The following is a 144179-nucleotide window of genomic DNA, read 5'->3' on the forward strand; positions in this document are numbered from 1 at the left end:
AAGCACGGCGCCATACATAGTACAGAGGCTGTGATTAGTAAAGCAGCTTAGCCCATTCACTTCAATAGGGCTGAGCTATATCTAGGCCATGTGACCGATGTAAGGTGACATCACATGGCCTAGGAAGCTGATCATCAAGGGTTCTGGGTATCGGACTCCTGCCGATCAGATATTGATGACCTATCCAGAGCGTAGAAAAATGCAGACGGTATCAGCAGCATCTCACATCATCGACTTTATTAGGACTTCAAAGCAGTAATACAAATGCCAACGTGTCGGCTGATACACAGCCTTTGTCAAGCCTGTTCACATTGTGTTACATACATCAATTTATAATAAAAAACAAGTGCGCCACCCCCATCCAGATTATCCAATTGCAGGCAATGGCACAAATACACCAATGAGAATGTGTGTTCACTTCATCTAATCGGTCACTAGGACCAGTGGTTGTCTCTGGGTTTACACGTGTTATTTTGCCTTATATCTAAAATATAACATTTATTTCTTGTCACTAAAACTTACTACCTAGAACTAACATTATTAAAATTATCAGCTGTGTCTGCACTACCGCAGATAATGGCCTTGGTTTAGCAGTGGGGCTGGCGGGGGGACTGCACTTTATGCTGCCTAGCTTACTCCTCTGTTTCCACACGGAGTCCACCGTGCTGTGTTCGGTGCACACTGTTAGGCCTCTTTCACACGGGCATTGCGGGAAAATGTGCGGGTGCGTTACGGGAACACCCGCGATTTTTCCGCGCGAGTGCAAAACATTGTAATGCGTTTTGCACTCGTGTGAGAAAAATCGCGCATGTTTGGTACCCAAACCCGAACTTCTTCACAGAAGTTCAGGTTTGGGATCGGTGTTCTGTAGATTGTATTATTTCCCCTTATAACATGGTTATAAGGGAAAATAATAGCATTCTGAATACAGAATGCATAGTAAAATCGCGCTGGAGGGGTTAAAAAAATAAAATAATTTAAATCACCTTAATCCACTTGCTCGCGCAGCCCGGCATCTCCTTCTGTCTCCTTTACTGAACAGGACCTGTGGTGATGTCACTCCGGTCATCACATGATCCATCACATGATCCATCACCATGGTAAAAGATCATGTGATGACCGCAGTGATGTCACCACAGGTCCTTGACCTATAATGAATGCTCACCACAGGTCCTGTTCAGTAAAGGAGACAGAAGGAGATGCGGTCTGCGCGATCAAGTGGACTAAGGTGAGTTAAATTTTTTTTTATTTTTTTTAACCCCTCCAGCGCTATTTTACTATGCATTCTGTATTCAGAATGCTATTATTTTCCCTTATAACCATGTTATAAGGGAAAATAATAATGATCGGGTCTCCATCCCGATCGTCTCCTAGCAACCGTGCGTGAAAATCGCACCGCATCCGCACTTGCTTGCGGATGCTTGCGATCTCCACGCAGCCCTATTCACTTCTATGGGGCCTGCGTTGCGTGAAAAACGCAGAATATAGAGCATGCTGCGATTTTCATGCAACGCACAAGTGATGCGTGAAAATCACCGCTCATGTGAGCAGCCCCATTGAAATGAATGGGTCGGTATTCAGTGCGGGTGCAATGCGTTCAACTCACGCATCACATCCGCGCGGAATACTCGCCCGTGTGAAAGGGGCCTTAGTGTCACAGTGCGCTTCCCTAGGATTAGTGAGTTCCCTCCTAGCGCTCCCTATTCGCTCATTGTTGCTGCATGGCCCTTGCTGGCTAAAAGACATACATAAATCAGACTCTGCCCCCCGACATGTTTCGCCAAACACTTGGCGTCCTCAGGGGTCTGGGCAGTTCTGGCGAGGGAGGACTGGCGACAAGTGTCTTGAGCTTTATCTTGCGACAACCTTCCTGGTGAAGTGAGTGAGACATCTCTCATTGTCTATTGTCCAGCGTGGAACCGATCAAGTGGATTGTTTTTATAACTATTAGATATGTCATTTTATTATGATTTCTCCTTTTAAAGGGAACCTGTCACCGGGATTTTGTGTACAGAGCTGAGGACATGGGTTGCTAGATGGCCACTAGCACATCCGCAATACCCAGTCCCCATAGCTCTGTGTGCTTTAATTGTGTCAAAAAAGCGATTTGATACACATGCAAATTAGGCCTACTGCAGACGACCGTTTTTTTTCCCCGTTTACTGGCCGTACTTTGTGGTCCGTATGCGGAACCATTCATTTCAATGGTTCCGCAAAAAAAAAAGGAATGTACTCCGTATGCATTCTGTTTCCGTATTTCCGTTTCGTTTAAAGATAGAACATGTCCTATTATTGCCCGCAAATCACGTTCCGTGGCTCCATTCAAGTCAATGGGTCCGCAAAAAAACGGAACACATACGGAAATGCATCTGTATGTCTTTCGTTTCCCCATGTGTTTTTTGCGGAACCATTTATTGAAAATGTTATGCCCAGCCCAATTTTATCGATGTAATTACTGTATACTGTATATGCCATACGGAAAAACGGAACAGAAACGGAAACACAACGGAAACAAAAAACAGAACAACGGATCCGTGAAAAACGGACCGCAAAACACTGAAAAAGCCATACGGTCGTGTGCGGGAGGCCTTAAACTGAGATGAGTCCTGTCCCTGACTCATCTCACGTACAGGACTCATCTCATTTCCATATCTATCAAATAGTTTTTTTACACGATAAAAGCACAGTCCACACGACCACTGGTGACAGGGGAGAGATTAGTTCCCATATAGCGGCGCTGTCAACCCATTCTGTATCACTAATCATCACCCACCATTTGGGCTACTAGGCCCCATCTCTTTCCAGCCACTTGTTGCCTTCTGGCCTGTCATTGGGATTCATCACATTTCTTATAAACCCAATCCGGGGACTTTCTGATACACCCATTGGTGTTGTATTCACCATTTTACCTTCTTTTTAGCCTCTTGGCGCTCCACTGCCATTGACATTTATCACGGCCGGCCTGGACATTCGGTCCTCCCTGGTGTGAGCTGCCTCTCTTGCCTCTGACGACACGTTTTTCTAATTACAAAATCCCGTGGCGCACGTCTCACTACCTCCTATTCTTTCCCTTTTTCACCCACCACCCCTCGTCTACTTCTTTCCATCCCCCCACCCTTTTTCTCCCCTCCATCATCCCACCCCTTTATCTTTTCCCCGTTCCTGATCCCCTTCTGATGCTCCTTTTTTGTTTGAATCTTTTGTATTTTGTGATGTATCACTATCTGTCTTAAAAGCACAGAAATTCAAATTTAGGAATTTTTCCACATTTTCTGTAATTTTTTTAAAATAAATAAAACATATCAATCCAAATTCACCAGTGACATGAAGTAATATGTGTCACAAGAAAACAATCTCAGAATCGATGAGATAAGTAAAAGCATTCCAAAGTTATCACCACATAAAGCGAAACATCAGATTTTCGAAATTTGACCGTGTCAAGAAGGTGAGAAATGGTTGTGTCCAAAAGGGGTTAATAACTAATGGCCTTTGGCCATTTCTTCAACATTAAAACAGTTCTCTAGGACTACAAAATAATTCCTACTAATACCCAGCAATACGGGGGTATTTCAATGTATCATACCAGCAATCGTGCAATCCGCTTTTCGCCCTCCGTGTGTCACCAAACATGGACCACACACGGAGGTCATCTGACCAATAAACTACAATGGGTCCCCATCACAGACAATGATGCCTGTCTCTGACCCACGGTCAGTAAAAATACTGATGTGTGGAACAAGCACATTAGAATCAATGGAGACGTGTACTGTCCACGGAAAATGCATCAGTGAAAAATGGAAATGTGAACAAGGCCTGAGTGAGAGGCTTGAGCAGCACCAAAGAGGGGACCTGCAGCTGTTCTGTCTTCATACACGTTCACACAGTGTGCAGTCCGACATTCAGCATAAACCATTCCTGTCTTCCAAATAAGGCCTCTTTCACACGGGCGTCGCCTGCGAGGGCCGGACAAGATGCGGGTGCGTTGCGGGAAAATGCGCAATTTTTCTGCGTGAGTGCAAAGTGTTTTAATGCGTTTTGCACACGTGTGATAAAAATCGGCATGTTTGGTACCCAGACCCGAACCCGGATTTCTTCACAGAAGTTCGGGCTTGGGATCGGTGTTCTGTAGATTGTATTATTTTCCCTTATAACATGGTTAGAAGGGAAAATAATAGCATTCTGAATACAGAACGCATAGTAAAATAGGGCTGGAGGGGTTAAAAATAATAAACAAATTTAACTCACCTCATCCACTAGATCGCGTAGCGGATCTCCTCTTCTTTCTACTTACTTCAGGACCTGGCTAAAGGACCTTTGATGACGTCACTGCGCTCATCACTTGGTCCATCATAGGTGATAAACCATGTGATGAGTGCAGTGATGTCACCACAGGTCCTTTTCATCAAAAAAGAAAGAAGACATGACAGGCTGAGCGTTCAAGCGGATTAAGGTTAGTTTATTAACAGTTTTTTATTTTTAACCCCTCCATCACTATTTTACTAAGCATTCTGTATTCAGAATGCTATTATTTTCCCTTATAACCATGTTATAAGGGAAAATAATAATGATCGGGTCCCCATCTCGATCGTCACCTAGCAACCGTGCGTGAAAATCGCACCGCATCCGCACTTGCCTGCAGTATATAGTATAATAATCCACAGTTTATAGTCAAATACTTCACAGTATATAACACCCCACAGTATATAGTACCTCACAGTACGCACCGCACATGATAGGCTTAAATACACCAGTCGGGTGTCACATCAACTTTTGGGAGGTGTTTCCACCACTTCGGCCTGATATCTGAAGGTCCGCCGCTGAATACATAATGTATATAGAGAGGCTGAGCACTCTCCCAATGGACCACACAAAGACGATTCAAAAATTATTGTCTTTATTACACCAATATATAGATCTAAAAGGTAGAACAAACAATATTACAATATAACAAAATACTCAATAAAAATTCACATTAAAAAGTTCAATGTTAAGATTATTCAGATTAAGAGCATAAATAATTGGATATGCGGTGGCATGCAAAAGAATACTATATGCAATTTGGATAAAAGAGTATGTCCTGATTAAATATAAAAATCGATGACAATTCGATGTTAAGATATTCGACAATATGAAGATGAATTTAAATCAAATAAATCTTCGAATAAATGTCCGGACTGAAATTCGATAATTGCTTTCGATTATTTTATCGATTATAATATGTTCAGTCAATATTCCCTGTACGGCAAAACGAAAAAAACACACACTCTTGCAAATGCCGTCTGACTATAGCACACGGTGGCGTTCCACGTGGCTGATGGAGTCAGATTCGGCGGTACCTGTTAGTAGCAGTTCAGCTATGTGAATTTTTATTGTGTATTTTGTTATATTGTAATATTGTTTGTTCTACCTTTTAGATCTATATATTGGTGTAATAAATACAATAATTTTTGAATAGTCTTTGTGTGGTCCATTGGGAGAGTGCTCAGCCTCTCTATATACATTATATTTTCCTTTTGACTGGGTGAGTCATTAGGCTTAGTAGCACCCATTCATAATTACAGGCGATAGAGAGCCACCATACTCTTTATATCACCGCTGAATACACTTCTTTAAAAAAAAAAACTTTAATCAAAAACCGTTCCAATATATATATTTTTAATATTCCTTTACCAGTGTTCCAGTTTCCAAATGCAGAGCTTGAAATCCACAGCTTTCCATGAGAGTGAAATTACAACATTCTCCACTAGAGGGAGCTGACTGCATATAAGTTTATACAGCGGCCACAGACATCAATAATACATTGCTCCTCTGTGAGCGCCACCTAGTGGCAGCTGCCGGCAGAGCTTCTCACTTCTGGGGGCCCTCACTGCAGTGAAGTCAGCCATGAGCATTTCTAGAGTAGCCTGTCATTCACTAATGTGCTTGATTACCTGGTGAACATGGTGCCCCCCCCCCCTTACATCTGTCCCTAGCCATTAATAGTAGTACAAAGGGGACATCCCAAAAGAGGTAGAAGGTGCAAATGCCTATATGGCCATACTCGATACCATTCGATACCATGCAAAAAAAATAATAATAAAAAAACACAAAAAAAGCCACATGCATTTAAAAAAATGGCAAATTGCGCATTTTTTTTTTTCTTTCTGTTACGGCGTTCATGCATAGGAGATTTTTTTTATATTTTATTAGTTTGGACTTTTCGGACGTGGCGATATGTAATATGTTTATTTATTTATTGTTTATATATTTCATATGTAAAATTGGGTGATTTATACTTAATATTTTGGTGGTTTTTTTTTACATTTTTTTTAAAAACTTTTTATTTAATAGCTATTTCCCCCCTTAGGGGGTAGAACCTGGGATCTTTTCATCTCTAGAGCTCTATCAGGGTGACTAGGACTTCACACTCTCCCTGCTGCCCTGTGCATAGTACACACAGCAGCAGGGAGCTGACCATGGGGCTTCAGTAGCGTCCTGGCTGCCATGGTAACCGATCAGAGCCCCAGGATTACACTGCTGGGGCTCCGATCAGAAGCTGCCACTGCCACCAATGAGGAGGAGGGGGAGGGCACCCTGTGGCCACTGCCACCAATGATTTTAGTACTGGGGGTGTTGAGGGGAGGGCACACTGCGCCACCAATAATAATTAACCTTTAATACAGGAGGTGGGTGCTGGCAGCAGAATCACATAGCTGGCACCCTGCCTCTGACAGGGAGCTGTGATCAGCCGCAGTTAACCCCTCAGGTGCCACATCTGAGGGGTTAACCGCTGCTGATCGCAGCTTCCTGTCACACAGGCCGGTGGCGGCTATGTGATTCTGCTGCCAGCACCTGTATTTGTATTAAACATTAACTTTCATTGGTGGCGCAGTGCACCCGCCCCTCCCTCTCTCCTCATTGGTGGCGAAGTGCACCTGCCCCTCTCTCCTTATTGGTGGCGCAGTGCGCTCGCCCCTCCCTCTCTCATTGGTGGCGTAGTGCACCCGCCCCTCCCTCTCTCCTCATTGGTGGCGCAGTGCACCTGCCCCTCTCTCTCCTCATTGGTGGCGCAGTGCACCTGCCCCTCTCTCTCTCCTCATTGGTGGCGCAGTGCAGCTGCCCCTCCCTCTCTCCTCATTGGTGGCACAGTGCACCTGCCCCTCTCTCTCTCTCCTCATTGGTGGCGCAGTGCACCTGCCCCTCCCTCTCTCCTCATTGGTGGCGCAGTGCACCTGCCTCTCTCTCTCTCCTCATTGGTGGCGCAGTGCACCTGCCCCTCCCTCTTTCCTCATTGGTGGCACAGTGCACCTGCCCCTCTCTCTCTCCTCATTGGTGGCGAAGTGCACCTGCCCCTCTCTCCTCATTGGTGGTGAAGTGCACCTGCCGCTCTCTCTCCTCATTGGTGGCGCAGTGCACCCGCCCCCCTCTCTCCTCATTGGTGGCGCAGTGCGCTCGCCCCTCCCTCTCTCTTCTCATTGGTGGAGCAGTGCACCTGCCCCTCTCTCTCCTCATTGGTGGCGCAGTGCACCTGCCCCTCCCTCTCTCCTAATTGGTGGCGCAGTGCACCTGCTCCTCCCTCTCTCCTCATTGGTGGCGCAGTGCACCTGCCCCTCTCTCTCTCCTCATTAGTGGCGCAGTGCACCTGCCCCTCCCTCTCTCCTCATTGGTGGCACAGTGCACCTGCCCCTCTCTCTCTCTCCTCATTGGTGGCGCAGTGCACCTGCCCCTCTCTCCTCATTGGTGGTGAAGTGCACCTGCCGCTCTCTCTCCTCATTGGTGGCACAGTGCACCCGCCCCCCTCTCTCCTCATTGGTGGCGCAGTGCGCTCGCCCCTCCCTCTCTCTTCTCATTGGTGGAGCAGTGCACCTGCCCCTCTCTCTCCTCATTGGTGGAGCAGTGCACCTGCCCCTCTCTCTCCTCATTGGTGGCGCAGTGCACCTGCCCCTCCCTCTCTCCTAATTGGTGGCGCAGTGCACCTGCCCCTCTCTCTCTCCTCATTGGTGGCGCAGTGCACCTGCCCCTCCCTCTCTCCTCATTGGTGGCACAGTGCACTTGCCCCTCTCTCTCTCCTCATTGGTGGTGCAGTGCACCTGCCCCTCTCTCCTCATTGGTGGCGCAGTGCACCTGCCCCCCTCTCTCCTCATTGGTGGCGCAGTGCGCTCGCCCCCCCCCTCTCTCTTCTCATTGGTGGCGAAGTGCATCTGCCCCTCTCTCCTCATTGGTGGCGCAGTGCACCTGCCGCTCTCTCGCTCCTCATTGGTGGCGCAGTGCACCTGCCCCCCTCTCTCCTCATTGGTGGCACAGTGCACCTGCCCCTCTCTCCTCATTGGTGGCGCAGTGCACCTGCTCCTCCCTCTCTCCTCATTGGTGGCACAGTGCACCTGCCCCTCCCTCTCTCCTCATTGGTGGCGCAGTGCACCTGCCCCTCTCTCCTCATTGGTGGCGCAGTGCACCTGCCCCTCTCTCTCTCCTCATTGGTGGTGCAGTGCACCTGCCCCTCCCTCTCTCCTCATTGGTGGCACAGTGCACCTGCCCCTCTCTCTCTCTCCTCATTGGTGGCGAAGTGCACCTGCCCCTCTCTCCTCATTGGTGGTGAAGTGCACCTGCCGCTCTCTCTCCTCATTGGTGGCGCAGTGCACCCGCCCCCCTCTCTCCTCATTGGTGGCGCAGTGCGCTCGCCCCTCCCTCTCTCTTCTCATTGGTGGAGCAGTGCGCCTGCCCCTCTCTCTCCTCATTGGTGGCGCAGTGCACCTGCCCCTCCCTCTCTCCTAATTGGTGGCGCAGTGCACCTGCTCCTCCCTCTCTCCTCATTGGTGGCGCAGTGCACCTGCCCCTCTCTCTCTCCTCATTGGTGGCGCAGTGCACCTGCCCCTCTCTCTCTCCTCATTGGTGGTGCAGTGCACCTGCCCCTCCCTCTCTCCTCATTGGTGGCACAGTGCACCTGCCCCTCTCTCTCTCTCCTCATTGGTGGCGCAGTGCACCTGCCCCTCTCTCCTCATTGGTGGTGAAGTGTACCTGCCGCTCTCTCTCCTCATTGGTGGCGCAGTGCACCCGCCCCCTCTCTCCTCATTGGTGGCGCAGTGCGCTCGCCCCTCCCTCTCTCTTCTCATTGGTGGAGCAGTGCACCTGCCCCTCTCTCTCCTCATTGGTGGAGCAGTGCACCTGCCCCTCTCTCTCCTCATTGGTGGTGCAGTGCACCTGCCCCTCCCTCTCTCCTAATTGGTGGCGCAGTGCACCTGCCCCTCTCTCTCTCCTCATTGGTGGCGCAGTGCACCTGCCCCTCTCTCTCTCCTCATTGGTGGTGCAGTGCACCTGCCCCTCTCTCCTCATTGGTGGCGCAGTGCACCTGCCCCCCTCTCTCCTCATTGGTGGCGCAGTGCGCTCGCCCCCCCCCTCTCTCTTCTCATTGGTGGCGAAGTGCATCTGCCCCTCTCTCCTCATTGGTGGCGCAGTGCACCTGCCGCTCTGTCGCTCCTCATTGGTGGCGCAGTGCACCTGCCCCCCTCTCTCCTCATTGGTGGCGCAGTGCGCTCGCCCCTCCCTCTCTTCTCATTGGTGGCGAAGTGCGCCCGCCCCTCCATCTCTCCTCATTGGCAGCGGCGGCACAGGGGGGAGGGAGAGACTTCCTTCTCCCCTGGGCTGCTGAGGGAACATGGCGCTATGTTCTCTGATAGTAGGCAGCGCGGTATAAATGTCAAATCCCAGTATTGTATCGATACCGGGACAAAAGTATTGATATTTCGATACCCGCAACAACCCTATGGGAAATATTAACCTCTTCTACCCTTAAGGTGTTTTTGACTTTGCATTTTCGTTTTTCCCTCCCCACCGTCCCAAAGTCATAACTTTTTTTAGTTTTCCGTTCACATAGCCGTATGAGGGCTTATTTTTTGCAGGACAAGTTGTAATTTCCAACGCCCCCATTTAATATTGCATAGAAAATAGTGGAAAGTGGGAAAAAATTCCAAAGGTGGTGGAGTTGAAAAAAAACAACGCAATTTTTCCACAGTTTTAAGTTGTTTTTTTACGGCGTTCATTAAGCAGTAAAACTGACTTGTGATCTTCATTGTCCAGATCAGTACTAATCCAGCAATACCACATATGTATACTTTTCCTTGCGTTTTGATGCTGACAAAAAACCTAAAAAACATGAAAAACATTTTTTATTTTCTTTTGCTGTATTTTCTGACCCCTGTAACTTTTTTGTAGTTGTGTGCAGAGCTGTATGGGGGTTCATTTTTTGCGGGGCGACCTGTACTTTTCATTGCTACCATTCTGGGGCGTGTACAACTCTTATCACTTTTTATAACAGTTTTTTTTGTGACCAAAAGATGGCAAATCAGCCATTATGACCCTTTTTTTGTTTTGCCTTTTTCTGTATGGGATTTTATATTTTGATAGCACGCGGCGATACCCATGAAGTGTATTTTTTTAAATTCACATTTTATTCTGATTTTGAGGAAATGGGGGTGATTTCAATTTTTATATTTTATACTTTTTTATAGTTCTCATAGGGAACTGATTGGTTGCTATTGGCAACTAGAACACGTTTCCTTTATACCAGTTTTGATAAATCTCCCCCAAAGTCTGTATTCTTTTCTGTCATAAATAAAGAATATATAGTATATACAAAAAATTCAGAGTGTGTTTTTATTTTTTACCAGTACTTTTTTTCCCTATACAGGAAGTGGCATACTTTCTTAAAAAAAAAGAAAAAAGGTGCTAAAACCCATAATTATTCATACCCCTGGCAAATTTTGACTTAAAGTTACTTTTATTTAACCAGCAAGTAATTTTTTGACAGGAAATGACATCGGTGTCTCCCAAAAGATAATACGACGATGTACAAGAGGCATTATTGTGGGGGAAAGAAAACATTTCTCAGCTTTTATTTACATTTGAGCAAAAAGTGTCCAAAATGATTCCTACCCTTCTCAATAATCAATAGAAAAGCCTTTATTGGCTATTACAGCAATCAGACGCTTCCTATAATTGCAGACCAGCTTTTTGTCTCCACGGGTATTTTTGCCCATTCATCTTTAGCAATGAGCTCCAAATCTTTCAGGTTGGAGGGTCTTCTTGCCATCACCCTGATCTTTAGCTCCCTCCACAGATTCTCAATTGGATTCGTCTGGACTCTGGCTGGACCACTCCAAAACGTTAATGTTGTTGTCTGCTGACCATTTCTTCACCACTTTTGCTGTGTGTTTTGGGTCATTGTCACGCTGAAATGTCCACTGGTGCCCAAGGCCACGTATCTCTGCAGACTGCCTGATGTTGTCGTTAAGAATCCTCATGTATTGCTCTTTTTTCATGGTGCCGTTTACTGTGATTAGGTTCCCTGGTCCATTGGCTGAAAAACACCCCCAAAGTATTAGGTTCCCACCACCATGTTTGACAGTGGGGATGGTGTTCTTTGGGTTGAAGGCGTCTTCTTTTTTACGACCAAATGAAGGAAACATCATTGTGACCAAACTATTCAATTTTTGTTTCATCTGACCATAACACAGAAGACCAGAAGTCTTCTTCTTTGTCCAGATGAGCTTTTGCAAAGGCCAAGCGAGCTTCTGTGTGCCTTATCTGGAGAAGTGGCGTCAGTGGTCTGCATCCGTGGAACACAGCAGTGTGCAGTGTCCGTTGGATTGTCTGCCTTGAGACATTGCCACCAGCAGAGCCCAGATTCACCAGGATGACCTTGGTGGTGATCCTTGGATTCTTTTTCACCTCTCTAACTATCCTCCTGGCCAGCACAGGTGTCACTTTTGGCTTCCGACCACGTCCTCTGAGAGTTTCCACAGTGCGGAACATCTTGTATTTTTTGTTCAAATGTAAATAAAAGCTGAGAAATGTTTTTTCCCCCAATAATGCCTCTTGTACATCGTCTTATTATCTTTTAGGAGACACCGATGTTATTTCCCGTCAAAAAAATTACTTGCTGGTTGAATAAAAGTAACTTTAAGTCAAAATTTGCCAGGGGTATGAATAATTATGGGCAGCACTCTACATGGCTGAAAATACCTTAAAAACAGCTCCAAAAAGCTGATCAAGTCAGGCAGTGTTTTTTTTTTTTGCAAGGGGGACCTAAAAAATGCCAGTATCTGAACTATGTGTGAAGGGCCCCTAATGGTTCATGCGGTAAATACGACAGATAACCTTGTTCTGCGGGTTAGCGCGATTACACCGATACCACAGGCCAGTACTTTTTATTATGTTTTATTACTTCTCTAAAATTTTAATTTGAAAGAAAAAACTAACTAAAAGTTTGTTTCCTGTCCCCCTATTCTGACACCCATTGATGGAGCAGTGCGAGGAGAGGATACTCCAGTCCAGGGAGGGCAGAACCCCCAGGTTCCAGGTTTTCCACACTCAGATGACGTGGTCACAGCATCTGAGTGGTTAAATGTCTGCGATTGGTTTTACCGCTGATTGCAGATATCAGGCCCGGGTGTCTGTTGTGTAAAAAGGCGGCCACCCAGCAGCTATGGCGCTCACTCCACTCTGGGCACCATCCTTAAAAAGATGACATCTACCGTACAGGTATGGTGGATGCCGTCAAGCAGGGGCATCGTTAGGTCAAAACATTCGGTGCTGGAGCCCCGGATGTTTTGTCCAGTGCCCCGAATGCAGGGACGGCGGGGGCCCCCAGCCCGCGGCGCCGCCTCCTAGCTAATCTATTCACTTCACTTGCCTCTGTCATCCACAGATCCCCTCCCCGCCCAGCGCCGCCTCCTAGCTAATCTATTCACTTCACTTGCCTCTGTCATCCACAGATCCCCGCCCAGCGCCGCCTCCTAGCTAATTTATTCACTTCACTTGCCTCTGTGTAATCTCGCATAGGCGCACTGGCATCGTCAAGCAAAGTGCGCATGCGCCGTCTTCCAGCGCACCTCAATGCCTCTGCCAGTGCGCCTGTGCGAGATTACACAGAGGCAAGTGAACTGAATAAATTAGCTACGAGGGCTCTGGGCGGGGAGGGGATCTGTGGATGACACTTAGGGGGGATCTGTGGATGACACTTAGGGGGATATCTGTGGATGACACTTAGGGGGATATCTGTGGATGACACTTAGGGGGATATCTGTGGATGACACTTAGGGGGATATCTGTGGATGACACTTAGGGGGATATCTGTGGATGACACTTAGGGGGATATCTGTGGATGACACTTAGGGGGATATCTGTGGATGACACTTAGGGGGATATCTGTGGATGACACTTAGGGGGATATCTGTGGATGACACTTAGGGGGATATCTGTGGATGACACTTAGGGGGATATCTGTGGATGACACTTAGGGGGATATCTGTGGATGACACTTAGGGGGATATCTGTGGATGACACTTAGGGGGATATCTGTGGATGACACTTAGGGGGATATCTGTGGATGACACTTAGGGGGATATCTGTGGATGACACTTAGGGGGATATCTGTGGATGACACTTAGGGGGATATCTGTGGATGACACTTAGGGGGATATCTGTGGATGACACTTAGGGGGATATCTGTGGATGACACTTAGGGGGATATCTGTGGATGACACTTAGGGGGATATCTGTGGATGACACTTAGGGGGATATCTGTGGATGACACTTAGGGGGATATCTGTGGATGACACTTAGGGGGATATCTGTGGATGACACTTAGGGGGATATCTGTGGATGACACTTAGGGGGATATCTGTGGATGACACTTAGGGGGATATCTGTGGATGACACTTAGGGGGATATCTGTGGATGACACTTAGGGGGATATCTGTGGATGACACTTAGGGGGATATCTGTGGATGACACTTAGGGGGATATCTGTGGATGACACTTAGGGGGATATCTGTGGATGACACTTAGGGGGATATCTGTGGATGACACTTAGGGGGATATCTGTGGATGACACTTAGGGGGATATCTGTGGATGACACTTAGGGGGATATCTGTGGATGACACTTAGGGGGATATCTGTGGATGACACTTAGGGGATATCTGTGGATGACACTTAGGGGGGATCTGTGGATGACACTTATGGGGGATCTGTGGATGACACTTATGGGGGATCTGTGGATGGCACTTATGGGGGATCTGTGGATGGCACTTATGGGGGATCTGTGAATGGCACTGTTATGGGGGATCTGTGAATGACACTTATGGGGGATCTGTGGATGGCGCTTATGGGGGATCTGTGGATGGCGCTTATGGGGGATCTGTGAATGGCACTGTTATGGGGGATCTGTGGATGACACTTATGGGGGATCTGTGGATGGCACTGTTATGGGTGATCTGTGGGGTTGCCCAGACGGCTAGGCCCTTCACTGTAGTTATTAACCCCATTCAGCAGTCCCGCATTCACTGAAGGGGGGACTGCTGAAAAGGGTTAATAACTACTGTGAAGGCCCCCCCCCCCCCCCCGGTGGTGATGAGGGCGTGGCTTCATGGTGTGGGGGCATGGCTTCACGTGGGCTTGTGCCACAGATCTCTTCAGACTCTAGCAATGCCCCTGCCGTCAAGGGGTCACTGCTGGCAACTGTCAGCTGATCAGCCTGAATCATGCGCTCCTCGAGCACCAGTGGTGTACACAGGGGTTAATCGGTAGTGGTAAGGCTCCATTCACACATCCGCAATTCTGTTCCGCATTTTGCGGAACGGAATTGCGGACCCATTCATTTCTATGGGGCTGCACGATGTGCTGCCCGGATCCGGAAATGCAGATCCGCACTTCCGGGTCCGCAATTCCGTCCCTGAAAAAAATAGAACATGTCCTATTCTTGTCCGCAAGTGCGGACAAGATTAGGCATTTTCTATTATAGTTCCGGCGATGTGCGGTCCGCAAAATGCGGAACGCACATTGCCGGTGTCCGTGTTTTGCAGATCCACAAAACACACACAGACGTGTGAATGGAGCCTAAGTGTGTGATCATTGGTTGCAGCTGCAGAACGTTGCACCCTCGCTTCCTCACCAGACTTCACAGATTATTCATTCACATATTTACTGGAGGCGCCAGGAGGACCGGTCCGGCTGGTTCTGCTGCTTCTAGGAGCTCTGTGCTCATCGCTTCACTCTCATTATACCACCTGCGGATTGCCACTACAACTCCCAGCATGCCCTGACAGCCTGCAGCAACATGTAGACCCTAACCCACTACAACTCCCAGCATGCCCTGACAGCCTGCAGAGATATACAGACCCCAACCCACTACAACTTCCAGCATGCCCTGACAGCCTGCAGAGATATACAGACCCCAACCCACTACAACTCCCAGCAGGCCCTGACAACCTGCAGCAACATGCAGACCCTAACCCACTACAACTCCCAGCATGCCCTGACAGCCTGCAGCAACATGTACCCTAACCCACTACAACTCCCAGCATGCCCTGACAGCCTGCAGCAATATGCAGACCCTAACCCACTACAACTCCCAGCATGCCCTGACAGCCTGCAGCAACATGTACCCTAACCCACTACAACTCCCAGCATGCCCTGACAGCCTGCAGAGATATACAGACCCCAACCCACTACAACTCCCAGCATGCCCTGACAGCCTTCAGCAACATGTAGACCCCAACCCACCACAACTCCCAGCATGCCCTGACAGCCTGCAGAGATATACAGACCCCAACCCACTACAACTCCCAGCATGCCCTGACAGCCTGCAGCAACATGTACCCTAACCCACTACAACTCCCAGCATGCCCTGACAGCCTGCAGCAATATGCAGACCCTAACCCACTACAACTCCCAGCATGTCCTAACAGCCTGCAGAGATATGCAATCTCTGTGGCAGCTAGGAGCTGCTGAGAGTTGTAGTTCTGGAGACCCTGAGGCTGGAGATGACGCCACCACTTCCCGGCGGTGCAAGCAGTGAAGGGGGCACTTACTTCCTCCCAGGGAGGGTATTCCTGCAGATCAGAAGGGCTGGGGGACATTTATCAAAACTGTTACTAAGGAAAACTGGCTCAGCTGCCCATAGCAACCAATCAGATTGATCCTTTCATTTTCCAAAGGAGCTGTGAAAAAATGAAAGGTGGGATCTGATTGGTTGCTATGAGTTTTCCTTAGCACCAGTATTGATGAATGTCCTCCACTGTCTCTGTAGTTGCACCCAGCTTTCCTAGGAACAGATAGAGAATGCGAAGATTTTGGTGCCTCGGGGGCCGTTCACACAGTTTCTTTTCAGGCTGAATTTGACGCAATAAGTCGCGTGACAAAGAGGGAATAACTACACACAGCATTCATGTCGCAAAACATGACGTGACGTGACAGTCGCACAAAAATCCAACTTGGATGGATTTTTGCGACTACGATGTCGCAGTCGCAAGTGACAGTGCAGAACACCTAGAACTATCATTATAAAAAATGTTGCGTGATTTTCCTGCGACGCACGTCACCGTGTAGCCCTAGCCTAAGGCCTCATGCACACAAACGTATTTTCTTTCCGTGTCCGTTACGTTTTTTTTGCGGATCGTATACGGAACCATTCATTTCAATGGGTCCGCAAAAAAACGGAAGGTACTCCGTGTGCATTCCGTTTCCGCATGTCCGTATTTCCATTCCGCAAAAAAACAGAACATGTCCTATTATTGTCTGCATTTAACGGACAAGGATAGTACTGTTCTATTATACGGTTCCGTTCCGCGAAATACAGAATGCACAAGGATGTCATCCGTATTTTTTGCGGATCCGTTTTTTTGCGGACTGCAAAATACATACGGCCGTGTGCATGAGGCCTAAGGCTACTTTCACACTTGTGTTTCTATTCTATACCGGAGAAAAACGCTTCCGTTTTGTCCCCATTCATTGTCAATGGGGGCAAAACGGAACTGAACAGAACAAAGAGCTCCAAAATGCATTCCGTTCCGTCCTCATACCGGAGAGCAGCATGTCGCGGTTTACTTTCCGTCCTGGGATGCAGAGCATGACCCCCAATGCAAGTCAATGGGGACGGATCCGTTTTCTCTGACACAATAGAAAACGGATCCGTCCCCCATTGACTTTCAGTGGAGTTCATGACGGATCCGTCTTGGCCATGTTACAGATAATACAACCGGATCCGTTCATAATGGATGCAGACGGTTGTATTATAAGTAACGGAAGCGTTTTTGCTGAACCCCGCCAGATCCAGTAAAACCGCTAGTGAGAAAGTAGCCTAAGGCTCGGTCTACACGACTTCACTACATTTGTCGCACCAATGTCGCGCGAACAATTTTATAATGATAGTCTATGGTGTCGCAATGCCACATGCGACTCGAATAGATTTTTGGCGACTGTCGCGTCGCAGCATGTCACATGATGCAGTGCGACACCATAGACTATCATTATAAAAATGTTCGCGCGACATTGGTGCGACAAATGTCGTCGTGTAGACCTAGCCTAACACAGAAACAAGTCAGCACGTGGCGGCCGATATAAGAAGCTACATCTTATGAGGATTAGGCTACATGCACACGACAGTTGTTTTTCTCTGCGTCCGTTCCGTTTTTTTTTGGCTGATCGGATGGTTACCCATGCATTTCTATGGAGTTGTTAAAATTGCGGTGTAGTCAACCATTTATTTTCCGCGTCCGCAAAAAAAAGTATTGCATGACCTATTCTTGTCTGCAATAAACGTTTTGCGGACCCATTGAAGTCAATGGGTCCGCAAAAAAATGCGGATGACCAACGGAAGCCATCCGTATGTCATCCGCATCCGTTTTTTTTGCGGGTGGTTGCTGGGAAACCTGTATATATTAAATTTCAAGAATTACAGCCTTCATTTTTTTTTTTGGGCGGACCGCAAAAAAAAACTGAAGACACACGGAAGCAAAACCTACAAAATTTGCGGACAAACGGAACGGATGGATGTAAAAAAAACAGGAACACGGATCGGCTATTAAGGCCTCATGCACACGACCGTTGTTGTGTTCCGTAAAATGGGGTTCCGTTGTTCCGTGATCCGTTTCCGTTTTTGTTTCCGTGTGTCTTCCTTTATTTTTGGAGGATCACCAGACATGTAGGAAAGTAAAAAAAAAAATCTAAGACAGGTTTGCCATGCAAATGATAGGAAAAAAACGGACGCGGGTGACAATCTTGTGTGCCTCCGTGTTTTTTTTGCGGTCCCGTTGACTTGAATGGGTCCGCGAACCGTTTTCCGCGAAAAAAATAGGACAGGTTATATTTTTTGGACGGACTGGAACCACGGATCACGGACGCGGATGACAAACGGTGCATTAGCTGAGTTTTCAACGGACCCATTGAAAGTCAATGGGTCCGCAGAAAATCACGAAAAACGGAACAACGGACACGGAATAAAACAACGGTCGTGTGCATGAGGCCTTATGTGCAGATTTTCTGCGCAGATCATGCTACCAGCTAAGTACATAGGATTTTCTAAATCTCATCTACACGGTACCGAAATTTTGCGCAGATTCTGAAATCGTTTGGGTTGTGCAAGGAAGGGTGACCCCATTCTGGGGGACCTACCAACGATATTCCTCTGGACTCCACCGACATTAACATCCAATCACTGGCCGCAGAGGAGACCGGATCCCCTTCCAACCATGTGACAGGCTCCGGCCTGTGATTGGCTGCGGTGATGACATGTCCCGGGCCTGGAGGAGAAGGAGCGGGAAGCTGGTGAGGGTACATTACACGGGGCGATGATGGGTACGACTGAGCGACATTTCTTGGAGTAGTGAGTGTTTCAGTAAGGACCCTTTGGACGCGCCAATTATCGTTTCGATTGCATATTTCATCGTTTGCAAAGCAGACAATTCGCATTTAGGCCTCTGTCACCCGAACGCGTGTCCCCCCGTGGCCGCGCTACGAACCGCAAATTTGCGATCCCCAATGCGCGGGCACCGACCAGGGTTCCACGATCACTTGAATGGGTTCCACGATCCCTCCGTTCCGCAAAAAGATAGGATACGTTCTATCTTTTTGAGGAATGGAAGAACGGAACGCAACCTCACAGAAGCGCTCCGTAGTCCTTTCCGTTCCCGATTCCGTTCCGCACCGCATCTCCGGATTTGCGGACCCATTCGAGTGAATGCGGAATGCACGCGGCCGGTGCTCCGTGTATTTTGCGGACCCGCCGTACGTCGCGTGAAAGAGGCCTTACACAAAGAGAAATTAGAGCGGCGCGCCGCGCGCGATTCCTGTTTACACGTAGGAAATTGATAACGCCCAGCGATGATTCCTGTCCCCACACAAACGATTGAACCGAGGAGAACTCTACCGACTGTCGCTCATGGCTTTTACGCTGCTCGATAATCGCGCGGTTCCTCTCGATTTGACGATAATTTACTTGGTAATCGGCTCGTGTAAAGGTTTTTTTCTCACTTCATCAAGTGACATTTATCACGTAGAGAAAGCGAATACGAGCCGCTTACTAATGTATTGGGATTGTCCATGTTGCCTCCTTCGCCGGCTGGATTCGTGTTTCCATCACTTTATACGCTGTGTGGCTTCTGTCGTCCATTCTGCGGTGGATGGCGGAGCGGCGGCCTAAAGGGACGGTTCCGTTCTCAGCGCAGCCGCAGCTCCGCAGCCCTCAGCGCCGCCTCCCATCGAGGACGCAGCCGCCGTCGGAAAATGTTTGGTGCGGCTGCTTGGTGAAACCTGCCATGTGAACAGCTCCGTAGGGCACCCGGATTACGCACAGTTTTTTCCACACGGATTTTCACGCGGACCTGTGGTGCGGATTTGCGAAGTTCTTTGTACGGATTTAGATCTGCGGCGGATTTTTAACAAAAAAATGGCAAGTGACACAGGAGGATTTGGTGCGGAAACGATACGAAAAACCAGAGAGAGTCCGAAACCGCGATGCGCATGAGCCCTAAGGCGTCTGTCACACAGAGAGGGGCCAATAACGTGTCCACCTGTACAGCGACTAATGTTAGGGGAGACGTCTGCTCCCCCTCCCCCACCACGGGGCTCTCAGCAGGGGGGGCCACAGTCCATTCATCAGCCCTTTATCTTGTATGGGACAAGTAGACGGGGAAGGGGGGGATGGGGGAGAAGGAACGGGGGGAGGGGGGGTCTCCATTGTGCACGGCCCATAGGACTCAGTGGGGTCCGGACACAACCCCCCCTCCCCTGTGCTGACCCAAAATAGGAAAAGATGTGGGGTGACGGGGGTGGGGTCCACTGAGACCCCCGGCGTCAGGGAAGGAGGCCTAGGGTGACTGTGCGGGGTGGGTGAGCTGCGATGCTCTGCAGAAAGGCCGGTGACTGAAGAGGGAGCAAGCAGTCACCGCAGAGTCAGCTGCAACGCTCTGCAGAGTAGGTTAGAATCCTCTGCAGAGCATGCTGGGCGGACTAAGAGTTGGGAACTTTCAGCTGCAATGCCCTGCAGAGGGTACAGAGTAAACAGGGTGACATAACCTTTCAGCTGCGATGCTCTGCAGAGGGTACAGAGTAAACAGGGTGACATAACCTTTCAGCTGCGATGCTCTGCAGAGGGTACAGAGTAAACAGGGTGACATAACCTTTCAGCTGCGATGCTCTGCAGAGGGTACAGTGTGAACAGGGTGACAAACGTTTAGCTGCGATGCTCTGCAGAGGGTACAGTGTGAACAGGGTGACATAACCTTTCAGCTGCGATGCTCTGCGGAGGGTACAGTTTGTGAACATTGGGTACTAAACAGCTGCAATGCTCTGCAGAGGGTATAGTATCTGGATAGGAAGTCATAAACTTTCTGCTGCAATGCTCTGCAGAGGTTACAGTCTAATTGTAGCTCCTATCCAGACCAAACCAATAGCCCCCAATCTCCTCCATCAGGGGGTCCGGTGTCTTCACCTTGTAGGATGTTTTGGGGGCTGCTCTGGATCGGAGCTACAATGACTCTGTCTGGGCCCCTTATTAGCTCCTATTGTTATATCGGAGGTCGCAGTCTACACAGTGCGCTATATTGCGCTAGCTGCGATGTTCTGCAGAGGGTACTGTCCAGATTTGAAGCAATGATGCTTCTGCTGCGATGCTCTGCAGAGGGTACAGTGTACACGGTGAGCTGCGATGCTCTGCAGAGGGTACAGTCTACACAGTGAGCTGCGATGCTCTGCAGAGGGTACAGTCTACACAGTGAGCTGCGATGCTCTGCAGAGGGTACAGTCTACACGGTGAGCTGCGATGCTCTGCAGAGGGTACAGTCCAGATAGGATGCATTGTACCGTCGCTCGGGGCGCGATGCTCTGCACACAGCCGTGCTTGTGAATGAGAACAGGTTGAGCAGGGGGCGGGGCCTCGGCCGGGGCGGGGCCACGTGTCACCCGCCGCCTGGACGAGGCGGGGGAGGGGAGCAGGTTTCTGGCTGGCACTGGGAAGTTTCGCTCCCGGGTGTTCGGGCCGCTGGATCTGTGGGGAGTTCTAATCCCGTGGAGACACCTGACGCCGAGGAGGACTACAAGTCTCAGGAAGCCATGACTCGGCAGGTGCGGCGGCGGCTGCTGCTGCTTTGGCTGTGGTCCAGTCTGTACACAGGTCAGTGCGGGGGTCGCGGCTGGGGGAGGGGGAGGGGGAGGGGGAGGCAGAGCCGGGCGGCGCATGCGCGGCTCCGCACCTCGGGCAGGTGCATGGGGGGGGGCTTCCTCCTGAGACACCTGTGAGCGCGCGGGGGATTGTGGGAGCTCAGGTGTGAGGAGGCGGCTGCAGTGCGGCACCGCTGCGACATTTGGAAAAAATAACTTTCCCTGCGTTTTTCCCTATTGTTTGTAAAAACCTCTCATGTGAACTGTGTCACAAGTCGCCCCTGACCGCCATGCCGCAGCCTTCAAGATCTGCGCTGTGTGAACTATGGCGCAGATCCCAGCGTGAAATGTGCGCTAAAAGGCGCAGTCCGCCCTCTGCGGTTTTGTCGCAGTGTGTCGGCCCAGCCTCGGCAAGATTTGCAGGAATTTTTGTAAATTTCCGTCAAAATAATAATAATAATAATAAAATAAAGCGTGGAGTGGAGCTCGATCTGCTGATCGGACATATTGTGTGCAACTGTGACAGACCCTCTGCTGTGAGAAGTGTCGGGCCAGGTTCTGTTCACTGACAGCAAGCAGTGATCTTAAAAATGCTGAGAATAACTAGTCTGAGACTTGTAAGGTGTTCAGTCAGGGGTGCTGGGTGTTGTAGTGCGCCGGGGGAGGCGCCGCTCCTCTGGGTGTTTCTCCAGTTCTCTTTCAGGAAGGAACAAGTTGTTTTTTCATCAGAATTTATAAATATTTTTTCCCCATGAAAGAAGCTTTCATTCAGCGCGTTCCATCCGCGGACAGAGCGCGGGCCGCACCGCCAGGTGACTGGGGGGGCACCTCAGGGGGCTGTGAGGATGGTGGATAGACACCCAGCTTTCCTAGAACCAGAAAAGCTAAGACACCGTTATAGGGGAAGGCTGATGATCAGGACTCTGGGAAAGCTGGGTGGTCCCCTCTGGGGGGCTGTGACGATGGCGGTAATGTCACCCAGCTTTCCACAGACGAGGAGAGCTTTAGGAAACTTGACAATCAGGACTCTGGGAAAGCTGGGTGGTCCCCTCTGGGGGGCTGTGAGAGAGAATTGGGAAGGCTGACGTTCAGGACCCTGGGAAAGCTGGGTGGCTTTTACAGATGTGTGGAAAGAAAAGTAGAGGCGATCTGTCAGCAGACGCGAGCTGTATCGGTGTCTGACGAGGCCGATTCTGGGAAAGCTGGGTGGTCACCTCTGGAAGCTGCAGTGCTGCACACGTGGTCACCCAGCTTTCCTGGAAACAGAACTATAGGATTGTATGGAAACTTCCGCAGCTGTGTAGAAGAGGGCGACTTGGGAAAGCCATTATTCAGGCACCCGGGAAAGTGTTTTAGTCCATGGGGGAAAATATAGCGGATCTGAGCCAAAAACATAATGCTGGCCGCGAGCGCTGTATTGCGGTATAACGAGGCGGGCGGTCAGGGCACTGGGAAAGCCGAGTACTAAGCTCGGAGCCCCTTGTGGTCATTCACACTAACGTATTTTCTTTCCATGTCTGTTCCGTTTTTTCTTTTTGTGGACTGTATATGGAACCATTCATTTCAATATGTCCGCAAAAAAAAAACGGAAGGTGCATTCTGTTTCCGTATTTCCGTTCCGCCAAAAAATTACAAAATGTCCTATTATTGTCCGCGTTATGGACGAGGATAGGACTGTTCTATTAGGGGCCGGCTGTTCCGTTCCACAAAATGCACCCGGACGTCATCCGTGTTTTTTGCGGATCCGTCTTTTGCGGACCGCAAAATACATGCGGTCGTGTGCATGAGACCCAAGGGCTCATTCACACGAAGGTCAGCCGTCTGTTGTCCCACAATGTACGGGCGCCGGCCGCGTGAATCCCGTATTGCGGTGCGGACCCGTTGACTTGATTGAGTCCATGATCTGCGATATCCAGCAGAAGACGGGACGCGTCCTGCGTCTTGCGGTGCGGAGGCACGGAAGCTCTTCCATGGGCTTCCGCTCCGTATCTTGAGGATTGCCGACCCATTCAAGTCAGTGGGTGACATTTATCGATAACTGCGTAATGTGCGCCAAAAAAACACTAAAGTTACAAATCAAAACTGGTGATTTTGTTTCGCCTTGTATACAAAAAGTCGCGCGCCGCTCGTAAAATGTGACGCTTTTATCCGCCTATTTCTCTTGGTTTGCATCATTTTAATACCAACGGCACTATAATGCGACTTTTTTTTATTTTTTATACCAAAATGCGCCATTTCAGGCCCCCCCCCCCCCCCCCCCCCCTTGCCAGCTCATTTCTATCTTTCCGTTTTAACCCTTTCCTATCACTTGTTCCCACCACGAAGTTGGTTTCGCTTTTCATAAATGCGACTTTTTGACAAAACGCCACCAACATAAGCTGCTTAACGGTCCGCAACAATTTGAGCCATTTCTGGCGATAGGAGGACGATAAATGAGGCGTAATACGCGCCAATTCGATGGCCCCGCCCACTTTCACATTTATCACTCGTTTCTGGCGCGATGCGTTCTTTATGGCGAAAACTCTGGAGAAAACGGTTGAATTTGGCGCAAATCAAAACGCCATTGTTTTCGGTGCATTTTTATGCCATAATTCTTTGCGCAACTGTTCCCCCAACGAGTCTGCGTCTGCGATTACGGGATTGACACGGCCGGGGGGGGGGGGCGCCGTTTGCGGTCCGCCGCACAGTCACGGACGACCTTTGATCGCATGGGAATTTTAACAACTTTGCAGAAAAGCGAAAAACGGACCCAGGGAAAGCTAGGTGACTCCTGCGGCGGGAGGACGCGTAACGCTTTGGCGCTAGGCCGGTTCGCCATTCAGGACACATGGAAAGCTGGGTGACACTCTCTGGGATCGGCGGTGATGACTGGACTGTCACCCAGCTTTCCTAGGAACCGTTATATGGAAACTTAGTCTACAGAAGAGGATGACTTGGGAAAGCTGGGTGACAACCCCTGGCTCGTGGGTATTAGTTGTCACCCAGCTTTCTGGGAAACGGATAGACCGAAGACTGTGATTTAGGAGCTAATAATTACTGGGGATTTCTTAATTTTTTTAAAAAAAATTTTGGGTAGTGATTCCGAAAAAATGGGAATATTTCCTATTATGGAAACGTCGCAAAGATCCTCTTGAGAATCCCGGGTACTGGAGTCGGCCATCTTTCCTTTCTTTCCCGCCGTGATCGTGTAGCTCTCCCTCTTCTCCAGACTAGCGAGGGTCCGGAGTAGTCGCCCGCATACAGCGACATCCTGATTATATAGGGTCAGTGAAGGGTAAACGCCATCTATAATCTTTCTGAGGGGGCTCCCTCATGCATAGTCACGACGGGGGGCTCACTTACTGCCTCTGGAGTTCCCCTTTAAGATGCTGTGGTAATCTCATGTCCTACACGTGTGTGAGGAATCCTGGCGACATACTTCTCTAATGACCCGTTAAACCTGACGACTGGATCCGGCTCTGTGATGAGGGTGAATCATGGCAGCGCCTCAGGAAACTAAGTGATGGCGACACGTGGACCTCGCGTCCAGACGGGTGACGAGCCGCGGCTCATCCGATGGGAAGTGACATTTGATGATGGGGATTGATGCAGATAAATAAACACAGCGGCAGCCATATTTGACTCTGGTGCATGCAGTGGGTTGCCCGCGGCAACCAATCAGGATCTTGCTTTCACTTGCAAAATGGCAGCCGATCTTTGGTTACCAGGGGCAACCATACTGTTATGTGCTATGGACGTTGTGCCCACTTATGTCAGTGCCACGTCTACAGTCCTGGAGCTCGTCAGTATGACTAGTTCTTGCCTATGGGGGTCGTATGGCCGTGTGCTGGATTTTATACACCTGGGTGCAATTTGGGGGGGGGGGGGGCACATATTTTTGGCCATGATGTGTACATTTGTATCTGGAAAGCACCACTATAGCTGCCTCATTGATAAATCTGCCCCTAGGCCCTGAGGATCATTTGCCGTGGCGGCCATATTGGTTGGGACCCGAGCTTCTCCGTCAGTGTATGTTATAATCTCCGCGGTTCGCGTCGTTATCAGGTAAAGCAAAGTTACTTAGCGATATCCTCCCGGGATAAGCGGCCAAGGATTTATTTGCCTTTTGTATCAGACGATGAAAAAGTAATGAATGTATAAATGCAGAGCTCTGCGCTGGCGGCTGACAGACGTGTATATTACGTGTAGCAGAGCGGAATTTGTCATCTTGAATTTATACTTATCCCGAGTTACATCCTGTATTATACTCCAGAGCTGCACTCACGATTCTGCTGGTGCAGTCACTGTGTACATACTAGGGATCGACCGATATTGATATTTTAGGGCCGATACCGATAATTTGTCAACTTTCAGGCCGATAGCCGATAATTGATACCGATATTCTGGGTATTTTTATTTTTGAGGAAAAAATTGTTTTTTCCTACACAAATCTGCTGAAAATGAATGTTTATTGTTAACGTGTATTATTTATTTTTTTTTGAAAATCTTTTTCATTTATACTTCATATTTTTGTGGGCTTTTTTTTAACTAACTTTTAGCCCCCTTAGGGACTAGAACCCTTGTCCTATTCACCCTGATAGATCTCTATCAGGGTGAATAGGAGCTCACACTGTCCCTGCTGCTCTGTGCATAGTGCACACAGCAGCATGGAGCTGACTATGGCAGCCAGGGCTTCAATAGCGTCCTGGCTGCCATGGTAACCGATCGGAGCCCCAGGCTTACACTGCTGGGGCTCCGATCGGAGGAGCAGGGGAGAGGGGATCCTGTGGCCACTGCCACCAATGATAAATACTGGGGGGGGGGGGCACTGCGCCACCAATGTTTTTACTATGGGGGTGGGGGGGCGCACTGCGCCACCAATGATTAATACTAGGGGGCTTGGGGGGGCGCACTGCGCCACCAATGAACATAAGTCTCTCATTCACATACAGGAGGCAGGAGCTGGCTGCAGAATCACATAGCCGGCTCCCGACCTCTATGAGCGGTAGCTGCGATCTGCGGCACCTAAGGGGTTAACTACCGTGGACTGCAGCTGCCGCTCATAGAGGTCGGGAGCCGGCTATGTGATTCTGCAGCTCCCGCCTCCTGTATATGAATGAATGAAAGGCTTATCTTCATTGGTGGCGCAGCGGTCACAGCCCCTCCCCTCCTCTTGTACTCCTTCCTCTCATTGGAGGCAGCGGCAGCAGCAGCACAGGGGGAGGAGACACTGCTTCCTTCTCCCCTGTGCTGCGGAGGGAACACAGAACGCGCTGAGAGCAGCGCGTTCTGTGTTCCCAATACGTTATCGGTATATCGGCAAAATAGATGCCGATACCGATAACGGTCAAAATCCTCAATATCGGCCGATAATATCGGCCAAACCGATAATCGGTCGATCCCTAGTACATACATTACTTATCCTGTACTGATCCTGAGTTACATCCTGTATTATGCTCCAGAGCTGCACTCACTATTCTGCTGGTGCAGTCACTGTGTACATACATTACATTACTTATCCTGTACTGATCCTGAGTTACATCCTGTATTATACTCCAGAGCTGTAATCACTATTCTGCTGGTGCAGTCACTGTGTACATACATTACATTACTTATCCTGTACTGATCCTAAGTTACATCCTGTATTATACTCCAGAGCTGCACTCACTATTCTGCTGGTGTAGTCACTGTGTACATACATTACTTATCCTGTACTGATCCTGAGTTACATCCTGTATTATACTCCAGAGCTGCACTCACTATTCTGCTGGTGCAGTCACTGTGTACATACATTACATTACTTATCCTGTACTGATCCTGAGTTACATCCTGTATTATACTCCAGAGCTGCACTCACTATTACAATGTGTTTACGATCCAATCTAAGAGGCTAATTTCCTTTCAGTCAGTTGCTGCGCCCCCTTTGATCCGTTAATGAGACCTCGCTGTAGGGCTGCAGCAAATGATTATTTTAGTAATCGAGTATTCTATCGATTATTTTTGCGATTATTCGAGTACTCTAATAAGAAAAACTGAATTAATAGACTGTTTTCCTTTATAAAAACTCATCAGTCCCCAACACCATTCATCCCACCTGTGCGATCAGCCCAAGTGCAGCAGGTTCCCCCAGTGCCATCAGCTCCGTTCCCTCAGTGCCATCAGCCCCTCCATGCCATCCATTGCCATGTCCCCCTCCCCCAGGGCCTCCGTGCCATCCACAATGTCCCCCCCTCCCCCAGCGCCATCAGATCAGCCCCTCCATGCCATGTCTCCCAGCGCCATCAGCCCCTTCCAATCACGGGTGTTCCTAGCTCATTATCCACACTGGCGCTTGCAGCCAGCTCCTGCTATACAGCTGGGAGTGGAGGAAGCTCCGATCCTGGCTGTTAACCCTTTGACCACCTTGGTCTGTGACCTCAGCGTGGTGATGATCGCAGTCTCTTAGTGTTGCTCAGCAGCAGCGTCTGTCATAGAGGACGCTGTGTCCTGCCGTAGCACGCTCGTACGCCGCCAAGGCTGATGATTGACTGGTGACACTGATCCGCTCGTAACGCAGCATGCCCCATCCCTTGTTAGCCAGACGTCCGCCTAGGAGGTGCTGCCGAAAAACAATCAAACTGCCTATGGAGGAAGGATCGTAATAATGATCATTCATCCACAATACAGCAGCAGTGATCGCTTTAGTGGGCAATGTTTTGTTCACCGCCATTGCTCTCTGTAACAGCCGTGTAAAAGGACCCCAAATATAAAATCTGGATCCTAGGACTGGGAACTGGTGTCGGCCATTTTCTTTCCCCAGTTCTAGAGGCGTGTCATCGATGTATAACCCCTCCCCCTTCTCCAGAGTGATTGACTACAGTCGGCTGTGTACTAATATGGTAGTCACCCACACACAGGCGCGTTTATTTTCTCTGGACTTCCCCTTTAAAGGGGACGTCTCACTTCAGTAAGTGACATTTATCATGTAGAGAAAGTTAATACAAGGCTCTTACTAATGTATTGTGATTGTCCATATTTCCTCCTTCGCTGGCTGGATTAATTTTTCCATCCCATTATACACTGCTCGTTTCCATGGTTACAAACACCCTGCAATCCATCAGTGGTGGTCGTGCTTGCACACTATAGGATAAAGCACCAGCCTATGTGCGCTCCCATGGTCCCGGCCACCAGAGAAACTGACGCTTTCTCCTATAGTGTGCAAGCACGGCCACCCCTGATGGATTGCAGGTTGGTCTGTAACCATGGAAACGAGCAGTGTATAACGGGATGGAAAACTGAATCCAGCCGGCAAAGGAGGCAATATGGAGAATCACAATACATTAGTAAGTGCCTTGTATTTAACTTTCTCTACATGATAAATGTCATCTGCTGAAGTGAGACGATCCCTTTAAGATACTCTTGTTGGCCAGTACAGTAATGTCACGTGTGTTATTTACACGGCTCGGAGGAATCCTGGTGACATACTTATTTAATGACCCGTTAACCTAATGACCGGATCATGCGGGTGAATCATGGCAGCGCCTCAGGAAACGAAATAATCGTAATGGTGACACGTGGACCACGCAATGTCTTCTCTGACAGGAGAGGACGTTTAATGATGGCGGTTGTGTCGTCGGATGTGAGGAACACAGCGGGAGCCGTGTTTATAAGGAGAGCCACCGTGTGGTGCCCATGGCGACCAATCGGGAGCTTGCTTTCATTTTCTGTCTTTCACTTACAAAATGTCTGCCGATCTTTAGCTGGTTGCTATGGGCAACCATACTGTTCTCATGAGAAACGGACGTCATTTACCACCCAGAATATTATATCTGCGGGTAGAACGCGTCTCTCCATGAGAAGTAGTAGTGGGGGCCAACTATGCGGCATCGGTTAATCCATAGAACCTCCACATGGGGGAGATGTGACAAGGGGCAGGCGCAGTAGACGGTTGCCTAGGGCTCCATAATGGGGGGGGGGGAGAGTGTAGAATTACCCAATACATCGATTGACAAAAATAACGCCCCAAGAAGAAGTTATTGGAATCGAAAGAAACTTTATGGCCCTGATTTTATCAAGACCATGTGGTACGCCGCAGGAGGCCCTGTGCCACCAGAGGAGGCAATTTAATTTCTGATGAGGCGTAGGCCGCAGCCTGTCACCATGAAATGGATGGATATGTAGTTCTATGGGAAAAGATTCAGTAAAACCTGTAATTTTTACACTTAAAGGGTTTGTCTCGTCTCAGACGCTGGTGGCAGATAGGTGCGAGTCCCACCTCTAGGAGCCTCCTGAAGTGAAGGAGAGCGCGCGGCGCGGCTGTCCTTTATTGACCGCTCTGAAAATATCCAAGCTTTGTACGTTGAGATATTAACCTCGCCTTCCACATCCCGTCCTCCACCACCGTTTACAGTATACATCCCAGCAGGTAGCCTTCTCCTCCTCGCCTCCATCAGACCACCAGATAGGAAGACGCCTTTCCCCTTCTCTGGTGACGACCAGCCGACGGCTGGCATTGAGCATGCCAATCTCAGGCTTCTATCCTCCTGTTCCGATGGCCGGTTCTTCAGCCGGTGTCCCTTCCAGAGACAGTTTGGATCTTTTTGATCACAGTGTCGGTGATGTTGGCGTTTGGCCCCTCGGCGACTCCGCTCTATGATGTTACGTGGTCAGCCATTTAGTGGCGGAACTGTTGTTCAGTCATTTTCTACACCAGTTTTGGCACGTGCTACACCGGCCTTCATGATGGGGCCTGCGCTGGAGGCTCGCTGTGCCCCGGAGTCAAATCTACGACCGCTCGGAGCCGCTGCAGATGTCGGTCATTATTTACGCCAGTTTCTGGCAAAAAATTGGCATGAGCCAAGGCCGATGATCGCGCCCTCTTTGCCTTCACGAAATCTATGAGAAGGGGGCGTAATGTAGAATGCATATTACGACTAGAAAAGTCTCATTTGCGTTAAAAAGTGTCAAATCCACGACCACACCAAAGACGGACGTGAAGGACATGATAAATCAGGGCCTCAGAGTCTATATGTTCCTAGGTGACAACCAATATGGCTGCCGTTACAGCGACCGCAGTGATTTCTATGCAGCTTGAAGTGAAGTCTACATAGATCTGTCATTCAGGACTGTAGGAAAGCTGGGTGGCACGCCCCCGTGGCATCTGTTGGTGGCCACATTGGTTGAGATCCGAGCTTCTACGTCAGGATATATTCTAATCTCCGGCCGCGGTTCGCGTCGTTATCAGGACGCCGTATCGTTATCAGGACGCCGTATCGTTATCAGGTAAAGTTACATAGCGATATCCTCCCCGGGATAAGCGGCCAAGGGTTTATTTGCCTTTTCTATCAGACGATGAAGTAGTCGTCATGAATGTGTAAACGCAGAGCTCTGCGCTGGTGACTGTCGGACATGTATTTTGCGTATAGCAGAGCTGACTTTGTCGCTTCAGTCTCTGGTGCAGACACCCGAGACATCAGGACTACGAGGAGATGGAGCAGATACGAGGGGATAATCTAGGATTCTGGATTATTGAACTCCCCTAGCAGTAAGGCCTCGTGCACACGACCGTGGTTTGGTTACGCATCCGAGCCGCATTTTTTTGCGGCTCGGGTACGGACCCATTCACTTCAATGGGGCCGCAAAAGATGCGGACAGCACTCCGTGTGCTGTCCGCATCCTTTGCTCAGTTCCGTGGCCCCGCAAAAACGATAGATCATGTCCTATTTTTAATTTTTTTGTCCGTTTTTGCGGACAAGAATAGGCATTTCCATAATGGGCCGTCTGTTCTGTTCCGACGGGCTGCATCCGCGTTTTGCGCAAAGCACGGCACGTTCGTGTGCAAGAGGCCTAAGGGTCCCAATGAAGACATCAGTATCTGATCACTGGGAGTCCGACTCCCGCCACACCTCCCATTAGCGCGGTCTCGTCATTGTATTCCAAGCGCAGTGCCATACATTACATGTGGCTGTGCTTGGTATTGCAGCTCAGTCACGAGTTACAAATAGTGACCAATTGGACCTGGCCAAGTAAGAGTTAATGGCCCTCGCTAGAACATAGTGGACCCTTGGCAGACACGGACCCCACCGATCAGATATTGATGAGCTATCCTGAGGATATGTCCTTCTTAAAGGGCATCTGTCAGCAGTTTTGTACCTATGACACTGGCTGACCTGTTACATGTGCGCTTCTGTGTTGGTCCCATGTTCCTATGTGCCCGCATTGCTGAGATAAATGAGGTTTTATTATATGCAAATGAGCCTCTAGGAGCAACGGGGGCGTTACCATTACACCTAGAGGCTCAGCTCTCTCTGCAACTACTGCGCCCTATGCAATTTAATTGACAGGACCAGGCAATGAAAACATCATTACACCTGGACCTGTCAATCAAAGTACTTTTAGTCCAGCCGCCTCTCAGCGTGCGCTGCCGTGCTGCCGCCGGAACTTCGCCCCCGCCATTATAGTCAATAGGGACGGAGCGGCAGTCCGGGGGCACATGTGAACTAGCGGCAGGACGGATACAACAGGCTGTTCACCCGCCGGAGTCCCCTGCCGCTAGTGTGAAAGACAATTGATGATTTTATATGTATATTTTTTTGTAATTAACCCCAAAGTAATGATCCCGTCAGCATACTAATGTGCTATGGGTGGGGTTCCTCTGTAGTGACTCCTGGTATTGATTGTGTCTCTTTCTGCCAGGATGCCTGTCTCTACAGGTCACAGTCCAAGACACGGAGCGGTACACCATGCTGTTCTCTAACGTCATCCTCAAGTGTGATTACAGCACGTCTGCGCAGGTCCAGGACGTGACCATCAAGTGGGTCTACAAGTCTTTCTGCAAAGACCCCATCTTTGACTACTACTCTGCAGGTAAGTCTTCTGAACAGTGAAAATGAAAGGGATTGTCCCCCACCTTTCCTAGATTCCGAAACGGCAAACGTCTCAAATATTCAGAACATCCCTGTCTGTCTCCTCAGCGTATCAGGCGGCATTAAGCCTGAGACAAGATCCGACCAACGACTGTAACGACAACCAGCGGGAAGTGCGCGTCGTCATCCAGAAGCGCGGGCAGAATGAAGCGATACTGGGCATGGACTACAGGCAGCGGAAGATCACCATCCAGAACAGTAAGTACCAACCTGTGCGTCAGAGGGTGTCGCAAATATATTCTTCTACGTGAAAAGCAGTATTATAGTAGTTATATTCCTGTACATAGGAGCAGTATTATAGTAGTTATATTCTTGTACATAGGAGCAGTATTATAGTAGTTATATTCTTGTACATAGGAGCAGTATTATAGTAGTTATATTCTTGTTCATAGGAGGCAGTATTATAGTAGTTATATTCTTGTATATAGGAGCAGTATTATAGTAGTTATATTCTTGTACATAGGAGCAGTATTATAGTAGTTATATTCCTGTACATAGGAGCAGTATTATAGTAGTTATATTCTTGTACATAGGGGCAGTATTATAGTAGTTATATTCTTGTACATAGGAGCAGTATTATAGTAGTTATATTCTTGTTCATAGGAGGCAGTATTATAGTAGTTATATTCTTGTATATAGGAGCAGTATTATAGTAGTTATATTCTTGTACATAGGAGGCAGTATTATAGTAGTTATATTCTTGTACATAGGAGGCAGTATTATAGTAGTTATATTCTTGTACATAGGAGGCAGTATTATAGTAGTTATATTCTTGTACATAGGAGCAGTTTTATAGTAGTTATATTCTTGTACATAGGAGCAGTATTATAATAGTTATATTCTTGTACCTAGGAGCAGTATTATAGTAGTTATATTCTTGTACATAGGAGCAGTATTATAGTAGTTATATTCTTGTACATAGGAGCAGTATTATAGTAGTTATATTCTTGTACATAGGAGCAGTATTATAGTAGTTATATTCTTGTACATAGGGGCAGTATTGTAGTAGTTATATTCTTGTACATAGGAAGCAGTATTATAGTAGTTATATTCTTGTACATAGGAGGCAGTATTATAGTAGTTATATTCTTGTACATAGGAGCAGTATTATAGTAGTTATATTCCTGTACATAGGAGCAGTATTATAGTAGTTATATTCTTGTACATAGGAGCAGTATTATAGTAGTTATATTCTTGTACATAGGAGCAGTATTATAGTAGTTATATTCTTGTACATAGGAGCAGTATTATAGTAGTTATATTCTTGTACATAGGAGCAGTATTATAGTAGTTATATTCTTGTACATAGGAGGCAGTATTATAGTAGTTATATTCTTGTACATAGGAGCAGTATTATAGTAGTTATATTCTTGTACATAGGAGCAGTATTATAGTAGTTATATTCTTGTACATAGGGGCAGTATTATAGTAGTTATATTCTTGTACATAGGAGCAGTATTATAGTAGTTATATTCTTGTACATAGGAGGCAGTATTATAGTAGTTATATTCTTGTACATAGGAGCAGTATTATAGTAGTTATATTCTTGTACATAGGGGCAGTATTATAGTAGTTATATTCTTGTACATAGGAGCAGTATTATAGTAGTTATATTCTTGTTCATAGGAGGCAGTATTATAGTAGTTATATTCTTGTATATAGGAGCAGTATTATAGTAGTTATATTCTTGTACATAGGAGGCAGTATTATAGTAGTTATATTCTTGTACATAGGAGGCAGTATTATAGTAGTTATATTCTTGTACATAGGAGGCAGTATTATAGTAGTTATATTCTTGTACATAGGAGGCAGTATTATAGTAGTTATATTCTTGTACATAGGAGCAGTTTTATAGTAGTTATATTCTTGTACATAGGAGCAGTATTATAATAGTTATATTCTTGTACCTAGGAGCAGTATTATAGTAGTTATATTCTTGTACATAGGAGCAGTATTATAGTAGTTATATTCTTGTACATAGGAGCAGTATTATAGTAGTTATATTCTTGTACATAGGAGCAGTATTATAGTAGTTATATTCTTGTACATAGGGGCAGTATTGTAGTAGTTATATTCTTGTACATAGGAAGCAGTATTGTAGTAGTTATATTCTTGTACATAGGAGGCAGTATTATAGTAGTTATATTCTTGTACATAGGAGCAGTATTATAGTAGTTATATTCCTGTACATAGGAGCAGTATTATAGTAGTTATATTCTTGTACATAGGAGCAGTATTATAGTAGTTATATTCTTGTACATAGGAGCAGTATTATAGTAGTTATATTCTTGTACATAGGAGCAGTATTATAGTAGTTATATTCTTGTACATAGGAGCAGTATTATAGTAGTTATATTCTTGTACATAGGAGGCAGTATTATAGTAGTTATATTCTTGTACATAGGAGCAGTATTATAGTAGTTATATTCTTGTACATAGGAGCAGTATTATAGTAGTTATATTCTTGTACATAGGGGCAGTATTATAGTAGTTATATTCTTGTACATAGGAGCAGTATTATAGTAGTTATATTCTTGTACATAGGAGGCAGTATTATAGTAGTTATATTCTTGTACATAGGAGCAGTATTATAGTAGTTATATTCTTGTACATAGGAGCAGTATTATAGTAGTTATATTCTTGTACATAGGGGCAGTATTATAGTAGTTATATTCTTGTACATAGGAGCAGTATTATAGTAGTTATATTCTTAACCATATTTCTCGCCCAGTTTCCTTGGGGGACACAGAAGACCTTGGGTATAGCTCATCTCCATAGGAGGCGTGACACTAAGTGAAAGCTGTTAAGCCCCTCCTCCACAGCTATACCCTCAGCCTGGAGAGAGAGACTGCCAGTTTTTGCTTAGTGTCCAAGGAGGCAAGACATTCCCTGCTCTGCAGGGCTGGTTTCTCCTTGTTTAAATTTTAGTTTTTTACTTTTTTCTTTTCTTTTTGTTCCAGATCATCAGGGATAACAGAGACGCACTAGACCTCTCTGTTCTCCCGGGGTTGAGCTGCGCCAGTGCCGGTTAACCGCACTGCTGCCTCCCCCACAGAAGACAAGGTGGATCAGGGCAGCCCAGCTCCCCTGCATCCCGCCAGCGCAAGGGTCGCCCGCACGCCAAGTCCCTCTTCCAGCGTCCTGCCACTACGGTGCCAGTAGCTGAAGGGGCGACCCTGCTGGAATGGACCGAGGGTGAAGACGGCTGTGGTAAGAGATTGGCTTCTCCAGCCCTACGTCCCCCACCCCCCCACCCTGGTCTCCTGCGTGCCTGACCCCCATATTGGGCCTCTAGTCCCCTGCTGGATCTATGCTGGCCCCTGGGGTGCCGCAGAGCGGCAATATCCTTCTGCCGCCCCCCCCCCCTGCCTGGCTCCCACAGACATGCAGCCAGTGGCTGTCTCCACAGCCAGCTACAGAAGCGGCAACATAGTTTATTTCTTTATCAGCACAGGCACCCGGTCTCTGGGTCCCCCCCTACATCTCCTACCGGAGTGTTGCTCCAGGCTTGAGGCTCCTGACGGCTGTGGAGTAAGGCCTCGCCTCCGGCCGACATTGGTATTCCGGTGCGGCCGGGCGCCGCAAAAATCTTAGCCCAGGCTCCGCGGCCTGCTAGGCCGCCATTCCGGGTCCCTGACTTTTCCGGCCGGCGGGATGGGCTCCCGCGGCCGGCAAGCCGCCATTCCGGGCAAGCCGCCATTCTGGGCCCCTGACTCTTCCGGCCGGCGGGGTGGGCTCCCGCGGCCGGCAAGCCGCCATTCTGGGCCCCTGACTCCTCCGGCCGGCGGGGTGGGCTCCCGCGGCCGGCTTTGGGCTTGACTTCTAGGCCCAGCAGGCCCCGGCCGACCGTCGGTGCCGGTCGGTGGGGCTCCGCAAATTTTGGCCCAGGCTTCGCGGCCTGCTGGGCCGCAATTCCGACCGGCCTGCGGGGTGGGCATCCGCGGCCGGTTTGATGCGCCACTCCGCCTCAGGTCCCGGCGGTACATACCGGGCGCCGCAAATTTAGTCCCCGGCTTCACGGCCTACTAGGCCGCAAAATTCCGGCCTCTGGTGGAGGGGGCGGGAACTTCTCCAGGCGCGAATTTTTCCCGCCGGGAGGTTCCTCCGCCCCCAGGGGATCGCAGCGCCGCCCTCCAGGCCGGATCCATGTTAACCCTTTGGGTACAGGCCGGATCCCTATGGGCCTGTATGGCTGGCCCCCCTTTTTTCCTTTTTCCTGACTATCTGTGCCCCTATATGGTGGCCCCCTTTAGCCTCAGAGAGGCTGTGTTTTTAATTAAAAAAAAAAAAAAAAAAAAAATAAATAAAAAAGAAATAATAATAAATACATATATATATATATATATATATATATATATATATATATATATATATATATATATAATAATAATAACAGATTTCTTTTGGACTGCGCAGGACGCTGCAGCCTCATCAGTAGTGCTGCATGTCTGCATGCCCTCTTTCCACAGGCGGCATAGTGTTGCGCTCCCAACCTGCGTCGCTGCTAGGGCATTTCCCCTTTTAGGCGGTTTTCCTGCCCTCTTCCAGGATACGGCGCTGGCCAAGTGCATGCGGACCTTCCGTAGGCAGCATTCATCATCTCTCCAGTTATGGTGCCTGCCATGTGCATCCCCCCCCTCCTAGGCGGGATACTGCACTCTCCCTGGCTGCCGGCTGGCCATGTGCATGACCCCCTTTTAGGCGGAATACTGCACCTTCACCGGATCGGTGCTGGCCATGTGCACGACCCCCTTCCATAGGCGGAATGCTGCACTCTCTATGGATTTGCTGCCGGCCATGTGCACGACCCCCTTCTCTAGGCGGAACGCTGCACTCTCGCTGGATTCACTGCCGGCCATGTGCGTCACCCCCTTCCATGGGCGGAACGCAGCGCTCTCACTGGATTCGTTGTCGGCCATGCGCGTGACCCCCTTCCATGGGCGGAAGGCAGCGCTCTCACTGGATTTGTTGCCGATCATGTGCATGACCCCCCTTTTTAGGCGGAATACTGCACTCTCACCGGATACGGTACTGGCTATGTGCACGACCCCCTTCCATAGGCGGAACGCTGCACTCTCTCTGATGTGCTATGATGTACTTATGTACTATGTTACTATGCTGCACTCTCGCTGGTTTCGCTGCCAGCCATAGGCATGACTCAGGCAGCATACATACATCCCTCTGTCTGTGGTTGTTTTCTCGCAGGTACGTTACTGGCCATGTGCATGTACCCCATACATGGCGGGGTGCTTGCACTCTCGCTGGATCCGCTGTCGGCCATATGCATGACCCCTCTTCCGTGGGCGGTGTACGCACTCTCGCTGGATTCGCTGCCTGCCATGGGCATGCCTTCCTTCCTCAGGTGACATACACACATTCTCACTGACTGTGTTTGTCTCTCACCAGTACGTTGCTGGCCATGTGTATGACTCCCATACATGGCGGGTGCACGCACTCTCCCTGGATGAGATGCTGGCCATGTGCATTACCCCCCCTTTTTTTCTGGGCGGCATGCTACACTCTCACCGGATACCTTGCTGGCCATGAGCATGGCCCTCTAACATGGGTGGAACGCTTGCACTCCCATTGGATACGGTGCTGGCCTTGTGCGTGACCACCCCACATTCCATGGGCAGAATTTGGCACGCTCATGAGATTCACGGCTGTCCTTGTATGGCTGTGCTGGACTTGTACATGTCCCCCTTCATTGGCAGAGTAGTTGCACTCTCGCTAAGTCAGTGTTGGGTGTATTATTGCACACTCACTTAATGCTAGGATAACCCTGTGCATGTTCCCCTTTCACTAGGTGGACCTCCTGCGTTCCTGCTGGATTATATGGTATGTCCTGCTTCTCTGAAGTAGGTACGGCCTTAGGCATCACTCCCTTTTGGGACCGGCCTTTGCACTCTTGCCGACTGCAGTTTGCCAGGTACAATTTCCCCCCTTTCGGGGCGGACTGCTTGCGTTCCATCGCATGCTATACTAGGCTTCGTGCATAACTCCCTTGCAGGTTGCACTTTGCAATTACGTACATGCTGTGGCACTCTGTGGCGAGCCCCCTTTTTCGCTGAATTAACCTTTTTGCAGTGAGCGGACGTTCTTGTGCGTTGTTTGGGCCGTGTATGCCTTCTCCTCCTGTAGGTGGGTTGGCCTTCTCACTGCTTACGGGCTGCTCGTACGTATGCCTCATCTGCTTCCTGCGGCATACTTTTGTTTTCTTGGGATACGATGCTTGCCGCAAGCCTTGCACTCGTCTCTAAGGAGTTCATTCTGTCCACCTGACCCGGACGGGCTCTACTTGCTCTATGCTGCACGGAGCTGGGTGGTACTCATTCATTTAGTTGGCCCTTCATCCCAGGGAGTGTTCGTGGTTCCTAGATGCGTGCCCATTCGTCCTTCCGCGGTATTGCTTCCCTACGCTAGTGGTCACATGGTCGAGAGTGCTGTTGCCTGGAGCGCCCCTCGAATTCTTCGTTGGCTCTGGCAGGACTGCGGTTCCCTTGCCTGCTCAAATTTCCTCCTCTTCGGATGTAGTGTGGTATGAGTCCTTCCTCTTGGCGCCTCTACGCTTCAGTCTGATCTGCTACCAAGTGCGGGCCGCTTTTTTCGGGAAGGTCACCCAAATTCTCTTGGGTGCTCGATTACCCAGGTCAGAGGACCTCCACCTTGGGTTCTTCAGGGTATTCGCCTTTTGCGAGGCGGTGAACCGGGCATCTCACAGTGTAGCAGGGTTCTGCTTTTGAGCTGTCCTATGGCTTCCCTGTTGCCCACTCCTCCGTTCGGTTGGAGGGTGTTATGCCGGCCTCTGTCTCGACTACCTTATCTCGCTGGCTCTGTTTGGCTCCCGCTCGGTACAGATCACTCCGATGTGGCTTCTGTCCCGCCAGACTTCAGAGGCTGTTCCTTCACTGTCCTCCCCTCTGGGGAGAGCATGGTTGTTCATGTGGATGGTTCCGGTGTTCCTTTTGGCCTCGTACTGTCTCCCTTGTTCACACTGGCTGTATTGGCTGTGCCTATTTACCGAGTCTACCGCATTCTGTCCTCCCGCTGAGTGCAGATTGCGTGGTCCATTCTAAGACAATGGTCCTGCTGTAGACTTACCTTCTCGGTAACTTGGGGGGACTACCTTTCGGTCCAGATTGTCCTTTGATCTCCCACACCGGGACTGTAGAACATGGCTACATCAGCATGGACTTTAGCCTGTCTTGTCCTGGCATCTGGCGGATACTGGGCGGACCCTTTGGTTCCGTTCCGTCTGTCCTTCTGCTCCCCCACTCGGGTGGATACGGGACAACGTTGCTCGGGGGCCGACTGGACCAGTTTTGTCGACTTCTGCCCGTGTTACTGGTCTGCGCCTGATCACATTGGGTTTTCGCCCGCTTGCCAGGCGACTCCAGCGGGTTCGCTATTGTCCGCTCCTGGCTGTATTTTCGTCCAGGATCTGTCGTAAGACTTATGGTTTTCTTGTCTGGGGTTCTGTGGGAAGCTGTGCATTCCCCACTCTGACTTTTTCTCTCCCCATGGTTCTGTCTTTTTTCCAGTCCGGCCTGGACCTGGGACTGAGATTCCTTTACTTGAGGTGTCAAGTGTCAGCGCTGTTCTTCCTCTTCCAGCGTTCCCCGGCCCTCTGGGCCTGTCAAGACCTTCTTACTCGAAATGGCTCTTGGGTTCCTCTGTACTGTCCTTCGGTACCGCCCTGGGAACTACATACTGAGCTCTCGGCGCTCCAATCTTTTCCTTGGAGCCGTTACAGAAGTTCTCTCTACCCCGCCTGTCCTGTACGGTTGTGTTTCCGTATCAGTCGTGTCTCTGACGGGTGCCTGAATGGCCCCTTTTTTGTTCTGAGCCTTCTGTCTTTTCCCAGGACAGGGCTGTTTCTACATCCCGTTCCTTCCTTCTGAAGGTGGTATTGCCTTTCGCTTCAACACTTCACCGATTTGGACGTTGTTTGGGCCTTGCCGATTTTACTTGGAGATCTCCGACTCTTGTCGACGTTCGGTCTCTTGGGTTTCCTGGAGGTCCGCGCTTAGAGTTGACGGACTCCAGGGTGGTTTTCCTCCGCTTTATCAGATTGGCTATTGTTGAGGTTACCGCACCGAGGGCAGGATTCTGCCTTTGCTGTCACCGTTCATTTCACCAGAGCGGTCGGTGCCTCCTGGGCAGGAGGCATTGGGCTTCAGCCATGCATTTGAGCAAGGCGGCCACAGGTCTTCCTTGCACGCTTTACAGAGTTCTACAGGGTGCATACTCTGGCTTCGGCGTATGCTGCTTTGGTCCGCCTGGGTCTGCAGGCGGCGGTTCCTTGATGCCTTCGGGTGCTTCGCCTTGGAGCTGTGGTCCCTCCCCTTTTGGACTGCTTTTGAACGTCCCAAGGTCTTCTGTGTCCCCCAAGGAAACTGGGCGAGAAAACGAGATTTTTGTATAACTTACCAGTAAAATCTCTTTCTCGCTCTTTCCTTGGGGGACACAGCACCCACCCATTCATTGTTTTTTCTCTACACGGTTTCCGAGTTTGTGTTACCCGTTGGGTAGTTGGCTTGTTGGTTCCTTGTTGGACTTTGCCTTTTCTCACTGCTTGGACACGCAACTGGCAGTCTCTCTCTCCAGGCTGAGGGTATAGCTGTGGAGGAGGGGCTTAACAGCTTTCACTTAGTGTCACGCCTCCTATGGAGATGAGCTATACCCAAGGTCTTCTGTGTCCCCCAAGGAAAGAGCGAGAAAGAGATTTTACTGGTAAGTTATACAAAAATCTCGTTTTCTTTTTATTGAGGTAAGAAAACAAGGCCACATGCCTACATAAGACATCAGTATCATGACATTAAAAGTTACAGTAGTTATCCAGCATACAAGTCATGTGTAGGCAATACTAGCGATTTTCATCATCATCATTACCATAAAACAAACATCAAAAGGAGGAAAAAACGGGGAGGAGGGGGAGACAATGGGTTAGGTGGGGGAAGGGGCAGAGAGGTGAGGGAATCCTGCTCTATCATGTGAAATTCCTGTGTGATTTCCATGGGGACCATAGCTTTAGGAAACAATGGCGAGAGTTTGTTTCCCAATGCGCCAATTCCTCAAAGCGGTAGACATGATCTACCTTGTCCGTCCACATATCTAGATTTGGTGGGGAATCAGTTTTCCACAAAAGGGGAACCAGTAATCTCGCAGCTGTGATCAGCATTGTAGGTAGATTATTCTTAGCGGGGGTTATCGTGCTATTAGGGCACCACAGTAGAATAAGTTTGGCATCTAATAGGACTTTAGTTTTGCAAACGCTATTAATCATTGATTCTATCAACTTCCAAAACGGTTGAATCTTATGGCAGAACCACCAGATATGTGATAATGAACCGGTTTCTATGCCACACCTCCAGCACACCTCAGGTACCTCAGGATTAAGTTTGTGCAAGAATTCAGGAGTTTTGTACCATCTACTTAGTAGCTTAAAAGAATTCTCCTGAACTCTTACACAGCGACTGAAGCCATGAGAGTGAGCCAAAACAAAGGCTCTCTCTGGTTCCTTCAGGGTCATAGAAAGCTCTCGCTCCCATGAAGTCACATAACCGAGCTCTGGAGGTAAAGAGGAAAGCAATTCCTTATACATCTGGGATAATGGCCTAAGAGGAGGCCTAGGGGTCAAGACTTTCTTTTCAAGCCAGGAAGGGGAGCTATTACTAGCAAAGTTCACTACGCATAACTTAGTATCTCTCTTAAAGTCTGCTAAGTGGAAAAAAGGAGCTGACTTGATTTCGGGGCGATCCATTATTAAATCCCATTGCAAACTACCATCTGGGAGAAGGACATCCCGCAGGGACAGACCAGCGAGCCTTGACCAAATCCCAGAGGGGTTTGACACAGAAGGATGAATATAGCTCTGTAACAATTTAAGAGGCATACAGGGGTTAGGGAAGTTAAACTGCTGGGATTTGACCATTTTAGACCATTCTACTAGCATTCCTTTCCAGACCGGGGATGAGGCGTAGTGATTGGCTGAAAAGGGCCTAACACCCCATAGAGTGAGCTGATCTTGGTTGGTGAGTAGTACAGATTCGAGCCGTGAGCAAAGAGAGTTAGATTTGTGGGTCAGGGCAGATATACATCTACATAACTGAACAGCAGTGTAATATGACTTTACATCAGGCATCCCAAAGCCTCCAAACTTCTTGTCCCTTGTAAGGACAGAGTAGGCAATGCGTGGAGACTTGCCATTCCAGAGAAAGCGCGTGAACACTCGGCGGACCTCTGAGAAGTATGAGTTTGGCAACCATATGGGAATGGCTTGCAGCAGATAAAGAAATTTGGGGAGAATGAAAGTTTTCAGATAGTTTTTCCTCCCTATCCACGAAACAAAAGGGAGTTTCAGATTCTGTAGGTGAGTGCGAACCTCTTGCAGGAGTGGAGCATAGTTAAGGGAGGCTAGGTCTTGAATATTGGCCGAAACCCGTGTTCCTAAAAATGTAATGTCTCTGGAAGCCCAGGTAAATGGGGTGGCACGTTTTAGACTATTTACTACAGATTGGGGACATGAAATATTAAGTGCCATGGATTTCCCATAATTTATTTTAAAATTGGATACAAATCCAAAATCCTCAAAAGTATTCAACAACTTGGGCAAGGCCTCTGCAGGGTTGGAGGTCATGACTAAAAGGTCGTCCGCGAATGCTGCAGTAACATGGGTTTGCGAGCCAATCTGAAGGCCTTTGATAGCAGGATCTGACCTAATTTTACACAAAAGGGTCTCCATGACCAGTACAAACAGTGCCGGGGAGAGGGGGCACCCTTGTCTTGTCCCATTTGTGATGCGAAATGGTGGGGACAATGCTCCATTGACTTTGACCATGGCAGAGGGGGCCGAATAAAGGGTGTTAACAGCACTAATAAACTGGTCCGGGAGGCCAAACTTCGACAGGGTCCGCGACATAAAGAGCCAGCTGACCCTGTCGAAGGCTTTTTCCGCATCTGTGCCCACCAGGACTAAAGGCTTAGAGGATCTCTTAGCCCAATTCACAAGATGTAGAAGCCGCACCGTATTCTCCGACCCCTGTCTGCCATGGACAAAACCTACTTGTTCCTCATGTACAATGTCAGGGAGGACATCCTGAAGCCTGGTAGCCAGAATCTTCGCCCACCACTTCACATCATTATTGAGTAAAGATATTGGCCTATAGTTACTGCAGCATGTTGGATCCTTGTTTTCCTTATGGAGGACAGTGATGTGCGCCAATAAGGAATGAGGAGCAAGAGACCCCCCTGTCAGGAGGTAGTTGCACAAGTTCCTGAAACGTGGGATTAACACATCCTGAAAGGCTTTATAGTATGCAATGGAAAATCCATCAGGGCCGGGGCTTTTGCCCGATGGGATAGACATAAGGACCTTGCGCACCTCCGAATCTGAAATAGGCTTAGTCAGGAGGGAAGTTTTTAATGGGGATACAGAGGGAAGATCTAGAGACTGCAAGAATTTGTCAGTAGCCTCGGATAAATCTCCTGGTGTAGTCCCATTAGGGGGTGGCAAATTATATAAGGCCTCGTAGAAGGCACAAAATGCTTTAGCAACATCTGGAGTGGACTTATGTATTTTGCCCTTGGAGTCTTTAATAGAGGAAACAAAGGAGTCAGAAAACTGCTTCTTGGCAATTGCCGACATCAGTCTGTTTCCTCTATCCCCATGTGCATAGGCCTTAAATCGGGAACGAAGTATCAACTTTGCTGAGGTGACATTCAATAGATTTTTTAGTTTTGTTCTGGCTTCAGTTAGTTCTGCTAGGATGCTTATAGCCCGAGATTCCTTGTGGGAAGATTCTAAACGGGTTATGTTCGCCAATAAGGCGTCCAGGGCTAGTGTCCTTTGTTTTTTCAAAAAAGCTCCCAAAGCTATAAGCTCCCCCCTGAGGACCACCTTATGGGATTCCCATAATATAGAAGGAGAAGGAGGCGACTCTGGGGTATCATTAAGCGTGAAAAATTCAGATATTGAGGCCTTAATTTTATCTGCATGTCTGGGGTCTAGAATCAGGGTATCATTGAGACGCCACAAGCGCTCCCTTCTCTGTGGTCCAAACAGGGAAAAATTAACAATGACAGGGGCATGGTCGGATAATGTTATATTACCTATCCGGGCTCCAGAGACATTACGCACGTGAGAACTCGACAGGAAAATGTAATCCAATCTGTGGAAAGACAGTTTAGCATGTGAATAAAAAGTATAATCTCGGCCATTGGGGTTTAGGGCCCGCCAGACATCTAATACTTTAAGTTTCCTCAGGGAAATTTTTAATCTTCTCAGGAGCCTGTAAGATACTGAGGGTCTGCCCGCCGAGGTGTCCACCGCTGGCTCCAGGGCAACATTGAAGTCGCCCCCCAAAACTAGTAAGCCCTCAGAGAAGGAGGACAACGCATTAAGGGTCTGAACGAGCCATGGTACTTGGCCTTTATTGGGAGCGTATAAGTTAGCAAAGGTCACTGGAGATTCGCCCAGTAAACCTTTTACAAAGATGTACCTGCCCTCTGGGTCCGCTGAGATAGCTGAGTGCTTAAAGGGGAGGCATTTATGCACAGCTATACTAACCCCTCTACTGGTGGAATCATGAGTACTGTGAAACCACTGGACAAATTTCTTGGGGGGAAGTTTAGGAACTTTGCCTGTTCTAAAATGGGTCTCTTGTAAAAAGGCCACAGAGACCTTATCTTTCAGAAGGAGAGATAGAGTTTGAGACCTTTTACATGGCTCGTTCAGCCCGTGCGCGTTTAGTGAGGCGACTATTATAGAAGACATTTCTGCATACTTTCAGGTGAGTAAATGCATAATACATCCATGGAAGTATGGAAGAGCACACAGATGATATGAGCAGGAGGAGGGAAGGAAGGTAAGGGAAGTACAAAAGAACAAAAAGTGAGTAAGAGAACATTAAACATGTCAAGTTGACAAATGAGTGACTCAGACAAGATACCCGTCCGAGGAGGGTTAGGCACTCTACCTATCACCAGCCAAGACAGGATTGGGCTGGCGAGGGGGCAAGTAAAGCACCTGTGGTCTGAACAAAAGAGCCCAAAAACGAAAGATGTGTCCAGCATCTTAATCTATCCGGTCATCGCCCTGCAGTGAGGAACAGAATGCAATGTCCTAGAGGTAGCGTCCTGTAGCAGCCATGACACGGCACAAGGCCCTTTAAACATAACATTGAGCCCAGTAGGCCACAAAAATAAAACACTAAAAATGTAGAAAACATTGAAAATGTAGGAAGATCATGTCCGCCTTCAATAACCTGTATAACACATAGGTGAGCATCAGTCATCTCCTATTCTGTGGAGGTAGAAATATCAGCAAGGTATGCTTACAAACACCTCTAATCAGGTGGGATCCCTTTCCATCCTGCTGCGTCCCGAACGGTCCGACTTGCCCGCAGACGCTGTTTGCCAAGCGTTGACACGAGGTGGTATGGGGAGGGCGCCATCTTGGTCAGCCGGTAACCATGAGGGGATTTCCATCGGAGGAACGTCCAGGGACCGCCAGACAGATTCCAGGTCAGCAGGTGAACGCACGGTCAGTAGCTTACCATTCCTGGAAATCGCCAACCCAAAGGGGTATAGCCAGCGGAATGGGGTCGAGGTTTTTCTCAGGATATCCAGGAGAGGCCTGAGAAGGCGCCGCTTGGCCAGGGTGGATGGCGCGATGTCCTGGAACATCTGGATCGGGGTATTTTCGTATTCCAGTACCTCTAATTCTCTTTGGCTTTTGAGGATGGCTGCGGTATCAACGTAACTTAACAAGCCACAGATTACATCACGTGGCGGTTCTTGCGGTTTAGGCCTAGGGCGCAGCGCCCTGTGTATGCGCTCCACCACGATTCCCGCCGCTCTGTCAGGGTCCAGCAGCTTAGAGAACAATTCACGTGCCACTGTCGGTAAGGCCTCCGCTGCAAACGACTCAGGTAGGCCGCGGATGCGGATATTGCGCCGGCGGCTACGGTTTTCTTGGTCTTCCAATTTCAGGAAGGCATCATTTAGCAAGGCCTTGTGAGACGCCAGCACCTCCGACGCTTTACTTTCATATGTCATGATGGCCTCCTGAGTGGCTTCTAACGCCACCACTCTCTGCCCCAAATGTTTCATATCGTCCTTGATATCAGACAGGTCTTGTTTCAGGGGCGAGAGGGCAGATTCAAGGACCCGGCGCAGGGTTCGCTCTGAGAGAGGTGGGTCTCTGGGTCTCTTGTCCGAGACATCGGAGCCGCTGCCTGCGTCTGATAATTCCCCTGCGTCAGAGTCCTGTGCAGCAGACGTCGCCATATTGGGGCCTTTCTGCGCCGTGAACCTCGACGTTTTCCGGAGAAACTTCTCCATCTCTGGCTGTTTGGAGCGCAGTGGGGTGGACTCTGAGCTTCCTCTGTTCTTTTCTCTGCCAGGTTTCCCCATAATCAGGCAAATTATGAGCTTTTATAGGGCAAATGAGCCGGAATGCTGGAGGAGCTCAAGCTCGTGCGGCCATTCAGCAGCGTGGCTCGGCTCCGCCCCCTATAGTAGTTATATTCTTGTACATAGGAGCAGTATTATAGTAACTATATTCTTGCACATAGGAGGCAGTATTATAGTAGCTATATTCTTGTACATAGGAGCAGTATTATAGTAGTTATATTCTTGTACATAGGAGCAGTATTATAGTAGTTATATTCTTGTACATAGGTGCAGTATTATAGTAGTTATATTCTTGTACATAGGAGCAGTATTATAGTAGTTATATTCTTGTACATAGGAGCAGTATTATAGTAGTTATATTCTTGTACATAGGAGGCAGTATTATAGTAGTTATATTCTTGTACATAGGAGCAGTATTATAGTAGTTATATTCTTGTACATAGGAGGCAGTATTATAGTAGTTATATTCTTGTACATAGGAGGCAGTATTATAGTAGTTATATTCTTGTACATAGGAGCAGTATTATAGTAGTTATATTCTTGTACATAGGAGCAGTATTATAGTAGTTATATTCTTGTACATAGGAGCAGTATTATAGTAGTTATATTCTTGTACATAGGAGCAGTATTATAGTAGTTATATTCTTGTACATAGGAGCAGTATTATAGTAGTTATATTCTTGTACATAGGAGCAGTATTATAGTAGTTATATTCTTGTACATAGGAGCAGTATTATAGTAGTTATATTCTTGTACATAGGAGCAGTATTATAGTAGTTATATTCTTGTACATAGGAGCAGTATTATAGTAGTTATATTCTTGTACATAGGAGCAGTATTATAGTAGTTATATTCTTGTACATAGGAGCAGTATTATAGTAGTTATATTCTTGTACATAGGAGCAGTATTATAGTAGTTATATTCTTGTACATAGGAGCAGTATTATAGTAGTTATATTCTTGTACATAGGAGCAGTATTATAGTAGTTATATTCTTGTACATAGGAGCAGTATTATAGTAGTTATATTCTTGTACATAGGAGCAGTATTATAGTAGTTATATTCTTGTACATAGGAGCAGTATTATAGTAGTTATATTCTTAATCAAATTTCTTTTTATTGAAGAAAACGCAAATAGTCATGTGACAAATCAATCACTTAAATACCAGGCGCAGCTGGACAAATGCTTATTCACTAAGCGCATCAATTCAAGTGCAGTGGCGACATGACTCAATAACACATTAACATGTGCATAAAAGTAATTAATACGGAAAAGTAAAGACAAGACATGGGAAGAGGGGAGGGGGGAGAGAAGTTAAGGGGGGGGGGGGGGGTAATAGATGTCTATCATATGCTTCGTGTGAATCTAGAAGTTACGATAAAGCTTCCAAGGGGACCATGTTTTGATAAACTTTGCTCTAGAGTGAGTCTCCCAGTGTGCAAGTTCTTCAAACCGGTAAAGCTGATCCACCTTCTCGGTCCACATCAAGAGGGATGGAGGAGAATCATTTCTCCATAACAATGGAATCAATAGGCGAGCTGCTGTTATAAGCATAGTCGGTAGATTTAACCTTGAGGGGGTCAGCGTGTCATTCGGACACCATAACATTAGGAGCTTTGCGTCTATTCTAACCTGGTTTTTACAGATCTTATTTATAATAGTTTCGATCTCTATCCAGAAAGGCCGGATCTTTTCACAATTCCACCATATATGAGAAAGAGAGCCAACATCTCCCCCGCACCTCCAGCAACGGTCGGGGATATCAGGATTGATCTTATGTAGATATTCTGGTGTTTTATACCATCTTGTGAGCAATTTGTAGGAGTTAGCTTGTATCTTAATGCAACGGTTGAATCCGTGCGAGTGTGTGAGGATAAAAGCTTTCTCAGGTTCTGACAAAGTTATGGATAACTCCTTCTCCCAAGCTGAGAGAAACCACAGATCTGGAGGGGCGGAGGAGAGCAGCTCCTTGTATAATGTGGAGAGAGGCTTCCGCGGGCGTTGGCCTACTGAAATCTTCCCCTCCATCCATGAGGGATCATTTGTGGGTCGTGGGACCTTTTCAATAAGCTTTAGGTCCTTTTTAAAGGCCATAACTGCCAAAAAGGAAGCCTTTTGGACCTTTGGAAGAGCGAAAACATCACTCCAATTTAAAGCACCAGACTCAGATATAATATCTTGTAACCTTAAGCTAGATAGTAGGGCCCAAATTCCTGATGGTGCAGTGGTGGCGGGATGAATATGGGCCTGAAGCAGGTGCAGGGGGATATTCATACTAGGGAACTTAAGAACTGACGCCTGATATAGTTTGGACCACTCTAACAGTAAGCCCTTCCACAGAGGCGAGGCATAAATGTTATTAGCAGTACTTTTCCGCAAACCCCATAAGACCAGTTTATCTTTATAGGTGAGCATATCACACTCCAATTGGGAGGCAAGATTGAGAGGGCGCCAGGAGAGGAGGCTTAGAGCTCTGCTTAGCATTGCCGCTTTATAGTAAAGGTATATGTCTGGCAGGCCAAAACCTCCCAATCTTTTCTCCCGAGTGAGGGTGGTGTATGCTATTCTGGGGGACTTACCCGACCATACAAATGCTGAGAAGATTCTGCGGACCTCCACAAAGAAGGAATGGGGAAGCCAAATAGGTAGTGTTTGAATGAAGTAAAGTAGTCTAGGGACAATGAAGGCTTTAATATAATTCTTCCTTCCAATCCACGAAATGAACGGGAGTTTTAGGGATTGCAGGTGTGCTCTAATGGATCTAAGTAAAGGGGCTTGATTAAGCTCGTAAAGGTCCTCAGGATTCGCTGATATATGGGTGCCCAAAAATGGGATTGACTTGGGAGCCCACGTAAATGCCGTGGAGCGCTTGATCATTTCTATGGAAGTGGCTGAGCAGGAAATATTTAGGGCCTGTGACTTACCGTAATTGATCTTGAAATTAGAGACCAAACCATATTCCTCAAAAAGAGCTTGGAGCCTGGGAAATGAGGTCGTGGGATTGGACGTGATGACTAAGAGATCGTCTGCGAAGGCAGCTGTCATATGGGTATGAGATCCCAAGGTGATCCCTTGGATGTCCGGATCTTGCCTAATTTTAGCCAGCAGTGTCTCCATAACAATAACAAAGAGGGCCGGTGATAGTGGGCAGCCTTGTCTTGTCCCATTAGTAATGGGGAAGGTTGGAGAGAGTGTGCCATTGATCCGAATCCTGGCAGAGGGGAGCGAATAGAGTGAGAAGATGGACTGGATGAACTGGTCCGGAAGGCCAAATTTTGACAGTGCCCGAGACATAAAATGCCAGTTGATCCTGTCAAAGGCCTTCTCTGCATCTGTACTGAGAAGGGCTAGCGGTATAGAATTCTGCCGAGCATGCGTGATTAAGTGTATGACGCGGACCGTGTTTTCACTCCCCTGTCTGCCAGTGACGAATCCCACCTGTTCCCTATTAATAATGTCAGGGAGAACCGACTGGATCCGATGAGCCAGAATCTTAGCCCACCATTTCACATCAGTGTTCAAAAGCGAAATAGGGCGGTAGCTCACGCAGTTTAGGGGGTCCTTATTTTCTTTGTGAATTACTGTGATATGGGCCGATAGCGATTGTGGGGGGAGGGAACCTCCTTGGAGTAAGTAATTACAAAGGATGTTAAAATGTGGGATCAGGATGTGCTTAAAGGTTTTGTAGTAGGAGATGGTAAAGCCGTCAGGGCCTGGGCTTTTCCCGGAAGGTATGGAGGAGAGGACCTTGCTGATTTCAGTGTCTGTGATGGGGGATAGGAGCTGGGCCGACTGTGATGGGGTGATAGTAGGCAGCTGGAGGGAGGAGAGAAACTTCTCAGTCGCTTCCCCTATTTGGGCTGGCGAGAGTTGGTTTGGTGGCTCTAAGTTATATAGGTCCCTATAGAAGGCACAGAAGGAATCTGCTATGTCTGAGGTGCTTTTATGTAACGTGCCTTTGGCATCCTTGACAGCTGCGATAAAGGAATCAGCTTTCTGTTTTTTAACTAAGGCGGACATTAGCCTATTCCCCTTATCTCCATGGGCATATGACCGAAATTTGGCCCGTAAAAGTAGTTTGGCTGACGTGACATTCAGCAAATTCTTAAGCTTTGTGCGAGCCTCCGAGAGGTCCGAGGCACATCTAAGGGCCTGCGAGTTTTTGTGCGTTATTTCTAGCGCCTGTATCTGGGAGAGGAGGGCCGCCACTGCTTGGTTCCGCTGCTTTTTAATATGAGCCCCTAGAGCTATCAGCTCACCTCTCAGAACCGCCTTGTGGGTCTCCCAAGTGATGGAGGGGGAGGGCGCGTCCGGGCCTAGGGGGTTAAGTGTGAAAAATTCAGTTATGGTAGAGGACAATTTAGCGACATGGGAGGGGTCAGAGATAATGGTGTCATTAATACGCCAATTCCATTCCCTCTTTGGGAGGTCCTGCAGAGAAACGCTCAGGAATACCGGGGCATGGTCAGACAGGGTGATGTTCCCTATGTGGGATCGGGTAGCCCTATTAGCATGGGTTTTAGACAGGAATAGATAGTCGAGTCTATGGTAGGAGGATTTAGCAGCTGAGTAGAAGGTGTAATCCTTACTAGAGGGGTTTGTGGTGCGCCAAATATCTATTACACCAAGCCTATGTAAGGCGAGTTTGAGGCGCCGTAGCTTCACATGTGTAATGGCGGACTTCCCATTTGAGGAATCTATGGAAGGCTCCAGGGTGACATTGAAGTCGCCGCCTAGAATCACCATACCTTCCTTAAAGGTGGATAACAAGCCAAGGGTCTGAACGAGCCAAGCAACCTGCCCTCTGTTGGGAGCATATACAGTTGCCAGGGTAACAGGAGTGTCAGCGATAGTGCCCTTAACAAACAGGTAACGACCCTCAGGGTCCGAGGAGACGGCAGAATGCTTGAAGGGGAGCTGTTTGTGGATCGCTATGCTGACACCCCTGCTAGCCGAACTATACGTGCTATGGAACCATTGGGAAAACCTTTTGGGGGGCAATTTGGGGGTCTTACCCTCTCTGAAGTGGGTTTCCTGGAAGAATGCTATAGACACTTTATCCCTTTGTAAAAGGGCCAGGATTTGGGACCGCTTGCAAGGCTCGTTCATTCCCCGGGCGTTCAGGGAGGATATCACAATGGACGACATTCTGTAAGTGAGAGACAATAATCAGCATCTACATAGACTCTATATGACATCTGACTACAATGGGGAGGGTGAGACACAAGAGGGAAGGAGGGGAGACAAACGGTTAATGAACACAACAATAGTGCAAACAAAGCTTGTAACAGAAGCTCCACTGAGCACCTGACTGTGAGGCGACCCTTTCTCATCACGGCTGCCAGCCGGGGTCTGTCAGGTGGGGGGTCCCGCAGAGCTAAAGAGGGCCACTGACTGACCATCAGAAGGGGAAGGGTGACCCGTAGGTAAAGCCGGGTTAACCCCTGCAAACTAAGGTGAGAGCAGGGAGTGGGAAATGACCAGACCATGGGAATAACCATAAAAGCCTGGAAAAAGAGGGATCCATTATTAACCAGTAAACAGACAATAAGACACAGAGTCCCGTATACTTAGAGTGGAACTGGAACAGGAAACGCAGAGAACCTCTTCACCGTCCTATATTCAGGTCGGAGCTCGAGCAGAATTTTCAGCCCTGGTTTTGGGCCCTTTTCTTGTGCGGACGGAGCGCCATTCACCCGCATGGGGTGGCGGTAAGGGTGGGTCTTCTAGATCCGCCGGCATCCACGAGGGTATCTTGATAGGGGTTAACCCAAACTGGGACCAGCTAGCTTGTAGATCCGATGGTGAGCGGATAGTGATTTGGCGTCCGTTTTTAAGGACTGCAATGCCAAAAGGGTACAGCCACCTGAATGGAGTGGCAGCAGCTTTAAGGGCGTCCAGGAGTGGGCGAAGAATACGCCTTTTAGCCAGTGTGGATGGGGCCAAATCTTGGAAAAACAGGACTGGCGTACCTTCATGCTGTAGCTGCTCCGCTTCTCTGCTGGCTCTCATCAGTGCGGCTGTATCGACATAGCTGAGGAGGCCGCAAATTACATCGCGAGGAGGATCTGTAGCTTTCGGTTTGGGCCTAAGCGCTCGATGTATGCGCTCGATTATTATCCGATCCGATTTTTCGGCACCCAGAATATTCGCGAATATTTTGCGAGCAACTTTATCAAGCGCCTCACTGGCAATCGATTCCGGGAGGCCTCGAATCCTCAGGTTCTTCCTGCGGCTGCGATTCTCCTGATCCTCAATTCTTAGGAGAGCCTCATTTAGCAGGTCGGTGTGGGATCGGATTACATTGTATGACTTCTCCTCTCTCTGCAGAGCAGCTTCCTGTGTGCTCTCCAGGTCAGACACCCGACACCCCATATTCCTCAGGTCTTCCTTGATTTCAGACAGATCCTTTTTTATAGGGGCTAGTGCTGAATTAAGCACTTCAAGAAGTGCAGCTTTAGTGAAGGATCTCCCCTGTCTGCGCGATTTGCAGGTAGAAGCATCAGAGACACTCCCGGCATCTGAATCCTCCTCCATGTCAGATAGCTGAGCCGGGGCCATCTTAGGTGTCTCAGCCGACCGGAGCTTCGGCTGTTTTCTTAGAAATTGGTCCATATCTGGTTGTCTGGACCGAACTGGAGTGGGATCTGCTGGATCCTTGGATCTATCTTTACCCACTTTGCCCATTAGAGCGGTGCTGTAAGCTGATTATAGGGGTTAAAACACCGGCAAGGTTGAGGAGCTCAGAAACTAGCAGCCATTCAGCTACACAGCCAGGCTCCGCCCCCTTAGTTATATTCTTGTACATAGGAGCAGTATTATAGTAGTTATATTCTTGTACATAGGAGCAGTATTATAGTAGTTATATTCTTGTACATAGGAGCAGTATTATAGTAGTTATATTCTTGTATATAGGAGGCAGTATTATAGTAGTTATATTCTTGTACATAGGAGGCAGTATTATAGTAGTTATATTCTTGTACATAGGAGCAGTATTATAGTAGTTATATTCTTGTACATAGGAGCAGTATTATAGTAGTTATATTCTTGTACATAGGAGGCAGTATTATAGTAGTTATATTCTAGTACATGGGAGCAGTATTATAGTAGTTATATTCTTGTACATAGGAGGCAGTATTATAGTAGTTATATTCTTGTACATAGGAGGCAGTATTATAGTAGTTATATTCTTGTACATAGGCAGTATTATAGTAGTTATATTCTTGTACATAGGAGAAGTATTATAATAGTTATATTCTTGTACCTAGGAGCAGTATTATAGTAGTTATATTCTTGTACATAGGAGGCAGTATTATAGTAGTTATATTCTTGTACATAGGAGCAGTATTATTGTAGTTATATTCTTGTACATAGGAGCAGTATTATAATAGTTATATTCTTGTACCTAGGAGCAGTATTATAGTAGTTATATTCTTGTACATAGGAGTAGTATTATAGTAGTTATATTCCTGTACATAGAAGCAGTATTATAGTAGTTATATTCTTGTACATAGGAGGCAGTATTATAGTAGTTATATTCTTGTACATAGGAGCAGTATTATAGTAGTTATATTCTTGTACCTAGGAGCAGTATTATAGTAGTTATATTCTTGTACATAGGAGGCAGTATTATAGTAGTTATATTCTTGTACATAGGAGCAGTATTATAGTAGTTATATTCTTGTACATAGGAGCAGTATTATAGTAGTTATATTCTTGTACATAGGAGCAGTATTATAGTAGTTATATTCTTGTACATAGGAGCAGTATTATAGTAGTTATATTCTTGTACATAGGAGGCAGTATTATAGTAGTTATATTCTAGTACATGGGAGCAGTATTATAGTAGTTATATTCTTGTACATAGGAGGCAGTATTATAGTAGTTATATTCTTGTACATAGGAGGCAGTATTATAGTAGTTATATTCTTGTACATAGGAGGCAGTATTATAGTAGTTATATTCTTGTACATAGGAGAAGTATTATAATAGTTATATTCTTGTACCTAGGAGCAGTATTATAGTAGTTATATTCTTGTACATAGGAGGCAGTATTATAGTAGTTATATTCTTGTACATAGGAGCAGTATTATTGTAGTTATATTCTTGTACATAGGAGCAGTATTATAATAGTTATATTCTTGTACCTAGGAGCAGTATTATAGTAGTTATATTCTTGTACATAGGAGTAGTATTATAGTAGTTATATTCCTGTACATAGAAGCAGTATTATAGTAGTTATATTCTTGTACATAGGAGGCAGTATTATAGTAGTTATATTCTTGTACATAGGAGCAGTATTATAGTAGTTATATTCTTGTACCTAGGAGCAGTATTATAGTAGTTATATTCTTGTACATAGGAGCAGTATTATAGTAGTTATATTCCTGTATATAGGAGCAGTATTATAGTAGTTATAGTCTTGTACATAGGAGCAGTATTATAGTAGTTATATTCTTGTACATAGGAGCAGTATTATAGTAGTTATATTCTTGTACATAGGAGCAGCATTATGACAGACAGATGGCAGCTCTCTGGTTGCACGGTCTTTCTGGATTGCATTACATGGTCATCCACCTTTTTGTTCTCGGTGTAATCTGATGAGTTGTGTTCAGATTTCGCTGTCACCCGGCACAATGTACATCACATTTCTGAGATATCACCGGGTGGATGCAGTTGTACAGGATTTCTCTGCCTCGCGACTTGCAGTCTGGTTACAGTAGCCTTGGAGCAATGTGTCCACACCTCGGAGAAGTGAGGAGTCTGTGCTTGTCCTGTGGTGGAGAAGTAGCTCATCCTCTTCACCCTTCTTATTCCAGGCGCTCTCTCATGTTCTTCAACTTTCTAATTACCATTTTTAAAATCTCTGCTTGCCGCTAATAAATAGGAGGAAACGATGCAATTTTACTGAAGATTTCTCACCACTGAGGGTTTCCTCTAGAGTTGCATCTAGCCCTGGTTCCTCGTAGCTCAGCCTCAGAGCAGAAGACAGATGTGAGGACCTGATGTATTTCGGTTTCGCATCAACAGAAAGATGGTTAACCCTGACTTTTTAAGCCTCCCTGGTGTCCTGTTGCTAGGGGTCCTATTGGGACCTCCAGCGATCAGCTGTCACCATGGAGAATCCTGGCAGTGAGTGTTATTAGTTTTTTTCCTACAGCACTTCCACAGGTGAAATTAAGTATTACACGGTGTCCACTCACTGTGTAATGATGGACGTTATGGGTCCTCCAGAGTGAGAGAAACTCTGTGTAACTGGTGTGGCAAAGAGATGAGGATCCTGTGGAGTGCAAAGTGCTGTATGTATGTTAAATGCAATCTATTGTTTCCTGTATTCGGCCATTTCATAATCCGAATGTGGTGCTCTCCGGTAGGATGACTGACGGGTCCTCCATGAACCTCCATGACTGTATATTTTCAGCGCTCTAATGCTCGAACGAGCACTGCGGTCTCTTCACGGTCTACCAAGCACAGCGCCATACAATCTGTAGTGGCCGTGCTTGGTATTGCAGTTCAAGTGAACGGAACTGATCTGCAGAAAAGTCATGTGACCAATTGACGCGATGACGCAGGCCGAGGAGGATGGAGCACCGCTATGATCAGTAGGGTGCCAACATCTGACCTCACTGATCAGATATCGGTGACCTTTTCTAAAGATGGGTAATCAATAATTAACCACCTCCGGACTGCTGTACGCACAGACGCGTCCTGGAGGTGGTTGATTGATTCCGAGTGGACGCGCCGGCGCGTCCTCTCGCGATGGCCGAGATTTCCTGTGAACGCGCGCACACAGGCGCGCGCGCTCACAGGAACGGAAGGTAAGAAAGTGGATCTCCAGCCTGCCAGCGGCGATCGTTCGCTGGCAGGCTGGAGATGTGATTTTTTTAACCCCTAACAGGTATATTAGACGCTGTTTTGATAACAGCGTCTAATATACCTGCTACCTGGTCCTCTGGTGGTCCCCTTTGTTTGGATCGACCACCAGAGGACACAGGTAGCTCAGTAATATGTTGCACCACACTACACTACACTACACCCCCCCCCCTGTCACTTATTAACCCCTTATTCACCCTTGATCACCCCTGATCACCCCATATAGACTCCCTGATCACCCCCCTGTCATTGATCACCCCCCTGTAAAGCTCCATTCAGACGTCCGCATGATTTTTACGGATCCACTGATAGATGGATCGGATCCGCAAAACGCACACGGACGTCTGAATGGAGCCTTACAGGGGCATGATCAATGACTGTGGTGATCACCCCATATAGACTCCCTGATCACCCCCCCTGTCATTGATCACCCCCCCTGTCATTGATCACCCCCCCCTGTCATTGATCACCCCCCCCTGTCATTGATCACCCCCCTGTCATTGATCACCCCCCCTGTCATTGATCACCCCCCTGTCATTGATCACTCCCCTGTAAGGCTGCATTCAGACATTTTTTTTGGCCCAAGTTAGCGGAAATTATTTTTTTTTTCTTACAAAGTCTCATATTCCACTAACTTGTGTCAAAAAATAAAATCTCACATGAACTCACCATACCCCTCACGGAATCCAAATGCGTAAAATTTTAGACATTTATATTCCAGACTTCTTCTCACGCTTTAGGGCCCCTAGAATGCCAGGGCAGTATAAATACCCCACATGTGACCCCATTTCGGAAAGAAGACACCCCCAGGTATTCCGTGAGGGGCATATTGAGTCCATGAAAGATTGAAATTTTTGTCCCAAGTTAGCGGAAAGGGAGACTTTGTGAGTAAAAAATAAATAAAATCAATTTCCGCTAACTTATGCCCAAAAATTTTTTTTTCGATGAACTCACCATGCCCCTCATTGAATACCTTGGGGTGTCTTCTTTCCAAAATGGGGTCACATGTGGGGTAGTTATACTGCCCTGGCATTCTAGGGGCCCCAAAGCGTGAGAAGAAGTCTGGGATCCAAATGTCTAAAAATGCCCTCATTGTGGGCCCCAAATGTCTAAAAATGCCCTCATTGTGGGCCCCTTTGCGCATTTAGGGTGCAAAAAAGTGTCACACATCTGGTATCGCCGTACTCAGGAGAAGGTGGGGAATGTGTTTTGGGGTGTCATTTTACATATACCCATGCTGGGTGAGAGAAATATCTTGGCAAAAGACAACTTTTCCCATTTTTTTTATACAAAGTTGGCATTTGACCAAGATATTTATCTCACCCAGCATGGGTATATATAAAATGACACCCCAAAACACATTCCCCACCTTCTCCTGAGTACGGGGATACCAGATGTGTGACACTTTTTTGCAGCCTAGGTGGGCAAAGGGGCCCATATTCCAAAGAGCACCTTTCGGATTTCACAGGTCATTTACCTACTTACCACACATTAGGGCCTCTGGAAAATGCCAGGGCAGTATAACTACCCCACAAGTGACCCCATTTTGGAAAGAAGACACCCCAAGGTATTTCGTGATGGGCATAGTGAGTTCATAGAACTTTTTATTTTTTGTCACAAGTTAGTGGAAAATGAGACTTTGTAAGAAAAAAATAAAAAAAAATCATAATTTTCCGCTAACTTGTGACAAAAAATAAAAAGTTCTATGAACTCACTATGCCCATCAGCGAATACCTTAGGGTGTTTACTTTCCTAAATGGGGTCATTTGTGGGGTGTTTGTACTGTCAGGCCATTGTAGAACCTCAGGAAACATGACAGGTGCTCAGAAAGTCAGAGCTGCTTCAAAAAGCGGAAATTCTCATTTTTGTACCATAGTTTGTAAACGCTATAACTTTTACCCAAACCATTTTTTTTTTTGTCAGAAGCAATGAAATACCACCAAATGAAAGTTCTATTAGTGAGAAGAAAAGGAGGTAAAATTCATTTGGGTGGTAAGTTGCATGACCGAGCAATAAACGGTGAAAGTAGTGTAGGTCAGAAGTGTAAAAAGTGGCCTTGTCATTAAGGGTGTTTAAGCACTGGGGGCTGAGGTGGTTAAAGATGACCCGTCCCCTCTCCTGACATGTCTGTTTTATTAACTACCTGCATTCCACACGTAATAAGAATCATGGAGCATGTTCACATACAAATGTGTTGTGCCATTCCTCTATTATTCCATTTAGAAATTTATGAAGGTGTTTCCTTGCTATAAAAGTCCATCTGGGTCTTACCAGTTGGGGTGTGTCCCTGCATAGTCTGACATTATCCAACATTGCTGCAAAACAGACATGTCAGGAGAGAGGTCCTGGGCAGCTCCTTTAAGCAGTAATTGTACTTTGTGGTTGGCGATGACCACTCGTTGCTGTCAAGTCGTGGATGCGGCAGAGTCATCGCCCGCTGGATCTGGCATTTCTCATGAGGATCCATCAACATCACAACACTTGTCTGACTTTTTACTGAGGGTCCTGGCATCACATGGATGTGACACGTACCACCTACAGAAACAAAAAACCTTCATGACAGCAGCACCCCCTAATGGTAGTGGCCTCTTTTAGCAGGATAATTCCCCATCCACGCATCAAAAACCTATCCAGGAATGAGGAACAGGACAAAGAGGTCAAGGTGATGACAGATTTCCAGATCTCAACCCAATCGTCATCTGTGGGATAGGCTAGAAAAATGAGTCCGAACCATCGAGGCCCCATCAGCATCAACTTACAGGACCTACTGGCAGATACCAGTGGAGACCTTACAGGTCTTGTGCAGTCGAGGCCTAGAAGAACGACCTTCACAGTATTGGGAATGACACAAATTTTAGTTTTCTTCAGTGGTTTTGGATCTTTTTGTCAGATGTTTCTATAGTATGCTGAAGTACAATTATAAGTATTTAGTAAGTTTTTTTTCATTGACAAATCCATCAAGTTTTATGCAAAGACTCAATATTCCAAGTGTTGACCCTTCTTTTTCAAGACTTCTGCAGCTCGCCCTGGCATGCTTGATATCCGCTCCTGGGCCAAATCCTGACTGATGACAACCCAGTTTTGCCTAATTAGTGCTTGCAGTTTATCACAATTTCTGGGTCTTTGGTTATCCACCTTCTTTTTGAAGATTGACCACTGGTTCTCAATGGGACTGAGATCTGAGGGAATTTCCTGTCCATGGACCAAAAAGTTGAATGTTTTGTTCAGCAAGTCACTTGGTGATCACTCTTGCCTTGTGACATGGTGTCCATCATGCAGTAAAAAGCATTGTTCATCACCAAATTGCTCCTGGATGGTTGGGAGAGGTTGCTCCTCGATGGTTTGGAGAAGTTGCTCTCGGAGGATGTTTTGAGCCCATATTTTATTAATGGCGGTGTTCCTAGACAATATTGTGCGTGAACCCTCTTCCTTGGATGAGAAGCTCAGGAATGGCAGCAGGCAGGTGTGAGGGCATCTGCACACACAGTGAGTCAAAGGGTTTTGGAGGATAGTCTGGTGTCAAGAAGGACAGTAGAGAAGCCACTTGCCTTCAAGAAAAACATCAAGGACAGACGTGCCTTCTGCAGGAAGCACAGGGATTGGTTTGTGGAGGACTGGGTCAACGTTCTTTTCTCTGAAGTCCCCTTTAGAATTTTTAAGACCTGGAAAAATGATTGTCCGGAGAAGGAAAGGTGAGCTCTACCATGAGTCCTGTGTTATGTCAACAGTAGGGCCTTATTCGCACTCCCTTGGATGAGAAGCCACTACACATACGAATGGTCTCAGGAAGCTTAAGGCTTCATTCACACAGTCAGTGTTTGGTCAGTGATTTCCATCAGTGATTTTGAGCCAAAACCAAGTGCGGGTCCAAAACACAGAACAGGTGCAGATCTTTCCCTTCTACCTTTATGTCTGTGTAGGATCCACTCCTGGTTTTGGCTCACAATCACTGATGGAAATCACTGACCAAACACTGACTGTGTGAATGAAGCTTTAAGCTTCCTGACACCATTCGTATGTGTGGTGGCTTCTCATCCAAGGGAGTGGGTCCACTCACAAGAACACTGCCATAAATGAAGAATGGGATCAATGCATCCTCCAGGAGCAATTTCTCCTAACCATCCAGGAGCAATGTGGTGATGAACAAGGCTTCTTCCAGCATGATGGAGACCATGTCACAAGACAGAACGGATAACTAAGGGGCGCGATGAACAAGACATTGACATTTTTGGTCCATGGGCAGGAAACTCCCTCAGATCTTTGTCCCATTGAGAACCTGTGGTAAATCCTTAAAAAGCAGGTGGACAAACAAAGAAGCAGAAATTGTGATAAACTCCAAGCTCTGATTAGACAGGAATGAGTTGCCATCAGTCAGGATTTCGCCTAGAAGCTGAAATCCAGCATCCAGGGCGCATTGGGAAAGTTGTGAAAAAGAAGGGTCACCACTGGAAATATTGAGACTTAACGGTATAAAACCTATGCTTATAATTGTATACCACAGAAACATCTGAAAAAGGGTCCAAAAACACTAAAGCAGCAAACTGTGAAAACCACAGAACTTTTGGCCACAACTGTAGGTGACAATGGGTGGACAGTCCCTTTAAGCCTTTGCACGCTCCTGTACATTTGGCTGCAGGCCACGGAGAGTCAATCGCAGTTCCTTTAATAACTGCAGACAGTCAGGGTCGTTCATGTTCCGCTTTGTTTCTCCTTCCTAACGAGGTCTTGTTTTTGGCTCATTAGTTACTAAGCTGGTTTCATTAGTTTTGCGCTTTATTAATCCCTGTCTAGGGAAGGCTTCTCAGTTATGCTTGTTGATATCTTCAGGATAATCTGGGTCAATAAGCAATTAATACATTTAAAATCTATAAATCTTTCCCCCTCGCAGAGCCATGGCAACGGGGCTGATTAGTAATTAATTCACCAGCATTATCGACATCTCGGCAGGAAGCAGAGCTGTTAATAGATGGACTGTTCTGCCTCACAGGATAACTGTGCGAGATTAATGAGGGCTCCACCTGGTGGGCAGATGTGGAACTACTCACTGCAACTGAAAGAAAGCGAGCTCTGCAAGGATAGATTTGAAAAAAAAATATATTTTATGTATGTATTTTGTATGTTTACTGCCTCTTTAAGAGACATTTAACATTGGTGGAGTCATTGTGTACATACATTACTTATCCTGTACTGATCCTGAGTTACATCCTGTATTATACTCCAGAGCTGCACTCACTATTCTGCTGGTGCAGTCACTGTGTACATACATTACTTATCCTGTACTGATCCTGAGTTACATCCTGTATTATACTCCAGAGCTGCACTCACTATTCTGCTGGTGCAGTCACTGTGTACATACATTACATTACTTATTCTGTACTGATCCTGAGTTACATCCTGTATTATACTCCAGAGCTGTACTCACTATTCTGCTGGTGCAGTCACTGTGTACATACATTACTTATCCTGTACTGATCCTGAGATACATCCTGTATTATACTCCAGAGCTGCACTCACTATTCTGCTGGTGCAGTCACTGTGTACATACATTACATTACTTATCCTGTACTGATCCCGAGTTACATCCTGTATTATACTCCAGAGCTGCACTCACTATTCTGCTGGTGCAGTCACTGTGTACATACATTACTTATCCTGTACTGATCCTGAGATACATCCTGTATTATACTCCAGAGCTGCACTCACTATTCTGCTGGTGCAGTCACTGTGTACATACATTACATTACTTATCCTGTACTGATCCTGAGTTACATCCTGTATTATACTCCAGAGCTGCACTCACTATTCTGCTGGTGCAGTCACTGTGTACATACATTACATTACTTATCCTGTACTGATCCTGAGTTACATCCTGTATTACACTCCAGAGCTGCACTCACTATTCTGCTGGTGGAGTCACTGTGTACATACATTACATTACTTATTCTGTACTGATCCTGAGTTACATCCTGTATTATACTCCAGAGCTGCACTCACTATTCTGCTGGTGCAGTCACTGTGTACATACATTACTTATCCTGTACTGATCCTGAGTTACATCCTGTATTACACTCCAGAGCTGCACTCACTATTCTGCTGGTGGAGTCACTGTGTACATACATTACATTACTTATCCTGCACTGATCCTGAGTTACACCCTGTATTATACTCCAGAGCTGCACTCACTATTCTGCTGGTGCAGTCACTGTGAACATACATTACTTATCCTGTACTGATCCTGAGTTACATCCTGTATTATACTCCAGAGCTGCACTCACTATTCTGCTGGTGCAGTCCCTGTGTACATACATTACATTGCTTATCCTGTACTGATCCTAAATTACATCCTGTATTCTACTCCAGAGCTGCACTCACTATTCTGCTGGTGCAGTCACTGTGTACATACATTACTTATCCTGTACTGATCCAGAGTTACATCCTGTATTATACTCCAGAGCTGCACTCACTATTCTGCTGGTGCAGTCACTGTGTACATACATTACATTACTTATCCTGTACTGATCCGGAGTTACATCCTGTATTATACTCCAGAGCTGCACTCACTATTCTGCTGGTGCAGTCACTGTGTACATACATTACATTACTTATCCTGTACTGATCCTGAGTTACATCCTGTATTATACTCCAGAGCTGCACTCACTATTCTGCTGGTGGAGTCACTGTGTACATACATTACATTACTTATCCTGAGTTACATCCTGTATTATACTGCAGAGCTGCACTCACTATTCTGCTGGTGGAGTCACTGTGTACATACATTACATTACTTATCCTGTACTGATCCTGAGTTACATCCTGTATTATACTCCAGAGCTGCACTCACTATTCTGCAGGTTGTAATTGAAAACTATCAGCCCGCTCGTGGCTTGGTCAGCAGATGGTGTCCATGTTGATGTGCAGTATTCAGTGCTTGGGACGTTTGTTCACCCGATTTTCTATACCGCTCCCCTGACCCGGAGTCTCTTTTTCTTTCCAGAAGCCGACCTGGTGATCAGTGAAGTCATGTGGTGGGATCATGGCGTCTATTACTGCACAGTGGAGGCTCAGGGAGACACGTCCGGAGACCCCGATAAGGAAGTCAAGCTGATCGTCCTACGTATGTTGGCTTTTCTCAGAGCGCCATCTTGTGGCCTCTGTACTGCAGAAAGGAGGTATCTACACTCGCCGCTCTCTCCATTGTAGCTTATGGGAGTTACAAATATGTCTGAGCCATTGAAGACTCCTAAAAACCACAACGAAGAGCTGCAGGTGTAGATGCCTCCTCACCAAACCCGTAGCTATGCCAGAAGCGTGTCGGAGGGGGAACGCCTTAAAGGGGATGTCTGACGTTTATCATGTAGAGAAAGTGAAGACAAGGCACTTACTAATGTATTGTGATTGTCCATGTTGCCTCCTTTGCCGGCTGGATTCATTTCTCCACCACATTATACGCGGCTCCTATGCAGGGGTTACGACCACCGCTGCAGAGCAGATACCAGGTGGCTAGGATGGTCCCTGTGCTTCAGGAGTGCAAGCACGACCACTGCTGCTGGATTACACGGTGGTCGTAACCCCTGGATACGAGCGGTGTACAATGTGATGGGGAAAAAATGATTCCAGTCAACAAAGGAGGCAATATGGAGAATCACAATACATTAGGAGGTGCCTTGTATTCACTTTCTCTGCATGGTAAATGCCATTCGCTGGAGGGAGAGGACCCCTTTAAAGGAGCCTTCTGGGTAAAAATGAAGCGCTGTGTTCTGCTTAGTGCATGGAGCGGATTCTGCACTAGGCGTAACGCTGTACGGGCGCACAGGGTCCGCACATACGGAAAAAAAATCTATCTCGCCCTGTATCATAAGGGATGAAAGTTCTCTGAAAACCCGACGGTGCGGCAGTGCCGACTCCATGTTTTCCTGGTCCATGTCTCTGCTTATATGGACCAAACCGCTATAAGAATGTGTCCATCAGCGGAGACCTAAGAGAACGCGGTCCGCCTCTGCAGCCATTTTGGCTTAGTTTACCACACTGGTGGATGCAGACAGATCTCTCCCACGGATGCATTAAAATCCGCTCCGCAGGTCGGTTTTACGCCCAGATTTATTTTTTCTGCGTATGAGATTTGGGTAAAATGTCACTTACTTTGCTGGAAATGTGTTCCACGGCGGATTTTCCCCCTGCAAATCTGGACGGCGCATCTGCAGCCTATCCGCTGTGTGTGACCATATCCTTATACATTGCTTAAAGGGGTTGTTCTCACCCCCCACCCGGAGGGGCTGGACCTGTGGAGGGAATCCCGCTGCTCCTCATCCACTGGCCTTCTTGCATCAGCATCCTCTTTGACATGGCTGCAGCAGTGACGTGTCCACCATCATGTGTCACATGACCCAGTGACATGACGCATGCGGGACACGTCACTGCTGTGGCCAGTCATTGCATCAAATACTAAGACCGGAGAGGCGCGGCAAGTGGGTGAGCGAAGGAGGAGAGATTCGGGCAAGGTTCGGCCATGCTGTGGGGGGGGGCCTGTCTGAAAGACCCCCGGGTATGAACAACCCCCTTTAAACTCCTACAGCCACACAGTGCATTCCACTGTGCACCATTAGAACTTGCTTGTCTGTGCTCCCTGGAGTCGGCCACTAGAGGGCGCTCACGGATCATCCTAGACCCGTCCTGAGAACTGATCCTTCTCAGAAACATAAGGGTCCATTCACACGTCCGTAATTTGGGTCCGCATTCGTTCCGCAATTTGCGGACCCATTCACTTTCAATGGGGCTGGAATGGATGCAAATCCACATTTCCTGGATCCGCATCCGTTTTTTCGGGATCCGCATCCGTTTTTTCGGGATCCGCAATTTCGTTCCTGGAAAAAATAGAACATGTCCTATTCTTGTCCTATTGCGGACCAGAAAAGGCATTTTATATTATAGTGTCTGTGATGTGCGGATCCGCAAATTGCGGATCGCACATTGCAGGTGTCCGTGTTTGGCGGATCCGCAAAACACTTACGGACGTGTGAATGGACCCTTAGGCAGATGTTTTTCTCTGTGGAATAGCTCTTCAGCCCGCAGGTTGTGACCCCCCTCCCCAATATCACGCCAAAATATACTATAGTCGGATGAATCGGGCGGCATTTTCCCAGGGGCCCGTAGGTCGTCAGCAGACAGGAGCCCGGTTCCAGAATATACTGTGTATCTGTGATGACCCGAGTTTGACGTGGCGTCTTCTCCCGCAGATTGGCTCACCGTGCTGTTCATCGTTCTGGGGGGGTTATTACTCATCCTCTTCCTTGCGATCTGCTGCTGCCAGTGTTGTCCGCAGTGCTGCTGCTGCTACGTCCGCTGCCCGTGTTGTCCGACCAAATGCTGCTGTCCGGAAGAAGGTACTGTACCATGCTGCTGGCGATGCCTTTACTAACCACCTCCTCTCCCAGCTTCTTTCCTTTTTGCTCCAGTGACCCTAAAATAAAGTAAGGACCCCTGAATAAAAATCTCATCCAAGGTTTTGTGTGTGCAGCTCCTAAGCAGAGCTGTGCATCTCCATGGTTACAGACTACGAGCCCTGTGCAGTCTGATCCTGCAGCCGCATCCTGAGCACTGTAGACCAGGGTCGGGCAATATACTGGTATTCCTGATATACAGCGGTCTTAAGAAACAGCAATATGGCGATTATCGCCATTTCTTAATTACTGCAGTATTTTAGTGGCGTCATAAGGGCAGTCGCACGTCAAAGTGCTGATTGCTTCTAAACGTCCACATTCCACCAGTGCGCCCGCCGCCTGGCACAGCGGAGAAAGAGAGCGTCCCTCTCTCCCTCCCCACCATGACGCGACCGCCACTGCCACCAATGAAAAGAGAGGGGAGGGGCTGTCAAGCTGCCACCAATGACAATAGCACTGAGGAAGAGGGGAGGGGCTGAGGCCACTGCACCACCAATGAAAATAATTAACCCCTTAATTCAAATGTAGGTGGCGGGTGTCGGCCGTATCACACAGCCATCACCCGGCAATGACGGCACAGCGATCCCGCAAATCCCGTCCATTAACCCCTCATTATTTTCATTGATGGTGCAGTGTCTTTCCCCCCCCCCCCAGTATTATCTTCATTGGTGGCGCAATGACCTAACACCCTTCAACCCCCAGCTCCCCCCCTTTCTTTTTCCCGGTATTATCATCATTGGTGGTGCAGTGGCCGCAGGGTCCCCTCCTCCTCATTGGTGGCAGTGGCATCTTCTGATCGGAGCCCCAGCAGTGCAATCGCGGGACTCCGATCGGTTTCAGTGTCCCTGTTCTTGGTGGTCAACGTGAAGATATTACTGTATGGGGCCATCAAGGAGACATTATAATGTATGGGGGCAACAAGGAAACACATGTTTTGAGTGTTTTTTACTTCTAAATGGGTATTTATCGCAATAGATAAAGTTATCGCGATACATTTCTTAATATCGTTATTGTGGGAATATTTTTTATGTCGCCCAACCCTACTGTAGACTCATCTAGTGCTTAGAGCAGGTCGGTGTTCTTCCTGTACAGCAGGTTACATACGCCTGATGCTTCTGACCTGGACTCGCACATGCAGTATTTGTGGCGGTACTTAGAACCAGGAGGGAATACAAAAGGAATGTAAAACATGAAGGATAAGCGTACACTTCCCCTTCCTGCTGGATCTACTTCTGACTTTGGCTTAAAAAAAAAAATGCATGTTCGTTTCTGGCCTTTGAGAGCTGTGAGATGGGTGGGGGTGGGGCAGATACCCAGGATGGAGAAGGGATGGGAAGAAAGATAAGCCTCGCAGGAAACTCCAACAGACCTCTGAACCTGCTGGGACCCCAATACAACTAGGAACCTGCAGCTGAACAAGCAGAGAAAGCCCATTAAGCTCTGAATCTGCAGCTCCGCAAGCAGGGAACACCCACTGAGCTCTGAAGCTGCAGCTCCGCAAGCAGGGAACACCCACTGAGCTCTGAAGCTGCAGCTCCGCAATAAGGCCCCTTTCACACAGGCGAGTTTTCCGCGCGGGTGAGGTGAACGCATTGCACCCGCACTGAATCCGAACCTATTCATTTCTATGGGGCTGTGCACATAAGCGGTGATTTTCACGCATCACTTGCGCGTTGCGTGAAAATCGCAGCATGTTCTATATTGTGCGTTTTTCACGCAACGCGGGCCCCATAGAAATGAATGGGGCTTCAATGAAAACCGCATTGCATCCGCAAGCAAGTGTGGATGCGGTGCGATTTTCACGCATGGTTGCTAGGAGATGATCGGGATGAGCAACCCCGGACCCCTTACCTTAAAAGTAAATTCATGGTATTCTAAAATAATAGCATTCTTAATACAGAAAGCTTACTAAAATGTGGCTTGAGGGGTTAAAAATAAAAAAATTAACTCGCCTCATCCACTTGATCGCGCAGGCGGCATCGTCCTCTTCTTTCAGGACCTGCAAAAGGACCATTGATGACAGAATCGCGTGGTGAGCGCGATCACATCTTCATTCAGCAGGACCTGTGGTGACGTCAGCGCAGGTCCTGCTGAATGAAGATTGAAGGACCCTCCCACTTTGATCATCCCATTTATTTCAATGAAGCCTTGTGGGCACACGGATGTCATTATGGATAAACCCCTATGTAAACAGTCAGAGGGCCCCTTTAAAGAGTTTCTACACTTACTTCTGCCCCTGGCATACTCTTCTCACATCACTGTGCACTCTCTTCCAGCCATTGCTCGTCACCAATATATGAAGGAAGCCCAGGCCCTTGTCCCATGGATGATGGAGAAACAGTTCTACGCCGGAGCCGACCGCAACTCTCAGCATTCGTCTTATCAGCTCAACCCTTTACTCCAGAGAGGTGGGTGCAGACTTCAGGATTTTAAGGAACAGTTCAGTCAAAACTTGCACACCTGGTGCATGGCCTGTGGAGGCAGTGACAGACTGGAAAACCGTGTCCAGCTCGGCCTCCGCAGGTCCAGCATTAGGCCTAACCCAGTATATTCTGTCTGGAGGGCTCCTTTTAAAGGGGTTCTCCGAGCTTTCAATATTGATGACCTATCCTCAGGATAGGTCATCAATATCAGATCGGCGGGGTTCTGACACCCGGCACCCCCGCCGATCGGCTGTTTGAAGAGGAGGCGGGCGCCGTGCCAGCGCTGCCTCCTCTTCACTGGTTACCTTCTCGCCATCGCCTCTGCAGCGGTGAGCAGGTGTAATTACACCTAACCGTCCCATTCATTTCAATGGGACGGATCGTTCCCATACACTTGTATCTACAAGTGTATAAATGTCATTTGCTGAAGTGAGACGACCCCTTTAAAGGAGGGACTGAACTATTGATCACAGGGTTGTCCCATATCGGAGGACATGTATGGCATAACTCTAGGATTTGCCCTAAATGTCAAATAGGTGCAACCTCTAGGACCCACTCGTATCTCCAGAACACTGCACCTGTGCATCGTCCTCTCCATTCACTGCTATGGCACTTCTGAAAATAGCCGAGCCAGCGAGTCCCAGTGAATGAAGGGTGGCGGTACGTTCAGGATTTGCTCGCCCTTAACTTCAGGGTCCTGTTCAGGAGATAGCCCTGCAGTCATGTAATTAGTATGTCTCTGTTCATATTTTGCAGACTTCTCCCAGCAAAACAGCCTTCCCATGGCCAGGCAGCCGAGCCATTCTCCCCCCAACAACCACATGCTGGATTTTCTGGAGAGTGAAATTAAAAATTTAAACCCAGCACAACCTCTAACAGGGGGCGGCCATTACAGCGGAGCCAGCCATCACCCCAGCATGCTGTCTTCCCTCAGCGAGATGGGGGTCGGGGTACGAGAAGTAGAACGTAGAATCATTCAGCTCCCTCCCATTGTGGAGCATGTCGTCAACTCCCACAGGAGCAGCAACTCCTCCCAGCATCGAAGGCACCATTCGTGGGATCAGCTAGAGGGTGATCGGAGGAGGGACCTGGACAACTCGTACTCTCCCGAGAGCGACCGGCGAGACAGGCAGAGAAGCGACAGGTCTCAAGGGTACAGGAGAGATCTCCAAGGTGAGGGAAGGCCAAGGAGAGACCTCTCACCGATTCGTAGACGTGAGCGAACCGACCACTACGATGACCATCAGGGTCGTACCAACTACAGCTCTGATAGGCAAAGGTCACCTGAGAGATCCAGGAGGAGAGGGAGTCCCGAACGTTTCTCTCGTCGAAGGAGGAGTCATTCTCCACCAAGCGAACGCAACTCGTGGAGTTCTGATGACGAAAGTCACTACAGAGACAGAAGAGAAAGACGTCCAAGGTCGTATGAGTGGCCCGAGGACAGACCGCCCAGCTACAAATCACTGGACGTCACCGTAGGGAAGAGCAAAAACCCGCGAAGTGCTGCCGCCAGACAGTCGGTAAGATACCCAGAGCTCAAGAGAATTTGATCTTGTGGCAGACAGTCACCTGTCTATTCATAGGGAAAGGAGGGGGGGGGTGCAGCCGCAGCTTCTTCCTAAGGGTTATAAGAGAAACGACATGAGGTGGCGGCTGCAGCTCAGGGAGACGACATTGTCTTGGAGGACACCGCGCAGCTGTGACATCACAGCAGGAGGAGCATGTCCACTCTGCAGACACGGAGGGGACAATGTCCACTTACTGAAGCAGAGGACCTGAAATCTGCAGATTACACCCAACACTCCATCTTATAGCCATCTTTTGTTGGATGGTGCAGGATTTTCTTTGTATAAGATCACCTTTTAAAGAGGTTGTCTATCCTCACACATTGGTGGCATATCGCTAGGCAGTATGGTACAGGTCCCACCTCTGTGACCCGCACCTATTTCTAAATCGGAGCCCCCATATTGCCCTCTGTTTATTTCTATGGGACATCCGAAAATAGCTGAGCTCACTCGCTCAACTATTTTCAGAACTCCTATAGAAGTAAATGGAGAGCACACCACGCATGTGGTACACTCTCGACCACTGTGGGGGCTCCCTGCTAGAGATGGGTGGGGGTCCCACCTCTGGAACCTGTACCATCTGACATAGGTTAGGATACTGAAAAGCTGTAATGGGCGCTCCGATAGATGGAATCGCATACATCCTATGTACAATCCATGGAATTAATCCATGTTCAATACAATCAATGAATATGTGATATATAAAAATATCAAAGGGTATAAAAAATATACAAGTGAAAAAATAAAAATAGAAGTAAAAAAAGTTATAAAAACACGATGATGTCCAGAATGTCAGGTAGTGCCAAAGGCTTGTGGGTGGAATCAGTCCAGATGGTAAGACTGCGCCTAAGGCCTCTTTAACACTTGCGTTGTCCGGATCCGTCGTGTACTCCACTTGCCGGAGGTGCCCGCCGGATCCGTAACACCGCAAGTGAACTGAAAGCATTTGAAGACGGATCCGTCTTCAAAATGCGTTCAGTGTTACTATGGCAGCCAGGACGCTATTAAAGTCCTGGCTGCCATAGTAGGAGCGGGGAGCGAGGGAGCGGTATACTTGCCGTCCGCGCGGCTCCCGGGGCGCTCCAGAATGACGTCAGAGCGCCCCATGCGCATGGATCACGTGGTCCATGTGATCACGTCATCCATGCGCGTGGGGCGCCCTGACGTCACTCTGGAGCGCCTGGGGAGCCGCACGGACGGTAAGTATACTGCTCCCCCACTCCCCACTACACTTTACCATGGCTGCCAGGACTTTAGCGTCCCGGCAGCCATGGTAACCATTCAGAAAAAGCTAAATGTCGGATCCGGTAATGCGCCGAAACGACGTTTAGCTTAAGGCCGGATCCGGATCAATGCCTTCCAATGGGCATTAATTCCGGATCCGGCCTTGCGGCAAGTGTTCAGGATTTTTGGCCGGAGCAAAAAGCGCAGCATGCTGCGGTATTTTCTCCGGCCAAAAAATGTTCCGGTCCGGAACTGAAGACATCCTGATGCATCCTGAACGGATTTCTCTCCATTCAGAATGCATTGGGATAAAACTGATCAGGATTCTTCCGGCATAGAGCCCCGACGACGGAACTCTATGCCGGAAGAAAAGAACGCAAGTGTGAAAGAGACCTCAGGTGGTGCGATCTATAATCCCCGTAGTAGATCTTCTGGTGTTCTAGACGACCTGTGTAGTAGTACATATAGATGGACAGACAGGCCTAAGCAGGACGTAGAGGTCCTAGAGGACACTGGTTAAAGGTAATAGATTCCCAAACGGACGGCGCACTCCATATATAAAGGGATCGAGCTGATTTATAGTCAGAAGGGGTCACTCAGTCTAAACGTGGTTCCTTATACTGGTATTCTGCACAGGACGATCCGGCTCCATTTAGTCACAAATATCTCTCTCGTTGTTGGTCTGTAATCGCTCCACGTTCCACCGGAGTAATAGCGAGATGTTGTTACTGATAATCGGTTTCTCTGCGATTCCGATAATCCTCCAATGGATATTATTTGATCAAACTGTTTGGCCAAACTCGGTATAATAGAAGTTAATGGTACTCGCAGGTCAGTGTTCATTCGTGGCGTCCCACGTGTGATGGCTGAAGGGTAAGCTTACCGATGGCTGTATTCAGTACAGGGATCCCTCGTGTAGATCATCCATACAGCAGGTCCATTATTCCGCTATGTCTCTGAAGCGGTGTGATACTATACCAGGCTGGTGTCTTATCGCGGTCCCGGAATCCCGGCTCACTGTTCTATCAGCTCCGTCTTTTAGGCGTCCCACGTGTCTCTGGCTGTACAGAGCTCAGGGGCTGGGGATATGTTGTGCTTCTTCCTATAGAGAGCCGGCTACGGGTGACCGCTACCAGCGGAGAATCGATCCATGTCTGCAGTCATACCTCCGGCTATTATGAGAAATGACCAAGTATGCCGTCCACGCCAGACGCGTTCCGGGGACTCTACTGTCTCCTTCCTCAGTGGCTTCACTTGGTCTTAATGGTCGGGTTTTATATATATATCCTATCCGGAATAGCTGCAACATATGGATCGGATCATGTGAGTTTTCATTCCATTGCGGTTTTAATGCGATTTTTTTCTTATGTTTATGCGTTTAACTCCTGTGAAAGAACTTCTCTGCTTTATATTCAACTGGGCAGATTGCATTGTTAATATAATGACTTCTCATAAGGACACATATATATATATATATATATATATATACACACACACACATTGCTGAGAGATCAGGATACGAGTTGTGCTCTTCATCTGCTATAGGAAAGCTTCTAGGTTCCGTCTTCAGCTCAGCAGAGCGCACGGCCATTATGGAGACTACTTAGAAGAACCGTTATTGAAGAGATTGGGCCCTCAATGAATATTAGACTATACCGAAGACTATAGACTGGATAGTGTATTGGTGCGTCTTTTTTAGACGCTCATGCGTTACTTGTTCATCATCTGTAGATCTAGGTTTTATTTTCGGCTATAGGCGCATTGTGTTGCTGTTCTAATCGCTTCTCATAAAAACCCTAATAAAAGGAAGTCATATCGAGTATTGAAACCCACTGACGACTGCGTCGCTGTCTCAATTGCCACGTCAGTCAATGTCTCAGTGGTAGATCTACTCCTAATGTTTCCTCTGTAGTTTGTAATAGGGGGGGGGTCACTGTATGGAAATTCTTTATATCAGTGCGTCAAAAAGATTTTTTGTCAAGGATTCGCTCCTTCTTTGTATAGATATTGGCAGTGTGGGGAATGGATTGCATCACACAGAGATCTTCACATAAAGTGATTATAGGAGAATACACCGTGTGAGATACATTATGTCGGGGTCACTTAGGGGGAGGTTGTTGATAGATCTTCGTACGGCATGTGTGGGTAGAATTGATAGACGGATATGGGATGGGGGCCCAGAGCTAAGGAGGGGTCGTAGTGCTGGAAAACACTGGAGTTTTGAGTAGAACTGATTTTCGCTTTTTTTTTTTAGGACATGATGTATTCTCACAGTAGGTGCAACTTTCACATCTGTGAGAGCCACTCCTTTTGAGCCTGTGATAGAATGGAAATGACTGTCCAGAGCTCCTGATCCAGTCTATAGTCTTCGGTATAGTCTAATATTCATTGAGGGCCCATTCTCTTCAATAACGGTTCTTCTAAGTAGTCACCATAATGGCCGTGCGCTCTGCTGAGCTGAAGACGGAACCTAGAAGCTTTCCTATAGCAGATGAAGAGCACAACTCCTATCTAGATCTCTCAGCAATGTGTGTGTATATATATATATATGTGTCCTTATGAGAAGTCATTATATTAACAATGCAATCTGCCCAGTTGAATATAAAGCAGAGAAGTTCTTTCACGGGAGTTAAACGCATAAACATAAAAAAAAAATCGCATTAAAACCGCAATGGAATGAAAACTCACATGATCCAGTCCATATGTTGCAGCTATTCCGGATAGGATATATATATAAAACCCGACCATTAAGACCAAGTGAAGCCACTGAGGAAGGAGACAGTAGAGTCCCCGGAACGCGTCTGGCGTGGACGGCATACTTGGTCATTTCTCATAATAGCCGGAGGTATGACTGCAGACATGGATCGATTCTCCGCTGGTAGCGGTCACCCGTAGCCGGCTCTCTATAGGAAGAAGCACAACATATCCCCAGCCCCTGAGCTCTGTGCAGCCAGAGACACGTGGGACGCCTAAAAGACGGAGCTGATAGAACAGTAAGCCGGGATTCCGGGACCGCGATAAAACACCAGCCTGGTATAGTATCACACCGCTCCAGAGACATAGCGGAATAATGTACCTGCTGTATGGATGATCTACACGAGGGATCCCTGTACTGAATACAGCCATCGGTAAGCTTACCCTTCAGCCATCACACGTGGGACGCCACGAATGAACACTGACCTGCGAGTACCATTAACTTCTATTATACCGAGTTCGACCAAACAGTTTGAGCAAATAATATCCATTGGAGGATTATCGGAATCGCAGAGAAACCGATTATCAGTAACAACATCTCGCTATTACTCCGGTGGAACGTGGAGCGATTACAGACCAACAACGGGAGAGATATTTGTGACTAAATGGAGCCGGATCGTCCTGTGCAGAATACCAGTATAAGGAACCACGTTTAGACTGAGTGACCCCTTCTGACTATAATCAGCTCGATCCCTTTATATATGGAGTGCGCCGTCCGTTTGGGAATCTATTACCTTTAACCAGTGTCCTCTAGGACCTCTACGTCCTGCTTAGGCCTGTCTGTCCATCTATATGTTCTACTACACAGGTCGTCTAGAACACCAGAAGATCTACTACGGGGATTATAGATCGCACCACCTGAGGCGCAGTCTTACCGTCTGGACTGATTCCACCCACAAGCCTTTGGCACTACCTGACATCGGAGCGCCCATTCAGCTTTCCAGTTTGCCTTTATTTGGTGAAGAGGGCGCAGCACCTACACGTCACCGGTCAGTCGGTGAGCCGTCCTTTACTGTCTTTCCTTCATAGGTTAGGATCGGATATGCCACCAATGTGGGAGGTTAGACAACCCCTTTAAGATGACAGTATTGAGCTTTGTTCTTCTATCTATATTCAGGAATATTATTATTTTTATGTATTGCAGGATCGCGGCAGTTCCAGGAGCGGAAGGAGCATGGTCATCTAATGGAGAAGCCTCATTGTATAGATAGAGACTGGGCATGGTGGTGGCATCATTACTCTAATCGCCAGTCAGAACCAAGCAGCATGTAGTGCGGGCACCTCACCTACCAGAGACATTACTTACCTACGGTGCCCTCGGAGGATCCTATGTGAAGGCCGCCTCTGTCTGGCAATAATCAGGACACTTTTCTTTTCTAGTAATATTCACCATTCTCTTGCACGCTGCAGTGGGCAGAGAGGGCACCATATGGACTATATACAGTGGCAGATCCTTGTCACCCGCTGCTCTGTAGACAAAGACATTTTGAGGGTGTGTAAACCGGGCGTCTTCCAGCTTGACATCAAGACTGCAATTGTACTGTCCTTTTACTCTGTGCCTTGTACTGCGTCCTTTCCATGTGCCCCACCATACCATATGTGCACAGTGACTTCACCAGCAGAATAGTGAATGCAGCTCTGGAGTATAATACAGGATGTAACTCAGGATCAGTAATGTAATGTATGTACACAGTGACTCCACCAGCAGAATAGTGAGTGCAGCTCTGGAGTATAATACAGGATGTAACTCTGGATCAGTACAGGATAAGTAATGTAATGTATGCACACAGTGACTCCACCAGCAGAATAGTGAGTGCAGCTCTGGAATATAATACAGGATGGAACTCAGGATCAGTACAGGATAAGTAATGTAATGTATGTACACAGTGACTCCACCAGCAGAATAGTGAGTGCAGCTCTGGAGTATAATACAGGATGTAACTCAGGATCAGTACAGGATAAGTAATGTAATGTATGTACACAGTGACTGCACCAGCAGAATAGTAAGTGCAGCTCTGGAATATAATACAGGATGGAACTCAGGATCAGTACAGGATAAGTAATGTAATGTATGTACACAATGTCTGCACCAGCAGAATAGTGAGTGCAGCTCTGGAGTATAATACAGGATGTAACTCAGGATCAGTACAGGATAAGTAATGTAATGTATGTACACAGTGACTCCACCAGCAGAATAGTGAGTGCAGCTCTGGAGTATAATACAGGATGTAACTCAGGATCAGTACAGGATAAGTAATGTAATGTATGTACACAGTGACTGTACCAGCAGAATAGTGAGTGCAGCTCTGGAGTATAATACAGGATGTAACTCAGGATCAGTAATGTAATGTATGCACACAGTGACTCCACCAGCAGAATAGTGAGTGCAGCTCTGGAGTATAATACAGGATGTAACTCTGGATCAGTACAGGATAAGTAATGTAATGTATGTACACAGTGACTGCACCAGCAGAATAGTGAGTGCAGCTCTGGAGTATAATACAGGATGTAACTCAGGATCAGTACAGGATAAGTAATGTATGTACACAGTGACTCCACCGGCAGAATAGTGAGTGCAGCTCTGGAGTATAATACAGGGTGTAACTCAGGATCAGTACAGGATAAGTAATGTAATGTATGTACACAGTGACTGCACCAGCAGAATAGTGAGTGCAGCTCTGGAGTATAATACAGGATGTAACTCAGGATCAGTACAGGATAAGTAATGTAATGTATGTACACAGTGACTCCACCGGCAGAATAGTGAGTGCAGCTCTGGAGTATAATACAGGGTGTAACTCAGGATCAGTACAGGATAAGTAATGTAATGTATGTACACAGTGACTGCACCAGCAGAATAGTGAGTGCAGCTCCGGAGTATAATACAGGATGTAACTCAGGATCAGTACAGGATAAGTAATGTAATGTATGTACACAGTGACTCCACCGGCAGAATAGTGAGTGCAGCTCTGGAATATAATACAGGATGGAACTCAGGATCAGTACAGGATAAGTAATGTATGTACACAGTGACTCCACCAGCAGAATAGTGAGTGCAGCTCTGGAGTATAATACAGGCTGTAACTCAGGATAAGTACTTGTAGAGCATTTTATAGCAGGAAATCGACATTTTCTATCAATGCTTGGTTGAAATCCCACATCTCCCACCATGCCATACAGCAGAGCAGAAATCCGCGGTGGCGTGTGATCGCCAACAGCTCCGTCCTTCTATAACCTTGAAGTAAAAAAAGCAGAATAGTAAATGGAGTTTAGAACGTAATGTAACTCGGGATCAGGAAAGCCATAGAGCTGCCAAATGAGGTAATCCAAGGTAAAAATGTAAAGCAGGGGGCAATCTGTGTACATGGGGGGCTGTCGTCTCCTCACCCAGGGCTCCTGGGACATCTCTCTTTAGACCAATTATTCCAGATCTATTTTGGGGGGGAAGACTTATTTTTTAATGATATTTTAGGCTACTTTCACACCGGCGTTTTGGCTTTCTGTTTGTGAGATCCGTTCAGGGCTCTCAGAATCTGTCCAAAACGGATCAGTTTGGTCCTAATGCATTCTGAAGGGAAAAGGATCCGCTCAGAACGCATCAGTTTGCCTCCGTCCCGTCTCCGTTACGCTCTGTCCGCCATGTGGTGCAGAGCAAGACGGATGCGTTTTCTCTGGCACAATAGAAAACTGATCCGTCTCCCATTGACTTTCAGTGGAGTTGATGACGGATCCGTCTTGGCGATGTTACAGATAATAGAAACGGATCCGTTCATGACGGATGCAGACGGTTGTATTATTGTAACGGATCCGCCCAAAACGCGAGTGTGAAAGTAGCCGATGATGATGATGAGTGTAAATAGTGAGTTGTGACTTACCTTAGTGATACTGAGGCCGATGTACAGATGTAGTGTAAATAATAAAAGCCTTTATACTGTGCTCACCGCACCATGTGTTCCATCTCCTCTACATGTAGCAGAGCCGAGTGTTGTGTGACACTTAAAGTGGTATTCCAACTTTTTGATATTATTCATTATCTCAATATCAGTTTGGGGTGAAGAGGGGGGTCCAGTGTAGGGCTCCCCCACCGATCAGCTGTTTTGGGCAGCCACCGGTGCCGGAAACTAAACAATAGATGGAGCCTGGAAGCGGAGGGCTCTGTCGGTCTAGTGGGCATGACGAGGTACTGCAGTCCCCTCCCATTCAAATGAATTGGAACCAAGCTGCAATATGTTGGTGCCATAAACGCCACCATGAATGGAGCCCTCTGCTTCCAGCTCCGTCTGCTGTTTAGTTTCTGGTACCGATGGCTGATTGGCGGGGGTGCCACGTGTCCGATTCCCACACATCTGATGTCGATGACCTACATGAATCTAGAGGATCGGTCATTAATATCAAACAGCAACCACTGGAGGGCGCTCACTGCACATGGATTTATGCAGCTCACATTGAATTCTATGATAAGCCCGTAAAGGCTATGTATACCTTCGGGGGCCATTTTATATATATATTGTTATTTTTTTTTTTTTTTATGATTTGGGCTAAAAATCATTCTTTCAATTGGTCTTTATTAAAATTATTCACTGTTCTGTCACAACGGGTTAACTCTTTGTCTAGCTGTGTGAATCGCACTTTCACATTGTGCCGTCATCTAATTACCCTTCTCTCTAAATTACTGAAAGGTCGTTGTCGCGAACCGTGCCCACAGCCAAGCTAAGCCCGGCGCCTGTCGGAAAGAGCCTGTCCGCCTAACACGGCCGTGACAATATATGGGTGCCGAGAATCAATCGGAGCATCAACTCCCCACACCCTATATTTGCTGCCACCTGGTTCGTAAAGAGAACCGCACTTAGGCCTCATGCACAGTGTTTTTTCACTGTCAGTGATTTGGCTTCAGTGGTCCGTGTCCGATTTTGCTTCAGTTGTGTTTCCTTGTGTCTTCCTTTTTTTTTTTTTTTTTTTTTTTTTTTGTCTGATAGGAAAAAAAAAAACGAAGGTTAATGAAAAGTGTAATTTTATTGCACCAAGGTCTTGTAGAAAAAAACGGACGCGGACACGGATGACATACCAGTTGTGCATCTGTTTTATTTGACGGACCCATTGACTTGAATGGGTCCGTCCTCCGTTTTCCACTGACAAGAATAGGACAGGTTATATTTTTTTGACGGACTGGGATCACGGACACGGAGAGGACTATTCCGGGTTTTTTTTTCACGGCTCCATAGAAATGAATGGGACCTCCGCTAAACTGTGAAAAATGACGGAACGGACGCGGATGCACACAACGGTCGTGTGCGTGAGGCCTAAACCTGAGGATCAGGGATTTTGATACTGTAATTGCCAATCTACCGTCAATTAAGCATCAACTTGCTCTTATCGATGGCCTATGACCTATTGCACTGTAACACGTGGGGTCTACACCAAAAGACCTATTTGTCACTTTCCCGGACACAATAATCTTCTCTCGGATGACCCACGTCTGATTGGACAGTCCCCATACATTTACAATTGTCATACAATTAAATCTTAGCCATAACACTGGAATAGACCAATTCTCTCCTGAAGGAAGTTGGATTCTCAAGCTGTTAATATTTCAGAGCGAAAGGAAACCGACAATTACGAAGAAATTGTTCTTTTTAATGGAACAAAGTCGGTCAAAACAAGATGCGTTTTCAAAGATTTACAGAAAATATGGTAGAGAAGACATAGGGCACGAAATGTAAACAAAAGGGGTTTAACATGGAAAAAATGCCTTTCCTAAACGAGTATTATCCCGGCTCGTAGGTTATGTCTAGAGTCCTGCACACATTCGGTGTCCTGTCAGAGCGGTTACCACACAGCTCTCTCTTCTGCTGCTGCTCTCAACTAAACCACAAAATGGCTGCCTGCATCCAGCTCACACAGACTCTGACAGGTTGCCTAGGTAACCAAACGTACTGAAATGGCTGCCGGTCTGGTGCCATTTCAGTTATTTCTAACAGAAAATTAGCAGATTAGAAACAGATTAAAACTCCCAAGGGGCAAGTGTACATCCCTGGGTGTGTGAAACATCACGGCGCTGTGCTGTTGTTTACTATATTAATACACCACCATCATCACACCTCCCACCTAAATGGAAGCCAGGGGTACGGTCTTCAAGACCCTACTCCGCAGCAACTTCATTCTTCTGCCTGGGTAGTCCATCTGCATTCTGATGGGTTTTGCCACTTCTGTGTTGAATACTGAAATCATAACTCTGGAGACAGAGGCTCCAACGGAGGAGTTTCTTTTCTCGTGCATGGCATTGGGGGACACAGCACCATGGGTATATGTCCAACTACCACTAGGAGGCACTAGACACAAAAAGTGTTGGCTCCTCCCCGTTGGGCTATACCCTCTCCACAGGCACAAGGCTATTCAGTTTTTGTCTAGTGTCCGTAGGAGGCAGACCTGTCCTGCTTTTTTGCAGGTCCTGCTGTTTATTTTTTATTTTATTTTTTATTCTTTTTTTCTCTCTTCTGCAGGTCTCGGTGATCTCCACCGTTATACCTGCTGCAGGCTGGGGCTCCCTCGTGTTCCACTTTAGTTGCCCCCCCTGCGGGCGCGTACTTCTGTACCATCGCCGGTCACCCAGTCCCCACAGACTGCATCCGCAGTGGCTTGCCGGCATTCCCACGGTTCCCGTGTTGAGTCTGCCGAAGGGGTGACCCTGCGGCGCCCGAAGACATCAGATGGTGAGTATAGTGAGTATATTCCCCTGTCCCTGCCCCAGGGTTAGGTTCCCTCCTGTGGCCAGGGGGGTGGGATCCACCTTAGCTGGGGGTCCTGGGAAGCTTTCTCTTCCCCCTTGGTTGGTTTTTTCTCTCCTCCCTGGCCACACAGTCCAGGCGTCGCTTCTCCTGGGCCTTCCCCGCTACTTTAGTCCCCGGCTTTTGCAGGGACTAGGCCTCATCTTCCATGGCCCGTTCCCGGCTCCCAGGTGCTCTGTTTGCCCTGTTCCGCCCACCCCCAGGCGTCGCTCCCCCCCCCCCCCCCCCCCCACCCTCCTCACCTAGTTTTGTGGGTCCGGAGGCCCCTCGGTCGGCCGCGATTCGTCCCGCCCCCCTCGCTCCATTCCCGGCCGCCTCATAAATCGAGGCCCCGGCTTTTGGGCCTGCTAGGCCGCGATCTTCCCGGCCCCTCCTCCTTGCTTCCCGGGTTTTTTCTGACCACGCCCGGCCCTCGGGAGGGGCTATCTCCTCCACCCTTTACTGGTCTAACGTGGGTTATCTATCCAGTGGATAGATCCTCAGTTTTAATAGAGAACTGCAGACCCCCTTTAGGTCATTGTCCTATGTACTGTGTGAAGGCAGCTAATGCTGTACATAGGGACCTCCTCAATTGCTTCATTTCTCCTGCAGCCTCTATAGCTGCTGCAGCACCTCTTTGGGGAACATGGCATCCGGGTCCAGATATGACAGCCTCTGCTGGCTGCTCTATGAGGGTCTCCTCTCCCAGCCTCTCCTCGGATCGCCACGTCTTTTCACGTGCGTCCGCTGTCTACGAAGGCTGCCATGCGGTCGGCCTGTCCCTGCTTGTGTGCAGTACCTCTTTCCAGACCCCATTGTGTCCCCTGACCAAATCCTTTTGTGTAGGTCCCTTCTGAATGGTCTCCCTCTTTGTCAAAGCCATGGGAACCTTGTCCGACTCTCCCAATCCCTGGCGGAGTTGCTGGACCGCTACCTATCCAATTGCGGCCACCTATGCCCTCCCAGGGTCCTCCCTGCAGATGAGGCATGCTCAGATACCGGGTCCGGCAAGGGGTAGCTCACAGTACAACCTCGGGTGGTCTCAACAGGATTCCACCCCTCCTCGGCATCCTCGGGTCCTCCCCAGGACAGGCCTGAGGCTGGTGACGAATCCTTTCCCGTCACCCCATCCGTTGCCTCGGGGGACACCTCTGCACCGATTCCCTCGGAACAGAGCATCAGGCGGTCTTCCTCCATACAGAAGCCTCTGTGAGGTCAAGACTAACGTGCACGGAGGAACCTCTCCTACCCAGGGTTGGTATCCCCTCTAGTGGATTTTCGGATGGCGCTTTCCTGACTGCACAGGTATTCAACCGCACAGGTAAGGCAGCCGTCCCCGTGTTTAGCATAATGAGTCACCTACTTGGTGTCTCTGGTACGTACGCCTTCTCCTTAACAGGGGGGTACCTGCACCACTGCCATAGGCTGTACCTGACAAGCCTTCCTGGTTCCCCTATACCAGGGGCTATGCTCTACACATTTGAGAGTGTTTCCACCGGGTCCCCATCCTGGTGCTGGTGTTCGCCACTCTACCTCATAACGGGGGGTCCCTGTTCTTGGCAAGCGCCTCCTGTTGGTTGGTAAGGAAAAGCAATTATATATGGCTGTTTCCATCCGCCTTGCTCTTTTTCATAGGTAGAGTACCTACACCTACTCCAGATGCTGAAGCCATTACTCCTGGCTGGCTCTATGGTGTTCCATGCGGCACTATTTCTCCCTTCCGGGCGAGATACACAGGCCGCCTTGAATTGCCTTGGCAATTGCACCTGTCTGTTCCCAGCCACTTTGCTCCTTTCATAGGTAGAGTACCTACACATCTCCTGATGCTGTAGCCGATACCTCTGGCTGGCTCTATGGTGTTCCATGCGGCACCATTTTTCCCTTCCGGGCGGGATATACAGGCCTCCTTCAATTGCCGTTGCAATTGCTCCTGTCTGTTCCCAGACTTTTTTGCTCCCTTTCATAGGTAGAGTACCTACACCATCTCCGATGCTGTAGCTAATACCCCTGGCGGGCTCTATTGTGTTCCATGCGGCAACATTTCTCCCTACGGGCGGGATATAGAGGCCACTTTCATTTGCCGTAGAATTGCCTCTGTCTGGTTCTAGTCGGCACCAAGCTGCCACCTTGGTCCCTTCATAGGTAGAGTACCTGCACCATTTCCTGATGGTGTAGCTGTTGCTCCTGTCTGGCTTTATGGTGTACCATGTGGCATTTTCTCTCCCTTGCCGGACGAGATATTGAGGCCTCCTCCAATTGCTGTGGTCATTGCACCTACCTCATCATAGTGTGCACCAAACGGCCATCTTACTCCCTTCATAGGTAGAGTTCCTGCACCGTCTCTGATGCTGCAGCCGTTACACCTGTCTGGCTCTATGGTGTACTATGCGGCCCTGTTTCCCTTTTTTTCAGGCGAAATAGAGGGCCTCCTTCAGTTGCCATTTCACCTACCTGATTGTAGTGTGCACCTGTCTTGTTCTTTGTGGTACCGTGCGGCTCTATTTTCCCCTTCCCGGGCGGAATATAGGTACCATTGCTAATGCGGTAGCTGTTGCACCTCTCTGGTTCTAGGGTGCACCATGTGGCCACATTGCTCCGATCTTAAAGGTAGTACCTCTACCATCTCCAGATGCTGTACCCATTACACCTTTCTGGTCGTGTTCTGCACTACGCAGCCATATTTCTACTTTACAGGTTGAGTATCTGTACCCTCCAAATGCTGTTGCATTCCCAGATTCTGTGGCTATGTTTCCACTCTCCTTAGACATGCAGCCACTTTCCCTATATTTTAGGCGTGTGGTTGTATTACTCAAAGTGCTGGGCCCTATGGTGCAATCTGTGGCCCATACAGTTTCTGTATTACTGGGTGCTTTCTGCCCCCAGGTTCTAATCTGTGCTGCGGATGTTGGTTTCACCCTTTTGGTTCTTCCATACATCTCCACTCCGTTTCTGTCGTGCTCAATGGTCTCCTTGTACTTCTCAGGGCACTGTCTACAACAGGCCATCCTGGTTCTGCATGTGCATGGTTTCCATATCTGGCAGGGGTGGGCCAGCCCAACCCCCACCTTGTCGGTCTAGTGCTACTTATTGTAGCTCCAGTATATGGCTGATCTGTTCTGATCTGGCGGGTGGTCCACATACAACCATGCTCCCTACACCATGGCCAGGTGGTTGTTGGCCTTTGTGCTAGGGTTGCTCTTGCCATCTCTATAAGGTACTACGGTTTGCTGCGCTTCGCGTTACCCCATGTTATAGAGGAGTACTCGCGTTGTTTCCTATTACAGAATGGCCTATTCCTGGTGGAGTACAGGGATCGCCACTGGATCTTCTACCATTGTTGGGGCACGTAGCTGGTGAGCATCGGCCGCTGCAGCAGTTTTCGGTCATCGCTGGATGTCCTCTGCCACATGGAATCCTTCTAGGGTCATCAGCATTTTTCATCGCTGGACGTCCTCCCTGACGGGTCAGGGACAGGACCACCGAGCGCCACACACCTGCCTGGTAGGTAATTTTTCAGCTGGTTGCTCTGGCATCGGACAGGGTCCCGTAGTTCCTTCTGGGTCCAGGTGTTCTCGGTATTCCCTTATATTCTCTGCTTAGTTGTACTACATGACAGAGGGGCAGTCCCCTTGGACCTTGCCGTCGTTTGCACCTGTCAGGTACTTTCTCCCCCCTGGGAGTTTTCAGTACGCCGGTCGCGGCTGGTTTCTACATTTCTGTGTAGTCTCACCCGGCTTTTTCATGGCGACTTCTGCATTCCTTATGCATATGGATGTCTGTCAATTTAGTGGTACATCCCGAGCTGCTGTACTTGTCCTCTCTGGGACAATGTATACAGTTTGCTAGTCACTGTTCTTGGAATGGGTAGTTGTCCATGGCCAATGTCCCTTCCCCTATGGTAGTTTCATCTCTCCTTTCCTGGATATTCTGGCTTGCGTTGTCTTCTGGTGGTTCAGCTCCTGGTTCCTTGTGAGCCCATCCCGGGTACTCCTTCTGGAGTCCCTGGTCCCCGTTTATTTGACCACTCAGGTTCTGCATGGCAATCGTTTTTTTGGGGGGATCGGGGCCTGGGTTGATTGTTCCCTTTTTGGGTTCCAATAACCTTGTGGTCTTCTTGGGATTCGTGTCTCTTTTCCCATCCTCCCACGTCAAGTACCTGGTATTGAGTGGCTTAGCACAGCGGTTTGCAATTCCGCCGTATGGTCTCCTTCGGGAGGGACCTCCTCCTGTTGTAGAACCTTTCCTCCTTAGGCGGTTGGAGTACTCTCCTTCTACTTCCATGTCTTTCAGTCCAGTGTGTCCTGCTGAGATTTCCTGGGCCTGTATCTGGTTCCTTTTTTCCCTGATACTTCATATGCCCAGTTTCCTCTGGTCTTACACTTCACAGTGATATCTTGTTTTCCGAGGCTCGGGCCTCATCTCCTGTTTTTGGGACGCAGGTCTTACTCTTTTTTCCTGGCTTTTACCTACAACCCCCTCCTTCTCCAAGGGTTGGCGGTTTCCTCTAGCAGCCTTGGGTTTTCGCCTTTTAAATAGGGCGCATAACTTCATCATCTGCCTTGCGGTGAGGGGAGACCTGCTCCCTTCACATGTGAGCCTTGCTACGGCTTCACTCACTCGTTTGGCTTCCAGTAATTCCTTGTTTCCTTCTCCCCTGGCCTGTCAGGGGTTGGCCACAGGTTTTTTCGCTCTTTGGGTCTGAGACATTTTAGAGCGTTAGGTAGTCCCAACACGCGGTGCTGTCCTAATTTTTTCTCCAGCCCTTGGCTGAGCTCGGTGTTCCCTTTTGCCGCCTTCTTGCATTTGGGATTTTCTTCCAGGCATTTTTCCTGGGGTGCTGAGTCTTCTCTGATTCTTCCTTGAGGTTTCTTCCTTGTTATGGAACCTCTTGCCCATTCCGTGTTTTCTCCTGTTGGGTCACATGGTTCTCCTGCACCTGTATACCCAACCGGTGGCATGGCTGTTCTTTTCCCACCCTCGGGGACTGCTTTGGGACGTCCCATGGTGCTGTGTCCCCCAATGCCATGCACGAGAAAATTGGATTTTTTGTACTCACCGTAAAATCCTTTTCTCGTAGTAGGCATTGGGGGACACAGATCCCACCCTATGTTTTTACTTCCGATTTTCCGGGCTGGTCTCTTGATCTTTCCCGGTACGGGAGTTGTTGGTTCCTTGCTTTTTTTCTCTCTCCTACTGCTTTTTGTACAAACTGAATAGCCTTGTGCCTGTGGAGAGGGTATAGCCCAACGGGGAGGAGCCAACACTTTTTGTGTCTAGTGCCTCCTAGTGGTAGTTGGACATATACCCATGGTGCTGTGTCCCCCAATGCCTACTACGAGAAAAGGATTTTACGGTGAGTACAAAAAATCCAATTATTGTTCCCAGATACCTGATTCAGCCAACTTAAGGGGTTGTGGTCTGTGATCACTGTGAAATTTCGGCCATAGAGGTATGGCTCCAATTTCTTCAGTGCCCAAACAATGGCGAGACATTTTTTCTCTATGGTGGGGTAGCCCACCTCGGCGGGCAGTAGCTTCCTGCTCAAATATAGGAGAGGATGCTCCTCCCCGGCCTGATTTACCTGGCTTAAGACAGTGTCTAGGCCAAAGTCTGAGGCGTCTGTCTGAACTACAAACTTACGCCCAAAGTCAGGGGCCTGTAGTACATGGGGGCAAATGACACACTTTAATACTAACTAGGTCGTTAAAAAAATAATTGACACTAACAACATAGTGGAGGAAATGGCCGCTGTGCTTTATTAAGGGTCACTTAAAATATTTTACAACCATAAATAAATTAATTAATTAATTTAAAATACCATAATAACCGATACCAGAAGACCAATGATAAATTAACCATATAAGGACCAAGATCCACTCGGCATGAGCTGAGCGACACTACCCCTCTAATAAAGCCCAGCGACAGATGATACATTGAAAAAATAAGGGAAGGGGGGGTGGGACGCTGGTCAGCTCTTCAGGCACTTCTGAGCCAGCTCCGCCGAACCTGGGAATATAAAGGGGAACAGATTCCCGCCGCTAAACAAACAACAAATCAGGGAGCTGAAAATCTCCCCCAGCAACCAATCAGCTGCCCTCTTGACTCACAGCAGCTGGAAACTTCTAGAATGCAGGTAAGACTATTTCTGAGGTGATTTTACCTGAAATAGAAAAAAGGGCGGGAAAAGAGGTACAGGGAAGAGAAACAAGGCCCCTAAACAACCCCAACTTTAAGCCTACCTAAGGTGTCATAGCCCCCATGTCTCCACCCCAAGCTAAACGCTCTGGAGGGGTTAATTCATGGGGGCAAATGACACACTTTAATACTAACTAGGTCGTTAAATAAATAATTGACACTAACAACATAGTGGAGGAAATGGCCGCTGAGCTTTATTAACCTCTTAAGGACACATGACGTACCGGTACGTCATGATGTCCTGGTACTTAAGGACACATGACGTACCGGTACGTCATGTGTTGTTCCGATCACTGCCGCCCGGCCGGCAGTGATCGGAACCCGGTGCCTGCTCAAATCATTGAGCAGGCACCTAGGCTAAATGCGCGGGGGGGTCCCGTGACCCCCCCATGTCGGCGATCGCGGCAAACCGCAGGTCAATTCAGACCTGCGGTTTGCTGCGATTTCTGCAGTTTCTGGTCCCCGCGGTCCCTGACCGCGGGGATCAGAAACTTTATATGCCTAAAAAAAGTTTTATTCACCCCCCCTGCACCCCCGAATGATTTTTATGGTGGCGGGAGGTGCAGGGGGAGGGTTGCGGGCGGTGCGGGAGGCGGGCGGTGCGGCAGGCGGGATCGCGATCCCCCGCCCGCCTCCCCTTGAAAATTCATTGGTGTTCAGTGGGTATACCAGGGTGCCAGCACATTGCTGGCACCCTGGTATAAACGGCTGACATCTGCGATGCAATGTCAGCCGTCTAACCCTTTCCATACAGCGGTCCGTACGGACCGCTGTATGGTAAAGGTTAACAGCGCAGGGAGCTCCCTCCCTCTCCCATCGGGGGGCTGCTGTGCCTTTGCAGCCCCCCGATGGAGAGGGAGAGAGCCCCCAGACAGCCCCCCGAGAGATCCCCTCCTTACCCTTCCCCGTCTGCGAAGTTCTGAGCAGACGGGGAAGGTTCCCATGGCAACAGGACGCCTCTCAGGCGTCCTGCTGTCCATGGTGCTGAACAGATCTGTGCTGAAAGGCATAGATCTGTTCAGTGTAAGTAAAATACAGTGCAGTACAATATATATTGTACTGTACTGTATTATACAGACATCAGACCCACTGGATCTTCAAGAACCAAGTGGGTCTGGGTCAAAAAAAAGTGAATAAAAGTTAAAAAAAAGTAAAAATCAAAAAACACATTTATCACTGATAAAAAATGAAAAAAATAAAATTCCCTACACATGTTTGGTATCGCCGCGTCCGTAACGACCTGATCTATTAAATGGTCATGTTACTTTACCCGAACGGTGAACACCATAAAAATAAAAAATAAAAAACTATGATGAAATTGAAATTTTGCCCACCTTACTTCCCAAAAAAGGTAATAAAAGTGATCAAAAAAGTCGCATGTACGCCAAAATTGTAACAATCAAACCGTCATCTCATCCCGCAAAAATCATACCCTACCCAAGATAATCGCCCAAAAACTGAAAAAACTATGGCTCTTAGACTATGGAGACACTAAAACATAATTTTTTTTGTTTCAAAAATGAAATCATTGTGTAAAACTTACATAAATAAAAAAAAAGTATACATATTAGGTATCGCCGCGTCCGTATCGCCCGGCTCTATAAAAATATCACATGATCTAACCCCTCAGATGACCACCGTAAAAAAATAAAAATAAAAACGGTGTAAAAAAAGCCATTTTTTGTCATCTTACGTCACAAAAAGTGTAATAGCAAGCAATCAAAAAGTCATATGCACCCCAAAATAGATGCCAATCAAACCGTCATCTCATCCCGCAAAAAATGAGACCCTACTTAAGATAATCGCCCAAAAACTGAAAAAACTATGGCTCTTAGACTATGGAGACACTAAAACATTTTTTTGGTTTTAAAAATGAAATCATTGTGTAAAACTTACATAAATAAAAAAAATTGTATACATATTAGGTATCGCCGCGTCCGTGACAACCTGCTCTATAAAATTACCACATGATCTAACCTGTCAGATGAATGTTGTAAATAACAAAAAAAAAAACGGTGCCAAAAAAGCTATTTCTTGTTACCTTGCCGCACAAAAAGTGTAATATAGAGCAACCAAAAATCATATGTACCCTAAACTAGTACCAACAAAACTGCCACCCTATCCCGTAGTTTCTAAAATGGGGTCACTTTTTTGGAGTTTCTACTCTAGGGGTGCATCAGGGGGGCTTCAAATGGGACATGGTGTAAAAAAAAACAGTCCAGCAAAACCTGCCTTCCAAAAACCATATGGTGTTCCTTTCCTTCTGCGCCCTGCCGTGTGCCCGTACAGCGGTTTACGACCACATATGGGGTGTTTCTGTAAACTACAGAATTAGGGCCATAAATAATGAGTTTTGTTTGGCTGTTAACCCTTGCTTTGTAACTGGAAAAAAAAATATTAAAATGGAAAATCTGCCAAAAAAGTGAAATTTTGAAATTGTATCTCTATTTTCCATTAAATCTTGTGCAACACCTAAAGGGTTAACAAAGTTTGTAAAATCAGTTTTGAATACCTTGAGGGGTGTAGTTTCTTAGATGGGGTCACTTTTATGGAGTTTATAATCTAGGGGTGCATCAGGGGGGCTTCAAATGGGACATGGTGCCAAAAAAACAGTCCAGCAAAATCAGCCCTCCAAAAACCAAACGGCGCACCTTTCACTCTACGCCCCGCTGTGTGGCCGTACAGTAGTTTACGGCCACATATTGGGTGTTTCTGTAAACGGCAGAGTCAGGGCAATAAAGATACAGTCTTGTTTGGCTGTTAACCCTTGGTTTGTTAGTGGAAAAAATGGGTTTAAATGAAAAATTAGACAAAAAAATGAAATTCTCAAATTTCCTCCCCATTTGCCAATAACTCTTGTGCAACACCTAAAGGGTTAACAACGTATGCAAAATCAGTTTTGAATACCTTGAGGGGTGTAGTTTCTTAGATGGGGTCACTTTTATGGAGTTTATAATCTAGGGGTGCATCAGGGGGGCTTCAAATGGGACATGGTGCCAAAAAAACAGTCCAGCAAAATCAGCCCTCCAAAAACCAAACGGCGCACCTTTCACTCTACGCCCCGCTGTGTGGCCGTACAGTAGTTTACGGCCACATATTGGGTGTTTCTGTAAACGGCAGAGTCAGGGCAATAAAGATACAGTCTTGTTTGGCTGTTAACCCTTGGTTTGTTAGTGGAAAAAATGGGTTTAAATGAAAAATTAGACAAAAAAATGAAATTCTCAAATTTCCTCCCCATTTGCCAATAACTCTTGTGCAACACCTAAAGGGTTAACAACGTATGCAAAATCAGTTTTGAATACCTTGAGGGGTGTAGTTTCTTAGATGGGGTCATTTTTGGGTGGTTTCTATAATGTAAGCCTCGCAAAGTGACTTGAGACCTGAACTGGTCCCTAAAAATTGAGTTTTTGTAAATTTCTGAAAAATTTCAAGATTTGCTTCTAAACTTCTAAGCCTTATAACATCCCCAAAAAATAAAATATCATTCCCAAAACAATTCAAACATGAAGTAGACATATGGGGAATGTAAAGTCATCACAATTTTTGGGGGTATTACTATGTATTACAGAAGTAGAGAAACTGAAACTTTGAAATTTGCTAATTTTTCCAAATTTCTGTTAAATTAGGTATTTTTTGGTGCAAAAAAAATTATTTTTTTGACTCCATTTTACCAGTGTCATGAAGTACAATATGTGACGAAAAAACAATCTCAGAACGGCCTGGATAAGTCAAAGCGTTTTAAAGTTATCAGCACTTAAAGGGACTCTGGTCAGATTTTCAAAAAATGGCCGGGTCCTAAGGTGTAAAAAGGCTGTGTCCTTAAGGGGTTAAGGGTCACTTAAAATATTTTACAACCATAAATAAATTAATTAATTTCAAATACCATAATAACCGATACCAGAAGACCAATGATAAATTAACCATATAAGGACCAAGATCCACTCAGCATGAGCTGAGCGACACTACCCCACAAGCCACGCCTAACAAAGGCGAGGCTCCCCACAACACCGCAGCCATGGAGGACATAGGACACATAATGACCAAACCATAACTATAACCAGTAAATAAGACACCAAACACTTAGTTGGATAAAATAGGCCGTGTTGCTTTATTATGGGGTAACTTAAATGTAATGAACCAGTGAATCTTTAATAAATCCATGAACCAAGGTCAATTAATAGACCAATAAGACCAATGACAACCAAGCCCACCCAGCATTAGCTGGGTGACTTTTACCCAATGATAAACAAGTCCAACCAGCATAGCTAGATGACTTTTTCCCCCTAATAAGCAACACGACGGAAAAAAGGGAAGGGAGGGCGGGGCTCAGGTCCGGATCTTCTTAACACTGCAGCAGCTGATAGCGATGTCCCGTCTTTTATTCTTACAGCGATCCAAGCTACAGGACAGCTCCTCCAATCAGCTGATGAGATTTTCCCGCCGCTTGAGCACTGGCCAATCATCTTCTCGCCATCTGACAGCTGTCAATATCCAACATCTGACAGGACCAGCTGGATACGGATAAAACCAGGTAAGACCTGTCAAAATAAGAGGGGGGGGGGGGGGAAGAAAACAGCAACCACACAGCAACACTGAAACTGCCGGAACATTAAAACCACCTGACAGGAAAAGTGCCCATGTCCCCATGTGTCCCCCAAGCTATCCGCTCTGGGGGGCCCCTGCATGGAGGACATAGGACACATAATGACCAAACCATAACTATAACCAGTAAATAAGACACCAAACACTTAGGGCTCTTTCACACTTGCGTTATTGTCTTCCGGCATAGAGTTCCGTCGTCGGGGCTGCTGATCAAGATTATCCTAATGCATTCTGAATGGAGAGAAATCCGTTCAGGATGCATCAGGATGTCTTCAGTTCCGGAACGGAACGTTTGTTGGCCGGAGAAAATACCGCAGCATGCTGCGCTTTTTGCTCCGGCCAAAAATCCTGAACACTTGCCGCAAGGCCAGATCCGGAATTAATGCCCATTGGAAGGCATTGATCCGGATCCGGCCTTAAGCTAAACGTCGTTTCGGCGCATTGCCGGAGCCGACATTTAGCTTTTTCTGAATAGTTACCATGGCTGCCGGGACGCTAAAGTCCTGGCAGCCATGGTAAAGTGTAGCGGGAAGCGGGGGAGCAGTGTACTTACCGTCCGTGCGGCTCCCGGGGCGCTCCAGAGTGACGCCAGGGCGCCCCAAGCGCATGGATCACGTGATCGCATGGATCACGTCATCCATGCGCATGGGGCGCTCTGACGTCATTCTGGAGCGCCCCGGGAGCCGCACGGACTGTAAGTATACTGCTCCCCCGCTCCCCGCTCCTACTATGGCAACCAGGACTTTAATAGCGTCCTGGGTGCCATAGTAACACTGAAAGCATTTGGAAGACGGTTCCGTCTTCAAATGCTTTCAGTACACTTGCGTTTTTCCGGATCCGGCGGGCACCTCCGGCAACGGAAGTGCATGCCGGATCCCAACAACGCAAGTGTGAAAGAGGCCTTAGTTGGATAAAATAGGCCGTGTTGCTTTATTATGGGGTAACTTAAATGTAATGAACCAGTGAATCTTTAATAAAACCATGAATCAAGGTCAATTAATAGACCAATAAGACCAATGACAACCAAGCCCACCCAGCATTAGCTGGGTGACTTTTACCCACAAGGCCGAGGCTTAACAGGCCGAGGCCCCCCCCCCCCCCCCCCCCCAAAAAGCAACACAGACCTTCCTCCAATGCATTATGTAATCCAAGATTAAAAATGTCAAGGCCTACATCAAAAAGATGTACATCATCAGACCTAAACAAACCAGGCACAAAACCTTCAAGGTCTATGTGCCTATAACTAAGCCCTCCTATGGTGGGCAAAAATTTTGACATTGCCCTATTTATTCTTTTCCTCATTTTTTCAAATGGTCGACCCTCAACAGATGACCAAAGGAATCTTTGTACAATTTCAGAAAAAATTAAAAACGAATCTGGTAACAAGCTTTTTATAAAAATTAGATCCTGCTTAATTCTCCACATCAACTCCAAAGTACGAATTTTTCCTATATCGTTACCACCTAAATGAATGATTAATAAATGAGGCAAAGGCCATTTAACTAGCAATTTGTAAAGTAAAGGCAGCACATCATTCCAATGTAGGCCTCTTACTCCCCACCAAAATATTTTAAAATGATCAGAGTCAAAGGATAAATTTTCTGTATAACCCCTCTTACTGGCTCTCTTCTGGGCCCAATAAACAAAGGAGTGACCAACCACCCAAACTACATACTGGGTATCTGAAAAATATAAGGAAAATTATCTATAATAAGTCTGGCCTTATGTAAATTTTAAAACGATTAGAGCTCCAGCGACCTATTCTTTTTATAGCGGACTCCTCTAACCCCAAGACTGCTGCCTCTGTAGCAGCCCCAATGCGAAAGGAGTGAGCAGATATTTTCAAATGCCCTAATCCTAGCAAAGCAAGACTCTTCTTGAGCAACGCATTAAATTGAAACCTTGTCAATGGACTCATATCCTTATGTAACAAGAATGAACCTTGAACTGCTGGTCTAATGTCCAGCCAAGCTTTAACAGCTCTGACCGGGCAAAGACCAGACTGATCCCAACTATTTAAAGATATCACTTGGCCTCTTCCTAGCTGATCCGTTTTAGAACGTCTAATTTTAATTAACACTTTATCCTCATGAACCACTACATCTGACAATAATAATCCCGCATCCTCTGATTTTTTTAAGAGCAACTAATTCCCGAATTCTAAAGGCACCAAAAAATGCTAAAATAAATGCCGTTCTTAATAACACTAACTCAAATTGATCCTTAGCTACATATGATAATACCTCTATTAAACGACTCAATAACTCGCAAGAAATAGGACGACGAACATCACTACTGAATTTACACTTACGATAACCCTGCAAAACCTGTTTAATAGAAAATAAAGATGACAAGGGGGGTTGACCACATAACTTCTGAAAAAAGGAAATTCCCGCTAACAACTTAGAGATATGAGATGGAGATACATTTTTTATTGAGAGAGATGACACAAATCCCAGCCCAATACTTTCAGAATCACCGCTATCCTCCTGATCCACTGAATTGACAAAATTAGACCAGCTATCCCAGGCTGATACATAGGCAGCCCATGTCCTTTGTGCTAGGGAATTACGGATACTGTTAATGATCACTCCAGCACCAGGTCCCATAAATGCGGAGGGCAAGAAACACCTACTTCCTCTGCAGTTGGAGCCAATTCCCGAAATCTGGACCACTGAAACCGAGATAAAGAGTCCGCAATGACATTAGACTTACCCTCTATATATTTAGCTTTCAACCAAATGTTAAATGATAGACAACATAACACTAAATGCCTAAAATAATCGAACAACCCCTTCACATTTTGACGACAAAGTGTTAATAGCGAACACAACACCTTTATTATCTGAAAAAAGGAGAATTCTCTTATTCCTAAAAAAGCTACCCCATATAACTATTGCCACCAATACTGGAAACAACTCCAATAACACTATATTTTTCGTAAAACCGTTCTCTATCCAAAAAATGGGCCATTTTTCTGCACTCCAACGGCTATCCCAGAATGCCCCAAAACCACTGCTACCTGCCGCATCTGTATATAATTTCAAAGCATCAGAATCCTGAAATTTCTCTTGCCAACAGCTCCTACCATTAAACTTTGATAAAAACTCCAACCACACGGCTAGGTCATCCTTCAAGGGCCTGGTCAACCTAATGTGAGCCCGTGGAGATTTTAACCCTCTAGTTGCAAAATATAATCTTTTAGAAAAAACTCGTCCCATTGGAATTATCCTACAAGCAAAGTTTAAAGACCCTAAAACAGATTGTAATTCCTTTAATGTACATTTTGCTTTCGCTAACAAGGATACCAAGCTAAAACGTAATGATTCTAGCTTACTCTCAGATAACCTAAATTCCATTTTCACACTATCAATCACAATACCAAGAAACTCTAACACATAACAAGGTAAAACTGTTTTCTCAACTGCTATGGGAATACCGAAAAAGGACGCCATATCAATAAAACAATTTAACAAATCCGAACAAAGACTAGAACCATTATAACCCACAAACAAGAAATCATCTAAATAATGCAATACCCCTCCCTCAGGAACTGAACTTATAACAACCCAATGCAAAAAAGAAGCAAATGATTCAAAATAAAAACATGACTTAGAAAAACCCATGGGTAAACATTTGTCAAAATAAAATTTATCATCAAAACAAAATCCCAAAGAATTAAAGCCCGCGGGACTAACTGGTAATAATCTAAAGGCCGCTTTCACATCAGCCTTCGCTAACATTGCACCCTGACCAAATCTCCTCAATAAGTCTACTGCCTGGTCAAAAGAGGCATAATCAACAGAAGCTTCTTCTCTGGAAATCTCGTCATTAAGTGATCCATCCCTAGGAAAAGACAAGTGATGGATCAACCTAAATTCGCCAACTTCCTTCTTTGGAACTACGCCCAAAGGTGATATTCTAAAATTTACAAAAGGAGCGGATTTAAATGGACCCGCAATTCTCCCACTGGCTAATTCTTTTGCAATTTTTTCACGCACCACATCAGGAAACAACTCAACAGACTTTAAATTCCTAACCATTAAACAGCCTTCCCCTTTAAATTCAGGAACCGGAAAACCTTCAGAAAAACCATCAAAAATAAGTCTAGCTATCCCCTTGTCTGGGTATTCCTTTAACCAAGGGAGCATTCTTTCCAGCCTCACTGGCGTCGAGGCTTTTAGAAAGTTGATCCCTGGTTGAAGAAAAGTTACTGTTCCTTTTAAAACATTTACACATTAGGTGTGAGCCACCGCAAAAGGAACACTCATGTCTGTACCTACAATTTGACAACCACTTGCAAGTGCTCTCGTTAAAGGCAAAACAAACCCCTTTCTTCAATGCCTGAGAAGGAGCCTGTTTTACCACATTCGACCGCTGAGGCAGCATTAAATTGATCCATAGCCCTATGTCTTTTATGCCCCACTTCAATGTAGGATGGATAGCCAATTTTTGTCTAAAGTTCTCATCATAGAAGAACCATGCCATCCCTCCAAAATTTCTATACGCTTCCAAGATAATGTCCAAATGCTGGAAAAGTCCACAACACTTGCTTGGAAATTTCTCACCCAGTACAGACGCATAGATACTGAAGGCTTGCAGCCAGTTATTAAATGACCTCGGCACACTACGCTTTCTAGCTTCATCTGATTTGTCCTCTTTCCTATCATGAACAACCTGCTCTTTAACTGATGGCAAAAGTGACATAAGATCAATAAATTCCATGCGCCAAATCCTCTCTTTAACATTTAGAGGTAAATGATAGCCTGAAGGAGACACCTCACAAGGTAATGCCTCCTTAACGCAGGCTTCAGATACCCCTAAACCTTTATCTAAGTTTGGGACATTAGCACTTGACTGCAGAACTTTACTTGCACAGGACGCCACCGGCTTGTTAACCCAAACACCTGATGGCGTGCTGATATTCTCTTTCTGCATATAATCCGCAAAAAGAGAAAAAAGACCTGAAACAAACTTTTGGTTATGAAAGAGATCAGGCATTGACTGCAGTTTTTGTATCTCACCACTAGGTGGAGCCTCCTGTCCAGAAGCTGCGGACTGAGAGATCCTTATCTTGCCTGGGAAGGTTCCTGAGACCTGTGGATGGACAGCTTGATGTGTGGATGGGTGTCCCTCATGACTGCCAGGTAAGCTGCTGACCCATAGTACGTCTTGATCCTGATGAAGTCCGGTCGGCGCTGGTCCGCTGCCAGGATCCAAAGAATTGTCCCCTTTAGCTGCTGCATTGGAATCGCTGGGAAAGGCATGAAAACGAGATGGCCGCTTCTGATGATGATGATGCTGGGAAGCAGACGATGACGTTCGGCTCCTGACCCGCCTGTCGCTACTACAAGCCCGCCTACTAACAGACCTGGGAGGCGGAGAACCCCTGCGCTTAGCTCTTTTAGCTCTTTTGTGAGGTAGCGCTGGGAACTCCGCCTCTACCAGACCGTCAATGACAGGTGCCGCCTCCGGAACAACGTCGGTCTCTCTGCGCCGCTCTTCTTCCATCGCCGACGACTCCATAAGTTCAGGCTGGGCTAAGCAGTGCCGCAGCCACTCTTCACCGCCGGCCGCTTCAGCTCTTCTAATCAGCTGCTGTAGAAGGTCTTCCATCCTGTGCTCAGGTCCGGATCTTCTTAACACTGCAGCAGCTGATAGCGATGTCCCGTCTTTTATTCTTACAGCGATCCAAGCTACAGGACAGCTCCTCCAATCAGCTGATGAGATTTTCCCGCCGCTTGAGCACTGGCCAATCATCTTCTCGCCATCTGACAGCTGTCAATATCCAACATCTGACAGGACCAGCTGGATTCGGATAAAACCAGGTAAGACCTGTCAAAATAAGAGGGGGGGGGGGGGGGGGGAACAGCAACCACACAGCAACACTGAAACTGCCAGAACATTAAAACCATCTGACAGGAAAAGTGCCCATGTCCCCATGTGTCCCCCAAGCTATCCGCTCTGGGGGGCCCCTGCATTTCTCCACTATATTCTGAAGGCCCAAATTAAAAATATCAATCCCTACCTCAGAAAGATGAACGTTATCGGACCTAAAAAGGCCAGGCAAAAACCCCTCCAAATCTAAATGCCTATAACTAAACCCACCCACCAAAGGAAGAAATTTTTCAAGGGCCCTATTCACTCTTTTACGAATTTCTTCTAAAAATTTACCATCCTTTCCTGACCAGACTAAGCGAGGGACAATTTCTGAAAAAACTAAGTCAGTACTGGGAAGACTATGACGTAATAAGGCCAGATCCCTCTTCATAACCCACAATAATTCACAGGTTCTTACCCTACCTAAATCATTCCCCCCAAGGTGGATAACTATCAAATGCGGAACAGGCCATTTTTTCATAAGCTTATTAATTTCTACCATTAACCCCTTCCAACACATTCCTCTAACTCCCTGCCAAAGAATAAGAACTTCAGATGTATAAAACGACAAATTCTCTGAGTATATTCTTTTTTTCAGCTCGCTTCTGAGCCCAAAACACAAATGAATGTCCCACAATCCAAATCACAAACTGACTCTCTGTAAAAATAAAAAGGCATTCAGACTGGTAGCATTAACTCTGGTCTAACATAAATTTTAAACCTATTAGATTCCCATCTCTCAATTCTTTTAACTACTGAATCATCAAACCCAAACCTAGAAGCCTCCGTCGCGGCACCTATCCTAAAAGAATGCGACGAGAATTTCACAGAGCTAAGCCCCAATTTCCCCAAACATTTCTTCAGAATTGCGCTAAACTGGAATTTAGTGAGAGGGGAGAAATCTTGATGCATTAAGAAAGAGCCACATTTAGAGGGATGAATCTCAAGAAAACACCTTACCAATTTAACCGGACAAAAATCAGAACCTACCCAAGAACATAATCTAACTACCTGACCCCTACCATACTGATCAGTTTTGGACCTTCTGATAAAAATCTCAACTTTATTATCAAAAACAACAACATCTGAAAACTCCAAACCCGATAAATTATTACGGCTCGCCGCCACCAACTCACTAATCCTAAAAGCCCCGAAAAAAGCTAACACAAAGGCTGTACGAAATAGCAATACCTCAAATTGATCCCTACACACGTCAAACAAAACTCTACAAAGGTCACCCAATAAAGAGATAGAAATTGGCCTCCTAGTATCCAGCTTGCAAACACTTTTCTTGTAACCCTTTAACGACTGTTTAATCTGAAAAAAGGAAGATAACGGTCTCTCACCTCACAGTTTCTGAAAAAACGAAACACCTGCCAACACTCTAGCAATAAATGAAGCCGCCAATTTTCTATTAAACAAACTAGTAACAAACAATAAACCATAACTTAAAACATCCCCTTTAATATCTACTGAACATGCATTTATGAAATGACACCAATCCCTCCATGCGGCAGAGTAAGCTGCCCAGGTTTTTGGGGCTAAAAACCTCTCAATAGCTGCAGACATCAGTCCCAAATCAACCCCCACAGATGTTGAGGACACGGGCTCCCATCCAGATCCGCCTCCGGAGCTAACTCCCGGAATCTCAGGAACTGTGAACGAGACAAAGAATCAGCCAGCACGTTAGAAGACCCTACAATATATTTCGCTTTGATCCATATATTAAACTTCATACAAAATAGCACTAAATGCCTTAATAACTTTACCACTACATCACATTTAGACGAGAGAGAATTGACCGCAAAACAAACCACTTTGTTATCCGTGTGTAATAAGATCCTCCTATCCTTAAACTCATACCCCCAAAAAACAACTGCAACAATAACAGGAAACAGTTCTAATAAAACAATATTCCTAGTGAGACCATTATCCACCCATGAAGTTGGCCATTTTTCAGCTGACCATTTACTGTTCCAGAACGCCCCATATCCACAACTATCGGCCGCATCTGTAAATAACCCTAAAGCGTCTGAACTCAAAAATTCTTCCTGCCAGCAACTAGAACCATTAAATTCCTGGAGGAACTCTAACCAAACACCCAAATCTTCCTTCAGACATCTAGTCAACCGAATATGGGAATTAGACGACTTAAGACCCCTAGTCGAAAAATACAACCGACTAGAAAAAACCCTACCTATGGGAATAACCCTACAAGCAAAATTAAGGGAACCAAGAAGAGATTGCATTTCTCTCAGCGTACATTTCTTCTTACCTAACAAAGACAACAGCAACAACCGAATTTTTACCAATTTCGCCTCAGACAGGCGGAATTCCATGCGACTAGAGTCGATAACTATCCCCAGAAACTCTAAACAAACACAAGGACCAACAGTCTTCTCCTCTGCTACTGGAATCCCAAAACAAGAACAAATATCTAAAAACCTAACTAACAGATCTGAACAAGCACTAGAATGAGAAGAACCGACAAACAAAAAATCATCTAAATAATGAAGAACACCATTAAAATTTAAATCACACTCAACAACCCACTGAATAAAAGAAGAAAATGCTTCAAAATAATAACATGACAACGAAAAACCCATCGGCAGGCATTTATCAAAATAAAAATAACTGTCAAAATGAAAACCTAACGAGTTGAAGCCATCTGGACAAACAGGTAGTAAACGAAACGCAGATTTAGCTAACAGGGCATCCTTGCCGAAAGACCTAACTAAAGCTAGTGCACTATCAAAAGAGGCGTATGACACAGAAGCCTTAGATTTATCCACCATATCGTTCAAAGAACTTTTTTCTGGGAACGACAGGTGATGAATCAGTCTAAAATCCCCAGGCTCCTTCTTTGGCACAACGCCCAAAGGAGAGAGCCTAAAATTAACAAACGGTGGCTCTGAAAAGGGGCCCTCAATCCTCCCCAGGTCCAGCTCTTTCTGAATCTTAATACGGACCACTTCCTTATGCAAATTTACAGATTTTAAGTTCTCAACCCAACAGCAGCCAATACCAGAAAAATGTGGAACTTCAAAACCATACAGAAAACCGTTAAAAATCAAATCAGCTTTCTGACGGTCTGGATAAAGAGCGAGCCAGGGTTGCATTTCTGCTAACTTCACTGGACTCAATGCTTTTTGCCACTTGTTCCCTAACGTTCGGCTGCTGCTGGCTTGACTGGGAATTTCTTTTAAAGCAACGGGACATAGGATGGGTCCCCCCACAAAAGGAACACTCATGTTTAAAACTGCAACTATTCAACCATTTACATGAAGCCTCGTTATAAGCAAAACAGACACCCTTTCTCATAACCGTATGAGACGACACCGGCGGCTTTGCCGGAATAGCTTTTTGCGGCAACATCAAATTTACCCAAAGCCCAATGTCCTTCACACCCCATTTAAGGGATGGATGGACAGCTAACTTTTGGCGGAACGTCTCATCGTATTGAAACCAAGCCATCCCGTCAAAATTCCTGTAGGCTTCAGTAACAATATCCAAATGCTGGAACAATCCCGAACACAGCTCAGAATGCTTCTCCCCCAAAACCGCAGCATAAACACAAAATGCCTGAAGTCAATTGTTAAATGATCTAGGGGGAAAGCGTTTCTTTTCATCATCTAATTTTTCATCCTTTTTAAAAGCACTATCTTTGGCGGATGGCAATAACGCCATTAATTCAACGTACTCCAACCGCCAAATACGCTCTTTCATAGTAATACTAAGATGATATCCTAAAGGAGACACTTCACAGGCTAGAGCCTCCTTTAAACAAGTCTCCTTGACCCCTGCACTTCTCTCCATCACAGGCACAACATTGCCAACATTATTAACACCAGACGGAATAACCACCGTACCTAGACCATTGCTCCAGACATCTGAAGCAGCATGAACCGTTTGCCTGCTAGAAAACTCAGCTAGCAGCTTAACCAGATTATTTAAAACAGAAGACTCAGACACAGGGACAACATTTATGTTCTCACCCACTGGTTGACCCTCCTGGCGTGGACCAGAGGCTGAAGATGATAGGTGTGGTAGTCTTCCCAGGGGGCCCGGAGACGGCTCAACCAACAAAGGTGGGAGCCTCTTAACAGGCCGCCCCTGTAACTCATTCAGGACGCTTCGCTGATCCACTTCATGCTGCAGCTCCTCACTGGCAGCACTTTGATGACGCTCCCCACTAGTGAGATCACATGTTGTATAGCTTGTAAGACCGCTCTGCCCTCCAGACTCGCTGCTCTTGGAGGAACGACGGCCTCTCTGCAAAGCCACTCCTCTCTGACTGGTGCTGCGTCGGCGCCCCGCCCCCGGGGGAGGAGTACAAGCGCTCCTTGCTTTTCTAGCTCTTTTGCCAGGTAGCGCTGCTGACTCCTCCTCCCGGAACCGGCTCAGAGATCCTCTAGCTGAGTGCCGCTCCGGCATGCTTCTGACAGCTGGCACCGGTCCTTCATCTTCCTCCACAGGCGGCGGCGGCAGCTCCAGCGATGGCGACGGTAACATCGGGGTTCCCAGCAGAGGTCCGGACGAACTCGGCGGCGGTGACATCACTTGAGGTGAGCTTGATAGGAGCGGCGGCGGCGGCATATTCAAACAGCTCCTCAGCCAGTCTTCTCCGCCGGCGGACCCCGCTCTCTTCATCAGCTGCTGCAGGAGTTCTTCCATGTCCCACGCTGGTCAGCTCTTCAGGCACTTCTGAGCCAGCTCCGCCGAACCTGGGAATATAAAGGGGAACAGATTCCCGCCGCTAAACAAACAACAAATCAGGGAGCTGGAAATCTCCCCCAGCAACCGGCAGCAACCAATCAGCTGCCCTCTTGACTCACAGCAGCTGGAAACTTCTAGAATGCAGGTAAGACGATTTCTGAGGTGATTTTACCTGAAATAGAAAAAAGGGCGGGAAAAGAGGTACAAGGAAGAGAAACAAGGCCCCTAAACAACCCCAACTTTAAGCCTACCTAAGGTGTCATAGCCCCCATGTCTCCACCCCAAGCTAAATGCTCTGGAGGGGTTAATTCAGGGGCACTACCTAGGGCGTGTTTTATGCTGAGTTCACACGAGCGTGTCCGGATAAGGTCCGGATGCGTTGCGGCAAACCCGCGCGAGTAGGTACCCAATTGCAGTCAGTTTTGACTGCGATTGCGTTCCGTTTTTATCACGTGGGTGCAATGCGTTTTGCCCGCCCGTGATAAAAAACTGACTGTGGTACCCAGACCCGAACTTCTTCACTGAAATTCAGGTTTGGGTTCGGTGTTGTGTAGATATTATTTTCCCTTATAACATGGTGATGTCAGATCACATGGTCCAATCACATGGTCCATCACCACGGTGATGGATCATGTGATTGGACCATCTGATATGACGTCACCACAGGTCCTTTAGCCAGCGGCTGATGATTAAAGAAGTAAGAAGAGACCGGCAGCTACGCGATCAAGAGGAGAAGGTGAGTTAATTCTTTTTTAACCCTCAATTGACCACCTACTAAGCATTCTGTATTAAAGAATGCTATTATTTTCCCTTATAACCATGTTATAAGGGAAAATAATACAGTGAATAGACTGTCATCTTAGCAACCATGCGTGAAAACCGCACCGCATCCGCACTTGATTACAGATGCTTGCGATTTTCACTCAGCCCCATTCACTTCTATGGGGCCTGCGTTGCGTGATAAACCCACAATATAGAGCATGCTGCGATTTTCACACAACGCATAAGTGATGCGTGAAAATCACAGCTCATGTGCACAGCCCCATAGAAATGAATGGGTCCGGATTCAGTGCGGGTGCAATGCGTTCACCTCCCGCATTGCACCTGCGCGGAAATCTCGCCCGTGTGAACTCCACCTTAGAGCTTGGAAGGCCTGGTCGCACTCCGCTGTCCATGTCACAATCTTTCCTCCAGCCTTCTTGGTCAAGTCTGTCAGGGGCTTAGCTAGAACACTATAGTCTTTAAAAACTTCCGATAGTACCCTGCTGTCCCCAAGAAAGCTTGGACTTGTTTTTTTGGTGTGCGTGGGATGGGCCAACTGGTGATTGCCTCTATCTTACCCGTGTCCGACTTTAGCTTCCCACCTTGTCCCAGGTAGTGTACTTCAGTCATACCTAGCTGACACTTGCTTGGTTTGACTGTTAATCCAGCACCTTTCAAACGGTCCAGTACCTGTGACAGGTGCACTAGGTGCTCCACCCAGGTGTTGCTGAATATCGCTATATCATCTAGGTAGGCTATAGCAAATTGTTCCTGTCCTTCCAATAGCTTATTCATCAACCTCTGAAAGGTGGCAGGTGCATTCTTCATCCCAAAAGGTATTACGGTAAACTCATACAAACCTGTTGGGGTGGCAAAGTCTGACCTCTTTAGAGCCTCTTCTGTTAGGGGAACCTGCCAGTACCCTCTGCTCAGGTCCATGATCGTCAGATAGCGGGCTTTAGCCAGCTCATCCAATAATACATCAACTCTGGGCATAGAGTACGCATCAGAGGTAGTAATAGCATTGAGCTTTCTGTAATCCACACAGAATCTGTTTTGTCCTTTTTTGGGACTAGTACCACTGGTGAAGCCCAAGCACTCTGGGATTCCTGGACCACCCCCTACTCCTTCATCTCATCAATTTCCCTTTTTATGTCTGCCCGAACCTGATCTGAGACTCGGTAGGCAAACTGTTTGATTGGGGAATGGGTACCAGTCTCTACATGGTGAGTCGTGAAGTGTGTTTTCCCAGGCTTGCTTGTGAAGGTATCCGCAAATCTCCGCAATACCTTACCAAGCTGACTTTTCTGTAGGAGTGACAGCTCAGGGTTGATATTCCATTCTGCTCCTTCTTTCCTTGTATCATCCAACAAATCTCGCAGGTAACCCCCTGCCTCAGTGTCGGGCACGCTACATACTGCCATAACATGAGCCGGTCTCTCAATGTGCTCCTTTAACATGTTTACATGGAAAGTTTTGTGCCTCCTCCTACCCAAGTTTATTACATAATTTACCTTGTCTTTTTTCGCCACAATGGAATAGGGACCCTCCCATGCTGCTTGCAACTTGTGTTGTCTGATAGGCAGTAAGATGTACACTTTTTGTCCCACTTGGTAAGAGCGTTCCTTAGCATGCCAGTCGTACCACTGCATTTGGGTACGCTGTGCTTCTGCCATGTTCACCTTCATTTTACCCCCAAGGGTTTCTATTTTGTCCCTGAACTTCAGGATATAATCAACAACAGACATTTAATTTACCTCTTTTGGGCCTCCCCAGTACTCTCTAATGAGGTCCAATGGGCCTCTTACTTTCCTACCGTACAAGAGTTCGAAAGGTGAGAAACCAGTGGACTCTTGGGGCACCTCTCTGTAGGCAAACAACAAGTGCGGCAAGTATAGCTCTCAGTCCTTGCCTTGATCTTCAACAAAGGTTCTCAGCATTTGTTTTAGTGTGCCATTAAACCGTTCACACAAACCACTAGTTTGTAGATGGTAGGGAGTAGCAACAATGTGGCTCACTTGTATATAGCGATCAACATCTTTATTTATGCCAGGCCAGTAAAAATTTTGCAGCAGACGGGACCTTGTCTTCTTGCTACCCAGGTGACCAGCCAAGGGGATCTCATGCGCCACATGCAGCAACTGGCCCCGGTACGAACTGGTCACAATTAGCTGCCTGTGTAGCACGTCCGATTCACCGTCACTTGACTGGAGCTCTTCCACGTACAATTTACCACCTTCCCAAAACACTCTATGGGTAGCTTCCTCTGCAGGGGCATTCTCTGCTACCATTCTCTGTGTTTGTAGATGGGGGTCACACCTCTGTGCTTGCTCAAAAGCAGCCCCACCGGAGTCAGGCAACTGCCCCGTTAAGAAGAAAGTCAGTGGTGTGAGCTCAGTGGATGTAGAGTCCCTCGGGCCGGAGCAGGCCAGAGATGGGGCCCCAGACTGCTCGGACTAAAGTGAGTCTGCCGCTGCCATTCTTGCCGCACTGCGGGTGACAGCCATGACAGGTACATTCTGACTTATGACATCTGTAGGTTGTGCATTACTACATACAGTGGGGGAAATAATTATTTGACCCCTCACTGATTTTGTAAGTTTGTCCAATGACAAAGAAATGAAAAGTCTCAGAACAGTATCATTTCAATGGTAGGTTTATTGTAACAGTGGCAGATAGCACATCAAAAGGAAAATCGAAAAAATAACTTTAAATAAAAGATAGCAACTGATTTGCATTTCATTGAGTGAAATAAGTATTTGAACCCTCTAACAAAAAAAGACTTAATACTTGGTGGAAAAACCCTTGTTTGCAAGCACAGAGGTCAAACGTTTCTTGTAATTGATTACCAAGTTTGCGCACATTTTAGGAGGAATGTTGGTCCACTCCTCTTTGCAGATCATCTCTAAATCCCTAAGGTTTCGAGGCTGTCTCTGTGCAACTCTGAGCTTGAGCTCCCTCCATAGGTTTTCGATTGGATTAAGGTCCGGAGACTGACTAGGCCACTCCATGACCTTAATGTGCTTCTTCTTGAGCCACTCCTTTGTTGCCTTTGCTGTATGTTTTGGGTCATTGTCGTGCTGGAACACCCATCCACGACCCATTTTCAGTTTCCTGGCAGAGGGAAGGAGGTTGTCGCTCAGGATTTCACGATACATGGCTCCGTCCATTTTCCCGTTTATGCGAATAAGTTGTCCTGTGCCCTTAGCAGAAAAACACCCCCAAAGCAAAATGTTTCCACCCCCATGCTTGACGGTGGGGACGGTGTTTTGGGGGTCATAGGCAGCATTTTTCTTCCTCCAAACACAGCGAGTTGAGTTAATGCCAAAGAGCTCTATTTTGGTCTCATCAGACCACAGCACCTTCTCCCAGTCACTCTCTGAATCATTCAGGTGTTCATTGGCAAACTTCAGACGGGCTGCACATGTGCCTTCCTGAGCAGGGGGACCTTGCGAGCCCTGCAGGATTTTAATCCATTGCGGTGTAATGTGTTTCCAATGGTTTTCTTGTTGACTGTGGTCCCTGCTAATTTGAGGTCATTAACTAACTCCTCCCGTGTAGTTCTAGGATGCTTTTTCACCTTTCTCAGAACCATTGACACCCCACGAGGTGAGATCTTGCGTGGAGCCCCAGAGCGAGGTCGATTGATGGTCATTTTGTGCTCCTTCCATTTTCGAACAATCGCACCAACAGTTGTCACCTTCTCTCCCAGCTTCTTGCTAATGGTTTTGTAGCCCATTCCAGCCTTGTGCAGGTCTACAATTTTGTCTCTGACATCCTTGGACAGCTCTTTGGTCTTTCCCATGTTGGAGAGTTTGGAGTCTGCTTGATTGATTGATTCTGTGGACAGGTGTCTTTTATACAGGTGACTAGTTAAGACAGGTGTCCTTAATGAGGGTGACTAATTGAGTAGAAGTGTCTAACCACTCTGTGGGAGCCAGAACTCTTAATGGTTGGTAGGGGTTCAAATACTTATTTCACTCAATGAAATGCAAATCAGTTGCTATCTTTTATTTAAAGTTATTTTTTCGATTTTCCTTTTGATGTGCTATCTGCCACTGTTACAATAAACCTACCATTGAAATGATACTGTTCTGAGACTTTTCATTTCTTTGTCATTGGACAAACTTACAAAATCAGTGAGGGGTCAAATAATTATTTCCCCCACTGTATATGCATATCATTATCATTACTGTCAGTATTTAACTCAACTGCATCAGCTGATAATTTCTGTTTTACATGAATGCTATTAACCACAATCAACCCTGTCTTTCTCACCTGAAGACATATTTCCATGCAGATCAGATACACCATCACACATGAAATCTTGATTTTGTGCACTAAATGCACACTATTATCATTACTGTCAGCGCTTTGCCCAACTGCATCAACTGACAGTACAGGTTCTCCCTGAATGCTATTATCCGCAATCAGTCCCACATCTCTTTCACCTGGAGGTATGTACCCATGCAGACCAGACACATTCTCTTGCATGAAGTCTGCATGCACACCATTAGGGCTTGGATCCTGTGTACCTTCCTTTGCAACATGCGAACACATCATACGTCCTAGATCTGTACCTAGTAAGACATTTGCAGAGATGTCTGACATGACACCCACTTCCTTCATCCCCCTTCCAACACCCCAATCCAAGTATACACATGCTAGGGGTACCTCAGAAGTAACCCCTCCTACACCTGTGATTGCCAGTGTTTTATCCGGGATGATGTCCTTCTTCTCCACCATCTCGGGATGGACAAGAGTTTCTTGGGCTCCTGTGTCCCGGAAACCCATGGTGCATCTGTTGCCAACAGTAACAACCTGCAAGTTGTCATCTGTGCTATGGGTCTGTTTACCCACGAGAGCTACCCTTGGTTGGTGGCTGATAGGTGGAACTCGGGCATGGTCGCTGGAGGACTTCTCCGTTGCCAGGGACAACGGTCCCACTCTTTTTGGACAATTACGCCTGATATGATCCAATTTACGGATCGTAGCTAAGGCAGCAGCAGCAGGCTGGGCTCCAGCTGGTCGTGGTGCCTGCTTCTGAAACTGCCGTTTTACTTGTGCAACTGCTGGTCTGGGAGAAGAAGCACTGGAAGCAACCCCTTCCCCAATCTGGAACAAGATGTCCTTCATTCCTCTGGTGCTTGGCAAGGCATTCATCTGCCAAAGTGGCAGCCTCCCGCAGATTCTTTGGCTTGTGCTAGCAGACATACCTTTACACTTTTGGCGGACAGTTGTAAATAAACTGCTCTCTCTGGATCAAGTCGGTTAAAGACTGACGTGTATTTTCAGTTAAAGGGGTGTACCACTGTTCACAGGTAGTACGCAGCCGACTGGCAAAATCCATAAAGGTCTCCTCAAGGTCTCGCTGAATCGAATGGAACTTCTGCCTGTATGACTCTGGTGTCAACATGTATTTTGTGACCACAGCAGTCCTGATTTCCAAGAATGTACCGCGTTGCTCCAGCGGCAGCTCTAGCAGTACGTCTCTGGCTCTGCCTTTCAGGGCGGACATGAGGTGACCAGCCCACTGTACTTCTGGGATTGCATAATTTTGACACGCCGATTCAAAAGCTCTCAGAAACAGTTCAATATCCTCATCATCCTTGTCCATTTCTGGTAACTTTGGCTTAATAATCGCCTGGACAGCTGCTGGTACAGCCATCTGGTTCAAGCGTTGCAATCTGATTTTCTCCATGTTAAGCTCATGTTGACGAGCAGCAGCTCGTTCAGCTCGTTCCGTGCGTTCCTCAGCAGCAATACGCTCAGCAGCGCATTCAGCAGCGCGCTCCTCCCTCAGCCAATCACTAAATTCCTTTTGGTTGTTCAGCGCCCACTGCTGCATAGCTTCCTGGTGTAACAAATCGCTAGGATTGTGGCAAGTCAGCGGACTACTATACCCAGCAATGCCAGCACCATCTCCCTGGTCAGCAGCTGCGATATCAGCATCCATCATCTTTACAGTGTGCTTTCACTAAGAGCACTATTTATTATTAAATAAAACCCATGAACCGTGCCCACAGCCAAGCTAAGCCCAGCGCAACCACCTCCAGTTGCTACTGGTAACACAGGCGCCTGCCGGAAAGAGCCTGTCTGCGTAACACGGCCGTGACAATATATGGGTGCCGAGAATCAATCAGAGAATTAACTCCCCACACCCTATATTTGCTGCCACCAGGTTCGTAAAGAGACCCACACTAAACCTGAGGATCAGGGATTTTGATACTGTAGTTGCCAATCTACCGTCAATTAAGCATCAACTTTCTCCCTGCCGATCGACATCTTATCGATGGCCTATGACCTATTGCACTGTAACACGTGGGGTCTACACCAAAAGACCTATTTGTCACTTTCCCGGACACAATAATCTTCTCTCAGATGACCCACATCTGATTGGACAGTCCCCATACATTTACAATCGTCATACAATTAAATTTTAACCATAACACTGGAATATGCCAATTGTCTCCTGAAGGAAGTTAGATTCTCAAGCGGTTAATATTTCAGAGTGAAAGGAAACCGACAATTAAGAAGAAATTGTTCTTTTTAATGGAATAAAGTCGGTCAAAACAAGATGCGTTTTCAAGGATTTACAGAAAATATGGTAGAGAAGACATAGGGCACGAAATGTAAACAAAAGGGGTTTAACATTGAAAAAATAACTTTCCTAAACAAGTATTATCCAGGCTCGTAGGTTATGTCTAGAGTCCTGCACACATTTGGTGTCCTGTCAGAGCGGTTACCACACAGCTCTCTCTTCTGCTGCTGCTCTCAACTGAACTCCAAAATGGCTGCCTGCATCCAGCTCACACAGACTCTGACAGGTCGCCTAGGTAACCAAACTCTTACTGAAATGGCTGCCGGTCTGGTGCCATTTCAGTTATTTCTAACAGAAAATTAGCAGATTAAAACTCCCAATGGGCAAGTGTACATCCCTGTCCCTGAAATGCAGCTGTGTGTGTGTGTGCGAAACATCACGGCGCTGTGCTATTGTTTACTATATTAATACACCACCATCATCACAATCGTAAACACTTATTTAAGCCAAATTGTTATCAGTAAGATAAGAACTGAGCTATAATGAGTGCTTATAAGGTCAGAAATAAGGAGCCATCAGCTGAGCTGCCTGATAGGAGAGTAAGAATATAGAGCCTGCTACTAGAGAATCTCAAGGCTGTACAAAGAAAGGGGCTAAACATTTCTTTTTTTATGAAGACCAATTGAAAAAATGATTTTTAACTCAAAATGAGTTCCCACTAGTGGTGGATGAAAATAGGTAGAATATTTCAATTAAAGAAGTATTCTGATACTATAATGAAAAATAAAAATGGAGTCACAGAGCGAACAAAATAACCAATTGTCATGCCCCACTCTGACGATGTGCGGAGGTCAGCCAGGATTGCAGCACGAGTTTAGTTTTTGTTTTGATGCCGTGCTGGATGCGCCTCGCTCAGGTGCACTGGGTGGAGTCATTAGTTTAAATGGTCTCCAGCTAAGTGCTCTGAGCGGATTATACTGTTAATTTTGGTCTGGGAAGTTTGGAGGTAAGGTTGGCTGTCAGTTCCTGCTCTAAGCAGATAAGTGTAATTTCTTGTTTGGTTGTTTATGTCATCTATCCCATCCAGGTTCTGTGCGAGCAGGCTGCTCCTTTCTCCCCACTTCACCATCTCAGGGAGTTCAGGGTTCTGTCAGTACAGGCTGGAGAACACAGCAAATCTACCTTCAAGGTTTGTCTGTGGGCTGAGCAGTGCAGGGAAAGAGGTCAGGGATAAACTAGGAGGTGACCCTTCCCCTGTCTCTCGTCCAGAGCCTGGTTGGTGTGTTATCTGTTATACTGTGCACGTCCGCCGTGATATTATAATCCGCCATACTGTGACTGCCATTGCTCAGCGTTTATGTGATGGAGTCAATTGATGCACTGGTTGACCGCATGCAGGGTTTGTGCCTGGAGGTTGCGGATCTGCGTAGTACGGTCACACAGTGTCAGAGGGTGTTGGCTTCAGGTACAGGTCAAATTGTTGGGGAGCCTAAAGTCGCTCTTCCTGAGAGATTTGCAGGGGGTACTGATGATTTTTTCCGTTTCAAAGAGTCATGTAATTTGTACTTTCGATTGTGCCCATTTTCATCAGGTAATGAGGATCAGAGTGTAATGACCGGCGTCACACAAAGGGAGGGAAATGGGAAGGCCCTGTCCAAGGGAGAGGGAAAGGTGGTGACCCCTGACTCACCTTGCGGCTGGCACCTGACTGCCCTGACGTCCCTAGACGGGTTCCTCACCCGTACGCCGATCACGTGCCTAAACCCTGGCTTTCCCTAAGATGAGCCCTGTGTAGTGAACAGGGCGGTGGGATCACTAGTCCGCACCACTGACACTAAGAGGAAAACACCAAGGAGAGGACAGACAATACAGACAAACATATAATCCCAGGTGGGCGACAACCGCAGACCACCAAGGTCCAACAGGGATCCGGAGGGTAACACTCTGGAACAACAACCAGGGATCTCAGCTACTCAGCTCCAGTGGGTCAGTATAGAAGTCCAGGCAGGAAGCTCTATATCTGGCAACCAGAGAAGTGGGAGATGGGAATATAAGGAGGTTGGGATTGCTGGACAAGAAACAGCTGAGGAGGAGAAGCTACGGATCCCTGAGTGAGCCAAAAAGGATTGCAAGGCAAACCCAGAAAGCTACCATTACGAAACAGCACTGTCTTTGTACAACGAATGCGCAGCCACCCGCTGCGACTTCCTGACCCCTGGTATAACGGAGTCAGACGTGGCTCTTGACACCCTCGTGACACAGAGGGTGGGTATCATCATGTCTTTGCTGAAAGGGGACGCGCAATCCTGGGCTTTTTCCCTGCCGCCCGGTTCTCTGGCTCTCCGGTCGGTGGAGGAATTTTTTAAAGCCCTGGGATTGATTTACGATGACCCAGATCGAGTTTCGATGGCAGAGTCAAAATTATGTAACTTACTACAGGGTAAACATACTGCTGAGGTTTACTGCACAGAGTTTAGGAGGTGGGCTACTGAGTCGGGGTGGAACGACCCCGCGTTACGTAGCCAGTTTTGTCAGGGGTTATCTGAAATGTTGAAAGATGCTCTGGCTTTTCATGAATACCCAGATACTTTGGAAAACGCAATGTCTTTGGCGATACGTTTGGATAGACGTATCAGAGAGAGGTGTAAGGGTCCCTCTGTGCAGGGGATTCCTCCCGCGTGTGGTTTTGTTTCACCAGCTGCCCAGGGTGATATTGCTTGTTATTCTGGGGTAGGGGAGGAACCCATGCAGTTAGGTCAGATATCTTTCCATTCGGATACTATAGACTTTCGAAAAGTGCACAATTTATGTTTCTATTGTGGGAAGAGGGGTCATTTTGTTTTTTCTTGTCCGTATTTTGAATCACAGGGTAAAGTGATAAAGAAAAAAGAAAAATAAAAAAAAACTCCCCTCACACTTGGTTGTATGAATGGTGTGGTGGAGCAGACTGGTATGCAAGTTCCCTGTAGTTCCCGTTTTCTCCTTTCAGCTATGGTGGCGCTAGAGTCTAGAAATGTGTTTGTTGATGTTTTTCTTGATTGTGGTGCTGGGGTAAATTTAATTGACTTTCTGTTTTTTGAGGGTTTGGGACTAAGTACTTGCACGTTAGAGAACGAGATTCATGTTTTTGCTATTGATTCTTCCCCTCTTTCTCAAGGGAGCCTTACTCACGTGGTTCATGGTATTCACGTGGTTCATGGTATTCACATGCTGAGATTATTTCCTGTTTCGTCATGAAGGATTTGCCAGCTCCAATAGTTTTGGGGTTGCCATGGTTGTCTAGACATACCCCAATTATAGACTGGCAGGCGAGACAAATCATTGGTTGGAGCAGGTTTTGTTCGGATAATTGTCTTGTCACATCTATTTCTGAAGTGTCCGTTACGGCCTTGCCTCAGTATCTCTCAGATTTTTCGGACATTTTTTCGGAGGGTGGGGCTCAGGAATTGCCCCCTCATCGTGACTATGATTGTCCTGTGAATCTCATTCCGGGAACTAAGTTGCCTAAGTCTCGGCCTTTACAACCTCTCTCAACCCGAGAGAGAGGTCATGCGAAAGTATGTCACCGAGAGTTTGGCAAAGGGTCATATTAGACCATCTAAGTCTCCAGTGGCTGTAGGTTTGTTCTTCGTGAAGAAGAAAGATGGATCACTGAGACCGTGTTTGGATTTCCGGGAGCTGAATCGTATTACAGTCCGGGATCCATATCCCCTGCCTTTGATCTCTGATCTTTTTGATCAGATTGTTGGAGCCAAGGTGTTCTCCAAGTTGGATTTGAGAGGAGCATACAATCTGATTAGGATCAAGGAGGGGGATGAGTGGAAAACGGCCTTCAATACGCATGAGGGTCATTTTGAGAACCTGGTAATGCCTTTTGGGTTGACTAATGCGCCAGCGGTATTTCAGCGATTTGTCAATGATATTTTTCATCATTTGGTGGAAGGGTCATAGTAGTCTACCTAGATGACATTTTAATTTATTCTCCTGATCTGAAGACCCATCAGGATCATGTGAGACAGGTTTTGACGATCCTTCAGGAGAATAAGTTATACGCCAAATTGGAGAAATGTTTGTTTGCGGTGCAAGAGCTTCCATTCTTGGGATACATGCTTTCTGATTCTGGTTTTCGTATGGACCCCGAAAAGGTCCGGGCGGTTCTGGAGTGGGTCTGCCCCCTGCTGCCTGGCAGCCCTTGATCTCTTACAAGGGGCTATGATACGCACAATTAACCCCTTCAGGTGCGGCACCTGAGGGGTTAATTGTGCGGATCACAGCCCCCTGTAAAAGATCGGGTGCTGCCAGGCAGCAGGGGGCAGTCATGTACACAGTTCTTAGTAAATTCTAACTTGAAGCGTCCCCATCACTATGGGAACGCCTCTGTGTTAGAATATACTGTCGGATCTGATTTTCACGATGTAACTCAAATCCGATGGTATATTCTAACATAGAAGCGTTCCCATGGTGATGGGGACGCTTCAAGTTAAAATATACCATCGGATTGGAGAAAACTCCGATCCTATGGTATATTAACTCCTGACTTTACATTGAAAGTCAATGAGGGACAGATCCGTTTGCAATTGCACCATATTGTGTCAACGTCAAATGGATCCGTCCACATTGACTTGCATTGTAAGTCAGGACGGATCCGTTTGGCTCCGCACGGCCAGGCGGACACCAAAACGACTTTTTTTTCATGTCCGTGGATCCTTCAAAAATCAAGGAAGACCCTCAGACGAAAAAACGGTCACGGATGACGGAAAAACGGAACCCGTTTTTGCGGACCGCAAAAAAAAACGGTTGTGTGCATGAGGCCTTAATAAGAGCAATAAACCAATTTGCTGGACACCACACAGCTGATATTTGGACACTGCTACTTCAGGACACACAGGGTGACCAAGAGATACTTGGGCGCTATCTGCTACATGGGTGATACCACAGCTTAGCATCTAAGACCAAAGATAACTGGCTGTTCTATGCTACTGTATATGTATCAACAGGTCCTGTGCGTCTCGCTATCAGCAGTTCCTCCTCTCCCACAGTCTACCTATATTTATGTGTTTTAGGGTGGTTAGCACAATGTTTTAAATGTGTTAATAAAATATCTGTTTTGTGAGATGTTCTCCCTAAGAAAAGACCAATCAGCAGCTACAACCATGGGTGCACCTAGTCTTTTTGCTGTCTGAGGCAAAAAGTGAAACGGATGCAGATGGTTGTGTTATCAGGAACGGAAGCGTTTTTGCTGAACCCTGACGGATCCAGTAAAAATGCTGGTGTGAAAGTAGCCTTAGACATATTTTGTTCATGTGTACCGGCTGGATGGAGGAGGTGTGGTGAGCATGAGATTTGAAGCGCCACCCCCTGGGATGGACCAGGATGCACAAGGCTGTCCTCCAGCCGCACTCATTTTGATGAGGGGACATAAAAATACATGACTGTGGACCTTTCCTTTGACACACATTGGCAGACCCAATCAGATTGGATGGTGTACACACAATAAAGAAAAAATATATATATATCTGTGTGATGAGAACTAATGGTTTCTTTTAACACATTTTTTTAATTAAAATAAAAAAAAACATCAAGTAGTCATATCTGAGAATTTCTCTTCTCTACATACAGTATAAGGAATTATGTCTGGCTGAAAAACAAAAACGAACAAAACAAAGAACATAAAGGAGAAAACAACAAAAATATTACAGTAAAGGAATTCAAGTCTTGATACTCATGCACAATATACGGGCACCGGCTGTGTGCACACCGTAGTACAGAAGAGGAGCCATTCACTTAAATCAGAAAGGTGCCGTGCGGAGCGGAGACACAGAAGCACTACGGACCGCTTCTGTGAGGCTTCTCTCTGTTCCTCCACACCGCCAAAAATAGAACATGTTCTATTTTTTTGCGGTGTGGACAGATCACGGACCCATTTATGTTGAATGGGTCTGGATCCGTCTGCGGAATCCACACGGATGTTGCCCGTGCACTCCCCAATGCATGGAACGGACGGCACACGTGTGCATGAGCTCTAAATCATTGCAAAGAACACTGAGTTTTCCACACTTCAACATCCCATGCCACATTTTAAGGGACATGCCCCCTTAGCCTTGAGGGGCATGTCCCCCAAAACATTGCACGGGATCGATGAATCACTTTTTCTTCCTGCATTTCGAAAGAGATGGTGTTAAAACGGAGCTCTGAAGCTGGATGTGGGGCTATTGATGTGTGGTGAGGCTATATGGATTGACTTCTTTTTGATGGGTCATTATGATTATGGCAATAGCAAATGTGTATTTTTTATGCTTTCCTACTTTTGCAATAGGATGTCTTATTTTTTGGGTGGAGGGAGGATAGGGAAAAAGTTAAATTATCATGTTAACTTTATTATGCAGATTCTTGAGATTCTGGCAATGTTGCGTTTTATGTATCACTAGGTATGGTATGATATGTCAACTAAAGGCAGTCTATAATACAGGGCCACTGCGTAAGAACAATATATGGGCCCCTTAATCTCCAATATCTTATGTAAGAAGATAATTTTAAGTAGCAGTGGATCCCTACTTATCTACTGGGGCAGATGCACAGGTTGCATCTATGGTATGTTCACCCCTGGAGTAGAAAAACCTAGCTGCTCACTTTCAGAAACAGCACCACACCTGTCCATAGGTTGTGAGTGGTGTTGCAGCTTTGCGCTATTAGAATAAATGTAGAAGAACTGCAATACTGAACACAACCAGTGGACAGATGTGGCACTGTTTTTGGAGGCAAGCAGCTATGGTCTTCTAATAATGGACAGCACCATTAACTTATATATTAGAAGGCATCCTGTGGTAACAGGTCCTACACTCGAGCTCCACACCTTTCACATTTCATACAATCTTCTGAACATTAGAACAGCTTCTCACCTGAGTGAGTTTTCAGATGTGAATCAAGACCCGTTTTCCGGCTATAACATTTCCCACATAGTGTACATAAATATGGCTTCTCACCTGTGTGAATTCTTAGATGTGTCACAACAGTTGACTTGTGACTAAAACATTTCCCACATTCAGGACATGAAAATGGCTTCTCCCCTGTGTGAGTTCTTTGATGTACCATAAGATTATGTCTCTGAACAAAACCCTTCCCGCATTCTGAACATGAAAATGGCTTCTCCCCTGTATGAATTCTCAGATGATCCACAAGATTTGGCCTCATGCGAAAACCTTTCCCACATAAATTACAAGAATATGGCTTCTCTCCTGTGTGAATTCTTAGATGCCTCACAAAGTCTGATTGATGGTTAAAAGACTTCCCACATTCTGAACACAAATTTGGCTTCTCCCCCGTGTGGGTTCTTCGATGCTTCACAAGATCTTGTTCACGGCTAAAACGTTTCCCGCATTCTGAACAGGCATGTGGCTTCTCTCCTGTGTGAGTCATCTGATGAAGAGCCAGTTGTTTTTTTTTCCTAAAACACTTCTCACATTCTGAACATGAATATGGCTTCTCCCCTGTGTGAATTTTCAGATGCACATCAAGACTATATCTCTGTCTAAAACGTTTACCACATTCTGAGCATGAAAATGGCCTCTCTCCAGTGTGAATTCTAAGATGGTTATTAAGCGTTGATTTACGGTTAAAGCTTTTTCCACATTTTAAACATGAGTTTGGCTTCTCTCCTGTGTGAGTTCTCTGATGGTCCACAAAATGTGATTTCTTACAAAAACGCCTCCCACATTCAGAACATGTATATGGACATTTATCACTGTGAGTTCTCTCATGTGCAAGAAGACTATATTTCCTTCTAAAATATTTCCCACATGTAGAACATCCAAAATGTTTACCCAGTCTATGCCCAGTTCTCATTTTTCCAATCTGCGATTGATTATCTTCTACAGTAGAAAAGGGAAATAAAGGGAGATATGAATCGAAGCCTTTCATCCAGTCTTCACCTGGGAAAAGAAAATTATGGATATTTTCTCATTTCTATGTGATAAATCAGTGGCACAAAAAACTTTCAGTCAAACCTTGGGTAGAGGGTACTAAATGTCCCTCCTCCACATTCTTTCAAGCTTCATGAATACCACATACTCACTAGCTATTTATCTTCAAATTCCTTTTTTGGCATCCATGCCTCAATTCTACTAAAACTGCCTTCAAAAAAAGGAAAAAAGATTTTCCTATCCATCTTTTGATATATCCCATGATTTTATCTGCCTTTTCAGCAGGTGTCTGACAATACATAATTGTAAGGGCTCTTTCACACAAGCGAATCCTGTGTTGGTAATCCGCTGCGTGAAAGAGAGCCAAGCCCCGTTCCGGACAGCAGAGACACGGAGCATTAACATGATTGATAATGCTCCGTGCCCCTCTGTGATCTTTTTACTACAAAATCACAGTGAGATAAAGTTGGCACTGTGATTTTGTAGTAAAAAGATCACAGAGAGGCACAGAGCATTATCAATCATGTTAATGCTCCGTGTCTCTGCTGTCCGGAACAGGGCTTGGTACTCTTTCACACAGCGGATTACCCGCACGGCATCTGCTCGTGTAAAAGAGCCCTAAAACTTGTTTCCTTGGCACAAGTTTTAGAGCCTTACATGTTCTCACACTGAACTTCTTTTGTTAGTTCTCCACCCAAGATTCCAACTTCCCCAAACACCTCTGTAATATCATGTCATCTGCCGAGTTTACAGAGTTTAGTATCATCTGCGAACATTGAATTTCAACTCTGTAGGCCTCTATAATGTCATTGATTAATGTAAAAGAACCCAATACTGACCCCTGTGGTATCCTGTGACCCAATCAGAGGCCACATTTGCTTTGTGCCATTTCGAAAGAAGAGTTCCTGTCACTATAGGGACACTTAGCAATTTGGACCATGCAAAACTGTTGATGGCACAAAGTAGAGAAGGGAGAGAGTCAGACAAACATACCTATTGTGGAGCTTTTATTCTGTGGATTAGCTTGAATATGAACTTATTTTCTTTCAAGTTCTGCTCCTGGAAGTGCCCAGGAGGTTATGCTTCACTACAAAGTGCTTTCTGCACTGGGCGGCTTCACAACCCACCCCTCTGCTCTCAGTGACACCTATAGTGGTCTGCTGGTTGCATGCTACAGTTGTCAACCCCTAACCCCCCCACCCTCAGTTGCATACAGCAGCAGCTAATAGCAGTAATAACAACCATGACAAGGACATTTTCCCATCAATATAGAAATATACAGTCAGTATATGACAATATCACCTAACCCAAGAGAGGGTCACCAGAACCACCCCATAAATGCACATCCGACAATAAATCAGTATCAAAAATATATAAAGTTTATTAGACACACCAACAGACACATTAAAAAATTGTATACAATTAGAACAAAGTGCGGTATGCAGTAAATAATATGTAACCAGCACATGCAGGTCCACTGAGTTGCCCCACCACAGGCATATATGTTATAAACCAGCATATAAAAATTCAATGTAGAGCATGAAGCAAATATAACATAAGGTAAGACCTCTAGAAATACAGACAGACCTAAATAGGGTCACAATGAAAGAGCCAAACCTACATAAGCAGCTGGTGCAGTGGACCTGGGAAAATGAGAAAGCGCCCAACGCGTATCGCCGGAGCAATCCGGCATACCGCACTTTGTTCTAATTGTATACAATTTTTTAATGTGTCTGTTGGTGTGTCTAATAAACTTTATATATTTTTGATACTGATTTATTGTCGGATGTGCATTTATGGGGTGGTTCTGGTGACCCTCTCTTGGGTTAGGTGATATTGTCTAATGCTTGTTTTTACCGCCCCCTGCACTCCGTATATTATTTGGTGTGCCCCCTGACTCCGTTACTTCAATACAGTCAGTATATATCATCAAGAAAAAATATCAAATATTGTCCTCCGAGTCTCATAGTAAATATGGATATTAACTTCTCCGACTGGATGAGGAATTCAGAACAGATGAGCAGATATCTATGTGATATAATCTCCTCTATTGGAAAGCGGATAGAGCGTGTTAAGTAAACTCAGTCGGCAAGTTATAAAGGAAGAATAAAGGAAAAGATTCTGAAAGGCTCTTACCATTCACTGACTCTAATGGGAGGTTTTCAGGTCCACTCGTTGTTTCCTGCAAGGATCCAAGATTAGGGTAAGAGAAAAAAAAAAAAAAAGAAACCACAGTGTATTTTGTCAAAATATCTTAGAAATTATGAACCAGTGCCCTAAATCATTGCTTTGAGTAGTGATCAGACAGGAACAGTATTGACTGTATATCAAGCATATTGCTGCATGAAATGATCTGAGCTGATGCTGAGGTGGACAGTGGTGCTCATCACCATTATTCAGTAACATCACAGCTTTTACAGTAAAGAAGCCTTTCATCAATGCTGAAGACTGAACCTTCTTTCCTCCAGCCAGACAAAAGGTCACTGTTGTCTATTGTGACCTCCCCGTGGAATCTGCTCACAGTATTTCTTACATTTACTGTATATATTTGAACAATTTTGTCATGTCCCCTGTAGACGTCTACTCCAGACTTAATAATTGCCATTACTATTAATCTTTGCTCATACCTCAGGTTCTTCAGACCTTTATGAATTTTACTTCTTCTCTTTGTAATTTTTTCAACCCATGTGCCCAAAACTGCCCTTCATATTCTAGATTAGGCTGCACTAATGTTTTGTAAAGCAGTCAGATTACGTGTTTTGAAGAAACTTAAAGGGGTATTCCAGTTAGAGGATGTTATCCCCTACCCACAGGATAAGGAGATAACTATAAGATTGATGGAGATCTTACAGCCATACCCTGTGAAGCTCCCTTTAAATGGAAGAAGCAGCCGTTTCAAAATGTACACCACTGCTCCATTTATTTCTATGGGTGCGCTGGAGATAGCCGAGTACAGGGCATAACTTTCTGTAAGTGCTCATGCACATGACCCTATGTATTTTGCGGTCCACAAAAAAACGGAATGGACACTGGCAAAAAATAAGTTTGTGTGCATGAGCCCTAACTGAAATACCCCTTTAGTACTTAAAGGGGTTCTGCAGCAATTTATATTGATGACATATCCTCATAATAGGTCATCAATATCTGATTGTGGGGGTCTGACACCCGCTGATCAGCCTTTTGAAGAGGAAGTGGCACTTTATTGCGATTGCTGCTCCCTCTTCATTATACTGCCGGTTGTCTCCCTTGGAGTGGCGGCATAGTGGACAGTACTTGCTCCATTCAAGTGAATGGAACGAGTTTTTGTAATTGTACTGCACTTCCGAGATGATGAGCAGTGTAAATGACACACTGAAAGAGCAAAGAGATAAGAAGAAATCTAGGAGAGAGCAGTACCTTTAAAGCTCAGAGACTGGGGCATGGTGAGCATGGTGGTGTACCGTATCAAATGCTTCAGAGATCCAGAAGAATGACCAGAGAGTTGTCACTGTTGCATTTAGCTGTCAAGAGGTCATTGCTCACTTCAGTGAGGGCAGTTTCTGTAGAATATAGGGTGTGGAAACCAGATTGTAATGGATCAAGGAGAGAGTTAGGGGAGAGATAGTAGATGAGGTGAGAGTAGACCAGATACTCCAGGAGTTTACAGATGGAGGGGAGATCAGTTGGTCTGTAGTTAGTGTTGCAGGACAGTTCAAGAGGTTTCTTTTTTTTATTTTTTATAATGGGATTCCAACAAAATGTTTGAAAGAAGAGATAACCAGAAGAGGAGGAGAAGAGACAGAGAAAGAGAGAGAGGTTGAAGATTGAGAGAGGTTGAAGATTTTAGTTAGGTCAGTAGTGACAGCTGAGGAGAGAGACTGGAGTGAGAGATCAGTAGTGCATGTGGTAGAGTGGGAAGAGAGAAGCATTGCTGTAGAAAGTGAGTTTGAGGTGTGTACCAGGGTTGCTTTTGTCTCTGTATGGAGGTTCTGAGTGTAGTGGGTGCTACTTCAGGGTACTTCTGAGGGTGTTATAGTGGTTTGCAGCTAGCTCAGGACAATATGAAACCCAATAGTGCAGAAGGCTGAGAGAAGTGCTGCTGCACAATCGAGGTTTCATCAAAGGTTTAGGTTCCTTTAGCTAGACGAAACTAGACTGTGTCCTTAACTAGAGATGAGTTAATTTCTCAAAAATTCGATTCGACCGCTTTGCCAAATTTTTTGAAAAAATTTGGTCCAATCTGAATTTATTTGCGGCGAAATTGCGTTAAAAAAAAAAATAATAATTTCCTGGCTGCAGACAGCCTTTATAGTGGTGTAGAACACAGTGCCTTGCAGTAACACGCATAGGGAGTCGGCTGGGATACTGAAACAATACTGTGAGTGAGCACGACATGCAGATAACAGGGGTCGCTCTTAGATACACTGCACACTTCACTTATTTGGGCAGTTACGGGGCCAAAACTGACCAAATAACTCAAATGTGAACTCAGCCTTACAGGTCAATGTTAGCATCAAGAAGAAGCACAATCCTTTCACACAGCTAATTCCACATAGATGTCTACAGAACCTGTTCTATTAAACACTTATACAAGTAGATCCCCCCCCCCCCACAGAGTGGAGAGGGTGTCAGCAGTAAGTTTGTGTTGACGTTACTGATTATTTTGCGGATCGTGTCTGTGGAGCATCCGCCTTCACTCGGTCAGCATTTGGTCAGTAATCCATCAGTATTGCTAAATCCCCCCAAAAAACAGGAGTGGATCGAAAATAGAGGTGACACGTGAATGGAATATTTGCATGTCTTCTGTGTTTTGTACCCACTCCTGCTTTTGGCTACCAAATCATAAGCCAATTCTGATGAAAAATATGGATCATGTCATGCAGGCCTTACATGGACAGGAACCGTTGTGCGTCTCATTTTTCCTTCCTTCTGACAGATCAGAAGAAGGGTCAAATAAATGATGATTTCAGCCAGGCTGAAAGGCAAAATAGTGGCCCAGTTATGAAGTGGGGAGGGTGGGAAGAGGATGAGAAGTCCACATAGTCAATGTGGGGTGGCAGGGTGCTTTTCAAGTTTGCCACCACCTGCTAGTTCAGGTCCTGCTCCAGGTCTAGCTGCTGCTGGTGGTGAGTAGTTTCATCACTAGGTGGGTGAAGAAAGCTGCTCATCAGCGACTCGAGACTCAAGTTGCTCCTAGCCCCCCACCCTGCCACAGCAGCCATGGCAGAGGAATGTAGGCGCAGAGGGTCCCCCGGTCAGACCTACGAGAGGATGATCGATAGAGCAGATAGGCAGAGGCCAACTGACTACATAGAATGTCTCTATAGTAGTTCAGTTTGTCCTCCCTCTCAGCGGGTGTAAGAAAGGCCCCCATTTTGGACCGGTAGCGAGGATCCAACAAGGTGGAGAGCCAGAAGTCATCCCTCTGCCGAATGGTGTGCAAGTGACTCGGAGGGAATCCCTGGACAATGAACGGGACATGGCTAGCTTGGTATCCAACCTTGTGCAAATGGGGAGTTTGCGGTTGTGCAAATAGGTTGTTTGCGGTGCGTTAAACGGGGAGTTTGGTCTGTCACTGTGAAGCGGGCGCGTAACCCTTACACTACCTGATCAATACAACATCATACCTGATGGTATACACACACTGGATGTTTTAAAGCACGTTATTCCAAACAATTTAGGAATGTTAGGTGATTTATGCCCTTTATGGATTAAAACCCGACTCTGCGTCAACTACGTAATTTTCCATGGGAGTTTTGCCATGGATCCCCCTCCAGCATGCCACAGTCCAGGTGTTAGTCCCCTTGAAACAACTTTTCCATCACTATTGTGGCCAGAAAGAGTCCCTGTGGGTTTTAAAATTTGCCTGCCTATTGAAGTCTTTGGCGGTTCGCCCGTTCGCGGAAATTCGCGTTCGCCGCTTGCGAACGAAAATTTTTATGTTCGCGACATCTCTACTTGGCACAATCCATCAGTTCTCTGAAAGGTGCCCACCACTTGGAAAGGGAGGGACTGCAGCACCAGCAACTTGGCCAGGAGCACAATTAGCTTCTGCGCCGTTGGATGAGTGCACGTATACTGTTATCTCTTGGCAATTGCTTCGGTGATCGATTGCTGTTGGAATGACTGACGAGGAGTAAGAGGAGGAGCAGGAGCATCAGGACCACCAGATGATGGGAAGGACAGACAGCTCCCTTCGGCTGAGGTGGTGGAGCCTTGACGGCCTGAAATCGAGTGCATGCCACTGGGTGATGCAGCGGTTGCTGCAGCAGGCTGGACCACCACATTGGAGCCACGGTTCTCCCAGGCCACTTTATGGTGATGCTGCAAAGGTTGACACAAGGCCATGGTGCCAACATTGGCACCTTGGCCACGCTTTGCCTTCTGCCCACAGATTCTACAAATGGCCATTTTCACCTCCTCCAGCGGCTTAACAAAAACTTCCACACCGCCGAGTATGTGATTTTACCCCCAACACTCTGCACTGAATGACTGCTATCACCGCTGCTTCCGTGAAGGTAGGCTCCTGCGAAGCGGGTCGTTTACCCCGGGCACGTTTGGCTCCCGACCTCCCACTGCTGCCACCCTGCTGACTCCCAGCCATGCTAGTGACTTGCTGGCTCCACCGCTGCCTCACGGGCAAGCTGCCACCCTCTTTTCTCGATGATGATGAAGCCCCTAATTCACCCGGCTCCCAAGTGCGATCATCTACATCATCATCAAGTACTGTCTGCACGTCACTGATGTCCTCCTCAACGGTGCTGACTGTCCTCTAGTAGCTCATCCTTGCTGTATAGTGGAGCTGAGCCCACAGCATATACTTGTCTGGCTGAGGGAACACAAAAGGACAGAGGCAGGTTGAGGACAGGTGAGGGCACAGGGCCTGCTCCCGTGCCATGCCAACTAAGGGTTGTGTCTGACAGACCCACCGACTCTTGGCTGAAGGTGTCTGATGTCACTTGGAATGAAGTGGATGACCGAGTCAACCATTCAAAAACCGCTGGGTTGCTGGTCAAAACACGACCGCTAGCTCAGGCCTCTCGCTGCGACTCCTGCTGCCAAGCCCCCTTACTCTGCTGTGACCTCTGCCTGCGCCAGAAACATTTAGGCCTCTGCCACTCCCCTGTGCAGGGCCTGGCACTTCTCTGTTTGACATACTGTTAGATCAAATAAATCAATAAAAAGGAAATTAAAACAGCACAAAAAGTCTGTAATTTTTTCACCTCACCACACAACGGCTAATAAGCCCCTTTTTTTTCCACTAATACACGCCAAAAAAGGGCTTTATTTTTTTCCACTTATACACGCCACATAGGGCTTTAGAACATATAACTGCACCGTTGAACGGCAAATAGGCCCTTTTTTTCCACTTATACACGCCACAAAGGGCTTTAGAAAATATAACTGCACCGCAGAACGGCAAATATATATATTTTTGTCACTAATACACGCCAAAAAGGGCTGTAATTTTCTCACTTCACCACACAACGGCAAATACTTTTTTATGCCACTAATACATGCAAAAAAGTGCTTTATAACATATAACAGCACTGCTGAATGGCAAATATATATTTTTACCACTAATACACGCTGTAGGACGGTACAAGAGGTCGTCATTGATGGTAGGTATGTGTCACCGAGGTTTCTGGCCTCGGTGAAGTAAGAGCCGGTATTTTCATGTGTCAGCGGCAGCTAATGCTGATTGACACTTTGCTATTTAGTATGGCTGTAAATAGCTGATCTGGGAAGCCTCTTGCTGGGAGCAGTCAAAGTGCTGGGTGGGTGACTACTCCCCACGTTCCAGGCCGGGTCTTGGCAGACTTAGAAAAAACAGCCAGCACTGTCAGGTGGTGTGGATTACCTCCCTCTGACAGTGAAGCTCTGGAGATCTCTGTGCTGAGGTCTGAAGACCATGTGTCAGGCAAGCAGGTCAACTTAAAGCCTGCAAGTGGACTTTCTGAGGCTGAGCATTCAGCCGGGTGTGAACTGACACCCAGGATACCAGGTGAACTTTATTTTGTTTTTCTGTGTGTGAACAAGCACCAAGCCTGAAAAGGGACTGTTGTGTTATAAGTGTGAAAAAACACTGAAGAGTGATTTACAACCTGGTCCTTTGCCTCTATACTGCGTCCGCTAACCTGCCTACCAGAGCGAATCCCCACAACGCCAAAAAGGGCTGCTGAACGGCAAATAGGCCCTTATTTTCTTCCACTTATACACGCCACAAAAAGGTTTAGAACATATAACTGTACTGCTGAACGGCAAATATATATTTTTTTGCCACTAAACACGCCAAAAAGAGCTTTAGAACATATAACTGCACCGCTGAACGGCAAATAGGCCCTTATTTTTTTCCACTAATACACACACCAAAAAGGGCTTTAAAACATATAACTGCTCCGCTGAACGACAAATATATTTTTCTTTTGCCACTAATACACGACAAAAAGGGCAGTAATTTTCTCACTTCAGCACACAACAGCTAATAAGCCCTTTTTTTCAACTAATACAATCCAAAAAAGGCTTCAGAACATATAACTGCACCACACAAGGGCAAATAAGACGTATAAATATTTCCTTGTAATAAACCCTGTTAATGGCTGTACCAAACAGAACTTGCACCCCAATAAGAACGGTTCGCTGGAATTACAGAGCTGTTTAATGGCAGTGCAGCAAGGTGTATCAGGATTGTTCCTATTACTCAGGCTGTAACCTCCCCTACTGAACCCTGTTCTGCTTCAATACTGTGGAATAATTCCTTCCTATCCTTTTCCTGAACTTCTATACAGCAAAATATACGTTTTCAAGTCTTTCCTAGCACTGTCTCTAGCGCCTGTTGACGTTTCTCCCTGCACTAAGTACACTGGAAAATGGCTGAATCCAAGATGGCTGAGGCTATTTATAGGGCTGTGACATCACAGGGCTGGCTGCTGATTGGCTGCATGCATGGCATTGTGGGTGATCCCTCGTTCCCAGAGTTCTTTGCTCCATGTCCTAACACGTGCAGCAGCCATTTTAGGAAAAAATGTGATTCGTTACCTAGAAGCGTGAGGAAATTCGGATTCGGTGCGAATCAAATTTTTCCTGAAATTTGGATTGAATTCCACTTCGTCAACTTCGATCCGCTCATCTCTACCCTTAATGTGCATGTCCAAAGAGGGGAAAATTTAACAATCTTTCATGAAAGATTTAGCCACTACCTACCACAGACAACAAGAAGATCAAATAGAGCATGTAGTCCAGTGCAGGAGAAGTCTAGGAGAAAGAGTCATTACTCCAAGCTACAGAGAATATGGAGACATCTTACCTGATGATCCAGTGGGACATTTTGCTTTTCCTCAGGACAATACTGGGAATATAGAGGACTGGGACATCTCTCCGGTGGATTTCTCCTACTGGACTCATCTATAGGAAATAAACCCAGTGACTGAATACATTGTCTGTATGTGATGATCAATAGTGATGAGCGAATATTTTGTAGAATATTCGTCATATATTCGCAAAATCCAGAATTCGCTATTATTTTCTTGATTGCGAAAATCGACAATGTAATATTCACGTAAAGCACGCGCAATACAGGCACTTTTGCTAAATTTTTCAAGCTGCTAGAAGTTTCCTGAGACTGGAGAAAATGGTTGGCACAGCAGAACATTACAATAGCTTTATATGCAGATAGAGTGTTCCAATATATTCGCAAATCGGCAAATAATGATGCACATATTTTGGTGCAATACATTTTAGCAGGTCTGGCTGCATATTACTGATTGGTGCCCTAAGTATTGTTGTGAACTTGTGACATCACAGCACTATGTCTGTAGCATGTATGTATGGACAGCAGAATCAGCTACACTATATCATGATCTAACCTGCACTGACTATCTCCCACTAACTATCTGTATTATATATATATATATATATATATATATATATATAAGCTAACTATCTATATAATGTAATGACACTGCTCTCACTCTCTCAGAACCTTAAAAAACTACAGAAAATGGCTGCTGGGAAGGTTCTTATATAGTAAGGGGTCGGCAACTTTCCTATGGGTTGCTAGGGATGTTGCTAAGCTTAGACAAAGACATTGCAGCCTTCTCATTGGCCCAAAAGCAAGAAGCAGGGAGGGATCATGGGTTTAGATGAAAAAAAAATCTAGAATATTCGAAAATACTAATGTATATCACTATATTCAAAATATTCGTGAATTCTCAAAGTGCCGATATTCGCGATTGATATTCGCTATTCAAATATTCGCGCCCAACACTAATGATCAGATGATGGATGAATCTATGTGATCCTCAAACAAAATCTATAATGAAGGAAGGTCTCCTCTTACCCGGTGATGTGAGGGGCTGGTGATCCTCCATGATGACTTCCCTGTATAGAACCTTGTGTCCTTCTAAATAATCCCACTCCTCCATGGAGAAATAGACAGAAACCATTTACAGCCATTATCGATGGCCATCAACAACAGGATGACAGAGAGCATATACTCCACTGCTGGAGAAGTATTGTAGAAAACATCATTACATCAGTCTGTAGAGTATTTGGAGAAATCTCACCTGTTGATCTATTGGGACAATTGGCTTTTCCTCAGGACAATCCTGAGAATATAGAGGACTGGGACATCTCTCTGGTGGATTTCTCCTACTGGACTCATCTATAAGAGATAAACCCAGTGACTGAATACATTGTCTATATGTGATGATCAGATGATGGGTGAAACTAGGTGATCCTCAAACCTGGTCTCCTCTGTAATGAAGGAAGGTCTCCTCTTACCCGGTGATGTGAGGGGCTGGTGATCCTCCATCATGACGTCCTTGTACAGATCCTTGTGTCCTTCTAAATACTTCCACTCCTCCATGGAGAAATAGACAGTGACATCCTGACACCTTATAGGAACCTGACACACACAATCATACAGTCATCCTCCAGACATCTCCTTGGCGTTATTGTATAATGTCCCAGCATTCCCGGCAGCGCTCACCTCTCCGGTCAGCAGCTCAGTGATCCTGGTGGTAAGTTCTAGGATCTTCTGCTCATGTATCAGGGAATGAGGTGGAGGCTCGGTGATGGCTCCTGGGGTCCTGCTCCATTCTCCTGACACATGGGGTGTCACACACTCACCAGATGACTTCTTCACTACTGTGTAATCCTGTGTATGGGGAGACACCGATCACTACATGTATTCTAAGAGTCCTTCACCTTTCCAGTCATTTCCCTGTATTATTAATAGAGATAAGAGTGATGTCATGTGAGACTCTCACCTCTCCAGTTATCATGTAGATGATCTCTAGGGTGAGGTCTAATATCCTCGCAGCCATGAGGTCTCTGTCCTCGTCCATTCTCGGAAATTTTAGCTTCAAGACTCCTATGCCTAAAAAACATGATAGAAAAAAAAAGAAGGTTTGAACGCAAAAAAAAAAAAAAAAAGAAAAGGAAGAAGAACTTGTCGGCAGGATCAGGAATATTGTCTGACAGGTATCAATTTAACCAGTAGGGTTAACCCTTAACCCTCCCAGGCAGTGTGATTAGTTTAACTGCATTGATCCTGCTGACAAGTGCTCATAAAGGAGCTTTTACATGGGCTGATGCAAAGGCATTTACTGATAATCACCTAAATCGTTCAAGTGCACTAGAGCTGCATATTCATGCATCAATCATTGCCTGTCTACGGGAAATTAATGATCGCTACTTACACAGGGCCACGTGCTATTGATGAACAATGATTTTTTTGTGGCACATAAAAAGTGCATACACCAAAAGATCTATGTAACAGAATTGTGCCTCACTAATTATGAATTATAAGGGACCACTGACCCCCAGTGCTCCACCACCAGTCCTCCAGATTTACTATATCTCCGAGGTCTAATTACTAATGTATAGGCTTATAATAAAAGCCTTTCTAACACGCTTCAGGGCGAAAGAGCTCCTGACTTCATCAGACATAAAAGAAAACATACAAATAGTATAAAGTTACAATTATATTCCATGATGGCTGACAGGACGTGCCAGAAAGAGGAAGTGACATCACACTGACCCTGTACTCTATGTTCATTCTATCTGCCAAATGAATCGATTAAACAGTACCTAGAACATCCTGGAGTAATTACCTCATGGGAGAAGAGACTTGGCAAGTTCACTAAATTCATCATCACTCTTAGCCAAGGAGCTGGCCGCAGAAAGTGCTTGTGTTCCAAATACAGGAAGTGTCATGAGTTCCATATACAGGAAGTGCTTGTGTTCCATATATAGGAAGTACCTTGTGTTCCATATACAGGAAGTGCTTGTGTTCCAAATGCAGGAAGTACTATGTGTTCCATATATAGGAAGTACCTTGTGTTCCATATACAGGAAGTGCTTGTGTTCCAAATGCAGGAAGTACCTTGTGTTCCATATATAGGAAGTACCTTGTGTTCCATATACAGGAAATGTTGTGTGTTCCAAATGCAGGAAGTACCCTGTGTTCCATATACAGGAAGTGCTTGTGCTCCAAATGCTGTGTGTTCCACAGACAGGAAGTGCCACAAGAATAAAGGAAATAATAATAATTGCTGGATTTATGCAAAATTATCAAAACCGATGTAAGGGTACTTTCACATGAGCGCTAGAAGAATCCAGCAGGCAGTTCTGCTGCCGAAACTGCCTGCCGGAAATCCGTATGCAAAAGCATATCATTTGTTTCCAGATCCGTCTGACAAATGCATTGAAATAGCGGATCCGTATCTCCAGTGTCATCTGGAAAAACGTATCCAGTATTTATTTATTTCATATTTTTAAAGGTCTGCGCATGCGCAGACCGGAAAGCCGGATCCGTCAATGCGGCAATTAATTCTGGATTCAGCATTAACCCCTTAAGGACTCAGCCCTATTTCACCTTAAGGACTTGGCCATTTTTTGCAAATATTTAAGTGCTGATAACTTTAAAACGCTTTGACTTACCCAGGCCGTTCTGAGATTGTTCTTTCATCACATATTGTACTTCATGACACTGGTAAAATTGGGTCAAAAAAGTTAATTTTTTTGCATAAAAAAATACCAAATTTACCAAAAATTCTGAAAAATTAGCAAATTTCAAAGTTTTAGTTTCTCTACTTCTGTAATACATAGTAATACCCCCAAAAATTGTGATGACTTTACATTCCCCATATGTCTACTTCATGTTTGTATCATTTTGGGAATGATATTTTATTTTTTGGGGACGTTACAAGGCTTTGAAGTTTAGAAGCAAATTTTGAAATTTTTCAGAAATTTTCCAAATCCCACTTTTTATCGACCAGTTCAGGTTTGAAGTCACTTTGTGAGGCTTACATAATAGAAACCATCCAAAAATCTAGAAACTACACCCCTCAAGGTATTCAAAACTGTTTTTACAAACTTTGTTAACCCTTTAGGTCTTCCACAAACCTTCATGGCAAATGGACATAAAATGTAAGAATTTCGATTTTTGGGAAAATTTTCCAATAAAATCAATTTTTTCCTGGAAAAAAACAAGGGTTAACTGCCAAACAAAACTCAAAAAGGGTTGCCCTGATTCTGCAGTTTGCAGAAACACCCCATATGTGGTCTTAAACTACTGTTTGGCCAAACGGGAGGACATAGAAGGAGGGGAACACCATATGAGTTTTGCAAGGCAGATTTTGCAGGACTGGTTTTGTTTATACTATGTCCCATTTGAAGCCCCCCGTTGCACCCCTAGAATTGAAATTTCAAAAAAGTGACTCCATCTAAGAAAGTACACCCCTCAAGGTATTCAAAACTGGGTTTACAAACTTTGTTAACCCTTTAGGTGTTCCACAAGAGTTAATGGCAGATGGAGAAACAATTTAGAAATTTCTATTTTTTGGAAAATTTAAAATTTTAATCCATTTTTTCCAGTAATAAAGTAAGGGTTAACTGCTAAACAAAACTCAATATGGGTTGCCCTGATTCTGTAGTTTGCAGAAACACCCCATATGTGGTCGTAAACTACTATTTGGCTAAACGGCAGGACATAGAAGAAGGGGAACACCATATGGGTTTTGGAAGGCAGATTTTGCTGGACTGGTTTATTTACACCATGTACCCTTTCAAGCCCCCTGATGCACCCCTAGAGTAGAAACTCCATAAAAGTGATCCAATCTACGAAACTACGGGATAAGGTGGTTGTTGTTTTGGGACTATTTTAGGGGTAAATATGATTTTTAGTTGCTCTATATTACACTTTTTTGAGGCAAAGTAACAAAAAACTTAAATTCTAAAATTGTTTCTACATTCGCTATTTCGTTTTGTGGAACACCTAAAGGGTTAACAAAGTTTGTAAAGTAACCTTTGAATACCTTGAGGGGTGTAGTTTCTTAGATGGGGTCACTTTTTTGGAGTTTCTAGTCTAGGCTACATCAGGGGGGCTTCTGATGGGACATGGTATAAATAAACCAGTCCATCAAAATCTGCCTTCCAGAAACCATATGGAGTTCCCTTCGTTCTATGCCCTGCCGTGCGGCTATATAGCCATTTACGACCAAACTACAGAATCAGGGCAATAAATATTTAGTTTTTTTTTGTTGTTAACCCTTGCTTTATTACAGGAAAAAAAGGATTCAAATGGAAATTTTGCCCAAAAATGGTTTTGGCACAGTTTTTATTTTATATTTTTAACGCTGTTCATCCGAGGGGTTTGGTCAAATGTTATTTTTATAGGGCAGCTTCTTACGGACGCGGCGATACCTAATATGTCTACATTTTAAAATGTATTTAGATTTTACACTATATTATCATTTTAGGAAAAATTATTTTAGTATCTCCATAGCCTAGGAGCTACCGTTTTTTTCTTTTTTGTTGGGCGACTATCTAATGTAGGGGCTCATTTTTTGGGGGGTGAGATGGCGGTTTTATTGGCACTATGTGGGGGTGCATATGACATTTTGATCGCTCGCTATTACACTTTTTGTGATGTTAGGTGACAAAAAATTGCTTTTTTTACACGTTTTATTTTTTTAACGCTGTTCATCCGGGGGGGTTGGGTTACATGTTACTTTTATAGAGAAGAATTTTACGCACGCGACGATGCCCAATATGTATGGCTCTCAGACTTTGGAGACACTAAGCAGGCATCCTCAAACTGCGGCCCTCCAGATGTTGTAAAACTACAATTCCCACCATGCCCTGCTGATGGCTGTAGGTTGTCTGGGCATGCTGGGAGTTATAGTTTTACAACATCTGGAGGGCCGCAGTTTGAGGATGCCTCCACTAAAACTAATATTTTTTGGGCCTTTGGCTGTGCGGGCATGCTGGGAGTTGTAGTTTTGCAACAGCTGGAGGCACACTGGTTGGGAAACACTGCTCTAGGGGACTGTTAGGGATTATAAAAATTTAGTACTCCATGGAAGTGTGATACTCCCTGAAGCAATCGATAACGCAGAGGCCCGGATGATCGGGGCACGTGTCGCACTGAGTGGTGGTGTCCTTCCGTATCCCCCTCCTGCGACACTTTCTGCACTTTTTTTGGGTTAGACCACACCTGGAAAATGTTGGCCAGGGACGATCCGGGCGCCTCCAATTCCCGAGGTACTCCGGCTTGCTCTTTCCCGGTCCAAAAAGATCAGGGCCTTGAGGGCTGCCTCATAGAATTGGAGGAATGTCCCTGTGCTGCCAGTGCTTCGGGATAGTACAAAAGAGTTGTACATGGCAACCTGCACCAAGTAGACCGCAACTTTTTTGTACCATGCCCGGGTTTTGCGCATGGCATTATATGGCTTGAGGACTTGATCAGAGAGATTAACTCCTCCCATATACCGATTGTAGTCGACGATACAATCGGGCTTGAGGACCGTTGCCGCGGTACCTCGCCCAGAGACGGGGGTGGTGCTGTTACCATGGATTGTGGACAGCATAAGGACATCCTTTTTGTCCTTATACTTGAGTAACAACAGGTTTCCACTGGTAAGGGCACGGGTCTCACCGCTGGGGATAGGTACCTGGAGGGGGTAGGCAGGGAGGCCGCGTTGATTTTTCCGCACGGTCCCACAAGCGAACGCGGATCTGGCGGCAAGGGACCTGAACAAGGGAATGCTAGTATGAAAGTTATCCACGTACAGGTGATAACCCTTATCTAGCAGTGGGTACATAAGGTCCCACACGAGTTTCCCGCTAACACCCAGAGTGGGGGGACATTCTGGGGGTTGAATACGGGAATCTCGCCCCTCGTACACACAAAACTTGTAAGTGTACCCTGAGGTACTCTCACAAATTTTGTATAGCTTCACGCCATACCTCGCCCGCTTAGTGGGAATGTATTGGTGGAAACTGAGTCTCCCCTTGAACGCAACGAGAAACTCATCAACCGCGACCTCCCTTCCAGGTACGTAGGCCTGCTCAAATTTGGGCCCGAAGTGATCGATGACCGGCCATATCTTATACAGACGGTCATGGGCAGGATCACCTCGGGGGGGACATGCTGCATTATCGGAATAATGCAGACATTTCCGGATGGCCTCAAACTGGGGACGTGTCATGGCCATACTGTAGAGTGGGGTCTGGTAGAGAACGTCCCCACTCCAGTATTGCCTGACACTGGGTTTTTGCACTAGACCCATATGCAGCACGAGGCCCCAAAATGTCCTCATCTCGGCTGCACTGACCGGCGTCCAGCCACCGGGTCTAGCCAAAAATGAGCCCGGGTGCTGAGCAACGAACTGTTGGGCGTACAGGTTTGTCTGCTCGTCTGCTCAACCATCAGATTCACAAATGGGCTACTGAAAAAAAAACTAAAAAAGTCCATTTCAGTAAACCCCACTGTGGGAATCTGGATTCCTGGATTATGGCAAGTGGCAGGGGTGGTCTAGGGTCTGAAAGCTGAAACAAAAAAAAGTTTAGAATAAAAGTGCTTTTTTTTTTCCCCCCTAACTTTTCCCTTCTATCCCTGCCTAACGGTGCCTCTCCCTCACTGACCCTAACCTACCTGGAGGGCGATGGGTGCAGGAGGGTGATGGATGGCGATTAGGGGGACTCAGGAGCTGGTGATGGACGGTGCTGCAGGGTGCTCGTGCAGAACAGGAAGAGGAGGAGAGAGAGGAGCGCAGGAAGTTTGAATCTCGGGCCTCTCTCCCCTGCACCAATCAGCACCCTGGACAGCAGCATTCAGCACCAGGGCCAGCACCGCCTCTCCAAATCTTCGTATTGCGATTAGTGGTGTGTAATCACGCCACCGATCGCAGTCTTTTTCCGGTTCATTGGGTCACCGGAGACCCGAATGGACCGGAAACGCAGCAAACCGCAGGTCTGAATTGACCTGCGGTTTTCTGCGAACGCCGATAGGGGGGGGGGGGGGGTGTGTCACATGACCCCCCCCCCTGGCGTTGTGACAGGATGCCAACTGAATGATTTCAGCTTGCATCCTGTTCGGATTAACCCCCGCGGCGCCGCAATCGCGATTTAAACTTAGGACGTCCTTAAGAATTTGGGAAATAGGGCTTACCGGTACGCCCTAAGTCCTTAAGGGGTTAATACATTTCAATGGCAATTCGGCAAGTGTTCCGGAATTTTGACCGGAGATTATACTGCAGCATGCTGCGGTATTTTCTCCGGCCAAATACCGTGAAAGGGACCGAAAGGAAGACAATCCTGATGCATACTGAACGGAACGCTTTCCATTCAGAATGCATTGGAACAAAACTGATGCGTTTTTTTCCGGTATTGAGTTCAGTCATAGGAACTTTAACGCTAGTGTGAAAGTAGCCTAAAGTAGAACTGGCTTTGTTGCGCATAGCAACCAATGAGATCACACCTCTCATTTTTCAGAGATCCTTTGAAAAATGAAAGGTGAAATCTGATTACTTGCTATGGGAAACTAAGCCAGTATTTGCAAATCAACATTAAACTTAATCTCAACAGCTGCCCATACGCCTTCATTGTTCGATTGACAGTTATTCCTCTGGACTTCCCCATACACATGCACACTCAGTTTGGCCAACCATGCATGAGGAAAGAGGAGAAAGCCACTTCTGTTGGTGGTTTATCTTCTACCGGAACAAAAAACTCAGGCAATGAAATCAGGATCAGCAGATGATAATAATGTGTATGAGGGCCTTTGTGGAAGAACATCTCATTGGTCCATCTACTACCCCTAATCTGTCATAAATAGAGTTGCCATCTGCCTGGTATTTCACCGGCTAAGTTGGTATTTTGCTCAGACTGCTGACAGCTGTATTTTTTTTTTACTGCCAATAATAATTCCAGGTAATTTAGGGCACTTTCACACTTGGGTTGCTGGATTCCGGCAATATGTATGCAAACAGAAACCATTTGTAAATGTATTGCAATATCGGATCCGTCTCTCCGGTGTCCTCCACAAAAATGGATTCAGTATTTATTTATTTTTTAAAGTTCTGCCCATGCGCAGACCAGAAGACCGGATCCGTCAATGCGGCGATTTTAATGCCGGATCCGGCACTAATACATTCCAATTGGAAAAAAATGACAGATACGCCATTCCGGCAAGTGTTCAGGATTTTTGGCCGGAGTGAAAAATGCAGCATGCTGCGGTTTTTTCTCCGTCCAAATACCGTAAAAGGACTGAACTGAAGACATCCTGATGCATCCTGAACGGATTGCTCTCCATTCAGAATGCATTAGGATAAAACTGTTCTGTTTTTTTCCGGTATTGAGTCCCTAGGGCGGAACTCAATACCGGAAAACTTTGACGCAAGTATGAAAGTACCCTTAGGCCTCTTTCAGACGGGGTCACGTTTTGGCTCAGGATGCGCCCCGGGTGCATTGCGGCCACCCTGCGCGAATAGGTACGCAATTGCAGTCAGTTTTTACTGCGATTGCGTTCCGTTGTTCAGTTTTTATCGGACGGGTGCAATGTGTTTTGCACGCGCGTGATAAAAAACTGAATGTGCTACCCAGACCCGAACTTCTTCACTGAAGTTCAGGTTTGGGTTCAAGGTTGTGTAGATGTAATTATTTTCCCTTATAACATGTTATAAGGGAAAATAATAGCATTCTAAATACAGAAAGCTTAGTAAAATAGGGCTGGAGGGGTTAAAAAAAAATTAAAAATAATTTAACTCACCTTAATCCACTTGTTCGCGCAGCCCGGCTACTCTTCTTTCTTCAGGACCTGGGTAAAGGACCTTTGATGACATCACTATGGTGATGGATCATGTGACGAACCATGTGATGAGTGCAGTGACGTCACCACAGGTCCTTTTCCTCTTGCACAGCAAAGAAGAAGAAAGAAGAGAAGCCGGCTGCGCGAACAAGTGAATTAAGGTGAGTTAAATAATTTTACATTTTTTTTTAACCCCTCCAGCCCTATTTTACTAAGCTTTCTGTATTAAGAATGCTATTATTTTCCCTTATAACCATGTTATAAGGGAAAATAATAATGATCGGGTCTCCATCCCGATGGTCTCCTAGCAACCGTGCGTGAAAATCGCACTTCATTCATCTTGCTTGCGCATGCTTGCGATTTTCACGCAGCCCCATTCACTTCTATGGGGCCTGCGTTGCATGAAAAACGCACAATATAGAGCATGCTGCTATTTTTATGCAACGCACAAGTTATGCGAGAAAATCACCGCTCATGTGCACAGCCCCATAGAAATGAATGGGTCTGGATTCAGTGTGGGTGCAATGCGTTCACCTCACGCATTGCACCCGCGTGGAAATCCCGCCCGTGTGAAAGAGGCCTTAGTCAGACAATGTTTGCACATGTGCATAATAATTATCCCTTTTTTGCTATATTGCTTTGGTGCCAGCGGGAAGCTCAGGGTATGTGATTTGTGACTTGTGCCCCGCAAGAACTGGATTGGAAGAAGTCTAAGTGCTTGATAAAAGCCAGGGCGTCGCAACAGCACTAAAGTGGCTGACTAAAGACATAGAGGGAACAGAGCAGGGGCCTCATCGCATGGGAAGAGGACCTGCGTGTATATGTAATTGTAAGTAATTTCCGTGCAGGCGGCTGTGATTGACTGTTGTGGGCATTAATTTGGGGAGCTGCCTGTGGCATGCTTGGGGATACAAGAAAAATCACAGAAAACAGATAATAATGCACACAATAGATGCAAACACTATATATAGACTAAGCCCTGAGGTGCCCTGCGCTGGCCGTCTCTTTCAATGTATTGCGCGTGGCTTCGGGTTGTAGAAGAACATTTTGTCGGGCCTCACCCTCTAGAGCGGCCAAAGCGATTTCTACTTGTAGTTCTGGGCTGACATTTTAAATCCTAGCAGCGCTCTGTAATCTTGACACCCAGTCCGACAATGACTTGTTCTGGCCATCAAATTTGGGTAGCAAGTTAAACAACGTGCCAATAGGGAAGGCCCTTGCAGGGGTTCCACCATTGCCTGAGGTGCTCACATTCGCATCATGCACATTGCCTTCAGCTGCCTCCATCTCTGTGAATGTACCCTGCTCGCAGCACCACTTGTAGCGGTCAAAGGAGGGAGAGACCGCAAGGCAGGATTGAAGTACAGTACAGCAGACAAGAAGACTGAAGATAAACCGGCTTTATTAAAGAACCAGATGTAACTGCCAGAAAATCGGATTAACAGTATAAACAGGTTTACACAGAATACTTGAACAAGAGTTAGAATAAATGTGTTCCGCAGCAAACACATCAGAGTCCAGGCTACACTCAGCTAATATACTCCTATCTACCCCTGCAACTCATCTAAAGTCCCTTTCTCTATAACCTATTACAGAAAAGCACCGGTGCCACTCACAGTTCTGCAGATTCTCCTTGATCCAATAAGATGCAGTCTGGCTCCAGGTCCGGTCGCTTACTTGTCTGTCTTTCTCTCTCTGGTTAAAGCAGATGCAGATCTTCACCTAGTTTCAGCTCTGGCAGGAAGGATCCGGCTTGTACTGGTCTCTGACACACGGTCCCACTCCTCTGGAACACACTGTACAGTGCTCTGTGTGCTGCTCCACAGCTGTCAGGGAAAACTCAGCTATTATAGGCTCCTGCTGCTCCAGTCTTTTACTGTTATCTCTCAGCAGTCCATCTCTCCCTGTTATCTCAGCAAGGTCTCAGGAACTTCTAGAACAGCCCGGGAAAAACTTCTTAACTCTTTCTTAGCCTCTGGCCAGCACAACTCAGGTTCCTGTTCAGTCACAGTGGCCTCTGGTGGCCGGAGGGAAACATGACAGTCTGCATAGATATAACTGCTGGTTGATTCAGGGCTGCCTCTTACAGCTGCCTGTCCAGACCCGGATCCTCCTGGCCACGGACGTCCCCTCGGTGCTTGCACAGGGTACTCTGACCCCCTGGTCAGCTGCCACTGACTTAGGGACTGCTCTGGAGCGGCCTCTGGCAACTACCCAAACAGCTCAAGCCTATTCTCACAATCAGAGGCTGTAGTGGAGACCAGGTAGTTGCTTAGTTACGCCCCTTCATAGCACAGCCATTCAGTGGCGCAGTGGGTCCACACCTGCTTTCATAACAGTGTGAAAAAACATCACATGTTAAGCCATGCCCCCTTTTTACCCGTGTAAATGTGGCCAGGTGGCACCTTAAATTATAAAACATAGGTCATGCCCCCTTTAACAGGCCACTCCTCAGTTTACAGACTCCTCTACTTTCCAGCTCTTCTAACACCACACCTCACATCAGTTGTTGTGGTGGCTAGGGTTGGCAACTTTCCCGATAAAAAATACTGGCCAATTTTACATGGGCAAAAAGGGTGTGTGACTTTGGGGCGTGGCATAACACGGGGTATTATTTGAACACAGATGACTTAATCATATTGAGTTCTGCGACCTTTTTTAAAAATATAAAATAATTTTTTAAATGTTATTTTTAGGGGGGTTGTGCAGTGATTTTATACTGATGGTCTGACTCCTGGCACTCCCGACGATCAGCTCTATGAAGGGGTAGCGGCGCTTGTGCGAGTGCTCCTTACTCTTCAAAACTACCTGCATGTTATCTCCTTTGTAGCAGCCATGTAATTACAAGACAGTCACTAGAATGAGACCCCCCCAAATATTGAACTACAACTCCCAGAGTGTGCAGGCTATTATGTGATATCAGAGGACATTGCAGGAGGAGGAGGTATGAGAAGGGAACTACAACTCTAAACATGTCCAGGCCATTATTATGTGATATCAGAGGCCATTACAGCAAGGAGGCATAAGAGAAGGCATGCTTCTTCACTTCTCTTCAACACAAAGCTCGGTCCTTTCATGTCACATGACATCATCAACTCTTTGCCTATTCAATACTGAGCTCCGCCCCCTCCTGCATTGATCACACAATGGTGAAGTCATCACAGGTCCTTCGTCACCACCACTTGACAGAAAATACCAGCAATTATAATTGCTGGGGGAAAAAAATATATATATGCACTGGCATTTTGAAAAACAAAATACTGGCCAAGTGGCAACCCTAGTGGCAGTTCAGCTCTGCTATCTCCTGGTCATTGCCTGACTGGGTTGCCACTAGTGTTGGTCGAGCACCAAAGTGCTCGGGTGCTCGAGTAGAACACCTCAGGATGCTCGGGTGCTCTACAGAGCACCCGAGCACAATTGAAGTCAGTGGGAGAACCAGAGCATTAAACCAGGCACCCCCTGCTCTGAGGAGAGGAGGGTGTCTTGTTCACAGGAAAAGGTCAAAAATTGATGGAAACACCACCTAAATGGTTCTGGAACAGCATGGGGAGGATGTCTGGATACATCTTGGACTACCAGGTCGCTGCTGAGAATGATGTTGTCCGAGTAGTACGCCACTTTTACAGACTGACAATAATACACACAAAACCAAAGATAAAATCGATTTTAGAGGAACAATTGTTAGGAAACGTTCTTTCCTGTATATTTACTTGTATATAAAGTGCAAGTGCTACCAAAAATTACAAGGAAGAGGCACTCCGATACAACCTGTATGTCACATAAAGGAGGGCCTCATTCACATTGTGGTACAATTGTTCAGGTAGTGGAACTCCTACACTCATAAAGCCTATGCACAGTGAAAGGGCTGCCAAAAATTTCAAGGAACCGGCACTACAAAACACCATTTATTACACATAAAGGAGGTTATCCTACACACCCTTGAAAAATTATGATAGATGGCCTGCTAGTTACCCTCAATAACTATTGGAGCAAGGGCCTGCTGATCTGACCTACTAAAACATTAGGGGCGAGGGCCTGCTGGTGGCCCTCAAAAACATTATGAACAAGGGCCTGCTAGTGACCCTCTAAAACATTATGGGCGAGGGCCTGCTGGTGACCCTCAAAAACATTATGGGCGAGGGCCTGCTGGTGGCCCTCTAAAACATTATGGGTGAGGGCCTGCTGGTGACCCTCTAAAATATTATGGGCGAGGGCCTGCAGGTGACCCTCTAAAACATTATGGGCGAGGGCCTGCTGGTGACCTTCAAAAACATTATGGGTGAGGGCCTGCTGGTGGCCCTCTAAAACATTATGGGTGAGGGCCTGCTGGTGACCCTCAAAAACATTATGGGCGAGGGCCTGCTGGTGGCCCTCTAAAACATTATGGGTGAGGGCCTGCTGGTGACCCTCTAAAATATTATGGGCGAGGGCCTGCTGGTGACCCTCAAAAACATTATGGGCGAGGGCCTGCAGGTGACCCTCTAAAACATTATGGGCGAGGGCCTGCTGGTGACCTTCAAAAACATTATGGGTGAGGGCCTGCTGGTGGCCCTCTAAAACATTATGGGTGAGGGCCTGCTAGTGGCCCTCAAAACCATTATGGTTGAGGGCCTACTGGTGACCCTCAAAAACTTTATGGGAGGGGGCCTGCTGGTGACATTAGGAGCGAGGGAAGCCTAATAAGCTTGTTGATATGATGGAGGAGGAGGAGGACGAGAAAAGGGAGATTGAACCATATACCCTTTTTAGTGGTGGAAGGGGTGCATGGGAATACAGTGTATTTAATACACCATAAAAGCCACATTTAGATTGCCTTTATGTTCAGCCGCTTTCCTCTGGTGGAGTAGAGAAGTCAGGGGCAATCAGGGTCTGGCTTATTTTTATAAGAGTCAACCGGTCAGAATTTTCAGTTGACAAGCGGATGCGCTTATCAGTTATTATGCCACCAGCAGCACTAAATACCCGCTTTGACAAAATGCTGGCGGCAGGGCAGGCCAGCACCTCCAAGGCTTAGAGCACCAGTTCGTGCCACGTGTCCAACTTGGACACCCAATAGTTGTAAGGCACAGAGGGATCACTGAGGATGCTGACATGGTCTGCTACATACTCCTTTACCATCTTCCAAAATGTTTCCCGGCTCATTGTGACACTAGGCCGCGCATCAGGTTGAGGGTGCTGGCGGGGTGTCAAAAAACTGCCCCAGGCCTTGGAGAGTGTTGCCCTGCCTCTGCTGGAACTGCTGTGTGTTTCTCTTGTATCCCCTCCTCGGTTGTCTAAGGAACTACGTACTCCGCAGCCAGCATTGTCAGCTGTCAATTTTTCCACATGGACCTTCTGGTATTGCACCATTTTGATAGTAATCTTCGCTACAGGAATGAGAGATGAGAAGTACTCTTTGCAGCGGGGGTCAAGAAGGGTGAACAACCAATAATCGGTGTTGGCCAAAATGCGTACAACGTGAGGGTGACGGGAAAGGCAGCCTAACATAAAGTCAGCCATGTGTTCCAGAGTTCCAACAGACAAGACTTCGCTGGCCTCATCAGGAGGATGACTCCCAAACTCCTCATCCTCTTACTCCTCTTCTACCCATCCACGCTGAACAGATGCAATAAATCTTCCATGGGTACTACCCTTTGTAATGAAGTCAACCGTCTCCTGCTCCTCATCATCATCCAATTCGCGCTGAGAAGACGAACTGAGGGTGGTCTGGCTATCACCCTGTGTACTGTCTTCCCCAATTTCCCCCACTTCCACATGCAAAGCGTCATCCTTAATTGTGAGCAGCGAGCGTTTGAGTAGACACAGAAATGGGATGGTTACGCTGATAATAGCGTTATCGGCGCTCACCATCTGTGTTGATTCCTCAACATTCAGTGAGCTGGCAATTGCAAGCACTGTTGCAGCGTTGCCAGACCGGCGGAAGCTGTCGATGACTTGCAGAAATTGGCACACACACGACGCACTTTAACCAGTAGCTCAGGCAAATTGGAGTAAGTTTTGAGAAACAGCTGAACCACTAGCTTGAACATGTGGGCTAGGCATGGTATGTGTGTGAGCTCCAAAGCCGCTACCAAGTTTTGGCCATTATCAGACTGGTTCAAGGTTGAGTGTCGAGAGCCATAGCTCAGTCTGGTCTCTTATTCGCTGCCATAGCTCTGCGGTGGTGTGCTGTTTGTCAGCTAAGCAGAAAAGTTTAAGCAAGGCCTGTTGCTGCTTCCCTACTCCAGTGCTACACTGATAACAGCTACTGACTGATGTCTGACTGGTGCTGTGAGATCATAATTCAGAGGAGGCAGAGGAGGAGAAGGGGAGGTTGCAGGCACTAACGTAGGTGGTGGCGGAAACCCTGATGGAAGTAGTACCGGCAATCCTTGGCGTCGGTAGCACCTGTGCCATCCCAGGGTACGACTCGCTCCCGGCCTCCACAAAGTTCACCCAGTGGCCGTCATGGAAATGTAGCGTCGCTGGCCAAAAGCACTTGTCAATGTGTCAGTCGTTAAGTGGACCTTCCCAATAACTGCGTTAGTCAGTGCACGAGTAATGTTACGGGACACATGCTGGTGTAAGGCTGGGACTGCACACCGTGAAAAATATTGGCGGATGGGGACAGAGTAATGAGGGACGGCCGCCGCCATCAGGCTGCGGAAGGCCTCAGTGTCCACAAGCCTAAATGGCAACATTTCTAGGGCCAGAAATTTGGAAAGGTGCACATTTAGTGCTATGGCCTGTGTGTAGGTGGCTGGGTATTTGCACTTTCGTTCAAAGGCCTGGGGTATAGACATCTGTGCGCTGCGCTGGGACACAGAAGTGGATGTGCTAGCTGATGGTGCTTGCGAAGGTCCAGGTGCATGGCGGGAGGATCCTGGCCTGTGTCTTGGACAGGAGATTGGCCAGCACGTAACACAAGGGAAGAAGAGGCAGTGGTGTGACCCACAGATAGTGATTGTGGACATAGGCGTTTGGCCCACCTATTAGGGTGCATTGATGCCATGTGGCAGATCATGCTGGTGGTGGTAAGGTTGCTAGTGTTCAAGCCCCTGCTCATTTTGGTACGGCACAGGTTGCAAATGACAATTCTTTTATCGTCAGCACTTTCCTCAAAAAAGCACCAGACTGAGGAACACCTACCCTTTGGCAAGGGAGATTGCCGCAAGGGGGTGCTCGGGAACAGTTGCGGACCTGTTTGGTGTGGCCCGCCTTCTCCATTTTGCCACCCCACTACCTCTTCCAGCCTGTTGGGGTGCTGCGGATCCCTCCCCGACTGTACTGCTGTCCTCGCTCAGCTTGCCACCTTCACAGGTTTGGTCACTTCATCGTCCACCACCTCCTCTTCCACTTCCTCACTCTGCTCATCCTCCTGACTTGTTTACCTAACAACAACCTCAGTTATTGGCAACTGTGTCTCATCCTCATCATGAACCTCTTAAGACACTAATTGCGGTTGTCTTATTGGCAACTTTGTCTCATCATTATCATCCACCTCGTGAAACACTAATTGCCGTTCCCCACCTTCATCTTCTTGTGACTGTGGATGCTCAAGAGTTTGGGAATCAGGGCACAATATTTCCTCATGTCCCTCTTCAAGCGGGCGTCGAGAGGCCCAAATCAAGGAATGGCGATGAAAAGAGCTCGGAATATCCGAGTGTGGGATCACTTGTTTGCAAAGACTCTCTATTGTGGGAGGAAGGAGTATCAGGGTGAGGATTCTGTTGACCAGACTCTTGGCTACTGAGACTGG

The 144179-nt window shown here is 46.6% G+C and overlaps 2 protein-coding genes across 10 annotated transcripts in view; one reads left to right on the forward strand and one right to left on the reverse strand.

Moving 5' to 3' along the window:
• The first annotated feature begins 21219 nt into the window (after nucleotides 1–21219).
• On the forward strand, nucleotides 21220–75694 carry ILDR1 (immunoglobulin like domain containing receptor 1). Its single transcript, XM_040422946.1, has 8 exons — nucleotides 21220–21425; nucleotides 32066–32236; nucleotides 32344–32493; nucleotides 63579–63698; nucleotides 65818–65964; nucleotides 68298–68429; nucleotides 69201–69964; nucleotides 75132–75694. The coding sequence occupies exons 1-8, from the start codon at nucleotides 21365–21367 to the stop codon at nucleotides 75171–75173; spliced, it is 1587 nt and encodes a 528-aa protein (XP_040278880.1). The 5' UTR covers nucleotides 21220–21364; the 3' UTR covers nucleotides 75174–75694.
• Nucleotides 75695–115047: 39353 nt separating this feature from the next.
• LOC120994421 (zinc finger protein OZF-like) overlaps nucleotides 115048–144179 on the reverse strand; it is a 391027-nt gene continuing 361895 nt past the window's right edge. For 4 of the 9 annotated variants that reach the window (XM_040422975.1, XM_040422974.1, XM_040422973.1 and 1 more), the window contains exons 4-9: nucleotides 128616–128699; nucleotides 128336–128503; nucleotides 128128–128251; nucleotides 126653–126750; nucleotides 119503–119548; nucleotides 115048–117375 (exon numbers count right to left, since the gene is read on the reverse strand). In XM_040422975.1, coding sequence (XP_040278909.1) covers nucleotides 116330–117375; nucleotides 119503–119548; nucleotides 126653–126750; nucleotides 128128–128251; nucleotides 128336–128503; nucleotides 128616–128693 — 1560 coding nt within the window. In that variant the 5' untranslated portion in view covers nucleotides 128694–128699 and the 3' untranslated portion in view covers nucleotides 115048–116329. Of the gene's footprint in view, nucleotides 117376–119502; nucleotides 119549–126652; nucleotides 126751–127684; nucleotides 127930–128127; nucleotides 128252–128335; nucleotides 128504–128615; nucleotides 128726–129311; nucleotides 129354–129388; nucleotides 129547–144179 lie in introns of those variants that run through there. The other 5 variants (XM_040422972.1, XM_040422978.1, XM_040422977.1 and 2 more) reach the window with 5 other exon arrangements.

The sequence above is a fragment of the Bufo bufo genome, chromosome 3 (assembly GCF_905171765.1).
Source record: "Bufo bufo chromosome 3, aBufBuf1.1, whole genome shotgun sequence".
NCBI classification, from domain to species: domain Eukaryota; kingdom Metazoa; phylum Chordata; class Amphibia; order Anura; family Bufonidae; genus Bufo; species Bufo bufo.

Bases quoted from the DNA above. Each gene is read 5' to 3' on its own strand.
- ILDR1 (XM_040422946.1), top strand. From the start codon at position 21,365: ATGACTCGGCAGGTGCGGCGGCGGCTGCTGCTGCTTTGGCTGTGGTCC. The intron at 21,426-32,065 runs GTCAGTGCGGGG...TCTTTCTGCCAG, and splicing joins GTGGTCCAGTCTGTACACAG to GATGCCTGTCTCTACAGGTC. The intron at 63,699-65,817 runs GTATGTTGGCTT...CTTCTCCCGCAG, and splicing joins AGTCAAGCTGATCGTCCTAC to ATTGGCTCACCGTGCTGTTC.